The sequence below is a fragment of the Thalia democratica genome, chromosome 8 (genome assembly GCF_965202585.1).
Source record: "Thalia democratica chromosome 8, ktThaDemo2.hap1.1, whole genome shotgun sequence".
NCBI classification, from domain to species: Eukaryota; Metazoa; Chordata; class Thaliacea; order Salpida; family Salpidae; genus Thalia; species Thalia democratica.
The window spans coordinates 23,114,865-23,259,043 of NC_139172.1; the positions used below are offsets into that span (position 1 = coordinate 23,114,865).

Consider the following 144,179-nt stretch of genomic DNA (forward strand, 5'->3'; position numbering starts at 1 on the left):
AACTTTAAAAAATTTAGTACAAAAGTACTTGTTATAAATGGACAAGGCAAGCAACTAAAGAACATTAATAGTGATATCGATAAAAATGTTAATTGTTAATATTTCAAATGTCGTTTAGGGTCAATTTGAAAAAAAAAAGTATTAAATTTTTTAATTTCTAATAGCTTTGCTCAAAAACATTGTTACTAAAATTTTAATTGTCAAAAAATAAAGTTATTTAATTCTTTTTATTAGAACATAACACAGTTAACCTCTTAAAAATATTGCTTGAAACAAACGATTTTAATAATAACAAGATAATAGTAATATGAGAAAGCAATTAAATTCCTGTTGTGGCAAAGTTAATAACTTTAATCTCCATGCTTAATGCAAAATAAACAACATTATTTTTTAAATCGCATATGTTTTCATGCTTTTTGTAAAACTTTGCTACTAATTAAGTTTAATTACCCGAGTTTAAAGTACGTGGTTAGCCAACTGTAAAACTTTCAAGTCTTCCCAGTTCGCGAAGCAAAAAATATCAATAAGCTTTAAAAATTAATTTTTAAAGTAATACTTTACGAAACAATTTTGAGCAAGTTCTTTCTGAGCAAGTTCAATTTTGAGCAACCAAGTTTGAACTTGTTTTAAATTATTTTAAGTTTTATAGGTCAAAAAGATATTGGCTTAAGAAAGCAGATTAAATTAGTGTTTAAAATAATTTTACACATGTATTTAATTCAAAGTTGTAAAAATTGACCTAAAAAATTAAAAGGCTAAAGTTTAGTTAGGTAAAAGATGTATGTTTTTAAGAAAAAAACACTATTGAAGTTAATTTGGTTCTTAAAATAGCTTGAAAAAGTTTTTCATTTATGGTCGTAAAATTTGACCTATATTAAACTTAAAACACATTTTCACAAGCCGTTTTACTTTACAAACCGAGTTGCTATTTTTTTTTTTAATCTTAGTGGAAAATTTTTTGAAAACTTTTTATCAGCTGCATTGTTACTCGCACTTTAAGCGTTAATAAACTTTTTTGTTACAACAAAATTTAAAACCGACTTCATACATTGTTTTTTTAACGTTCTTTTCAAAAATAAACTTGCTCAAGTACATACAAAGTTCAAAACTAAAACTCTTTAAAACCTCTCACTACAAGAAGTTATAAAACTTATTGCCATAAAATCTTAAAATATTTATTAAAAGTTTTAAGGTTTACATAGATTCTTAAAAATACATTACATACATAAAATACATAAAAACCTTTTAAAAAACTTGATTTTAATTTAAAATGATAATGTTTTTCGTAGTATAGTTGTTTAAAAATATTTTAACTATTTAAAATTGATTTTTAATTTCGAAATTATTGTTTGAAAGCTATTTAAATTTAATAACATTGAACTTATGAAGATTAGGAAAATACTTTTTAAGTAACAGAAATTAAAGAAAAATTACATTTTACTTGAACTACGTCTAAAAACCTTAAAATTTTTAAATTCAACAAAATTTTAATACAAGTTTTTGTCACAACCAACAAATTTGCTGCTCTATCATTTGCTTTAATTTACATAGAATAATTTATAATTGATTCTAGAAATAACTTTAGTAAAACTTTCAAATGAGTTTAACTGAATTTATTATCCTATATTGCTAAAAGTTTTTCAAAAGAATTCAACAGGGTTTTTAAGGTGCTTGCCTGATAAAAAACTCTATTTACCATAATAAACCGCTAAAGATTAATATTTTTCAGAATAAATTTCTCAAATTTAAAGAGTTTAGTATTTCTACTTTAGTAGTATTATCAGAAGGTTGCAAACTCATATTAAACACAGGGTCACCATTTTTAGTCCTAGAGGGCCTATGGTAGGAACTACCTTTAATTGGGGGAAGTCCCCTTTTTTGTGCTAAACGCTTAGCGCGTTTAGCTTTTAAGGTTTTTACTAAATTTACCTTACTCATTAGGTTTAACTTAGTAACTAATAAGTATGTAATAAACTTAATATATATAATTTCTTTAATGAAGTGAGTTTATTGAAAACGTGATGCTAATGTGAAAATTAGGAAGTAGAAATAATAAAGCAGCCAATTTATCAGTAGAATAAAACTACGAATATAAACACAACAATTAAACACCAAATTCTACATACTAAAATGTCTTAATAATGTTCTTAAAGTGTCTTAATGACACAATCTTAAGCACAAAATAGGTCTTACTAAAAATACTACTAATAATACAGAGTCTTAATATATGTCGTGCTTCATGCACAACGATGGCTAAACTAAGCACAATATAGTACAATCATGCAAATAGACATCAAGATCTTATAAAATAATAAAACAGTTATTATAATCAGTTAATGTGCATCTCGCACGGTCTTATGGCCTAACTGAGCACATTACAATACAGTTATACAAATAAACATAAAGTTCTTATAAAATGACAATCATAACAAAGTTCTTAAATTCAATCAGTGCCTTAAGTTCTTATTATAATTAGTGTGCTTTTTGCACGATCTTATGGCTAACTGAGCCAAAAACAAAAATAAATAACAACATATTCGAGCTGCGCGTAGTGCGCAAGCTAGGGCTAATGAGCATTATAACAAACATTGTTATAGTTTTATAGTGTTATTTGATAAAAAATCGTCTAACGCCCCCTGGCGGTCATTTAAAATACAACAAAAATGCATATTTTGGTACAGTATATTCGCAATAAATATTTTTTTTATCTAAAAGCAAATTTTATTAAGTATATAAACGCAAAACTTGCTATACTGCAGAAGTCACAATGGCCGAGCGGTCTATTGCGTCAGTCATTGTAATTTTTATTCTATGGTTAATGGGTACAACACCGTGCAGAAGAACACTTATTACCATAGTTTTCTCAATAATGTTTAACTTTTTATTTTTAATTATGGCAACAAAATATTGTTGATTGTTTGTTTATAACTTTATGTCTGTTGTTATTTTTTGTTATTTAAAGTTTTGATATTTGGGAATAAGTAAATATCTCATAAGTTTAGCGGCATAAAATTAATTTCCAAACTATGAGGTAAACTAAAAATTTATTTCTTGTACATTACTTTGAAAGGGTAGCTTTCAAATTTGCACGAGTGTACACAATTGCACGAGGGCACAAAATTGCACGAAGATACTTTTGCACGAGGGGATAAACTCGCACAAAGACACTTTTGCACGAGCAGACAATTTTGCACGGGTTAATTTTATTTTGTTTTGTGTAACTTTGTTATTAAATTCAATTTTTTTTTTACTATCACTGTCACTCCTAACCCTCGATCTGAAACTTTTTTTTTTGATTTATCTTTTTCTTATGAAAATTATTTTACTTTTGTTATATATATTCTTTTTTTACTATCACTGTTTCCCTTACCCTCGGTCGATAGCTTTTTTTAATTTTTAGTTACTTTATTTTTACTTATTAGTTTTTTTTTTTTCACTTTATTTGTTATTTTTTATTTTTACTATCACTGTTACCCCTCCTAACCCTTACACTCGGTCAGTAACTTATTGTTTTTTTTTGTAGTTTATCTTTTAGCTTTTATTTATTTATTTTATTTTTTCTATATACATTTTTTTCTGTTTTTTATTTACTCTCTTGCAAAATTGACCCATGGTGCAAAATTGCCTTCGTGCAATTTTGTTCCCTCGTACAATTTTGCTCCTCGTGCAATTTTGTCTTCGTGCAATTTAGACCCATTCCTTTTTTTGAATAGTTACGAGCGTTAACTTAGCTCGATTAGTATTTTTTGCAATTTTTCAAAAGTGTTCAAAAATTATATCCAATTATTTTCCTTATCTTTAAAGCTAACTAAGATTTTTTTTAAATATAGAGAACGCTACTTTGCCTTTGATTAAAAAAATATCAATTGGATTGGGGTTTGATTTTTTTTAGTAGGACGCCTAAAAAAGAAAATGTTTTTTTTTTGGAATTTTTACTCTAACGGATGTTTTAGCCAATTTATATAATTTTTTTTCTTAGTTTGCTGTGTTCTTATATTTTTTATGGGGGATTTCATGTTCAAATAATGATAATTTTAGTAAAACGTACATGGGTCATGTCTTACATAAAAACAGTTTAGATAAAAAAAAGCTTTAACCATCTAAAATAGTCATAATTAAATAATTGAATTTTTTTTTGCTTCAGTGATCGTTAGAAAATTGAAGGTTTTTGAAATTTACAATCGGGAATATTTGTATATTTTACTAAAACATTAGAAAAAAAAAAGCAACAACCCTTGAAAATACAGCAAACTAAGAAATTAAAAAAAGTTATGTATTTTGGCTAAAACATCCTTTAAAGTAAAAATACAAAAACAAAATTTCTAACGGGCCCACTCAAAAATTCAAACCCCAACCCAATGGATTTTTATTCAAAATTAAAGGCAAAGGAGCATTCTCTAGAATTAAAAAAAAATATTTGTCGGCTTTAAAGACAAGCAAATAATTGGATCTAAAATATAGACGTTTTTTAAAAATTGCAAAAAGTGCTAATCGAGCTCGCTCGTTGAATAGTTTAGGATATTTTCAACTTCAAAGTTGTTTTTTTACTTTGTTTGCTTTGGTTGTTATTACTGTAATTCTAAGTGCTCAGTGAACCATTAAACCTGCAATAAAATTTGGTGCATATTTAAAGGTAAAAAGGTCATGTAAAAATAGGTGTATATATAAAGGAAAAAAGTTCAGTTTGGCAAGACACCCGTTTTGTTTAATGTCTTTTGCTAGTTAAAACATTTTTTCTTGGCAACCAAAATTTTTTTTTATACCCTCGGTCTTAGGAACAATTATTTGAACATTTTTTCTCTTAATAAACATTATTAAAATTACTTAATTTAAGACTAGTTTTATGACAATATATTTTTTAAAGATATTAAGGCCATTGGAGAGTCATTATTTTCTTATACTATGATTTACATAGATTAAAAAAATAACTTGAAAGTATGACTTGTTTCAGTCAGTTTTTAAAGAATCTTAAAAGCTCATTTATCTTTTGTAAATAAATTTTGTAAAAAGTTTCCAATACAAACATATGGTTTGCATTTTTTGATTGTCAATTTTTATCTAAAATTTTAAAGTTTACTAAAAATCTATATATGTACTTTTTTTAGCTAGAAATCTCAATTTTTTAGGAAGTTTTTTTTGCAACATTTAGAATACAACCTACTCTTAAATTATTTTTAATTTTTTTCAAAAGTTAAAAGGTTTAGTTCAAAAACTTAATATATTGTTCTAATATTTTTTTAGCCTTATAAAGATTAGACTGAAAATGTTAAAAATAATTACTCTAAATATTATTTCTATTGTGGAAGGAATTTTGTTGTATTTAAATACCACTTGCACCTCAACAAGAATATATATTTCATTTTATTAATTTGTAAAACTTAAAGCCTTTCAAATCTACTTGATTCTTTTTCAAAACTTACATGAACTGTAAAAACAGGTTTTAAGATTGATATAAATATTTAAATTAATTATGACGTAGTTATACAAAGTTATAAAAAATTCATAGCAAAACAAAGATTAATAACAATAATTTAGTTTAATAGGGCTATTTTTCCATTTCAACTTGTATAAGTGCTTCATAATAAGTTTAAATTTTTATGTCAATCTTAAAAACTGTTTTAAAATTCATTTAACTTTTGCAAAACAATCAAGTAGATTCAATAGGCTTTTAAGTTTAGAAAATGTTTGATTATTGAAATATGTTCTTGTTGTGTGGCAAGTGATATTTAATTACTCCTATATATTTTAGATATATTAGTCAGTTTTTGTCTTTATCCATATAAAACCTATGAAACCCTTAAACTGTGACTGCTAATATTTCCAAAGTAATTTTAACAAACAGTAAAAATAAACTCAGAGCTTAGTTGTTTATGAAAAAAATTTAACAATTTTTTTATTCACTTTTTAAACACTTTGTCTGATTTGTGCTTAGTAGTAAGTTTTCTTAACATCTAAAAGTTACTGAATTCAAACAAAAAACTTTGTTTTCAGCTATCTAAATTCATAAAACAATACCATTCAAATGTACAACAACTTCAAAAGAAACAAAAGGTACAAAGTTAATTTAAAGAACTAAGTTTAATTTCAATATATAATAAATTGTCTTGTCCTTGACAAGACATTAAAAGATCCTGGTGTGCGACTCAATAATAATAGGTTTTTTAGTACACCAGGGACCAAAAGTTTTGAGCGCTTTTTTTGTTGTTCAATAAACTATATATAACGTTTTTATAATAATTGAAAACAGCTTTTTTAGCATATAACTAAATAAGAAATTAAAGTTTTTTTTTTTACTTTTGAAATTTTGTATTTAGAACAATATTTTTATGGTCTTTCTTGTTATTAATTCTTATTATATTGCGGTTTAAAAAGTAAGCATGATATAGTTTAGTTAAGCATGTTTTTTTTTAATGACATTGACTTAAAGTTATTATTGACTTATAAAGTTATAATAAACGAAGTTGTTTATTACTTTCTCAATATTCACTATAATTAACCATTTACATTTATGCTAGATGTAAAACAAAATTTAGCAACAGTTTAGTTTCATAGTTTTTCTATACAGTTTAAGAAGTATTTAAAAAGTCTTGAGTTATAAAAGTTAGTTTAATAAACATAAATAAAAAATAAGTTTTCAATTGTTTGCTTATAAAAAAATTCTTTGATAGAATAATTTAATTATAAGTAATGGACTAAGTGTTAAAATTTTAAAAAGATGTAGTTCAAAATGAAGTAGGTTAGTGGTGAAATAGTCTTTCTTTAGTTCTTGAGGAACCTGTAATATTCATTGTCTTTGACCTCTTATACCTTGAGATTACTTAGAATTTTGTTAAGCAGTTAAAGGTTCTGATATCAAAGATAAAAGTCTTTAAAATAATATAAAATAGTAATTTTTTTTCTTTTTTCTACTTACTGCTTTTTTTCAACAGTTTCATAATTCATGCTGGAATTTATTTGCTAAATGTTCTAAAATCACAATAATTTTTCTAAAACATCTGCATATATATATGTCCATTACAGTGCTTTTAAATAAGGCTTTAAGTTTTCAGTTAGAAATTTTTTACACTTAGAAAATACCACAAAAGGACCTTGTGCAAAATTTTAGTTGATGAAAAAAGTTTCACATAAATGAAAAAAAAGATAACTAGAAAAAAATTAGCCGAATTTAATTTCTGAAAACCACCCCAATTTAAACTGTATGGAACCCAAAAAATTTACCTTTGAATTTTTAGCTGGACTTTTTTACATTTGATCAATTTTCATAAAAAAGAATTCACAATTTCAGATAATATAAAGAAAGTTTTATGGTAGCACTTCTTGATTTTCAGAAAAAAAGGAAATTCAAATAAACTTACAAAAAGTGATAAAAACTATATAAATTCAAGAGTAACAATATCTATTTTTTTATTATTTTTTGTAAATAAAAATTTTAACCAAAAATTTAATGATTTCTTACAAGATACTTTTCTTATTGAAAGGAGCGTTTGCTGAAAGTTTGAGGTGTTTATCTAAAAAAGCAGGTAATAGATTTTTAGTGAAATAGTCTTTTTTTTGTGTATTATAAAAAGAACTTATTGTATTCTACAATTTTAATTGGCTTAATCTCCAAAATAAGTTAAAACTAGAACCAATTTTTCGCTTAGTTAAAATTCTCCAAAATTAAATTGTAAAAAAAAAGTATTTACCCTCCCCCAACTTTAACAGTCTGTGTATATATGTAGTCATTTGATGAGGTATAATTTCATTACACTTGAAAATTATTTTAAAGACACGCAAAAGAATATGTTAGCAGAGTTGCCACTTTACCTGGAATTTGACAATTAAAGAAAATAAAAGTGGAAAACCCTGGAACAATTTTTACATGTTAAGTAGAAATATTTTGATTTGACTTAAATAATCTACCATAAAAATAAAAATAAAATTGTCGTCATCAAAATTTTTATATTAAAAGAAATATTTGAAACATCTCTACAGTATCTTTCGAATGTTTTTATACTATTTAACACAGTTTTTTACCTGAAACTTAGTTTAAACTAAAAATAGACCCAATAACAAGTAGTTTTAAAAACCTGGAAGAATTTTTGAAAACCTGGAGATTATTTTCCAAAATTCAGTGGCAACCATGTGTTAGGCATAAATCCCAACATTGTATTTTTAGAATAGTTTTAAAGAAAGATTAAATTTTTGACAATTTATTGCCTTGAAAAATGCTGAGTGGCAAGCTATAGGGGTGAGTCAATTCAGCCAACATTTTTGTGAGCATAGAACACATCTTAAAACTTTTTTAAGTGGTACTCAAAGAAATGTTTTATTAAACTATTTATAGCTTTATTAAATAGTTTATTATTTTAAAATATTTTTAACTAAAACTGTAAATAATCTTTTAACAATGTAAAGTAAATTTTTTGTTAAGTGTTTTACTCAATATGTCTAGTAGGGAAAATAGTTTCAAAGTTTTTGTTATCTTCCTACTGCATAGCGTATGTAAAAAAAAAACTTTTTTTTGTGTATTAAAACAACAGTAAGTGTAATTTGTGTTATAACTTGGTTATTCATTCTGGTTAATACTCAAAAAGTTAGACTAGACTTGAAAAATAGAAGTAATTAAAGACAGCTTTTATCTAGCTGTGTTTACATTTCAGAAATTTTTTCTACTGCTTAATTAAAGCTTAAACTATTGTTTTAATATACTTCATTATATAATTGATGAGTTTGATTCATTAAAGTAAAATAAAATTCAATAGAAAAACGTTTTAAAATATATAATTAGCTTTAATTTTAGTCATGGAGCCTGTGTAAGAATTCTTTATAACTTATTACTACAGCTTTTTTGATTAACTTGATGTTTGAGTATATAAATGCTTAATTTGCTTAATTAAAAAATCCTTTAATTTATTAAGTGATGGAAGGCATAGTTCTTACGGAAGAGAGAGGTACAGATCTCCTCTTACTCATAGTTATGAGAGACGAAACAGATTTGCTTCAGAAAAAAGTAAACATGATGCAAGAAGATTATTCAGCAAAGAGTTAGAATACACAACTTTGCTGATATCTAACATTAGCAGCAGGGTTCATCCTGAAGATGCCAGAGAAAGCTTAGAGCACGAGTTTAGCAGGTTTGGCAAATGCAGAGTAGATGTAAACAAAGACTGTTTGACTGGCGATCAAGTTGCTTATGCTGTCTTTAGTTCTCCAGATGATGCTCACAAAGCAAAGACAGCACGTGGCGTTTTGTTTATGAAAGAAAGAAAGTTAACTGTTGAAGCAGTTTATCATACTTATGAAAGTATTAGTTACTGCTCAGAAAAAGAAGCATCTAGGCGGTCAAGGTCGTCAAGTTATTCAAGTGAGAAAAACTGGAAAAGGAATGATAGTCCCAGTTGTGATAAATATGTAAGATGCAGAAGTAAATCAATAGATAGCTTTGATAAATTTTCTTCAAGGAAACGTTCACCAAAAAGTTATAAAAAAGACTCTGATTTTGATTTGGTAAGAAATAGATCAGGCAAGAATGACTTGTCTTTACCAAGCACACCAGAAAAAATACATTATGATTCAGACAGAGAACAGTGTTTTGAAAATGCTACTGTAGAGAAAAAGTTCAGCAACATAAATCTGAAACCATTGGAAGACGATCCTAGAGCAACTAGAGTTTTGTTTGTTGGTAATCTAGAACCAAATGTAACCAAAGAGCAAATAAACAAAGCTTTTAACAAATATGGTGTAATAGAACATGTTGATATAAAAGAAATAAAAGATGCAAACACAGCAAAAGGTAGTTTTTGTTTTATAAAGTTTGGAAACTTAGATATGGCCTTTACAGCCAAACAAGCCCTTGACAAAAAACCACTAATTAAGAATATTATGCATATTGGTTATGGTAAAATAATTCCTAGTATTCGTATTTGGGTTGGAGGGCTAGGTTCATGGACCAGGCTTTCTGACATTAAAACAGCTTTTAAAACATTTGGGAACATTCAAAAAATAGATTATAGAAAAGGAGATAGTTGTACAGCTATCACTTATGACACCCCTGATGCAGCCAGAGAAGCTGTTAGTAAAATGAGGGGGTTTTTGATGCCATGTGCTCAGACACGGTTAAAGATGGATTATCTAGACGTAAAGTCAAGAAATTTTTATGATTATAAGCCATTACACAGTGCAGAATGTTGGATGAAAAGCAGTAAAAATTTTAACAGTTATAGAAATAGTATTGCAGGCAAAACTTATGTTTTAGAGTCCCCCAAAAGCTTAACAAATAAATATAATAATTTTGTTGGCAAGAGTGAAAATATCAAAAATGATCTCAGTGCAGAAATGCAATTTAAGCATTTTAGAGCTCAAAGTTGTCGCAGTTTACAAGAGTTTTGTGTAACTTTTAACCCTCCTTGCTGGCAAGGAGGCTTTAAACTAAAAAATGTTCATTTTCCAGTAAGATTTTTCCTCCTAAAAGGTGACATGAGAAAGTTTAATGTTGCAACTGCAGATCCAACTAGTCCTACTGGTTTGTTTACTAAATAACTCTATTTTGTTTTTTCAAAGCTCTTGGTTTTTATTGTTTAGTTAAAACTGTTTTGTATTTTGATGAGACTAAGTGTAAAATACAAGTAAAAATTTTTAAATTCTTTCTAAATAAATACTATATTTTAAATAAATACTATGAAAAATATTTATAAAGTTTAAATAGCACATTGTGAAAACTGAAAGATAGAAGGTTTTTATTTATTAACTTTACTCTTTTTGCAATAATTTAATTATCGACTTCACTAACTCAATAGTCAGTTTAAAGTACATAAAGGAAGAGTAGTTTGATTAGCATATATTTTAAGTAAAATTTTTTTTTAATGTTTTTTATTGGTGTTTTGTCAAACAACAGGTCGTAGACTGCAATTCAATTTACATTATCGAGTTGAAATGACTGAAGCAAAAATGAAAACAATAAGTAGGCAAGTAAAAACTAAACAGCTACCTAATTTTAGATATTGACTGTAGATAGGAACCAAAAAAACTCAATGATAAATAATAAATACTTAACTAAGCTTAAGCTTGATAAGAAAAAACTATGTGGGAACTCACAACAAGTAATTAACTTTTTTTAAACTTTAGTTGTACATAAAATTTAAATGAGTTTAGAATAATTCTGTATGATTAATTTTACAGGTTTGTTTATTCTAAAAACTTGAACTTTTGAGTAATTAGGCCTTTACAGTTATTTATTTATAGGTATATATATATACATATGTTCAACAAAAGCCTTGTTCAAATAAAACTACAGCGTTTGGTAATTTATCTACAATGTCAATAGAATATTTTTTTGAAGATGATATTTATATAATAAAATACAAGTTTGAAATTTTTCACATCGATTGTAAATGGTTTACTTGAATTAAGAAAACTGACTCTAGCTATAAAGATGGAATAGTACTATATTAGGTGAATAATTTATTTTAGACTGTTTGAGAATTTAATTTTGTAACTTTGCTGTATCTATAAATACTGTTCTTTACATTGAGTTACAAAAAATAAATAAACGATGGTTTAAAAATCTACCAGTTTATTGCAACATTTTGTTCAAATTAATTTCGGACAACAGTCCTTCATCAGTGAACTTTAAAACTAGTAGAACTAAACACATTCATGCAACAAAATAAATAAAAGTTAAAAAATATATTATGACGTAGTAGTTCAAAACTGTGTATAAAACTAAATTTTTAAAAGCTAGACGATTTTTTACATTGTAATGATATTTTTGTATGTAAAAGTAAATTTAAATGAAATGCGTATAAAAAAAAAACAAACATTTTACCGATATAAATTTTAAATTAAAACCTATCTTAGTAAAGAAATGTTTGATGTAAGTTATTGTTAATAAATAATTACTGCTATCAGCGAAATATAAATAAAAATAAAAATTTTTCCCAAACAATACTTGAAGTAATTACAAAAACCTATATTATTAATACACATTAATAAAAACTTTTCCCAAGCAATACTTAAAGTAATTACAAAAACCTATATTATTAATATACATTAATAAAAACTTTTCCCAAGCAATACTTAAAGTAATTACAAAAACCTATATTATTAATATTATAAAATACTTACATACAAAAACATAATTACAATGTAAAAAATCGTCTAGCTTTTAAAATTTTAGTTTTATACACAGTTTTGAACTACTATGTCATAATATATTTTTTAACTTTTATTTATTTTGTTGCATGAATGTGTTTAGTTCTACTAGTTTTAAAGTTCACTGATGAAGGACTGTTGTCCGAAATTAATTTGAACAAAATGTTGCAATAAACTGGTAGATTTTTAAACCATCGTTTATTTATTTTTTGTAACTACTGATGCAGGTAAAAAAATAACCAGTAAAAACAATTGACTTGTTTCGTGGACCGATTTGCAAATTATTTATAAATCTTTACATTGAGAAAATTAATTTATGTATTACCTGTACTATAATATTTTTTCAAAAAAAAACTTAAATTTAATATTATACAAAGCAAATAATCTAACTCAGGGTTTGTGCGCGTCAGGCTAAGTCAGAAGTCAGGCTAAATCAGTTTTTTGAAAAAAGATGAAAAAGGTCAGGCTAAATCAGTTTTTTTATTTAAAAATTTGAGAATCTCAGTTTTTCTCAGTTCAAATGCTTAAAAAAATTTTATTAAAAGAAATTGAGAAATTCTTTTAAGACCAAATTGAGAAGTGAATTTATTTCCAAATAAAGATTTAGTTATCAGAGAAAAAATCAGTCAGTAATTATAAAAATAGCTGCTTTTGTTGGATCTCTAAAAAAATTTTAAGAATCTTCATTATTTTGTCTTGAGTAGATTATATATGTCATAATTATGAAAATGCATAAAAGAAATACAGTTTAAACATTACAGTTTAGTTCAACAACATAGCTGTTTGTTTGAATTTGTTTACATCAGCTATGTTTTTCAGAGCTTAGTTGGTTGAACTATTTTAATTTCTAATTTAAAGGCTTTATACCAAATACTTTTTAGATTAAAACTCATAGCAGTTTATTCATATGTTTTACTGTTTGCTTAAATTTATTAGAAATATTCACAACACTAAAATCTAGCTTTAAGATACAAGTACTATGTTTTATGGGTGTACAAATTTTAGGTACAATTCATTTTTCTTTACAAGAACAAAATGTTAAATATTTTTTATTTAAGTGTAAGCTTTGCAAATCTGATACGACATCAACAATCACTGTATTTATTTAGAGTTTAGGATTTATAATTATGTATCAATTTTAAGTATTAGTCAAAATACTATAATAAACTTTTTTACTTATTTTAATACTCGTGTAAGCGTTTCATTTTGAATTTTAATAAAACACGACAATGCACGTCGTTTTATCAGCGTTGCCACTTTACCTGGAATCTTGGAAAAACATAAAACTTTGGAAATTTCGAAAAAACCTGGAATTTTGAACAAAATCACTTGTTATCTAGTAAAATTTCGATTTGACACAAAAATTATATCATATAAATAAATAAAAATTGTCATCATCAACATTTTTTTTCATTAAAAAACATATTTAAAGAAGCTTACAGTATCTTCTCTATGTTTTTTTTTTAATTTAACACAGTTTCTTACCTTAAACTTAACGCTAAACTAAAACTAGACCCAAAACTGTTTACTTACAAATACCGAGAAGAAATTTGGAAAACCTTGAAAAATTTTGAGAAACCTGTTTTATTATAAATCTACTGTTTATAATGTTTTTACTTAGTGATTAATTAAATCGAACAATTACGTTTAGTAATATATATAAAATTTTTACAGAAGTAATAGATTACATATAACACTTAATTTATAACTTATCACTGAATTTGTTATGTTAAGGGCATAAGGGGAGGCAATCACCTTTTTCACAATTTAGTCTTATTTTATTGAGTTGTAACTAAGCTATGAGTTGCTTTTTGCAGACCTTTAAAGCTTAAAGTATTTTTTGAGATAAAGCTGGTTGAAATCGGAGACTAAAATAGTACTAATCAAGACCCCCCATCAATACCTAAAATTACTTCAAAAGAGGATTTTCCTTACTTTGAAAAAATGTAAGGCTAAATTGGTCTCAGTCAGGCTAAATGAAAAAAAAATCGCTCACGAACCCTGCTAACTGTTTTTAAAATGATCAAATAACCTTGAAGGTAACTCAAAAATAGCTGCTATTTTCATTGTAACGTAACTCAATACTAAACTCACAGGAGGTTGGAGCGACCTGCTTGTGTCAAGAAGTCCTGCCTGATCCTAGCCGTGCCAGGAATTCCATCAGATCTGCACCAAACAACCGACCGCCAAAACGTCCAGCACAAACCGCTGCGAGGTCTGGTCAAATATTTTAAAGTTAAAAAGTGCGGCGCCGTCGTCAAACTGCCAGTTGTTTTTGGCGGCAACGATGAACTCTCCGGTGTGCTGCACGCATTTCCTCCCAGCCCGTACGTCACGCAAAAGTTGCTGCAAATCGGCCCGTGTTTGCAGCCTGGCCTGTTTCGCGATGAGTACATGCTAGTGTACCTTGTGAAAGGGCCTTCATCCATTGTTGTTTGATTGAATATTTGAGTGGTATTTTGTAATTAGTATAAGTGTGGAGACATTTATATGCAGTGTTCAGATTTAAGATTTATTTTTGATCGAAAGAAATACTTTTGTTTTAAGCGAATCACTGTGTTTGTTTATTTGCATAGACATCTTATTTTGGTTTTATTGATACAAACATAATGATGTTTTTTGTCACTGTGATCGCTGGATTTTTCTTTAATGATCAAAATTAAACGAAAGTATTTTTAATTAAAGCTAAGTTTAGGGTTACATCGTTTGTTTAGCCATTTTTAGTTTTGTTGTAAATCGTTTATCAAATTAGCCTTGAAATTTCATAAAAAGCATTTCAGTTTTGTTTAGGTTTTGATTTAAGCTTACCCTACCAGTGTAGCTTTTTTATATGTTTTTGGTTTTTTATGTTACAAAAGTTTCAAGTTACTTAAGTTTGAGGTTTTTTTGTTTCTTATTTTTAAGTGTTATGGTTAAATTATTTATCTCTTAAAAAATATCACAAATAACTAATAATCTACTTAATTTCTTAATTAAACAAGTTCAAGCTTTTTTTTTAACACTTATAAATGTTAACTTAAATTTTAAGCTCTGGAAGCCAATCAGACGATTCTGTGAGCGTAAAATCTTAAACGTGTGTAAAATCAATGTTTGGTTTATACTAATTTTACTCAACTGCAATGTTACTATGTTTGAATTCGAATGAGCTCTTGCTTTCAAAGCAGAGTAAATAAAACTTCCTTATGTCTTGCATTTATAAATTCTATATTTTTGTACTTTAATCGTCCAGATTAAAATCTTCACATTCTAGATGTGAGACATCTGCAAATGCACATACTCTAGTTATACAACTGTGCAGCAGTATAGAATGGTGGTGTTAATTTTGTCTCCATGTGAGCAGTTCAAATGTAAAGACTAACTTGCGAAGATGATTAAAAAAATTAAATTATAATTATTTTATTGTAACTAAGTTGTTCTTAAAAAACCAAGAATTCTTACTTTTGATTATTATTATTAAAACATTAAACATAAGAGTATCTACTTATGACCGAAAAACAAAGTGATGACTATACAAAAGCTTAAAGTAAGTTTTGCTATTTAAAGTTTTTATTAAACTCAAGATGTTTTTTTTTCTTGAATCTCTACAGCAGGGTTACCAAAACTTCTTTTTAAAAGGCCCCCTTTTAAGAAATTAGAAAAGCTATGGCCTCCTCCAACAAGACTTCTCAAAAACTACCATTAAATACACTTAAGACCTTTTTTAGTCTTCATCATCAACTCCAGAACATCTAGTGTAAGTTTTAAATTATGGCCCCCCTGAGACCCCTTTACTGCTCATGGCCCACTTTGGGAAACTGCTCTACAGGAGTTATTAGTTCTGCTTTTCCCTAAATATATATATTTATCAACTTAAATTTAAGTTAAATATGTTTTTATACTTACATCTCTTAGTCTATGAGAAACCTAGCATAAATTACAAAGAAAAATATTCAATGTAGCACATACAGTATTTAACAAATAAATCTCAAGTATTGTGAAAATTACACTAAAATTACTGGTAGCGGATTAATATAAGAAAAATAACATTTTCCGCATTGTTATTTAACAAAGAGTTTATTTTGTTATATTAATAATAAATTGTATCATGCCTAGATTTATGAGCAATACTTTTTTAAAAATCAAAACATTTTTCTCAAAACTGCGCAGCTTAGTGATCTACCGGATTCACTCCCTAGGATTTGATTTTTTTTTTAATTTAAAATGCAGACATATCTTTTATATAAATAGGATCCGGCCGAACCAAAACATTTCAAGCTTAATGTTGAAAGAGAGCAAACTTTGAAATTTTAGTTTTTAAAAGATAAAAGATAAATATCGTAAAAAATGTTTAATCACATATTGTTAAAAAAATTATTATGTACTGTTGAACTATTTTATTTTAAACACTAACAAAAAAAATTAAACGTTGAACAAACAAGAAAAAAATCTATACGAAATCTCATTTTAAATATGATTTCCAGCGACTTAATCTTGTACCTTGTATGATGTTAAAAAATTAATTGTTAAAAAATAATATTTTTTTTTTATAAGCTTGAATCGAACTTTTATTTGCAAAAAATTTGAACTATAAGATAAAGATTAACTTCATTTTTACAATATTATATTAACTTATAAAAATCATTTTGGTTTTTAAGTTGTGATGTAAAAAATTTGCCACTCTTTTAAAGCAATCGATTTTGCTCGTACAAGTTACAGCTTCAAAAAAATAACCTTCCAGAATAAATAGAAGATGCAGGTGCCAAAAAACTTCTTCTTTGAAAACCAGGCGAGATGTAGATTTTTTTTTTGACTTCCATTAAGATAAAACTTCAGCTTCTTATATTTTTTCAAGTAAATTTTCTTCAGCAAAAAACAAATCTTTGTCTCAATCTCTAGCTGAACTTTGTTGCTCTCTTTCTTGAGTGGCTGTACTTGTTTCTGTTTCAAACGTGGAGTAGAACAGTAAAAATTATTTGTAGATAGTGGAGTTTTAGGATTATTAGGCGGTACTAGAGGAAATTTACTACTATGACCAATTTCACAACAACTGTAATTTTACATTTAATTTCGACAGCCTAAAAACGTTGTGTTTGAGATTAGGTGAAAAAAAAAAGTTGATACCGTAAATCAACAGTTATCGTGATTGACAACAAGCTGTTATCATGAAGGTTTAAGTGTGAGCTGTTATTTGTACTATACAACCTTCTTTCGAAAGCTTCTTCTATATTTTATGCTACTTTAACCTAGTACCACTTTGACCTGGTGGACTAATCGCTCTAAAAACAGTGATTTTTAATGAAGAAATACTGAAATCACTGCAATGCGTTGTTTGTACTACACTTCTGCTTTACTATATAAAAAGCTTCAAGCAGTTTAGAAGTTGTCGTTCCTCAGCAGTAAAAATATAATTAAAACCAAGTCTTTTGTAAACTAAGTAGTACTCAACACTTTCTTTTATTTTTTTCTAGTCTTTTTAAAGCCAAAAAGTTCAGGTCAAATTTAAAATGCTTAAATGTTAAAAATAATCATTTTGTTTTAATAAATAAGTAATTTAATAAGTTTCAAGGACAGGCTGTTACTATTTAGATCATGGTTACCCTCTGGGGGAAATTTTAGTAATTCGGGGGCAATAACTAGGGGGGGGGGGATTTTAAAAATTTGGGCAGTCATAAAATTTTTACTCTTTAGCTTGTTATTTTACTAATTGTAGCCTGCTGTTGAATATATTAAAAACTAAACATAAAGTCCATTTTGTTCACGTAAAATAATGAAAAAAAAGTGCTTAGGACTACTATTTTGAAGTAAATTACATATTTTTATTCATATCTCTTCTCATTTAACAACTACATAGGTCAAAGATAAATGGAATCCCTTTCACCATTTCATAACCATACATATATTTGGAATCGTAAATTGTTTATCTATGTTATCCATTATAAACTATGTTATCCATTATAAACTATCACCTCATGATATTTTTAATTGTTTTTTGAAAAGTCACTTAGTTAGACTAAAAAATCAAACTATATTAAAAGAAATTTTTTAAAAGTTGTTGTTATTCATTAAGATATATTTTGTAAGTTATTTTTTGAGCTAAATATTTCGTTTTTGAGCTTGGACTACTAAACAAAAAAAAGTAATTTTTGATTATCATTTACTCACATGGTAATAAAATATTTTAAGTATAGGTAGTGTGGGTAGCTGTCAAATTTCCACGAGCGTACAAAATTGCATGAGCGCACAAAATTGCACGAATACAATTTTGCACCAAGGGTCAATTTTTCATGAGTTACATTGTTGCACGAGAGTAAAAAAGAACAGCCCTGTAATTACTTTTAACACAGCCCAAAAGTGCGTGCCTAAGAAATACCAGTCTAAATTACATTTCAAGCACTTTCTTTTTGGCTCCAGAGGCAAACTACTGCATAAGATCATTGAGGGTGATTTTTTTTTTCTGAAAAGAGGGCGATTTAGTAAATGAGTTTGGGGGAACCCTGCGTTTAGATTGGTGTATAAACATACTAACAAAAAACTTTAATATTTTATATTCGGTTCGAGATTCTGCAGTTAATAAATACCAATTTGTGATTTTATCACTTTTAAGGAGTATCATACTTAACTTCCAGCATTATAAAAGTAGTCTGACTCAAAACCAATGGTATATAAGTTAAAAATTAGTTTTTCAGAGAGCTAACCCTGCACGTCAGTTTAACTAGATTTTTATTTACATTTAGAATATAAATTTTAGCAATTACATTGTCACAACATAAAATTATATTTTCTAATCAGATTAGCACTAATCGTCTCTATTTGCTCTTATTTTACTCAATTTAGTATTAACTAACCCTTGTTTATGAAAATGACACATTAAATATTAATTCATGGTCACCTCAAATTTAATGGTAAAATAAGTATATTAGGAAAAAATAATAATTACTCCACTGATAATAGAAGTTGGCAACGTAATATCCGCGTAGTAATTTTAACCTTAATGGCTGCCACAGATCAAGCTGAGAAAAATTTCCTGACTTTTCTATCTTAAACTATTAATTTGAACTTATTCTAAAGTTATTATCTAACACTTGAAACTATATAAAGCTTTCAATCTAATTTTTTTACAGGTTAAAACAACATTTTTTTTTGCTGAATTCATCAAACTTCCATTACATCACATGAACCATCTGTGTATGATTGATGGATTCGCAATAAACAGCTCTATCAGCAAAATACTTGTATTATTACCTCATAAACACAGCTTGACTGAAAAAAGACCCAATTTAATAGCATTTCCTAGCATAAATGTATCTAAATTAACGAAACGACATATAAGGAACTTTTATCATTTAAACCTAAATTAATAACGAAATATACACACCAGTTTGTTACATAAAATACTAAACTAAATGCTTAACTGTAAAGAACTCAACTATTTACTTAAACAAAAACACTTTGATTCTAAAACTATGCAAGATAAACTTTTGTGTATATATCAGTTTCACTATTTACTTGCTACAGATCATCAATACATAAAAGCTTACAAAATCTGCTTGTTCAAGTAGGGTACTTCGTCAATATATTAATAGAAAAAATTTGCAGTTTTATAAAGGATATTTTACTAATTTATACCAGATAAAGGCATTGGAAATTAAATAACTTTTTAAATTTCTAGAAAAATGTTGGAATATTTTTCCGACTTTGCAGGATTTTTAATTAGTTTTTACCATTTGAAGGCTTTGGAAAATAAGGAATTTTGTAAATTTAAACTGACAAAATCTGATTTTTTTTTAAATTTTATCAAGTTTCCAGACTTTTTTTCCAAAACCCCCCTTTTTTTCCTGACTTGAGTCATTTTTAAAAATTTTTCCCGACTTTTTCTGACCATGTAGCAACCCTGCTTGAGAATAAGAGCTTTTTTTCTCTTAGTCTGACAATTTTCGCTACAAAGAAGTTGATATCAAAATAATTTTTTGGTAATATTTTGCGGCCCGCCAAGATTCTTTTTTAAAATCTAACTTGACGACTAGAAAAATTCCCCTCAGTATTACATAATACTTAGTGATTTTTGATGTAATTATCAGTTATTTTAAGTACTTGAACTTCTTGAATAGTCTTAAAGAATACCTGATGAAATTTTTTTATTATATTATCTTTAGGTTGAATCTTTTATCAAAAGTTAATAAGAAAAATCATGTTCAAAATATAATTTCAACTTTTTTTACATTTGAATTTAGTAAGATTGACTTTGTCTAGCATATATGTTGGAGTAACTTGTAAAGCTCTGTAAACATCATCTACTAATCCAACTTATCAGTTATCAACTTATATCTATTATTTTTCTTACTATTATTTCTAAAAATCCTGTTACAGGCGAAAATTAGTTTTTTTTTAAGGTAAGCAAATCACATTTAATTAAATATAAAAGTTTTTTAAATATTAAGTTGAGTTGGGTTTCTTACTGCTCCCTTGGGGGTTGTTTCATAAATTTGGAGGGCCATAAGCCGTAAAGAGGGGACGTGACTAGTAATAAGATCACGAGACCAAACTTTGAAACTTAAATTAAATATTTTAGAGTTGATGATGAAGAGCAAAAAAATTCCTCAGGGTTGCCACTCGTTTTTTCAGGTTTTCCAATTTTCTTCCAGGTTTTTTAAAGTTTTTAAACAGATTTTGGGTCAATTTTTAGTTTAGAGTTAAGTTTAAGGTATGAAACTGTATTAGATAGTATAAAAACATTAAAAAGATACTGTTAAGCTACTTTAAATATGTTTTTTAATAAATAAAAATTTTGATGATGACAAAAGATTTTTATTTATATGATAGAATTTTGGAGTCAAATCAAAATTTTACTACGGAACATGTGAAAATTGATAAAATTCCAGGTTTTTTTTTGCCTAAATTTTGAAATTTCAGGTCTTCCAGGTAAAGTGGCAACCATGGTTTCTAGACATATTTAAAGGTAGTTTTGATACTAAAAACTCCAAACTTACACTAAATTTTACTAAAAAATTTAAAATTTTACACTAGATATTTTGGAGTACATGGTAAAGAGCAAAAAAGGTTATTGGGTAGTTTTTTGAGAAGTCTTATCGGAGGCTACTATTGCTTTTTTTCTTTTAAGGAGACCTAATAAAAAAAAGTTTAAAAAACCCTGCCCTAATGAATTTTGCCTTTTTTGTAGACAAACAAACTTATACACTAGGTTTATAAAAAAGTTACCTGAAAAATAAAAAATTTCAAGTCCAAGCAAACATTGAGCACAAAAAAAATCACAGTAATAAGTAATTTCTTAATTAATAACCAATGCTATTTAAAAAAAATTCTTGTTCCTATAGAATATGGATCGGAAAACTTCTGTGAGGATTGGGTAAAATTTACTAAAAAGTACATTTTGCGGGTCAATTAAATAAAAACTTCAACAGAATTAGTATCTTGAAAATGTTTACTTTAAAAAAGTATATACATCTAATAACAGTTCTGTAAAACAAAGAGGATTACTAAAAAGGTCATATTTGTTATGTTTTGAGCTTAACTTGTTTTTTATTCAAAAAGTACACGCGGTTCAAAAATTTTTGCCTGGCAATTCACATTTGCCCCATAGTTTGCCTACCCTGCTATAGAAGTTACAAAAATGCTTATATTAAATTTTCAACTTGTAGTTTATAAATATATTTTTCATTAATTCGATTAACAAAGGTATACTGATTGGTTCATAGTTATTCTGAATTCTTTTCACGACACTTATATTTTTCTTCGAATTTTGTACAATTTTTAGAAGTTTTTATAAATATTTTTTATTCATAAAGGCAGACTTTTGTGTATAATTCTTCAGAATAAGCTGATTTAAAACTAGCATAAGCTTCTTTTTTTTTAATTATCACGAACCCGCTTTTAAAAGAATAAGCAAGGATAAGAATTATCCCGTTTAGATATGGTAGGATTTTAATTTGTGGAATAGATCGCACCAGTACTGCACCTATAAGTTTCGGTTTCTTAAATAAATAGTATTCGAAGATATTAGTCAAAACATCTATGTTGAAAATTTATTTACATTAAAATTCATTTATGAGCCTAAACTAAGTTGAGAAAAGTATACTACACACATTCGTCTAATTTCACACAAAAAACTAAGCAGCAGCTTCTACAACAGCGGCGGGGGCGGCAGCCGCTGCTTTCTTCGCCTTCTTTTTGTTCTTTTTCTTTTGGTTCTTGTTTTTGTTCCTGATCGAAGTGGCGAGAAGTGCCTGTGCAATATTATTATAATTTTTACTACTTCTGTTTCGTTGAGTTTAAGTTTCAATAGGTTTTTTAAAGAAATTAAAACTACCTTTTTTTCATAATAGCGTACCAAGTTTGTATTTACAGAGGTATACAACTTCAATAACAATATTTGAATTTATTAATGAAAAATTTATACATAGAACACGTATAAAAGTATAAAAGGAATAGTAAATACTTACGTACTAACATGTAACATATTGTTAATTATTATCTTTTTCAGTATGTACGAACGTTATCTACAGAGGCGTTTATCAGTTCAATAATAATGAAACACAAGAAGCTGTTCGTTTTTAAAATACAGATAAACGCAGATAGTAAAATAAAGTTATCATTTACTGAAAAATTTGCCTTTAAATTCAAAAGGTTGAAATTTCAGAGCTTAGTAAATTGTTTTGATTACAATAATGTAATAGGACACTATTTATATATATATATATTAACTTTCGGCAAGTACATGAACGACTTATCGTTTAATACATTAACAATTAATTTATAAATTTTTAGAGTTATTATTGTCCTTAACTTTAACTTTTGAATTGATTCCTAATTAATCTTAAAACGATTTCAAATTAAAAAGTGTCAGTGGATTAATAGAGACAAAAATTTTGAAAAAAACTTTTTTAAACACCCTTTTATAAAATGAAGATCAGGTACAAAGCTTAAACTATTTCACAAATCTTTTTCATTTAATCTTAAAATTTAAGTTTTACTGTTTGTTTAAAAAAATTGTAAAAATATTTCTAAGACAAATTATTCAAATAATAAAACTCATTGAAATTGTATAGAATAATTTCAAATTGTATAAAATGGCAATTTTAAGATAAAACAATCAGGGGTTCATGCAAAGTTGTCACGATTTAGACTGTCGTTATACTTTTAGTTAAGTTATGCTACTTTAATGAAATCATATTTAAAAAATAAACCCACCCACTCTTTTGAAAATCTTTATTAAATATAAGCTTACTAAGAACGATATTACAAAACTATAAATACTACTAAAACCATTATAAAAACTAATAAAATATAGTTAAAGTATAAAATTAAAATTAATTAATTTTACAATAATTGAAAAAAAAAACATTAAACTAAGAATATTAACAAATAATGTTTTACATATTTTAAAACTATTACTAAATTATTCTAGAATATCTCATAACCAATTATTTACATTAGAATAATAATTACCTTGATATCTGGATTGGTAACTTCGGTTTCACTGCTAATGACTGAAGGATCGTAAAAACTTTGAGTAATTCTCAGAGGACCATTGGGCATCAGAAGTGTTGTGTACTTGAATTGAGCGACGAATTCACCTGGAGTTAATTAAGTTTATAGTAATTTGCAGTTTCTATTAACAAAATGACTCAGTACCTCAAAGTTTCAGCTACTGAATATGTGAGTTTAACAAGTATTTAAATAACTCGTAATCATCAAATAATTTGAAATATGTTTATCGTTCAGTTTTAAAAATTATCGGCAACAACTATAGTTTCATTACTTACCATCACTCAAAATAATACATCTACCACTAAAGCGGTGCTCACAAGACAACACAACTCAAAACACGGATGTTTAACCACCTTAATTTAGAAGCATAACTTTCGCTACAAACCTTCTTTTTCGAACATGACGGGGAACGGGGTGCAAACTTCGTGCTTGACGCACTCCACTATTCCCATCTTCGACCTCTTCTCGTCTTCCAACGTTCGCAGGTTGAAGCACATGCTGTTGTGCTTCTTCGTGATCTCGCTGTACGTTGCTGTGAGATATTGTTTTTATTATAACATGATTTGTTCTCTCACACACCTTTGCTTAAAACTGCTCAATCAACAGAAAGTTAATTAGTAAAAGTTAGGTCAAGTTACTTAAAATATTTGTCATCAATAGCTTTCTTTTTAATACTGCTAAAACAATACTTAAAACTATATACATTAAGATTATTTACAAAACTTGTATTAGTTAAAAAGAAAAAATTAATTCAGTTTTGAAAGCATTAAAAAAAAATATATACCATATAAAAAAACTCAAGTGTTGTTAGTAAACCTCTGGAAGCTTTCATCTTGAGCTGGTAGATGATTTCGGGGTTCCTCTTGAACACGGTGGTTCTGGCGTCCATTTCCCTGGCGCTTCCCTCACCGGTGCTGGCGAACGAGTCGAGCGCGTAGACCTCGTGCTCCTCGAACTTGCTCTCCTTGTGCTCGGCCCTGCATTCATGGTTCTTTACAGGGTACAAAAAACAAGAACAAAAGCGGTACAAAGTGAGTAGGTTGTAATCTTAAGGTAAAATTCAGCGGGGTAGTTTTACTCATGTCTTTTGCAGGATTGTAATTTAAAAGTATTTTACTTAAAAATTTCATTAAGATAATAACTGAATTTTAAAGTTTTAATTTTATTAACAATACAATGTTTCACTCGCTTGAAACTAGTCAAACGAGATCATCAATAGAATAGAATCTTATTCAAATAGAAATTAAAAATTTTGAATTGATCATTCTCCTTATATTTAAGTTAAAAACTTTGATTGTCATCTTTAAAGTAAAAAGTACACAAGATAATAACTGTTATAAAGTCATCATTAAATAAGCACTATCGTGTACTAGCCAGAAATACGTCTTTGTACGAAAACAAAAATTTTCATGCAGACTAACTTTTGCCTCTCGCTCGGGTTGGAGATGATGGACTTCTCGGCGCTGATGTCGTTCCGCTTCAGCTGGTGGGAGAGCATGCCGCTGACCGAGTTGCACTTGAAATCGTCGGCCACCTTGTTGCACACAGTGGTCACGTAGTCGCTCTGAAACAATTTGATGTTTGATTACTGGTGATAAACATTGTTTAAATGTCATAGATATTTTATTAAGTGTTATTTGAAAAAAAAGAATCAAACTATTTTGAAAAAAAAAGTTTTTAGATAATCCAACTTTGGAAAACAAATAAGAATTTAGTTTAATATATACTATTCAGTGTTCGTGCGCGAATTTTTTTTTTAATTTAGCCTGACTGAGACCAATTTAGCCTGACATTTTTTCAAAGTAGAGAAAATCCCCTTTAGAAGTCATTTATAGGTATTGGGGGTCTTGATTAGTACTATTGTAGTCTCTGACTTCAACTAGCTTTATCTCAAAGTTTTGTGAGTTTTAAAATCTGTAAAAGGCAACTCAGAGCTTAGTTACAACTCAATAAAATAAGAATAAATTGTGAAAAAAGTTATTGACCTCCCCCCTATGCCCTTAACATTACAAATTCAGTGATAAGTTTTAAAATAAATGTTATATCTAATCTATAACTAGTGTAAAAATTTAATATATATTACTAAACACAATTATTCAATTTAATTGAGTACTAAGTAAAAACATTATAACCAGAAGATTTATAATAAAACGACGTGCATTGTCGTGTTTTATTGAAATTTAAAAGGAAACGCTTACACGCGTATTAAGATTCAAACAAACAGCAAAGTTGTTGTATTTAACTGTAATGTTTAAATCGTATTTTTTTTATGAATTTTCAAAATTATGATGTATACAATCTAATCAAAACAAAATAATAAAAATTCTTAAAATTTGTTTTAGAGATTCAACAAAAGGTTTCAACTTTAAGCACTTATTTTTACAAATACTGACTGATTTTGTCTTTAATAACTAAATCTTTATTTAGAAATAAATTCACATCTCAATTTGATATTAGAATTATTTCTTTTTTTTTAATCAAAAATTTTCAAGCATTTGAACTGAGGAAAACTGAGATTCTCAAATTTTTAAATAAAAAACTGATATAGCCTGACGTTTTTCAACTTTTTTCATAAAAACTGACTTAGCCGGATTTAGCCTGACGCGCACGAACACTGCTATTACATACTTTTATCATATACTTAAAAACTACAACATATTTGTTAAAACTCTTAGAAACTTAAACTAATAAAAAAAAACACTAACTGAAAGATATTATAAAAAGTACATTATTTAAGCACATATCAATAAAAAGTTTTCACCACAGCTTTTTATTAACATAAAGATAAATCCAAACAAACCTGATTTAAAACCAAAATACTAAAAAATTCAAAAATTTATAATTAAAGCACAACACCAATAAAGAACGGTATCAAGTTATTTTGTACTAAATGTGTTTAACGTGTAAACTAATAATGACAAAATTTTAAATGCTACTTGACTACTTATGGTTTGAATATAATAATTTTCCAATAAATTCACGTGCGCACAGTCTAGAGGGAAAAATAGTTTTTTTTTTTAACTTTTTTCTGAGAATCGAATTCATGTAAAAAATAAAATTATATAATATATGTTAGCTTTTCATTAAAAAATAAATGTTATAAATTAAGTTTTTACTAAAAAGCATGTATACACACACTAAATAAATGTTTACAGAATTTTATCTCAGCAGTAAAATAAACGAGTACATTCGTTTAAGAACAAAATTTGTACTTTACTTTGACACTAAAAAAGAAAAAGTGTAAGCAATACTATTTAAAGTAAATATTTTGTTAGTAATAAAACTCAATTTCGTAGTATATACAGTCTGCACGATATTATCGATTTAAAGCAGTTTGTTTAGATAATATAGTGGTGCTTCAAAAATTACAAGCTCTGAGCTTTGTTTTGATAAAAATATATGAAAGCCTATTTGATTGTTGTACACAGTTTACAAATTCTCAGAAAAATACTTACTTATGTATAAGTTTAATTTTATTTAGTTTAAATGGAAATATATTTTGAGTCTAAAAAAGTATAATTATATAACTGGATTAATAATAATTTTCACAATTTTATCTTTTATTTAAAAACATTTTACTCTAAAAATAAAATAACTCATAGAATAAAATAATCAAGAGTAATCTATTTGAATAAGCCGTTTTTCATTAATAACGTCTTAATAACGAAACCTATGAATTGTTTGGTCTATTTCATTTAGACAGTTTGTTTTAAAGCTCTACAGCATTCGCTTAAAAACACCTATTAAGTATCAAGATTTTAATAAATATCAATAATAAATTCAGATTAGTTTTAAATTGATACTCATTAATATATGACTTTATAAACATTTTAATCTGTATATGAAACAACTAGTATTAATTGATATCCAACTTTAAGTAAACTAATATTTTTCTAGTATTTTACAAAAAAACACTTTTAAAAATTTTTTATTCACAAAATCATATAAAACCTTGTTATCCGGTTTCACCACTCTGATTTGTGCTTCGGACATGTAGTAGGCGGCCTTGATGACGTCAGCCTTCCTACCAGTCACCGGGTTTTCCTTGTTGGCGCCAACAACCAGCGTGTGAGCCGCGCAAGCGACGAATCCGTCGATGTGGGTTGCCAAGTCGCTGTGTGAAAATTTACTTGTAAAAATCAAAGAAGTATTTTATTTACATTGCATTGTTTTCATTTATTTTTATAATGTATATTTTTTATATATTTGAATTACAACAAGTAAAAAAGGGGAGTTGTGAAAAATTTTAAAGTTATGTATTATGTAGTACTTGTGTTTAAAATAAAAATATCATTCAACATTATAGAGAGGCCGCTAGAAACTATAAAAATATAAAAACTCTATATATTAATTAAATATACACAACACGTATAAAAATATATTCTGTTTAATGATCAATAATAACTTAGTAAAAGGGTTCTAATAATTTCAGTTGTTCACTTTTACACAAAACTTTATAAGATGCTAACATTTATAATGATCAATACAAAACTATTACATTAAAAACATTATCACAAACTAAATCCAATTTAAATCTAAACATACATTTTAACAACGTCTCCATCAACGAGTTCGACAACGTTGCTTTCACTTTCAAGGGGAGAATAGTGGCACACGCAGTTGTTCACCGATATGCATGTGGGAAAAGCGACACCTGAACGTTTTGTTTGTTAAGTTTTTGTGTTTGTTTAATTAACCAGCTTTTGAAATTGGTGCTGAATTTTATTAGATATTACTTTGCTTAGAACTTTTAACTAATTCTGTAATAAATTTTGACATTTTTAGTTACAAGCCAAATTTTTTTAAATATATTTAAAACTGCACAGTTATTACTTAAAAAAAAATTATAAAACATAATTTCAAACTTCAAAAATACTTTACTTTATAACTAGAACAATATAAAGCTATTTAAACTAGCTGTTAAAACTGAATCAAATATCATGATCTTACAGCCTGATAAAATATACAAATTTAGTTTAAGCTTTAAAATGTTCTGCTAATTTAAATGCAAATAAGCAACAAAACCTTTTTATTGTCTCTCCAAAACAACATAATTGTTATTTATTTTAATAAAATAAAACGACTGACAACAATATAATTTATGTACTTAATCTGCGTAGGAGTCAAATATGCACTAAGGAACACTTTTGCACGGTTTGATTTTTTGTTTTGTTTATTCATAATTTTTTAATTACTTTATTTTTACTATCACTGTTTCCCTTAACCCTTGGGCAGTAAATTTTTTCTTCTTTCTTCTTCTTTTTGTTTGATTTTTTCTAATAATATTTACTATTTATTTTATTTTTATTACTGTTACCCCTAACCCTAGGTCAGAATTTATTTTTCTTCTGTATTGTTTTTTTCTTAGTTTTATTTTCGATTCTTTTAATTTTTTTTGTTTTTTTTTTTTGTGCATATTTGACCATTCCCACTTAATCTGGCTTCTTACAAACTTTCAACCTTTGCATTACTATTTTAAAAAAGTTGATTTTTTTGTGACTTTTTATCATCAAAGTACATAAAATACACAAAGGAATCTAGGGTTTCAATACTACCAGGGTTGCCATTTGTTTTAAAAAATAATTTTCCAGGTCTTTTTAATATCTTCCAGATTTTTAAAAGTACACATTTTTGGGTATGTTTTTAGTTTAAAGTTTAGTTTTAGGAAAGAAGCTGTGTTTTCTAGTATAAGACATTGAAAACATACTGTATAGCTACTTTAAATGTGTTTTTTAATAAAAAAAATTTTGATGATGACAAAAAGATTTTACCTATATGGTAGATTTTTTATGTCAAATCAAACTTTTACAACTGAACATGTAAAAATTATTAAAAGTTCCAGGTTTTTCCAGGTATTTTCTACCTAAATTGTCAAATTCCAGGTATTTCCAGGTAAAGTGGCAACTTTGTACTACTTATTTATACAATATAACTTAATTTTGATAAATATTTTTAATCACAATATTTAAATAATGTTCAAGATAAACTTATATTAAAACATATATACTTTAACTAAATAAATTAATAAAATAACTAATAACCTTTAGTCATTTCCTTCTCTTTTTTGAAAACTGTACCGGCTTCTTTGACAATTTGTTCATCACCAAACTTGCAAAGATCAAGCACATTTGCTCCGGCACAACAAAGGTTAATAACAGCCCTCATAACCTCTGTTTAATTTTAGCTTAAATTAAATAAATACTTGTGTTAAATTATACATATATTATAAAATTTACATTTACTTAGTTTCATTGCTAAATGGAATCTCAAACTGATTCTTCAATAAAAAAATTAAAATTAAATGAATTATAAAAAAAGCTTTTTGTTTAGCTAATTATATGCATTTTATAGGTCATTTATTATCATTTTCCTATCATCAGCAATATTTACTAAGATACTATTTTAACTTATAGTTGTTATTCAACCAAGTTGTACTACACTATTGTTCAAAAATTTTCACTATTATAATATAAAGTACTATATTTATATTCAAGTTTAACATCAAAAGCAATTAAAAGAACTAACTATCATTCATGGCACCAGCCATTTTGTACTTGGTTACTACATTGGTATCAGCAATGGTCAGTTCTTTTTCATCGTCAGAACTGCTGACAGAGGAAGCAGAAGATGATCTTACTGAAGCTGGCATTTTGTTAATTAGATTTCCTAAATTATATCTATCTGTGCATATAAAAAATTGAAGGATATAATTCACAAAAACAATTAAACTCATATTTCAGTTGATCAAATCAGTAAATTGCAGCTTTTTTAATTTCTGACAACTGTTTTTGTACTTGCCAGATGACACAAAAAAAAACTGTTTTATACATAATTCAGAAACCACATGGCACCTTATTATGTAGTAAAAGTTAATTTTGTGTAAAATAAAGGCTAAACAGAAGATCAAACATTTGTTAACAAAAATTTACACTGGCTTTTTCTTGAGAGCTTACAGTAAATATATAATGAAAATACATAGTTTATTGGTTTCAAGCCTTAATTATTTTCTTAGATATAGTCAGTTCTCATATATGTCCAATACAATAAAATAAAGGAAAAGTTTTCATGGTCAATTCTCTTGAAATTTTTTAAGACTAAACAAAAAATTATTCTTTTACATTTTCAAAGCAATTTAACAACAATTTTTTTATAAAATATGCTTACAATATCAAGGATTTGGTGGGAGGGTAAGCCATGTTTTTTACAAGGTGATCTTATTTTATAGAGTTTTTCTAAGCTTCAAGATATTTTTTATTGTTTTAAAAAATTAGAACTATTTTTTGAGATATGACCAGTCAAAGTGGGCCGCATATTAGGTTCCCTATGGGAAGGGAAAACTAAAACAGCAAAAAACACCATTTTATTTAAAACCTATCTTCTACATTTTTTAAGCAGTCTTTAAACTTTTACAGTCTTATCTTTATACAATATCAAAAAAACATTACTTAGAACTTTAAAAATTTCAAGTAAATTTTTTTATTTATGTCATAAAATTTTTATTTTTTTAAATTATTAAAATTCATAAGTAACGTTTTTTTTTTTTTTTTTCTTTTAATATTAGAAACATTTCCTGAAAATTTGAAGAAGATTACTTAGAAATGAAGGAGGAGAAAGATTTTAGTGATTTTTAAAATTTCCAAGAAAATTGACCTAAAATAGTTTGCAGTCCATACGTTTGTATTAGAAACTTAAAAAAAAAATGTCTCATAAGTTAAATGATATTTTTGAATTCTATAAAAACTCGCTAGTGGTTTGTACTAAAAGCTTTTATATAAAAGCCAAAGTTAATTTTTGTAAAAAAAAGTGTTGGACCCCTTCATTCTCAGAATTTTGAAAAACTAGCAAAAATCTATCTTCTTTCATATTTTAAGCAATTTAAATCAAATTTGTAGGAAGCGGATTCTTTAAAAAATCTACAAAAAAAATTATGATCAAAATTATAAAAAAGACTTTTTAGTTAATTATTTGTTAATTATTTATAACTTTTTTTTAATTAATAAATCTGATTCCTACAAGTTGTTCAAACTTATCTGAGATTACTCTAAAAAGTTTTAAAACAATTGGTCAAAAACTTAAGGAGAATTTAAATTTACAAGCGTGAACTTAGCTTGAGAGTCTTTTTAGGAATTTTATAAAAATGACCAAACTTAAGACCCAATCATTTTCCTTATCTAATCTAATCTAAATCTTAATAGCTAATTTAAACTTTTTATTTTATTCTAGAGAACGGTCCTTTGTCTTTAGTTTAAAAAAAATCCATTGAAATGGGGTTTGAATTTGTGAATGGGGTATTTTAAAAATTTTTGAGTATTTTTCTTTTTTTTTTATTCATACAAGCTTTTCTGCAAAATTAATATTTTTATTCCAATTTTTTTTTTATACACATACTTATTAAAATGAGTTTAACAATGTTGTAAATTTTTTTTTAATACCATAAGCCTGAACAAATTTTTCAGAAAAATATCAATTTTGCACCATTTTTATTTTTCAGATATACAGTTTTTTATGCAAAAATAAAATATTTTTTTAAAATTTATCTATTTTTGCATAAAAAGCTGTATATCTGAAAAACAAAAATCATGCAAAATTGGCATTTTTCTGAAAAATTTATTCAGGCATATGTATAAAAAAAAAATTGAAAAAAATATTAAAACATCATTAAACTCATTTTAATAAGTATGTTTTTAAAAAAATTTTGAATTTTTTTTTAATTTTTGGGGAAAAGCTTGTATAAATTAAAAAATAGATAAAACTTTAAATTTTTAAATCAGCCCCACTCAAAAAGTCAAACCCCAATTCAATGATTTTTTTTAATGTAAGACAAAGGACTGTTCTCTAGAATAAAAAAAAAGTTTTCAATTAGCTAGAAAGATAAAGAAAATAATTTGAACTTTTTTTTAGACATTTTTATAAAATTCCTAAAAAACGCTGTCAAGCCAAGTTCATGCTTGTTTCAAGTTTTTAGTGAAATAGTCTATTTTAACCTTTTAAGTTAGCCATTAAGAACCTATTGAATGCTCTAACTTATCCAACTAAGTAAAAAATAAGAGTAAATTTGAAAAAAAAGTGTTTTACCCCTCCTCTCATATGCCCTTAAGCTACTTGTTATTTTATACTGCTTGTTAAAATTTTAAGTAACTTTTGAGATACAAACAATCAAAGTTAGAGCCTTCAATAGGTTCTTTATGAGAGGCACAATCAATAAAGAGAAAAAATAGACTATTTTACTAAAAATCCATCTCCTTCAGTTTTTGAACATTTATTTTTAAAACTTCTCAGAATAATCTTTAACAAATTTTGAATAACTTGTAGGAAACAGATTTAAACTTTTTCTTTTACAAAACTTTACAAAACTGAAATAAATCTCCGCAGATTTTTCTTTAAACCATTCATAATTTTAAACAACGTGTTTTTATAATATTTGCCACATGTAAAACAATTATAAGCTAAGAACTAAAAATAGCATTTTTATTTTTTTTTGATATCAAAAAAATATTTTACCATACCACCTATCCATAAATTTGTATTCAGAACTTGAAACTGTTTACAAAAATTCCTATACTTCAAAATTTAAACAGGTATTGTATGTAAACTTTATTTCATTCTATAAATACTAGCTTGTAACTTAATTATACATTTATCTTTCATGTAACATCTGTTTTTTACTTTTGAAATAAAAATATATTAAGCCCTTACTCTTAAAATGTTTATAAATAAAAAAACTGGTACCTGTTTTAATTAAATATTGGAATTGCCATTCTTTGAGTCAAAAATCCAGTCCGCCTAAAATTATTGAAATATAGAAAAATTTAGAAATTTGATTGATTGAGAAACTGAAAAACAATCTGTTAATCAAGCTTAAGGCCATAGGGAACTAAATAAATTTTGAAAGTTGTTTTTTTTATCTATAAAACCCAATCCATCACCATTTTTTACTATTTTTAGAAATTCATTTGAACTTTAAGCAATCAAATTTAGAGAGTCAATAGGTATTATTTGCAAGGCACAAACTAAAACAAATAAAATAGACAATTTTACTAAAAATCTAATATCTTTTTAGTTCAAAGTTGCTAAAAGTTTTTGTAAATTTTGTCCAGGTTTTTATAAAACAAACTTTTTGTATAAAATTATACTCAAATTAAAAAATTGTTTTAATAGCATTACAACATTGAAAAGATACCAAGAAGCTACTTAAATAGTATTTTAATATGTAGTTCTTAAAAATAAATTTAAAGGCATAGGGGGGTCCACCTTGATTTTTACAAGTTGATCTTATTTAATAGAGTTTTATCTGAGCTTTCAGACATTTTAATCGTTTCAAAAAAATTCAAAGTAATTTTTGAGATATGAGCAATCTAAGTCTGTGACCTCAATTGGTTCATAATGGAAGGCAGAAACTAAAAACGCATAAAAAGACAATTTCACTAAAAATCCATCTCCTCTTTCATTTTTTAAGCAATCTTTTTCAAATTTTTACAGAAAGTCTATAACTAATTTTTTGAAAAATTGAATGCAGGATTTTTTTTAAATTTTAAAAACAAAAATAAAAAAATACCTTATTTTTTTTGTTTTTTTTTTATCTAAACTTTCTATTTTTTAATATTTTCAAAATTCCAACATAATTCTTTTAAACTATATAAGGAATGGTTCCTGAAAGTTTGAGGTCTCTTGCTCATAAACTATAGAAGATAGATTTTTGGTGATTTTTAAAAATTCCAAAAAATTACTGCAAAAAATTTGCGGTCTATATGTAAAACTTTTATTAAAAACTACAATATCTCATAATTTAAATTTTTAACTCTATAAAAACTGGCTTGTAGTTTATACTTCAAGCTTTCAAATAAGATTTAATGTTATTTTTAGTTAAATAATGTTTGACCCCCCTTATGCCCTATTAAATTACTGAACACCTTTAAGACATTATCACATTGCTTTACACCACTATAGTTATAAAAGTTTTGAACTAGATATGTTATATGGGTGGTTCTGTGGTGTAATGACAGCATTAAAACAGGGTTGCCACTGAACTTTGGCAAGTTTTCTCCAGGTTTTCAAAATTTCTTCCAGATTTTTAAAAGATCGATTTTTTGGGTCTATTTTTAGTTCAAACTTAAATTTAAGGTAAAAAACTGTGTTTAAAAGTATAAAAACATTGAAAAATTACTGTAAGGCTACTTCAAATGTGTTCTTTAATAAAAATAATTTTTGAGGATCACAAATTTTTTTTATTCAACATGTAAAAATTGTTTAAAATTCCAGGTTTTATAGTGATTTATGTTCAAAATTACAGGTTTTATAGCCTAAATTGTCAAGATTCTGATTTCCAAGCTTTTTGGCAACCCTGATACTTAATAAATGGTTTTAAATAATAACAATATTATAATAATGAGTTTGTCAAATTGTTCTTTAGGTATGTCAATTATTCTTAGTGATTTTTTGTTTTTATCTTAATACTATATATGTTTATATACTTCAAAATAAAAACAAAGAAAGTTTTAATTTTACACTTATTGTATTGCTTGAAGTACTTCCAAATTCTTACTCAGCAAGCAATTTAAATATAAACTGAAGGAACACTACAAACTAAAGGAATTTAAAAGTAATACTTTTGTAGATTTTTAAGTATAATAGATGTTTTTCGGTGAGATGGTTAAGGGTAGAAGCATTGACAAACACTAGTAGTTTAAAATTTATTTTCAATGTTTAATAATAAGAGAAAAGGAAAGTTTGAAAAAATTACATAAGCATTAACTTATATAATATGTACCTCTCTTATGATAAAAAACTTTTTTTTTTTTATTGTGTGGACCACTGAATTTTGATCTTGCATAATTTAACTCAAGGAGTTTTCAAAGCACACCCCCAAGCTTTCAGACCACACAATTTAATTAGTATTTTTCAATTCAATGGTTTTTTTTTACCGATTTATGCAATAAAATGTTAAAATTTTACATTAAAATTTTTTTAATTAATTATTTATATTACCATATACACTTTGACAATCTAGATTCCAAGTTCTAGAACAATCTGTTATAAAAGTTAAATTAGCATACAAATTTGTTAACACCATCTTTATTAATTGTTCAAAGTTCACTTATTTCTACTGTACTAAACATTTTTAAGTTTTCAAGCGATTACTGTACTGTAAATGCAAAATGTATGGTAGTTTTCTTCAAATATAAGTAGTTTATTGAACAAACCAAAAAAACACAAAATTGCTCAAAAATGTTTGGTTTAAGGACCCGGGTACACAAAAAGACATCTCGGTCGTTAAGTACTGCAAATAAACTAATGTACAAAATCTTGTTTTAGTACGTAAAATTTCTGCTTTACTTACTGATTTTATTTCTTATATAAATTGCATTCTATTTTTGAAATTTTAAATGAGGAAGCTCTCTGGTAGATGACTAAGTTTAAAAAAATATTTAATTTATAACGTTTACTTTATACTTCACTAATAAAAATTTTTAAGTATCATTCACTACTTTTCAATTTTAATAATTACAATTGTTTTGTAACCTTGCAAAGTTCTAAAAGTTAAACAATTGTTATATTATATAGACAATTTAAAAAAAAATTCATACAATTTTCAAATCATCTGTAATTTAACTATATAAGTTTTGTGTTTTCTAGGAAAATAAACTGCTTAAAATATTTTAGCTATCGCTTTGTAATGCAAAAGTACTACTGCGATAATTAGTTTAGATATAAAGTTTTTTTTTTAGTGGTTAAAACTTTTAAAAAAAGTCTTGAAGATATAAAAAAACTTTTCAAAAACTAATTATTAAGAATTTTTTTTTATAAAAGCATAATTACAAATTCAGTTTTTGCGTTTGTTTTAACTACAACCAACATGTTTTATGTTTATATGCATTGTATTTTAGTATACAATAAAATCATGACGAAATTATGTGTAAATTTTATGGTGTTATAAAAAATAAATTCTTGACACAAAAATTTTTTTTGAATTATCAAATTTCCTGATTTTTTTAGTTTTTTCTATAGGATTAAGTTAATTAACATAAAGATTTACTAATTCTAGATATAATACTATTGTCTATTTTACATTTTTAAACGATTTTAGATGCTCATGGTAATTGTATGCTCTTCTAGTACTAATTAAAAGTATAAAATGAAATTTAAGCTTGACTATGACGTTATGCAACTCGATGACCGAGAGGTCTTTTTGCTATCCAGGTCATTGAACAAAAACATTTTTGAGCAAAAATTTTTGTTTTTTTTTTTCGCTTTTTGTTCAATAAACTATAATCTAAGATCAAATGGTTTGGAAAATGCATGATAATTTGTAAGAAGTTTTTCTGTGTGCAAGAATTTTATAAACATAAACTTTTTGTTACACTCATAAAATTTAATAAACTAACATTATAATATTATCATTATATTATATATATATATATATATATATACATAAGTTAATAATCAACCTAACTATTCTAATATACCTAAAGTAAGACTTATACTAATTTTAGTTTAGCATTAAGTATGCAGTTTTTCAATTTTCGTGAGCTGCTGACGTTTATATAAGTACAGTGCTTCCTCGCTAATCCGGCCAAGTTGGGCAAGATTTTTTTGAAAATACGGCCGGATTTGCCTTTGGCCGGATAAGAACAAAATATCGCTTTTTTATACAAATTATCTACCTTAGTTATATTATGAATTTATATAACGAAACGTACTATAAAATTTCTGTTAATTTAATTTATTTTACTTTATTCAAAGAAAAAAGAATTGAAACAGACAAAACTAAACAAAACAAAATTTTATAAGTTCAAAATTAATGGAAAAAAACTACACTGCATTAGGCACATTATTGTTTGCCATTTCGCAAACTTTTAACTTGTTTTCAATTGTTAGTTGAACGCGTTTTTGTTTCTTTGCTGTCTTATCCATTTTTTAACCAGATATGTTGATTGTAGTATATTAAAGTGTAACTTGCTTAGCAAAGACAGAGAAATTGCAAATAAATAATAAATAAGTTTGTAACAACTGAGCGAGAAAAGTATGAAAAAGACTTAAGATTATACAAATGATACTTTATTATGACGTAACAATATATTGCTTGCATACTTATAAAACGTAAATTGAATACTTTTTCAAGTAAAATCAAATTAAACGCTAAAAACGGTAAAGTAAATAAGTCGACTTCTCGACTAAAACCGGCCGGATTAGCGAGGAACCGGATTAGCGAGGACCGGATTAGCGAGGAAGCACTGTATCTCCTAAACTTAATGTCTTAACAATTTGCAATTTTTTTTAATTTGCTTATAGAAATCATTAACTACCTTTAAAAAATTTGTCAACTACAATAAAAAGGCTTATTATGATAGAGTGTATTTCTAACTGTGTTTATTTTTTTGTATATAAATTACTTCATTTTAAATACTAAATAAAATACCAAACCTTTGTAAATAGAACTACTTTACACTGTGACCTATTTACACTTATAAGAACCTGATACTGCAAAGCCAAACAGCTTTTCAAAAAATGAGTTAAATCCTGACTCCTGTCACTAGTTAAAACGTTGTTGACACTTTATAAGAGGGGCTTGACCAACGTTGTCCGCAACATTAAGGAGTCTACAACTATCACTTCAATGTTTACACAGCAGTCTATCACATCACAGTATACTACATCAATACAACTATCACATCAAGTTTACTGCAACAATACAACTATCACATCAAGTTTACTGCAACAATACAACTATCACATCACAGTTTACTGCAACAATACAATTATCACATCACAGTGTACTGCAAAATTACAACTATCACATCACAGTTTACTACAACAGTACAACTATCACATCACAGTTTATTGCAACATTACAACTATCACATCACAGTGTACTGCAAAATTACAACTATCACATCACAGTGTACTGCAACATTCCAACTGTCACATCACGGAAGACTGCAACATTCCAACTGTCACATCACAGTGTACTGCAATATTACAACTATCACATCACAGTGTACTGCAACATTCCAACTATCACATCACAGTGTACTGCAATATTACAACTATCACATCACAGTTTACTGCAACAGTACAACTATCACATCACAGTAGATTGCAAAGATACAACTATCACATCACAGCTTACTACAACATACAACTATCACATGACATAAGATTAAAACGATACAAGGTTGATTTAAATTGTAAAGCATTCGTGATGTGATAATTGTATCGTTGTATCTACTGTGATGTGATAGTTGCATTGTTGTATCTACTTTGATGTGATAGTTGTAGACTTTGTACTGTAGCGGAACACTATGATCAAACATATTTTTCAAAGCATTAACGTCCTTTTGGTTGGTGACAGGAGTGAGGGATTGATTTTTTTCTTAAATATTTTAGATTAATTAGAGGTATGTGATTCAAGCTTCACTAAGACGTTAATCTAAGATCAGATGGTTTGGTAAAACGCAAATAACTTGTAAGAAGTTTTTCTGGGAGACAAGAATTTTAGAAAAAAATTTTTTTTTTAATTTTAGTTTTGCACTGGGACACGTTCAAAATCCACCCGCGTTCAAAATCCCCCCGATCAAAATCCACCCAGTCAAATTCGAGAATCGCTTATCGAACGAGGGTAAAGGTTAGGGGTAACAGTGATAGTGAAAAATAAATAAAAAATAAATAAAAAAAGTTATAAAAATATATAAGACAAATTAGTAAATAAAAAAAATGAAAAAAAAAATCGGGTGGATTTTGAACGCGGTCGGATTTTGATAGTATACCTTTTGCACTATGTATGCAATTTTTCAATTTTAGTGAGCTGCTGACGTTTATATATGAATCTTCTAAACTTATTGTCTTTACAACTTGAACTGTTTTTTGATTTGCTTATAGAAATCAATAACTACCTTTAAAAAATTGTAAATTGAAATAACAAGGCTTATTATGTTAGAGTGTATTTCTAACTGTGTTTATTTTTCTGTATAAAAATGACTTCAGTTTCAACACAAACTAAAATATCAAACCATTGTAAGTAGAACTACTTTACACTGTGACCTACTTACACTAATAACAACCTGATACTGCAAAGCCAAACAGTTTTTCAAAAAATGAGTCAAATCCTGGGTCTTGTTATTTTGTTGACGCTTTAAAAGAGGGGCTTGATCAACGTTGTCCGCAACATTAAGGAGTCTACAACTATCGCATAAAAGTTCTCCGGAAAATTACGGTGTCAAAAACTATCACTTAAATGTTTTATTAAAATTTAAGAAATTAGCCTTTGACGCAACCTTATTAAAAACTCAACACTTTCCGGAGTTGTCTTACATTTTCATATGTCTTTAATGCGGTCTATCTTGGCCATTTTAAAGGTACCATCATAAAGCCAAGATTAAAAATTTTCAATAAATTTTATCATTCTGTGAAAAGAAAGAACGAACATATTTATTCTCAAAATTTTCAGCCTAAAATTTAACTTAAAAACTATACTAGACGTTTTTCTAATAATCTCCAATATAAAATTTTGCAAAACCTTTTAACATATTGAAAAAATTGATATCAAATAGTTTAATTACTATTGATCAGCCGTGATTTTTTTATTTAACTTAAGTAATCCAATTTTATCTAATTTTAACTAATTTTAATTTCATTTCAAAACAAAACATTTTTTCATGTAGTCTCGAACATACAACAATTTACTGTATGATCGAAACCTATAAATTTAAAAATTTTCACAGTTTTGCATAGGCCTAGTAAAAGGCCGACTATCTCAACTGATACATGGCCTATTTCTTGGAGTACTATCAGGCTCACTTGTGGTGGCTAATTCATAACATCACTAACACCATAATTAGCAAACCATAAGTAGCAAACTAACTAGTATTAATACATTGAGTAGTTAAATATAAAAAACAAAAAACTATAAGGAAAATATTCGTTTTGTAATATTTTGTTACTTATCACCAATTTCTGCATGTCGAATCATAGTAGACCGCGAAAATACAACTGTCACATCACAGTAGACACAACAATACAACTATCACATCACAGTAGAATGCAACAATAAAACTATCACATCAAAGTAGACCGCATCAATACAATTATCACATCACAGTAGAATGCAACAATAAAACTATCACATCACAGTAGACCGCAACAATATAACCATCACATCACAGCGTACTGCAACATTACAACTATCACATCAAAGTAGACCGCATCAATACAATTATCACATCACAGTAGACCGCAACAATATAACCATCACATCACAGTGTACTGCAACATTACAACTATCACATCACATTAGATTGAAACAATACAAGGTTGGTTTAAATTGTAAAACATTCGTGATGTGATAGTTATATCGTTGTATATACTGTGTTGTGATAGTTTTAGACTGTGTAGTGTAGCGGAATACTATGATCAAGCATATTTTTCAAAGCATCAACGTCCTTTTCGTTGGTGACAGGAGCGAGGATTTGATCTTTTTTTTTTTAATTTTAGCGTTACAGTTGGACATCAGGTGATTATAAGCAGAAATTGATGACTAGTCATAAAATTATAATAAATTATCTTAGTACTTTTTTTAACTTTTGTTTTTCTTAGAGAATGTTTTTTCAGCTAACAACTCTCAATTAATACTTGTTTGTTTTTTATGCTTAGTGACTTTATAAATTAGCCAACACTAGTGGGCCTAGTAGTCTTCTCAGTAGTAGGCCATGTATTAGGTGAGATAGTTGGCCTTTTATTAGGCGTATGCAAAATTTTAAAAACTTCTTAAGTTTTAGGTTTTGATCATACAGCAAATTCTTAAATGTTCGAAACTACATGAAGAAAACTTTTGTTTTGAAATTAAAGCTAGTTAAAATTAGAAAGAATTATATTTCTTATGATGTATTAAAAAGACACGAATTATCAGTAGTGATTAAACTGTTTGATCTTTCTTTCCGTAGTATAAAATTTATTTTTCTTAAATTTTATATTAGATGTTGTTAGAAAATTTTCTAGTGTTTAAACTAAATTTTAGCAAAAAAAAAACTACATGAGATTTTTATTTCTTTTCGCAGAAATATAAAATCAATGGGAACTTTTACTAACAAGCTGAGCTTTACGATGGTACTTTTAAATTGGCCAAGATCGACCGCACTTACGACATACATATGTAACGACAACAATAAAAAGGACTGAGTATGTTATAGAATTGCGTAAAAGGTTAATTTCTTAAATTTTGATACACTATTCTTGAATAGTTGTTGACACTTTAGTGTTACGGACAACTATGATGTGAAAGTTGTAGACTCCGTAATGTTGCGGAGAACTAACATGTGATAGTTGTAGACTCCGTAATGTTGCGGAGAACTGACATGTAATAGCTATAGACTCCGTAATGTTGCGGACAACTTTGGTCAAGCCCCGCTTTTAAAGCGTCAACGACATTTTTGTTAGTGACAGGAGCCAGGATTTGACCCATTTTTTAAAAAACTGTTTGGCTTTGCAGTATCAGGTTGTTATAAGTATAAGTAAGTCACAGTGTTAAGTAGTTCTATTTACAATGGGTTTATGTCTTATTTTGTGTTAAAACCGAAGTCATTTTTATACCGAAAAATATATACAGTTAGAAATACACTTTATCAAAATAGGCTTTTTTACTTATTTTGACAAATTTTACAAAGGTAGTTATTGGTTTCTATAAAAATTTACTAGGCAATTTTTTATTTTTTAAGTTGTAAAGACATTAAGTTTAGGAGATACATATGTAAATGTAAGCAGCTCACAAAAGGGCTTATTCTTTTATAAGGTTCTGTCAAAGTTAAAAATACTAAATTTCTAACTAATCAAATGCGAATGTACAGTTTTATTGTTTCATTTAAAGTTTTATGCTAATCGAAGTTAGTATCGTCAACGGCCTTTTGGTTGGTGACAGAAGCCTTAAAATTTATGTTATTTAAATTAATAAAACTTTTTATTTTAAAATTATAAATAGATTAATAAAATTACAAGTTTTATAAATTTAAATTAATAAAGATATTAAAAAAAAATTAAAAGACTTTAAATTTATGTTGTTTTAAATACTTAAAAAAAGAAATTGTTAATTTTTTTTCTAATTTATAAAACTTATTTATACTGTGTTTGATTAGTGTTAAAACTGTATTAATTGTTTTAAATGAAAATAAACACAGTTAGAAATACACTTTAATAATATAAACAGTTTTAATTCAGTCTACACAATGTTTATACGTAGTTATCAATTACTTTAAAAACATACTTAGTTATTTTGAAAAAAGTTTGAAAAAAGTTTGAAAAAAGTTTGAAAATTGTAAAGCTTTAAATTTGAAAAATATGTAAGTAAAAATAAGACAACTTAAAACAGTGATGAATTTTTATAGAGTTGAGTCAATGGTTGACTTTTTAAATTATAAAATTTGAAATATAAACATGTACAGTTAAATTGGTTTGTTTAAGGCTCCGTTTTAGTAAGTACTTCGATTATTTATGTTTATAAAACATTAGCAAAGAGTATGTTGAACTTGATGAAAAGTTATGAAATGATAATAAAGTAATTGTTTCGTTAAGGTTGATACATTCCTTTTTTTCTTATATAATGTTTGTTTAGCTAACTGCTGTCTTTATCAATGCTTGTTTGATTGCTACCGGTTATTTACTTGTATTAGTGATGTTATGGTTTAGCCGCCACTAACAGGCCATGTAGAAGCCTTTTAGTATGCTTAATTGTAGGCGTATTCATAATTTTGATAATTATTTAAGGTTTTTATCATGCAAAAAGTTTTAATATATTGCAGACTACATGAACAAAGTTTAAAATACATACTAGATTAGTTTTAAATTTAAAAATGAATAAAATTTTATCTAAAATAGAAATTTAGTTTTAAATAAAAGATCAAGAATTGTGAAACATTGTTTAAGCTGTTAGATTTTACTTTTTGCAGTATACTAATTCTTTTTTTTAAATTTTATATACATGCATATTTGTCAAAAAAATTGTCAAGCGTTAATTAAATCATTAACGAAAAAATATTCGAGAAAAAATAATTTTGTTATTTTTGTCGCAGTAGATAAAATTTATTGTAAGACAACTCTAAAAATTGCCTAATATTTTAAAAAGTTTCATCAAAGGTTGATTTCTTAAATAGTATTTTACAAAACTTAATCTTTAATTTATTTATTAAAAGAAAAAGAGATATGTAATATATATAGCTCAATAGTGTTGCGGACAACTGTTATATGATTGTTGTAGACACCGTAATGTTGCAGACAACAGTTACAAATATCTATAGACAAATAGTTGTTGCATGCGTAACTTGAATTTTTATTTCAAATTTTAGGTTATGATTATACCGATTGTTGTAATATGTTCAATACTACATGAAGAAAAATTCGATTTTTTTGATAAGCTTTGAAATAAAAATTAGTAAACGGTTTATTGAACAAAAACGAAAATTAACTCAAAAATGTTTTGGTTCAATGACCTGAATACGCAAAAAGACCTCTCGGTCATCGAGTTGCATACCCAACTTAATCAAAATTATAATGAGCTACAAATGAAAATGTAAAAATAAAAAAGCTTTACAGTCAAAGTTTAAACTCTAAAACGAAAAACTCTATGAAAAATGAAACTATTAAACTTCACAACATTTTATTAGTTAGTATCAATTTAAATTAAAGTTTTTATGTTATATTCATTAGCCATGATTCAGTACTAATTTAAATATTTGATTCTTATTTTTGCACTGAATTGAATTTACATTTCAATTATATTGGAGATTGTAAGAACATTTGTCAAGTTATAAATTAAGTTTTAAGAAGACAAAGTTCGAGATAACAATACTTTGTTATTTCTTGTCGCACTAATATAAACTTGTTTAAAAATGTACCTAGAATCTTGGCTTTTTGACAGTGCCTTCAAATTGGCCAAGATCGACTGCATTTAGCAAATACTTATGTAAACGTAAAACAACTAAAGAAAGTGCTTAGTCTTTTACAGAATTGCATCAAAAATTGATAAAAAAAAAAAACACCTGTGATGTGATAGTTGTATTGTTGTGGTCTACTGTGATGTGATAGTTGTATTGTTGCAATCTACTGTGATGTGATAGTTGTATTGTTACGATCTACTGTGATGTGATAGTTGTAATGTTGCAAATTACTGTGATGTGATAGTTGTATCGTTGTAGTCAACTGCAATTGAAAAAGCATAAAAAAAATAATTTTTAGCTATTTTTAGTTTTATTTTAAATTATTTCTTAAAACTCAAAAAATACGTGCCTTCGGCACAATGTGATATTTGTAGCGTTGCGGTATATTGTGATAGTTGTATCATTGAAACCTAATGTTATGAGATAGTTGTAATGTTGCAGTATACTATGATGTGATAGTTGTATTTTTTCGATCTACTGTAATGTGATAGTTGTAACATTGCAGTATACTGTGATGTGATTGTTGTAACATTGCGGTCTACTGTGATGTGATAGTTGTAACATTGCGGTCTACTGTGATGTGATAGTTGTAACATTGCGGCCTACTGTGATGTAATAGTTGTGTTGTTGCGATCTACTGTGATGTGGTAGTTGTATTGTTGCGATCTACTGTGATGTGATAGTTGTAACATTGCGGCCTACTGTGATGTGATAGTTGTGTTGTTGCGATCTACTGTGATGTGATAGTTGTATTGTTGCGATCTACTGTGAAATGATAGTTGTATCGTTGCTGTCTACTGTAATGATGTAACCATTTTTATTGAATAACTCAGTTTTTATTAGTTACTAAATAATAATAATATTTTGTTAAAGCTGTTTAAAGCTCATAATGGCTTAGGAAAATTTAAGGTCACTCAGGTAAGTTTTTAATAATTTAGCACGGCTCAATGAGTGGCAACCCTGATACCCTCAAATTTTTTTATAATGTTAAGATACATCAATCATGACAGAGTCGTTGAAAGGTTTTTTGTTTTTTCATTCAGAAAGAGTAAATGCTGAAGGTATTTCTGAAGTTTTTTTTTTGATAGCTGGATAAAATCTTACAAGGTGACAACAAAAAATTAGTTGCTCAGATTTGTGACGGTGGTTAGGTTTTGAGGGTAAGGACAAGAGGGGTTCGTGTGAAAGTAAAGGAAAGCTATGAAAAGGCATATTATGTACATTGTGCTGCTCATCAGCTTAATTTACTGCTTTCTGTGGCTATTTGCAACTAAGAAGCAAAACTCTTTCTAGGTCACCTGAAAGAAGACGTGCAGTCAAAGTAAATGTTCCTTCTGGAGGCAAAACTAGTTGAAACTACAACTCAAAAGCTGTTTTCAAAGTTTTAGAAAAAAAATGAGTTACTCACAGGATTTGCATTTATTTTTAATAAAACTGACCGATACGGGTTTCCCCCAATAGCTGCTGCAGAAAACTGCATAAAATTCTTATATAATGAAAAATTTATTTCTGGGTTGAAATATTTTTCTAAACTTATGCTGAAGAAGATGTTTTGTATAGTGTAATGAAAAGCACTAAATTAACTGTGCAAAAAGATGAAGAACATGTAAAAACTTTTGAAGTTGCTGTTGCAGAGTTCGTAATTCAAGTATTAAAAATCAAATAAAAGTATGCCTCTCTTCTTCCACAAAATAAGTTTGTGATAGTGTAAGAGTAAACGGTCCAGAAAGATTAAAGTTTTTAAACACTTTAAAATATTCCAGTTTTTTGTTAATTTGTTATGTTTTTATTGAAAACGTTTTCCTTGTGACCTTATCCAAGCAGTGAACAGTTGTAATCCTGTTGTAGATTGTAAAACCATTGTGATGTTTTTTTTTTTTACAATCGACTCTAAATGCACAAAGGAGAATTAGTAAAAACACTATTGTATCTAAAGAATAATAATCTATCTAAAAGTCTTCGTGAAACTGTAAAACTCTTGAAATTCTAATAACTGTACCTATGTGTTTAACTGAAGCTGAAAGGATATTATCATCCTTGAAGAGACTAAAAACGTATTTATGAAATACTATGGGTCAGACTCGATTAAAGGGGTTAAAATTTGGTCGAGACTTGATCAAAAACTGTAGTGATTTGATAAGAAAATTAAGATTTTTTTATAAGCAAAAAGGAGAGAAGGATGCATTTTCATTACAAAGGTTAAAAGTTAGCATTTTGGCTTTTGCGTAGGATGAACTTAAGTTTTTTATTTGTGACTACTTTAATTTTTGATGAACATTGCATGTTTTAGGTAAATACTTTTCGTTATTAGATATAACCAACTGTAGTTTTTAAAATTTTTGTGCTTTGTCTGACTAAACTTTAACTTTTTTTTATCTTCAAAAATACTTAGGAGATTTAAATAAAAAAATGTTTGCCATTATATATTAATATTATTTTGTATTTTTTTCTAGTTACTTGCAACAGAATGTGTTTTTTAATATAAAAGTTGTTTTTTTATACTAATTCGTTAAATATTGGTTAAGTTATTTACGATCATTCAAAAAACGCACAAAAATACTTAGAGTTTTCATGATCTTCTTCTAAAAAGTACAATTAGTTATGGAAGATGAAAAAAGAAATTTTAGTACCAAGCCTTTTTGTTCAAAGGAGTAAAACATTTATAAAGTTATAACCTCAAAAAAAAAGAAACATAACTGGAAAAAATGCATAACTTTTTTTCGTAAAAAAGTTTGTGCTAAAACACATTTTTCCAGTTTTTATCCCAAAAATTCGATTGAATTTCATGAAAGTTTCGACAAAAGAATTCGCCACACTAAATTTAAAAATCACTTGTGTTTAGAAGACATGACTATTGTTGACAAGTGCTGATAAAAGATAACAATTAGAAATTTATACGTCGGTGGTTTAAACAAAAATTTTTCAAGTTATGTTTAACTTCTTCTAACTCACATTATTTAAACCGTTTAAATAAGCTTCAAAACGAAAATAGCTTTTAAATTTAGTGTTGATACTAGTATAATATGCTCCCATGTACTTTTTTCGTGATTAGTCTTTTTCTATAACAACAAAGCCGCTAAAATTCCAACTCTATATGTTAGTACGTGTACTAACTTGTTCTAAACATCGTTAAATAAAATTTAGGTCAACCCATAACACGTGTGATAAGAAAAATTAGCAATTTTTTTTTCCATGATCAGATAAAACATAAAATTGAATTACATTCTAATCACTAAATATTTTTAAATTATTAAGTATGCTCAGAACATATTGATATAAAAATTTTTAAAAACTAAAACAATCAAGCTATGCTCAATATTAGAATTTTTATTTATTTTAACTACTTTAAGTCAATTTTTTTTAACTTGTTCCTGTATCTATTAGAAATAAAAAATTATGTATATCTGCTTTTTGACGTAAAACAAACGTATTGTTTAGTTTTTTCAATGGAATTTTTATTACTTTTAAATTATACTTGTTAATAAACTTTAATCATACTATAAAAATATTTTCTGTGTTGAAACAGTTTATTAAATTCGTTGTCGAAACTTTTTGTTGAAACTTAAAATTTACAAAACCATAACTTTTTATAATAATTTTTTTTTTTTAACTCAAAATAAATCAACTATTTTAAGTTTCAAAATTTTATCTGCTAAAGAAGTAAATGAAAAAAATTTCAAATTTAATATTAAAAATTATTTAGTTAATAATCTTGAATTTTCTAAAAAAGTAAACTTGAACTGTAAAACGTGTAGTTCTTTAAAACTATCAAATATTAAATTAAATAATTACATTATTACATTAGGTTTTAGTTTTGAATACTTTCAGCTTCATTACTTGCTTTATTGCTAGTTTTGGTCCTACGTACAAGCAAACTCCACATATAAATGCTATAACCTAAAAAATATTTTTTAATGCTTTAAATAGTATTAATCTTAAAATAAAAAAAACATAAACCATAGTTTATATCAATCACTAATACTAAAGTTAAACTACCTTACGATAAATTTACAGTTTACACAGTCTTATTGGATAGTTTTTGATCTTATTAAAACTAAGAAAACATGTAAAATCTAATTACATTATCAACATGCAGGTATCCAACTGTTTAAGTTGACCACTAACTTCATACAAAACAGCTGCCCATGCTATGTTTTTTAGATATATAAGCCATTCTATAAAATTATCTTGGCACAGCTTTTCTACTTTTTCTACTAATTCATCTAGTTCTCTTGTTACTTTATCGGTCGCAACAACCGCTTCTTTTGCACCTGTGTTGTTCAAACCATTAGTTTTGGAAGACAGTTTTTTGCCAAAACCTCCAAAGTATTTTTTGTCGATTTCGTCTATCTTTGTCTCTTCGAAATTTGGAATATCAATTTTTTCGACAAACTTTGTAATTTTGGATGAATCGATCCTTTGGTTTAACTTGACTTCATCGGAAAAATCGCACTCAATAGTGGTGATGAATTTTTGAAGTAAAACTGCTCCAGTAAATTGAGCAACAACAACTAGTAAGATTATAGAAGAAAACTGAAAAAAAAAATTAAATAATCATAAGTTTTATGTTTTAAGTCATTATAAGTATACTATAATAAAGGAGCCTTTAAGTAAAACTAGTAAAGTTTCGAGCTATTTTTTTCATCTTTTTTAATTTAGGTTAAACTAAAGTATTTAGAGTTATCAAACTATTCAATAAATTTCAATAGAAAAGAAAAATTTTTTTTTGTCTTTATGTGTAAATAATTGTTTTAAAGTTAGTTTTAAAGCTGTTTGAACTAATGGTAACGTTGTTTTTGATACTAAGCTTTCAAATTTACAAAAGAGTTAATTTATAATAAACAAAGAAAAATATTTAAATTACTGTGGTTTAATTCATACTAGTGTTTGATAATAAAATATCAAAAAGTAAACATTTTCTATGTTATCTATTTTAAACATTTATGTAGAGGGCTCACATAGACTTAAAGCAAAGTGTACATTATCTAATGAAAATTTAATTTAGTATAGTACATCCAAAAAATTAAAGCTCAATCGATTCAAACTTTAATTTTTATTAAATTTAGAATACTGTACCAGTATTATAAGACTTCAAAAAATAATACTGACGCGACTAACAATCGACAGAATGCACTTGTTGTTTTTGATCGCCCCAAAAGTCCCCAAAACCCCACTGGCCGCCAACACGAGCCCAACGCAAACCGTCACAATGACCACTTTGGCCAGAAACGCCACCACGTCCCTGATTATCTGGACCGCCTCGACGATTTCCTTCCGGGGAACGCCGGACCTGTCGAGCGGGATGTCCTCTCCCGTTGGCAGCTCGGCGCGAAACTTGTTGAAGCCTATGTTGACCCCGACCCCGAAAACCACAACGGTCAATCCGGCGGCTATTGTTGGAAGTCCCTGAAAATTTGTTTAAATTTTCCAAGATGTTTGAGGATGATCAGTTGGCGGTTAGTTTATTGTAAGTATTTTATCAATGTGAATTTTCAAGCAATCACAAACTATCTTTTCCAACGCATGCACTGTTTTTAAAGATAAAGAATTGTAACAACTTACGAATAAAACTATCTTGATGAGATAAGTAAGACAAGTAAAACATCTTGACAAGTTTTTGTTTTCTTTTTTTAAATCGTTTAAAGATTTTTTGTTTAGTTTCATTTCTGACAAACTTTAAATTTTAAACAATACGTAAATAGCTAAAAAAAGAATTACGTTTTAATAGACTAAGTTCTACAACAAATATTTTTGTATAGGAAAAAACACTTCTTTTAGAATTAATGAATTGAACTTGTTATACAAAAAGCTTTAAATAAACTGTAAAATTTAAAATAATCTTTTAAACTAGTAAAACACCTTTAAGGAAATTGTCGCAATTAAAGTACGCAATGCTATTGAAACATTTCCTATCAGTCATGAAATACAATCGATTGCATCTTTATCTCAAACATTAAATTCTGCTAATTACTAAAATATTTATTTTTAGCTTTGGTTTAATAGCTAAAAAAGTGTCATGGTGCGAAACATTTTACATACAGCGTTGTAAATTAAATAGAATAAGCACATTATTTTATCAAGCCGTGGTATTTTTATATAGTTTAGTAAATAAAAAAGTTCAACTACATAACGAAATTTCTATAAAAGCAGCAGTGAATCAGAATTATATTTAACACGAAAATATTTTTTGATAAGTAGAAATATTTTGGTTTGATACATACAAACTGTTTCTATTCAAAAAATACAGGCTTAACGGGTTGCAGTTTACCAACCCCTTTCTAAAATTTTCTTTCAGTTCTTGATTTTAATTTAATTTTTAATCTAAATTATATATACTTTTTTATTTTTTTCTTACCAGAGCAAATATACAATAATCGCTCTTAACACTTAATTAAGTATTAACTATCTAATCAAGTATTCCTTTTTTAGCTTTTATATTTTAAAAGATAGTAAAAAACTACATAAAATATAGTTTAGTAGGTGGTAGTGTTTATACATTTTAAAAGAAAAAAAAAGTTATTACGTGCCTATATAGACCATACACAAGACCAATTAAAATTAATCTAATTTATCTTTTTATAGTATTTACGATATTAGTTAGTTCAATACGATCAACAACTACAATAATAAAAGTTATGAATTTAAAAAATATATTCTCTCATTATTAATTATTTACCTTAGTTTATTTTTAAATTCATGTATTCTGTCTAAGTAAAGAGTTAGGAGGCATTCGTTGGTCACGGGCTAAATTAAAAAAAAAACATTTGAAGTTTTAGTTTGTACTTTTAGTTTGTATAACAAATCCAAAATACCTAGTTTAAGTTTCGAATTTCCCTTGAAATGTACCTGAGTCCATTTTTTATGCGCTTAATTTTGAAACAAAGAATATTTAAAGTAAGTTTCAATTACTCTTAAATTTGCAAGCTGCAGGTTTTTCCTTTCATAGGACGCATTCCATTTATATGAAAACATGCTCGCGGGCCTCAATTTGCTAACCCCTGGTTTAATAGTTAAAAAAATTGTTACAATTTTTTTGGAGAGTATACGTAATAAGTTTCACGATAACGGATATTATTTTGTAACAACCAACAAAATGAATAATATTTTTAGCATCATAATGACGATCAGCTTCATATTTCGAAAGCAGGTTTCAATTTATGAAGTCAACGATTGATAAAACGTGATTATAGTTTCATAAATAACTGATGAAAAGCAAAATTTTAATTTATTTAATTTTATAGAACTGTATACTCTAAATTAGTTTTAGTTTGTAATAACTTTAACTTGTTATGATTTAAAGTTTAAAAAAAATTAGATTTCTAGTTTTTATAATTACTTAGACTGAAATAATCTTATAAACATAAAAATTTCTTTCTAATCTGTTAATCGTTACGTACGTAATTTAAAACTTTAATTTCTAAATATTCAAAAAAAAGGTTTGACTACAGCTAAAATTTCTTTTTTAAATAAAAAAATAATAAAAAAACAACATTTATTGTTACAAAAGTAATCTCTAGACCTGTTGTTCCAAATTAACTTTAACCAAATTTAAAAAATTTGTACAATAGACCATAAACAAATGATGCATACAGGAATAAAACGGTAAATAAACAATATTCAAATTACTTTTTTTTTTTAAAGTACAGTTAAAACTAATACTTGACTTTATTTTATATATAGATTTTTTAAGTATGTTTTTACTCGTAATAGACTCGATAGTCGAAAGGTTTTATCGCACACCATGTCTTTTGACCAAACTTTTTGAGCGCTTTTTTATCGTTCAATAAACAATATAACAAAACTTTTTTAGTACTAAAGTAATACTCGAAACACTTCACTGTGATGCATATTGAGAAACACTGCTATAGAATACTGTAATCTTTTACATCCAGCAAAAACAAAAAATATTTTTACATGTACTTTTGTTTCGCTACTACAAGAATTTATATATCAGAGCAAAAATATAATCTTAAGCATAATGAATAATTAGTAATTAGCTTTTATTGTGTACTTATTTAGAAATTAATTTTCTTTAAATATGAAACTTGATGGGTGTTAAGCTAAATTATAAAAATTAAATTGCCTGAATAGTAAAAAATCTGAAAAATTAGTAAAACAAGATAATTAATATTAAATAAAAGTAAATTTTTATATAAACTTTGTTTGTAATTTTGTATACAATAACATAACATTAAGTATCTAAATTAAAATCAAGAATAAGCATTTTCAAAAACTAAGTACTTTCCAACAACAAATGCTTCAAGCTATTTGTTAGCTACAGAAAATATTTCTATATAAAATACGGTAAAGCCTACAGTGAAAATAGCAAGAAAATAACTTGCAATCAATAAAATAAAGTGATAACTTAAATAGATGGTTTTATCAAACTTACTTTGTATAGTCCTAACATAGTTGTTTTAAAAAATAGTTTGGGATGTTTTTCTTACCTTTAAAACTAAAGTTGTTCCATGAAATATAATTTAGGTTCTAACTTCTAAACCAAAGAGATTTAAAGAAAGGATGAGAATTAAGTTCATGAAAATTTTTTGATAAAGATAATTTAAAATAAAAAACAAATATAATAAAAAACAATATAACATTTTTATAAAAAAAACCTTAAATTAAGAAAAAAGGAAACCATTGGAGAGGAACTTTATTGCTGTTAAACATTTAATAGCGAACATGATCAGATGGAAATCGTCTTGGAAGAAAAGATCGAACGGGAACTGATTTAGCTTGATAATAAATAATTTGTATGGAAGTATATTTTACTGGATTAAAGAGACTACATTTAAATTTAATTACAACTGATCTGCTGCAAAATCATTCAAATAGGAAACAATTGGATGACAGTTATTTTATATGTAATCGATCAAAAATAATTTAACTTAAAATAAAAAAAAATAAAGTTGGTTTAGATAAGAACTGTTAAATAGTTCAATTAATAAGATATAAATCATAAAAAAATTAAAAGCTTGTGGCCGTATAAAAAAAGCTTTCTAAAGATAAAAGTAATGCAAATTACAATAAAAATGACAAATATTCTAAGGTTTTAGTGGTTTAGGTTTTTATGACAAAAAAGTGCTCAAAATAATTGGCCCGAGGACCTGGTGTACTGAAATCCCTTTCGGTTATGGAGTCGTACACCACTTAGATACAGTTTAACGTCTTGTTCAGAAGACAAGATATTTCTACTTTTATAGATTTGTAAGTGAAAATTATAAATAGCGAACAAAAATAACTTAATAGCTTTCAGAAATGAAACAAAAAATTCAACAGAAGGTGTAGCTATAAACTTTAATATATGAATAAATATTGAACTAAGGGTATAAAGATTAAATTTAAAAACTGAAGTAAGTGAGCTTTACGGAAGAACTACAAAAAAAAAACGATAACTTAAGACTTATAAAAAGAAGTATATACGAGATAAATTAAGATCAAAATGCGTTTTAAAGTTTGAAATTAGAGATAAAAAGCTTCGAATAAAACATTGTTCAGGTCTAAAGAAACTGACTATAAATTATTTTTTATTTAAAAAATATGTGTTTAAAAGAAGGCGTTTTAAACATAGTAAAGTAGGATGAAACAGTTTCTTTTCAAATTGTGCATAATTTAAGTAGTATGCATAGAAAACTTTATTTTGTAGAAAAAGTCTAAGAATTAAAATTTTATAACTTATATAGAAAAGTACTAAAAAAATATAAATCTTAGTTTAATTTGGTTAAAATATTTTTTCAAGATGTAAAAAGGGTTATATATATTTTTTAGAGAATTTAGTCTACTTGATATATTCTTTAATAAATTTTGTAAAAATATTGTATGGAAACGTGTCTTAGAAATTGATACAATAATTTCTAAAAAAATAATAATTGCTTATAGTACACTAGGAACGTGTAATTTCTATAACTTTTTTTTCTAAAAAGTAAGCTTGGTGGTTTCAGCAACAGTTTCAACAGTTATGCTACTTAATTTTTAACAAAACTAAGGTTTCTAAAACTAAAGGCTTGTAAAATCCCTTTTAAAGTACTTGTATTTTTAATTTTAAAAAGTTGTATTAAGTGTATTATTTTAACATACTCTTTTAAAGCAACCATTATAAAATTTAGCCTAACTATTCTAAACTTAATAAATAGTAAGCTTCATGAACAAAATTGAAAAACAAAGAAGATGAAAAAGTTTTAGTTTAAAGAACTGGGTGTACGAAAAAACCTCTTGGTCATCGAGATGTACACCAAACTTATATTCGCAAACTTAAATGAAAATAAGAATAAAACTGGTTGTTATATAAAAGCTATAATTTTTTATTCTGTAGCTCTAGTGTTATAGCAGCTGTCATTAGTTTGTCTCTTATTTAATAATTTTTTATCCATACTGTTCGTCAAGTGATAGTGTTAGGCACTGATATTATATATAATAATCAAACAAAACTCTACAGAAAAAAAAGTAAAAAAAGTAGATACAGCATAAAATATAGTATAATATTGCATATATTATATTGTCAATATTACAAATTGTGTAAATTAAAATCTAATCCACTTAAAATTAAGTTAAAGTTAAACCTAAGAAAAATTACTAACTAAAAAATAAAAGTCGTTTTTTTATATCTCAAAATCTGTGGTAGTATAATAAAAACTAAAAATAGTTTGTGTCATAGCTACTAAATTATTTATGATTCAAAATATTTCAGATAACTTTTATCAATTTTAACAGTTTAACGTCAAAAGTAAAACTTTTACTTAATACATAAATATTTACACCAGAACAATTAAATGTTATTGAATTAAATCGGTAATCAGCTACAGTCATATAGCTGAGTGAATTGGTATAGTAGTTCTGAAATAAAATAATTAACCCATTTTAGTAAAACAAAATTATTCATTTTTATGAAAGGAGAAATGTTTGAACCAAACATGTGATTCATAGATACAACTTAAACTAACTCACATTCACAACTCTGCATCTATTATATTTCCACTTAACATTTTATACTTAAATTTTATAATATTGAAAAGTGCAGTTATTTGAAATCAAATGAGATAACTTTACTTGGGTACGCCACTTAAAACCTATTTTGTTAATTGTGTACCTGTTAAAACCTGGTAATAACAAAATAAAAGAAACAGGGTCCAATGGTAAGCGAATAAGATTAAAAGCCAGTTTAAATATAAAGAACTTTACAAAATAGAAGTCTTAAGATTTTGGAAATCAAAGTTTAAAGTTTTGTTTGTAAACAATTTTTAATTTAAACAAAGTTACAAAGCTTTTCAAAGAAATGGTATAAAAGAAAATCATGTTTATAAAACTTTTTATTTCAAGTTGAATTTTTAAAATATATTAAAGTGTTTTAAGTAGTAAAAAAATACATTTGATAAATCATTACATAGATCATTCGGGTTTACTTAACAAGATTTCAAACATTCAAGTTAGTTTAGATTTTTTAGTTGAAAAATACAGCATTACTTACTCTTCCCTCTTCAACAATAAAAATTATGCAAAACAAGTTCATCATGTGTAAATTCACCTCCCCCTAAAGTTATTAACACTTTTATCCTAAAATAAGTAAAGAAAAAATTTATCTTAAAAAAAAAGGTGGCTTGTTGTTTGGCAAACACTCACAAGGTTTTACTTCACAAACTAAAACCACAATGCATAAGAAAATTCTGAAGTTTAAAGCAGAGGTTTACCAATGTTGCTAAAAACTAAAAAAAAAACAATAATTTAACTGTGGAATCGCTGCAACTTAAGTTGTTACAAGTTTAAATAAACTGATAAAATACTCAAACCATTATTTACAAAAAAAAAACAGACATAGTTTGAAACAGTGCTCAAAATCTTTGTTAGTATAAATATCAACTTAAGTTTTATTCAATGATGAAATCCTGTCTAATAAAAAAATAAAAAAATTAATTGCATAAATAAAATATAAATCTGTGGTAATTTATTTAATCAATTTCGATAAGTATAGGTTTTTAAAGATTGTGTTAATCTGTATATATATTTTAATTATATAGAAAATTACAAAAGAGTTGCTCTAAGTTTAAAGTTTTACTTAGTAGAACTCATTTTCTTATAGAAATACTCAATATACTTTTAAAAAATTTCTTGTGTCTGTTTATATTTTTTATTTTGTTATATAAAAGTTTTTTAGGTTATATAAATATTTTTTTTCAGTTGTAAAAGTTCATTGTTCATAAAAGATACAAAAATATTTATTTTCTGTAACTCAAGGTTTTAGCTAAAGTTTTATCTATTTTTTAGAAATTATAGCAAGTTTGTATGGTTAAGTTAGTATTTTTATCTTGATACTTAACCATTTAAATAAGTCTTTTATATGTTTAGTCATTACTTAACTAATTGTCATAATTTGTTTTGTTATTTCATCAGGATTACTTAGGACAGTTCAGGATAAGCCAGGTTATTTTGATTTCTTTTAAATTCAGGCTGACTCAGGATAGATTTGATTTTTTAAAAAGCTCAAAATAGTTTTAAGATCAAAAAAAATCTTAAGACAGTTTATTTTTTGACTCTGAATAAGATTTTTATGATTTAGTAGCAATATTAGTTATTTTTTAATCAAGTTTGTGGAAGAGCTTGATTTTTCTTAGTTTTTTAAAGTTCGAAAAAAATATTAAGGATAAAAAAAACTCAAGATGACTCATGGCAGTTTAAAGTGACTCAGGACAGCTTTTTTGATTCAAAGAAATGCAACCATAGTAATAAAATTCTAAAAAATTTTGAGAACATTTTCAAGAAAAAAAAAACTTTGTTTATATATTTATAAAAATAACTTTTTTTGGGGGGGGGGGTAGGGTAGGCCATGATTTTGAGATATGACCAGTCAAAGTCAGGCCGCATAATAGGTTCCCTATGGGAAGGGAAAACTAAAACAGCAAAAAAAGACTATTTCATTTAATATCCATGTCCTCCTACATTTTCAAGCAATCTTCATCAAACTTTCACACTCTAATTTTTATACAATAACAAAAAAAAACGTTACTTTGGAATTAATTTTTTTTTTTGTAAAAATACATTTTTTTTGTAAAAAAAAAAAACTTTTTTTTCAATTTTTGTGATAGCATTTTTATTTTTTTTAAATTACCAAAATTCCAAAGTAACGTTTTTTCCTTTTATTATAAGGAACGTTTTCTAAAAATTTGAAGAAGATTGCTTGAAAAATAAAGGAGGAGATAGATTTTTGCTGAATTTTAAAATTTCCGAGAAAATTGACCCCAAAAAATTTGCACTCCATACGTTTAGATTGAAAAACTTTTACAAAAAATTAAATATCTCAAAAGTTAAATGATATTTTTCAATTCTATAAAAACTGGCTTGTAGTTTGTACTTAAAGCTTTCATGTAAAAGCCAAAGTTAATTTTTGTAAAAAAAAATGTTGGACCCCCCCTAAGGCCTTAAAAAAAAACCTGACTAAGTTTTCTGTGCACAGTAAGTCAATTTCTTTGCTATTTACTTTGCACAGTGCTTTTTGTGAAGACCACTGGGTTATAAAATGTTAACAAAAAAGATAAACTTAAAAAAAATTTTCTACTAGCTAGAACACATAATAAAATATTTTAGACTGTAAATAACATAAGTTCAATTAAGATTTAATTTTTAATACTATAAGTAGTAGTTAGATCAGTCACTACTTTACACATGTTTCAAACTTGATGTTCAAGTTCTTCTCAGAGTAAAGTTTATTAGCCTGAAAACTAGTATTAATACAATAAAAAGTTTTAATAGTCTACTAGTTGATATAACTATTTACATAAATTTATTTAAACCAAAATTTTAGAAGTTAAAGTTATGCCCTTTTTTTCAAAAAGTAGTCAAAGTAAAGAAGCAAAGAAACGATACGAAAGGTTATTGGTAGTAGCCAAGGATAATCCAGATAGAATATTTGACTTTAATTCTTGTGAACTTGCAAATGTTCCTGAGTCACTGTTCTCCCAGTGTAAGGTATTTCTTACAGAAAGTTTAGTTTTGCACACTAATAACTTGAAGTCAATTGGAAGTGGAAGCTTAATCTTAAATTTAAGATCTTTAAAAGTGAGTTGAACCTTTTTAAATGTTAACTTGTTTCTTATTGATTTTTGTTTAGTAAAGGAGCGTTTTAAACATTAAAAAATATTTTTTTTAATTATAAAACGTCAAAGAGTTATATGGTTTACCTAATAAAGAGAAATTTAGTTAATGTTTTAGTTTATCTAGATACATATATGTGTTTTTTTTTAAATTTTGATTATAAAATTTTTATTAATTTGCTTAATTTGAAGTTTAACTGTTTATAAATATTTTTTATAGGATTTTATTTTTTGTTTTTCTATATAGTTTTTTGTTAATCAAATGAATAAGTTTTTTTATCAATTATATGATAAAGTGTAGGAGTAGTTAAATATTTCTATTTGGCAGACAAGATTCACCAAAATTAAATCTTTTGCCAGACTTGTTAAAAAAGTCTAAAAGGGCCACTTAATTGTGAATGATTGTAATATGTAAAATAAATAAACTTTTTTAAAGCGAGATTGTAATGAAATGATCATTTATAAAACAACTACTATGTACTTAAAACAAATTAAAAGCACTCTTCAAAATGCTAGTTATTGAAAAGTTTAGATATTTGTCATTTGAAAAAGTTGTTTTCAGGCTAAAATGTAAGTTACAGGCTGAGGTAATGTGTTGCTCAGTTGCTCACCAGTATTGAGGTGCACAATTTAGCTCCATTGTTTATTTGTTCATCAATGACAGTTTTACCAAAACTATTATTTTGTAGACCTGTATAAAGCAGTTCTTTCATTGTAATAAACATTATGTCAGAAAGCATTTATAGAAATTACATCTTGTAACTTATTTGGTACAACATATAAAATCAGTTGTAAACTAAAAAATAATAAAACTAAGTCTAATTGTAGTTTGTGTTTTCTTTAAAAAAATTAAACTGTAGGTTTTAGATGTTCACAACAACAAGTTGAAGAGTTTGCCTGCAGAAATTGGCGAGCTTCATGGCTTACAAGTTTGTTGTTCTCATGCTACATCTTTTTTTAAATAAACGAAAATTTTAAAGTTTTTTTTTCAGCTATACCAGAATTATTTTAGTAGTACAAAATCTAAATAAGTGTTTTTTAGGTTTGTTAAATAAACGTTTAATTCAATTAATGTTTTGTCTTCTTTTTTTTAAATTTCAGTAAAATAGCAAATTAATTTATTTATAGAAATTTATAAATATAGTTTACTGTATCTATTAATAATAAAAGAAAAAAAAATGGATACATGGTGTCTTTTTCATAATTTTTATATAAATTTCAGAATATATAAAGTTATATTTCAAAGTTTATTGAGCTTTAAGTGCTTTTGAACACCTAATAACTTTTTAGAATTTAAATGTCAGCAACAACCTATTGACGGAACTACCTCAAACAATTGGGAAGCTGGTGAATTTAAAAATTCTTTTAGCTAAAGGTAATAAATGTTTTAATTAACTTTGTTGAAAATATAGTAAAAAAGTGTAAACATGATAATTGAGTTATAATTATTAACTGTATTCTATTTTTATGAAATTATATGTTTTACTTATTATGAGAAAAACAAAACTTTTAATATAGTTGTCATCAGAATGAGAAAACTATTAAGTTAAAGTTTAAAACTTTAGTTTTTTAACTACTTTTGTTGACAAAAAAACAAAATCATTTAAAAGACTTATATAAAGATATATCAATGCAGACAACAAGATAAACAGTTTGCCACCCTCCATTAAGACCATGCAATCTCTTCAAACCTTAGATATAAGTGGAACTAATAGTGTTAAATACCTGAATAAAAATATTTGTTACGCAAGAAACTTACAAGTTCTTCTGTTACCTAACATAAGTCAAATGGAATACCCAGCAAGCTGTTAGTTTTGTTTATACTAATTTTTTGTATAGTCCATTGTTTCTCAAAATATTAATAATATATTTAATTTATGTTAACTTTTATTACTTCAAATATGAAATAATTACACTTTAGAATTTAAATTACTAAACTTATAGTTCAGATAAAAATGTCTTTATTAGCTAAAATATTAAAACAACAAGACCATATAGTTTTTTATCTATTTGAGGCTATGTCTGTACATCTAAGTAAAAACAAAAACTATGTATAGGGATCTGTGAAGAAGGACTAGAATCCATCCAAAAATTTATTTGTAGAGGTTAGTAGATTGAGGTGTAAAAGTGCAACATTTATTGAAAAAATTTAATGTTAAAACACTGTTGAATTTACTATTAGATTGTGGAGTGGAGTATATCCCTCCGTCTCATGCTGTTCTTAAAATACTCTCTCCAACTAACATACAACCAGATAACCTGGTCACAGAGTTAAACCAGGTAAGTGCAAAACCGTGTTTAAATTTGTTTTAGATGTTAGTTGTTTTTTTAGATTAACAAGCTTTTGGTTACTAAAATAAACTATTTTTTTTTAATATTGAATATTAAGATATCTCTTTGGTATTATAAAGTTAAATGAATTCAAAGCACTCGTTATTTTTTACAAAGTTAAAACTAATTTTTAAACATATAGTTCTCTTTATAAAGACTTGAATAAGTTTAAAGATCAAAGTAGGTCTTCAAAAAATTATCTATTATATTGTAGTTTCTTAGTATCTAGTTAGTAATTAAGAAATAAAAAACCATTTAGGCATTTGAAAAAAATAGTGTTATAATTTTTAAATGTTATTTTTTTACTCATTAGGTAGGGAAAAATTTTTCACTTGACAGCAATCTCTAATCTAAGTGCATTTTTATGATATTAAAAAACAATAATATTCTTGATGCACTATGAAATATTTAATGTGTTAAGCTAAAAAATAAAACTACTTATTGAAAATACAAACTAAGGTTTATTTTTTTAATTGATAGTTGAAATAACTTTTACATAAGTAGAATTTTTTTAACGAAACATAAGTGTTTCAAGACCCAATTCCAGTATTAAATATTTTTAAAATACTAGGAAGTCATCTTTAAACATGACTATAAACATATTAATATAATAATATATTAAAAAACATTAAACAACAGGATGAGAGTCTTAAAAATTCCAATGTAAGTATTAATTTTGTTTTCAAAAATTAGTTTAAATTTAACAATTTATTTATGTTTGTGATTTTATCACATTACAAAAAATAGTTTAACTGACGGCTTACTGAATTACGTATTTTATGTTTTAAGTTATTATGACTTTTTTCGTTTTCTAATATAGTTTTATTTAACAAATTTTATTGATTGAATTGTTTTATAATACTTAATTGTTTATAAAAATTAAAATAGTTTTTATTTACTTATTACTAACTTTGACTAACTATCACTTATTTTAAACCAATCAAGTGTTAAACTTGTATATTAGATTCACTTTGAAAATATTTACAATCTGTGTGTAAAAGACAAAGTAATGTTTGAAAAGCATTAAAATAAAAAAATATTGTATTAGCAAATGGTGTCTCTTTACTAAGCCTGTGTGCTTTAAGTCTCAAATATAGTATAAATTAAAACATAAATATTTTCTTACCTCATTTTCAAGTTATTAAAAATAATAATGATAAAAATTAAAAATACCAATCGTAAATGATTTGCCTTTTAGTTTATTCCAATAGTCAAGTATTTATACATTTATTTATCTTAAATTATAACTACAAATCCTGCCATGTTTCCAACATATGTTTTTTACACTGTTAGAATTGTGGATGCATATTTGTTTAAAGTGTTGATATAAGTAAAAAAAAGAATATTAAATCATAAACTTGAGCTTTTTTCAAGGACTCATCAATTATTGATAACGAAAACAGTTGTGAAATTAATGTAGAGAAGTTATTTACAGAAAGTAAACTAGGTGTTTGTCGTTTTTTAAAGACACACTTAAACTTCTATGTACACATATATATATATAAAATAAGGTTATTGTTCAAACTTAAACACCTTCTACTGAGCCCACTTAAAGGGCTTTTAAATAACTTGTTGTAAAAGTGCAATTTTAAAAGTACTGGTACATATGTTCATAAGACTATACGCCTTAATCATCAGCCAGTATATATACATATATGCATATGTTTTGCTTGTAAGTGTTTTTGTGTTTTTTTTTCGTAACCAGCATGTTTTGTTTCATGTTCGTCTCCAACCAATTTTGACACCAGACCAGTATCGATGCATACCGCAAAGTTCAGGTTTTTCCCTTTTTATGATTTCATTAAGTTAAATAATATTAACTTTTTCTGTAGTTTATAAATACGTTGGTTTTTAGATTAGACCTAACTTACTTTTTTTCAAGGTTTTAAAGGTTTTATGCATGTTCCAAACACATTTTTGTAACGTTTTTGTGTATGATTTGTGCTTTAATTAAGAAAAAAGGTTATGTTCTTAATTAAGCTTGTTATTTTTTAGGAAGAAAAGCGACTTCGACAAATCGAATTTGAAAAGCGTTTACAAGAAGAACAGCATTTACAAGCTAAAATTGCTGAAAAACAACTCTTTGACAAGGAAAAAAATGAAAAGCTTTTACAGCAAGTTTGTATTGTTTGATATTTTTGTAAATTCTCTTACCATACCTCACTACAAAATCAAAGATAACCAGTTTTAATTTCTACAAAAGTATTGCTATATTATTTCTATTAGTTTATTGTAGGTTTAATTGCATATTTTTAAGAGTTGCATGTTTTGAAAAAAAAGAAGCTTGTAAAAGATATTAATTAGTGTTTTGTCTAGATTTGTATAAAAGTAAAAATTGAAGTTCTAGACGTATATGTCTTTATATTAGTTAAAATTTGTAAAGTTATTTATCGATTTGGTTCAACAATACTGTATTAACACTTATAGACTGTTTTGAAATTATTTTTGTAAGTAATATACTTTTTGTATAAAAGTTGGCTGAATATGAGGTAAATAAAAGAACTTGTTAATAAGCTATTCTAGTTCACTTTTAATTTATTTTTTTTAGTCAAAATTAAAGTCTTAATTACTATGCTAAATTTGAGTGAAAGTGCTGTTAAAAAAAAATGTTTATATGTCAATTGTATAAGCTGATGTGCAATGTTGTTTGTAGGACATTAAACAGTTCGAAAAATCAATAGTATACCAGCATGAAAAAGGTGAAAAGGAAAGGAAAATGTTGTTAGAACAACTGAATAAAGGTTAGTTTTATTATCTGGTTGTTTTGTTGTACTAGGTTTCAATGATATTAACTGATATTTGGTTTAAAATATTTTATTTTGTATGTGCTTTTACTACTTTTAACTGCAAAAGTATAGTAAAATTAAGTTTAATTTAAATTTAAATAAAATATCATTTTTTTTCCAGAAATAACAATTGCTTTGCTTAAAAAGTTAAGAATTTACTTGAAAAAGTACTTAGAATTATTAATAATTATTTATAAGTTTTTTTTATTTTGGTGAATATTATAAAAAAGTTCGTGTGAAGTTGTAAAAAATAACTTCTATATTAATATTAATAATTTATCAAAAATTTTGAAAAAACTAATTGAAACTAAAACACAAAATCTCCAAGAACTTTTATATTCATAATTCGTTTTAAAATTTTATATTTAAAAGTTGAAGTTCTATTAAGAGTATTTAACACAACAGCTTAAATAACACTTGTCTATTTGATACAAAATAATTAATTTACAACCTTTTTACACTCGATTGATTAATTTTTTATTTACAGTTGAGAAAAATGCTTCATCTATTGTCCAAAAACTCCTTGACGAATCTAAAAGGTTTTTTTCTTTGAATTTAAAAAAATTAGGTCAATATGTGTTTTATATAGTTAGTAGTTAAAAGAAGTATATAAATTCAACAGAAACAAAAATATGTATCTTCTAAAAATAAATATAAAACAAGAAAGTTAGCCATTTTAAAAATTAACAGAGCGAAAAAACAAGAAGAGTTAATGGAAAAGTTGGAAAGAGATAAAATCGAACAGGAAAATTATTTTAAAGTAACACAAGAAGACATTGATGCTTTGCGCAAAAAAGAAACACTAGGCAAGTTATCTTATACATTTTCTACTGTTTTCACATATAAATAGTTTTTTTTTTATTTTCTTATTACAAATTGTTTAATTTTTCATTTCTTATTTATTTATTCATTCTACTATTATAAAAAAGAGTTAAGTCTGGTTTCAAAATTTATCATGTTTAAATAATACTGGTGTTTTGTAACTAATGTACTTTATCGTTTTTGACTTTAACTTCGGCTTTGTGCTAATAAGGTCGAGAAATCGCTTTTAAGAGCGGGAAAAAAAGCTGAAGTTTTCTACATTTGATTATAGTTTATTGTATTTTACTTTTTATAGTATTTAAATTAGCTACGATCTAATTTATTCGTTTTTAACGTACACACAGTAAAACTTTTTAAGACTAAATTAAAGCTCTTTAGTTTAAAAGCGAGCTGAAAGTCACTGGCCTATTTCAATTTAAAATGGTTAAATCTGTTTAACATTTTTATAGTAGAAAATAAATTTTCAACGTGTTATATTGTGGTCTTAAAACTACATTAAAGTAACTTAGTAAAAAAGTAATTAAAAAATGTCAATAAATTTTGGTCCATTTTAAAGTTATTCAAGGCTGTATTTCAAAAGTAAAGTTAAAAATATCATACAAATTAAAATGTAGTGAAATTTTTACGATTACATAACAGGAAATAAAATAAATGTATAAAAAAAAAAAAATAGAAACAAAAAAATGTCCTATAACTTATAACTTTTAAATTAAAACTTATTAAATGTTTACTTAACTTTACTTTCTGTTCTTTTAAACACTACTAGATAATTTTTTTTTAAAAACTTTAAGTTACCTATGTGCCAAGTACTTATTGTAAACTTAATTCGTATAGCCGCCATGAAAACGATGATGGCGGAGAACGAGCAGTACCAGCAGCTGGTTGAAAACTACCTGCAGCAGCAATCTGACAGCCAGAAGCGGGCAATCGGTTCCATGGCCAACGATGACGTCATAATCAGGCAGGAGATGAGCAGGAAGGAGGAGTTGCAGTCCGTTCTGGTCCAGCAAGTACTCACTGAGGTTTGTGCATAAATTATTTTAAACTCTTTTGTTAATTAAGGAATTAAAACTACTGTTTTGTCGAAATTAACAAAGTAGTTTGGTGTTGTAAAATGAAATGAGGCATTATGTTTGGTTATATCTGTATAAGGGTTTCTAACTATTTGATTTAAAATGATAGATATATGTAATGAAAAAGTGTTTTTGTTGTTGTAACTAAAGCAAAAAATAAGTTACTAGAGGTATGTTTTAGAAATAATCTGTCAACTAATCAGTTTTTAAAGTTTAAAGTTACTTAAGTATGAAAATTTAAAACAAAAAGGTCTTACTGAAAAATTTAGGTTTTGTAATTTAATTTATGACATGTTTAAAATATGTTTTTTTTTTGTATTAAAAATTAATACAAAAAAAAAACTAGTGTCAAGTTAATAATTTTATTATTCTTAACTAAATATTTTGAAATTAGTTGTACTAAACTATGTGTTCATTGTTTTTATTTAATTAGAAAAAAAAGATTATATATTATAAAAATTTATAGTAGATCACAAAATACGGCATTTATACTATTAACAGGAACGTTTAAGGAAAGAGAAAGTTTTTGTTATTTTTGTAGAATGTGTACAAACATTTCTCATTTCAAACCACAAAGAATAAAGAAATTTAATATTATCAGTTTAAGAATTTAAACTTTGACTGACATAATCTTTATGAGATAAGCGTGACAGAAATAAGTTGTGAAAGCTAAATCACTAAATCGTAGTTTTAGTTGCTAAAAAAGATAATTTAAAACAACTAAATAACTTAAGGAAAAGTTTCAAAGAGAAGCTTTTATACAATTGCAAATGGAACAAGACGTGGTTCAGATCAGAATAAACGAGCAGATAAGGCAGCTGCAAAGTGAACTGATCAAATTAACTCAAATCGAAACTGAAAGAAACAAGTACAAGTCAAACCAAAACCAGGTAAAAATAAATCTAATTGAATATTTTAATAAGTTGTTAGTCTGTTTATAGCTTTTAAACTAATTTTTGGCAAAGTTAAAAGTTTTTATTGTAGTAATAAAATTAGATAAAAAATAAAGCATTTTGGAATCTACTTAAAATATATTTTTTTCTTTTCAACTATATTTTTGTTAGAATTTTTTTTTGATTTTTTGAGCTATTTTACTGTGATAAAAAAATAAAATTATGAATTAAATGTTGAAATAAGGGGCGTAGTTTGTACGAAGCTGCAACTTTAATATTCTTCAAAAATAATTCCGATTTAGAACAGTTTAAATTAAAAAAAAAAAACTAAAAAAAGAACTTTTTGTATCAGAAGCGTAAATAAAGAGCTATTTTCAAAAAATATGTAACCTGCAGAATCGTTCAAGTTACTCCTCTGATTGGTAGTGAACTTGATATTAATTATACAAAGTTAATGTAAAGATTAAACTACATGTCTAATAAGTAATAATTACTTTAATAGTTGATTATCATGTAAAATAGAAGTAAATATAAACTACTGAGTAATACTAATGAATTAGTAAATTTAAAGATTAGAAAAAGACATTTTTGTTAAAACTTATCTGCATCTACTGTTTAAACTTTATTTGTATATTAAATACAATTTCTAGAGTATAATTTAAATAAAGATTTTCGATCAAACAATCATTTAAATTTTTTAAAAGTATGATGAAGTACTAAATTTTAAATTTTATTATACTCGTAACTAGTAACTAGTGTAATAACAAGAAAAAGTTACATAAATATCAATTTAAGTACATTGCTTAAGTTAATAAGAAAATGTTTGCTTGATATATTGTAAAATATATATTTTTTTATTAAAAAACATTTTTAGCATTTACGCTGCAATATATACATTTACTTAAATTTGCCTTCAAGAAAAAAACAGTTTTATTCATTGAGCGAATAATAATAAGAAAACTACTTAATTATTTTAACAACTTCTAAAATAGTTAACGTTACTAAATACTAATAAGTGTAATATTTTTTTTAATGTATGTTGTTTATTAATTTTGAAAAGTTAACTAAAAATTCTAATAGTAAATATTTTTAAAAATTTTTTCTACTACACTTATACTATTTAAGATTACATTTACAGTAAGAAATGTTTGACACTTCTTACAGCATAGTTTGATTAGAGGGTAGCAACTAATATGAACTTAATTTAACATAAAGTACTTTAACTGTTACTACAATTAAACATGAATGACTAATTTAGTACGTAATAATTACAGCAATCACTTACAAAAGTACGAAATGAATTGTCTGATTTACTTGTCGTGTTATTAAAAGAAAAAGACAATCGAGAAGAAGAATTAAGGGAAAGACTGGTAACTTATTTAGTTTAAATTTTTAATTTTGTTATATTAAATAATAATATATTTTAATTTCAATATATTGATTTTACTTCTGTAGCCAGACTGTTTTTTATTTTGTTGACGCTTTTTTACTTCGAAATTTAAATTAACAAAAGTATTACTTACCTTTAAAATAAATATAATTCTACTAAAAATGAAAAGAGTAAACTTTTTAAAATAAAAAATGTAGGAAATTTAGTAACAAAGTTTTATACTGATACAATAATACAATTGTACATTTATGAAATAAAGTGGAATTATGATTAATATTTTTTCAACAAAAATAGTTCAATAAATACAAAAGTATTTACTGATCGCAATTTATTTTATTTTTTTTATTTTTAGCTGTTTGTAACCTTATTTTAGCAAAATTATTGTTTTTTTTTGCACAAAAGTTATCATTTAAAGTTAAGTATTTAAAATAGTTATCTACGTAGGTTCTTTATTTGAAATTACATTATAATTTAGGTTCAAATTGAGGAGCAAAAGGACAATGACAATATTGATTTTTGGTTAATTCAATACCAAAAACTGTTGGACTCTAAGCCGGAAAAATTGATTGAAAGAGTAAGAAACATTTTGATACTGTAAAGCTTTCCTAATTAGTTTCTTTTTAACTATTTTAAAAACTTTTTAATTGTTTTTTAAACTTAATAAATATATTTTACTCCGAGAAACAGGCTACTAAAAAGTATATTTGTGGAAAATTATAAGCAATTCTGTATAATAATAATTTTTCTTTTTAAATCACTATTTATCCATAAGTTACTAAGAGTGTAAATTATTAAAATGTTTTACTTTTGCTTAACTTTTTTCATAAGAATTAGTGGGTTTAGTCATTAGTAGTTTTTTATTTGAGCCTTTTTGTTTATTATATGTTGCTTGGTTTTTATAAGTTGTACAAGTGATGGTTATGAATTTCAATTTTATTGTAGTTAAGCATAAAAAATTCAATGTTTGTTAACAACAGTAAATTTTGTAAACTGTGAATTAAAAAATCTATATGATGAAAAATAAATTGAAAAGTTTTGGAAAGTCTTAACAAGAAAAAAGCAAGTAGCATTTACTAATGCTAATTTGGGACATGTTTTGATTTAAATAATAGTTTCTATCATTTATATTAAGTTTTTTTTTAATACGACTCACCTATTTAAAGCAACTAGCTACGAGCTACTTAACAAAGTAAAAATGCTTCTCGTTACAGCCTGGCAAAATAATCACAAATACTCGCAGGAAGAATCGCTTGAAATGGAAATACTGAAGCTGCTGGCGAGAAGCGATGCCTCAAAGTACGCGTCGCAGTTCGCCAGGCACAAGATAAACACGTCGAACATCAAAACTCTGGACGAGAAGCAGCTGAGACAAATGGGCGTCCACGAAGCTGGAACGGTGCAGAACATTTTGAGGTTTTCGAACACGCTTTTAATATAGATATGATTTAGTTTTACTGAATAGTTATTTTTGGTATCGGGGAAGTATTGCTAAAATGTGTTTAGAAATTTGAAGTAAGTACGTTCTGCCTAAAGTTGAAAAATATTTTGAAATACGTCATAAAGTTTTTAGAATGAGTACATTTTATTTACATTACTTATTTTTTTCTGATTTACGACTAGTTAAGGTTTGGTTTACAATAATAAAACTTAATTAGGTCATTATTTAATAAAGAAAAGTGCTTTTACTTACAAAATGAAATCCTCAAGGATAATTAATTCTTAATTTTTTATCAAACTTCAAACAACAGAGAAATCGAGAACTTTGTTCCCCACGAGAAGAAGGTCGAATTGAAAACGACAGAGTTCAAAAAAGTCGACGAGCCGAAACCTGCACTGGTTCACGTTTCCACTCCTGAAAAACCTGGTACTTCTGAAAGGGTAATTCCCTCACTCGAAAGGGTAATCCCCTCACCGGAAGGAGAAATTCCGTCGGCGCCACCGGTCGAACTGACGGAGGACAACGAATGCACGATTTGCATGGACGCTGTGGTTGGTTTTGTTAAAAATTTTGAAAACATAAAACTTATATAGTGATAAATGGTGCTAATTAACAATTGAATACTTTGTTAATATATTATATATGTTTAAGTTGTGAGTTTAATAAAGTTTGTTGCAATACACTGTCAAGAAGTCTTATTGAGCTACAGTAAAGATTTTAATTGAAAGATATCTTTTGTAAAAAAAAGTAATGCAATAAATTTTTGCATAGCAAAAGTTGTCTTTGGTCTCTTTTGTGATATGTTGAGATCTTACCTTGTTTTACTTTAGTAACCAAATCACAATAGATTTTAAGAGTATAAATTTAATAGTTTAAGAACTTTATGGGTTATATATGATTAGCTCGTTAGGAAAAACTAACAGTTTTTTATTTGTATTTAAAAAATGTCTCTTAAGGATCTGTTTTATTTAAAAGTTTTAAGTTTCTTTTTGCACAGTAAACTTTAATTATTATTTCAAAAACAATTTACCAGCTCTTTAATTTTAGCATTATATTGCAAGAAGTTTCAAAAATTTAAACACAATTTATAACTATTACTTATTTTTGATTTATGACATCATACAAACAACAGAGAAACGTGGTGTTCCTGCCCTGTGGTCACGTCTGCTCGTGCTCCAAGTGCGCCGCCCAGCTCTCCCAGTGTCCGATTTGCAGGGCGCAAATCGACCAGAAAGTCCGAATATTCACCACGTGATCGATCACGTGACCAACATTTTGCATCGCATCAGTTTCATCTTTTGAGAGCTCAAGTTTTTTGATGTTGTTCAAATATTCCGCTGTTCATTTCATTTTCCGCATATCACAAGTACCTTTTTACTCGTAAATTTCCAAAAAAAAATGGTTTTCAGTATGACTAAATAACAAGCTAAAATTTTAGATGAGTTTTTGTGATGTTCATTGTTATTGTTCATCTTTTAATTTACAAATTGTTTTCATTAACATAAAACGAGCGTTTTGAATATTTTTCAAAAAATTTTGAAGTGAAACTAGATAATGTTGGGTTTGCTTAAAAACCAAACAATTATTTTTAATTGATTTCAAATGAAGGTATACAAACTTGTGTATATGTAAACTAAATAATTTTTCATTGAAGTTAAATTATTTTTATTGCAATACGGATTCTAATTTAATTTTCAAAAGCTTGGTGATCAACTTAAAAGATTATCTGATAACTTTCAACTTAATACATATTCTATTACTTTGATTATTCATATAATACAGAATACTTTTTTGTGATTTATTTAAGATTATTTTGAATTACTTGAAACTTTTTAGTTTTATGCCGACTGCAATTAAGTTTCGCTTAATCATTTTGTAATTTTACTCATATTTCGACTTTTTTTTTCTCAAGTTTAGTAATACTGGGTAATTTATGTTTCTTAAGATATTTCTAAGTTAATAATGTTTGTATTTTTTATTGTAAAAGTTGCACTCATACCTTACACATATTATTGTATATTTAGTATTATAAATTTAAACGAACTTTGCTGACACTAAACATAAAAAAAGTGAGAGTTATCTAGATATTTAAAAAGCTATTTATAAAAATTAAATTTAACTATTAAAAAAACTCAATGTCACACTTGTATAAAATAAACCTCAACGTTTACACTCGAATTTTTAATGGTAAATCTGAATTGAGATTTGAAGACTTCTATAGATAAAAGATGGTACAATAGTGTCTTTCTGTTTGTGTTTTGCTTGCCTGTGCGAATGAGCCTTTTGGACCAACTTTTTTTTTCAACCTCTTAAGCAACTGCTGTTTTGTGCAAGTTTTATATTGCATGGTTTTGTTTCAATAAAAACTCGTTATTTGCTACAAGGAAGTTTTTTTTTGAATTGTTTTGTCGTTTTAAAGGTCAGTAGTTTTCCAACTTTAAACAAAAACTTTTCAAAGTAGATTCATGAATTGTAACTATTTAAAAAAATAAAACTTAATATTGTATTAATATATTATAAACATTTTATTAAAATTATTGAAATACTATCTATACAACTTGATAAAAAATGTTACCTTATTTAAAACAACTTAAGTATTCAATAAATATTTTAAGTACACGTGAACCTTTAAAAAAAGTAATCTCGATACAAATGTTTAATTGTTAAAAATTAACTATTGTATAATATTGTCCAACTAAAATGTTTAAACAGATCTAAAAAAGCAAACATTTTTATAATAACTTAAAATTTTTATAGTATTTTATACGTCCTAGACAATTTAATTTTTCACAAACTGAAAAGACTATCTTAAGTTATTTATGAAACATTTATTCACTAATTTAAGCAAAACTCACAAGCATTCGTCGATTTAAGAATTTTAGCTACAAAGAAAAATATTAAAAACTGTAGTTTGACTACCAGTAATTAGTAATGTAGAATTTTGGAAAATTAAATTTATAATGTAAGTAAGTTTGTCAAGCTATTTATGATTGTTAAATAGTAAAATGTTAAAAGAACTTAGTTTTGTAAGACCAGGGCTTCCCAAAATGGGCTATTTGGCCCCTTTAGTGCCATTTCAGAAATTTAGGGGGTCATAAGCGGAAAGGGAGGAGGGGAGGGTCTGTGATTAGTAAAGGGGCCATAAGGCCATAGTTTGAGTTTTGTTATAGGTTTTCTGAAGTAAATAATGAAGATCAAGAAAAAGTTTTATGCGTATTTAAGGGTAATTTTTAAACTTACCATAGATATTACGGTAGAATTTAAAACTTAAACTAGACCAGGGCTTCACAAAGGGGGCTATTTTAGAATGTTAGGGGAGCCATAAGGTCATAACTTTAGACTTACTAACTTTCAAAGGGGGCGAAATCCTGATTTAGATAAAGTCCTATAAAATTTTAATAATTACAATAAGTGTAAAGTTAAAGAACGGTTTTTGAATAGAAGTAACGATGTTTAACTTAAAAAAAATATGTAGTACAATTTTTAATTTTTTAATGTTAAGTACAAAAGTAGATGCAATATATGTTAAATAATCAATTAAATGATAAGTATACAAAACTTCGTAGTGCCTAAATTTAACTTTATTAATTATTTCTAATAAATTTACCGCCTTTTCACACTTTATAACAGTTGGATTGTATAACAGTCGGATTTGTATCTAACATTAACTATTAATCTATAGTAGTTATTACTTATCCTTAGTAAATACACACATTCACCTACTTTATCTTCTATTCTTGACTTGCAATACTTATTATTTTTTACAGAACTCTGTCGAACTGTGTTAATTTGTTTAACTCAGAGAAACATATGTCAGTTAAATATAGAAAAATTACTATGAAAATCGTTTTCATTATTTTCCAAATTAATTATTTTATTAACACCGGTTTTATTTTATACATTGTAAAACAACTGGCTTTTTAACATTTATTTTTCACTGTTAATTTATAACTTAGAGGTTTTAAGGTGATTTTTGTAATTTTTGGTAATACAGAAGCTATTTTATTATTTTAGTATTTTTTTTTCATTTTCTAATAACTTCGTCTGATCAACAGTTATAACTAGTAGCAACATTTCGGCTACATTCATCACAAATTATTATCAAAAAAGATTGTAAATTATCTCGGAAGCTGTTGTTGGTGGTCGTCCGATGCAGAGGTTTTTTTGACTTATTTAAGCCTTAGTGTTTTTTGAATACAATTATATGATTAACAACACAATTAACATTCTTTTTTGCTCTGTTTTGTTGAAAATTTCAAGGAAAATGTAAAATTTTGTTAAGTATAATAATATTAGATTTATCTTCTTTTAGCTACATACTAAGTTTTTGCAGACGTAATGCATAAAATAAATCGGTTTCTTGTTGTGGTATTCTATTTTTAATTGGAAAAATAAGTGAGGAGCCGTAGTTTGACGACTATATAACAAAATAAATCTTTTACCAAAAATTTGCTATTTTAAATGAAAAAGTTTATCAGTGTTTTATTTAAATAATGAATGTAGTTAAGTAGCTTATAGTTTTAGTTTTACATTAAGTAGTGTACGGGATTTAATAAAATATTTCGTTTTCATTTCTATTAAAATTAATATTAAAATACTTAAAATATTTTTATCAGTAAATAAAAAAAAATCACAAAATGTTAGTTTTGTTTCGTTGGCAACAAGCCTAGTTTTAGTATAAATAATTTTTTATGACGTTTCTAATTTTGTTTACTCTAAACTTTTTATAATTTAATTTCACATAAAAATTTATCACTGCTTGCATCAGTAAATCATTTCGCACCAAAAATAAATTTGTAAGAAAGATGGATCCTAGTATCATCATTGTCATCGAATTGGAGAATAGAATTAAAGCTCTTGAGGTTTGTTATCTAATTTGTGAAACTTGAAAAAAGAGTATTACAGTTATGTTACGAATTTGTCTCTGAAATTACTCTAACTGTTTGTTAAAGTTTAATATTATAAATAAGATTTAAAACAAGACTAAAATGAACATAGATACTTGAAAGTTAGTTTCTGAAGTATTAGATAACATTTTATCTCATACAATGTTATATGTGAATCCTATCGAGCTATAATTATTATGATTTAATCTAAACCTTCTATAAACTTCTTGTTATTAAGAACTATTTATTTTATGATTTATTTGATATTATATTAAATAATTTTACTATAATTTTCAAAATAATATAAGTTCATTGCATGAAACACCAATACTCATTTATTTTAAACTGATCACGGTAGACAGCTAAAAGCTTTTGTGCACAATTTATTATTTAGATAATATCAAAATGAATTCATATATTACATCATTTTATAAAGTTATATATTAAAAAAAAATACCAGCTCAAAGCAATATAAAACCATTAGTTTCTATATATTTCAGTCTGAAAATTTTGTAATCAAATTTTTAACTTCATTTCTAGGCAAATGCTGTCAGAGCAGATCAAGAAAACAAAAGAAAAGAGAGCGTAATAAATAAGCTCCATCTAGAAAAGAAGGCATTGAAAAAAAAGCTAAGAAAGTATGGGGGTAGAAAGAAAAGTGAAGGAAACAAATGTAAAGAGCTGAAGATGGTAAACAAGAGGTTAACAATAAAAGTTAGAAAACTTGGAAAGAATGGAACGGAAAGGAAGATTACAAAATGTAAAGATACTGCTTCGAAAGGTAAGGAAGAAATGAATATGTCGGTGGAAAAAATTGAGGCAATGTTAAACGAGAAGGAAATGTTGATATCAAAGTTGTGTGAAAGCAAAAAGGTATTTGAGGTAAAGGAAGGAAGATTGAAAACAGAAATCATTCGCAAGGAAACAACTATAACCAAGCTACATGCAGAGAAGAACTTAGCACAAATAGAAGAAGAAAGAAAAGAGAAGGAAGCAAATGTTGTGGAAGGTTTAAAAAAAGAAAACTTTGTCTTAAAAAAAGAGACTGAAGACTTAATAAACGAAAAAACCAGGCTTAAAGAAGAGATGAAAGAGTTGGAGATCGAATGTAAAAGATTAGAGAGCGAAAGAAAAGAAGTGAACGAAATACTTCATAATAAAACGGCCGAGCTTGAAAAGCTTACTTTAAAAAGTAAAGGTGAACCCTTGAAGCAAAAGTTCGAGGCTTATAAGGAGGATGTGTTGAATGAAAACACTCATTCAAAAAATGAAAACGAGTTGTTAAACTCAAAAGTCGAAAATATGGAAGCCAGTTTCACCGGGCTGAACTTAACAGCTGAAATGCCCATGAAAAAACTTAAAAAGAAAAGAAAATTTAAGTTTTTTTGTTTTTAAACATTTTCAGTTTTCTAAGAGACACAGGACTTTAGTTACTTATGTCGCAAAGTTTAAAGAAAAAGTTGAAGTTTTTCTAGTTTCATAAACTAGTAGTTTCTTATCAAAACTTGTGCTTGATTTTGTACTACCTTTTATCTCTTATAGAACATAAAAATAGTTTTTTACTTTTTACCTTAAAGTAATATCTTATTTTAGGTGTAATAAGTTTTTGTCAATTTTAATTCAAAACATTTCAGTGGTAGAATTTAATCTTTATTTTGATCTTTTTAAGTCAGCGTTTTTTTATTTATGAGTTTCATGTGTAGAGCCTTTGAAGCTTTTGTTGCTTTAATTGTATTCTATTTTTATTGAAAATAACTCTCTGTTCATTATCCATTCAAATTTACGCACTTCTTTTTGCTTAACTTAACATTTCGTGTTGTTTTTAAAGTTAGTTTTTTGGAAAATTGTATTTAAACTTGAAGGATTGAGTTAGAATTTTGTTTAAAGCTGCCACACTCTAATAAATTTATGTACATTAAAACTGAATTAAGTTCTTGCTACTGATGTTTAGAAACTGAGATAAATTAAAAAGAACTGGAGACTAAACAAGAAAGAATACCAAAAAATTATTTTATAATAAAAAAATCAAAACTAATAAATTAAAACTGGTTATAAAAACGTTGTGTTGTTTTTGTTTACAAAATTACTTTGAGATATGATAAATGTATATTTATAATTTATTGTCGGTTTTATCAGTTTTGTTTAACAGAAACACAACATTATTTATATATTTTAATCAATGTTTCAAAACTCAAAATTATATAAATAGATAAAAACCTATTTAAGGAAATAATCTAAATTTAACTCTTTACTTGTGATTTACATATAAGTTACTAAAACCACCGAAGGCATTTGTTTCATTTAAGTCTATTTATTACGATTAAATTCAAATATTGAGGCTGAACTTATATTAACTGAATTTGTTTAATTTAAACTTTTAATAGTAGACTTAAACATTTGACTAGTGATAGGCAAAAAACGGCCTGCCAACAGAATTTTTTGCCCGCGAAGTCTTTTTTTTTTGATTACATACTGCAAGTCAAATAGATTGAGCTTTCAATATTAAAGACTTAAAAAATGCTCTTATTTTTACTTTTAGAATTATTTTTTTAAATGATTGTTTTATCAAAATCTAAATTAAAAGAGATTTATAGTCATTATACAATTTTTTTCAAAATTACTGCGACCGCTGACATTTTTTAACTATTCTGCCCTGCAACTTTTTTAAATAAATCTAGCCAGCAACTTAAAAAGTTTACAGTCATTATTCGTCCTTTACTAATCTTTGAAATAACTTTAACCCTAAAGAAATATATTAGCTTTTGCTGACTACACCAGGGGTCGGCAGGCAGATGGTGCCCGCGGGCCAAATTTCAAGTTTCTAATATCTAGCGGGCCACAGTTTTAGTTTTAGTAACATTTAAGTAATCTTTTGGTTTTAGTTTTAGTCACAATAGAGAAATTATACTTTTATTCTATTTATTGTTTTAAATGACTTTTAGATTCACATTGAATGCCTATTTAACCTATAAATATATATTGAAATAAAATTTACATTGACTAATATACTTTTATCTTAATAAACTATATACTTTTTTAAACACTAAATAAGTTGAACTTAATTTTTATTTATTATACTGAAAACCTAACTCTCTTTAAAAACCTAGCTTACAAAATATTTATGGGTCACCTTTATACATTTTTTATATTTTGAACCACTTATTCACGCTTTTAAAAACATTAATTTTTGATAATAATTTTTACGTTTTAATGGTTTGCACTCTTTAAAAAAATCAGTAGTTAGCTAACTAAATAAAATTAAAACCTGTTTGTATTGTAGAAAAGCTAAAACAAATTTTAACACAATAAATGCTTGAGTACTTAAATAAAACTCATTATTATTAATTAATTATTCTTTTACATGGTTGCCACTTTAAAAGCAAAAATGCCTGAGATATATCAAACCAGCCTAAATTTATTAAAAGTTAAAAAAGCTAAAAACTTGCTATTAATCAAGTTTAAATACCTAACTAAAACACTACCACTATAAAAACCACACAAAAATAGATTGAAAAAAAAATTACAATTAGTAAACCACACTACAGTCATAAAAACTATTTTAAAATTCGAAGATTTATTCTAAGTCGTTGAAATAAAGTTTCACACACACCTGAGTTTAAAAAATCTCTTAAACAGGTTTAACCTAGTCTGAGTTTTTAAAATTTTTAGACTAGTCTGTTTCTTTGGCAACTGTGTTTTATATAAAGTTCACAAAATAAAGGAAAAACGAAACAAAAAAAAAATTACAAGTCAGCTTGAATAGACAATTAATTTCTTAAATATTTTAAAAGTACCACATATGTTTTTGTGCTAAAACTTTATTTCAACTAACGGCGTTTCACTTAGAGCTTTTTGAGACTCCGTAGATCTGTTCTTAAATTTATTAGTATTCATTTATTGGTATATATTTCGATAAGCTTAGCTTATCAGGATCTCAAGGATTTAACGCCTTTTAACGTTACATCTTATTTTAAAAGCATAAAAATTTATAAAGCCGTTAATGAAGTATAAAAAACTATTTTTTATTGAGCATAAAAGCAGTTCTTTATCTGCAATAAAAATATTACATTTAAAATGAATATATGTAAAATATAAGAGTTATGAGAACAAAAACAAAAAAGTTAGCAGTTATTGCAATCATCAAAGCACATAGTTATCTTCAGTAAATACAAATGGATTAGAAAAAAATTGTTAAGGCAAGTTTTAAAGTAGCAAAAGTAATTACTAAAATGAATATCCCGTTTAAAATAAATTTTTATTTTTTTTATTTTGTGTTTGCAGTAATAAAATATTTTCGGTTTTTTCTTCAATGACAACAATAAGTCGTCTTTAGAAAATGTCTGTATATAATAAAGCCGCATAAACTAGATTAGGACATTAATCAATCTGTTAAAATGAGAGCATTGATAGAATAAACGTTGCTCATCTGAGAGTTTTTATTAGAGGTGTTTTTGCTAATTTTGATATTTTAGAAAAATTTCTAGATTTAGTTCCAATGCAAAGAACAACAATAAGTAAATACATGTTAAAAGCAAAGGTGCATTGCACCAATATAAAGTTTTTGAAAGTACAATATTTGATTCTATTTTAATATAAAATTAAGTTAACGGTAAAAAAAGTGTCTTAAATAATATAGCAACATTAAATGATACTCTTAAGCTACTTTATATTCGTTTTTTATTTTAATAAAGAAAAATTCATATGGTAGACTTTTGGTGTCAAATCGTAGTTTTATTAGTTTACATGTAAAAACTGTTTCAAGTTCAAGATTTTTTTACTAACTCTCAAAATCAAGAATTTTCCAGATTTTTTTAGCAAAAATTGTCAAACTCCAACCTTTTCCGGGATTCACGTTTTTTGGTAGCACTAAGTGTTCAAACTTGTATATGTACAGTTATTATAAATAGTATTTAGAACTGTATCAGCTGCAAGAATTAAAATTTAACGTATATTATAATTCAAATAAATACTGTTAATTTACCAAAACATACATTATAAGTTTAATTTGCCACTCTTTAAAGCAAAAAAGCCAGCCTAAGTAACCAAAAATACTAGCCTGATATTTTGGTATACCAAAAGCAATTCAAGTAATAAACTGAAAAAATACTAAATTGGCTTGATATTTGAAGTTTTCAAATATTCATAGTCTGAGTGCGTAAAAATGTTTAGTTGTTTATTTGCTTAAATTTGAAATATTTTGACTAACAATGTACGTACTTAATAAATTTACCATCCCTTAATCTAGCTTGTGTTAAATAAGTAGTTCCAAAAAACAGCAACTGTGTTTACCAGGCACGTAGCTTGGTACGTTTCTGCAAATCAACAGAAACGTAAATATTTGTGCGAAAAAACTCGCTTTTGTTTCAGACCTTGTTTCTTTAGCCTTCAGTATTTGTTTATACATAGTTTTGCACTCCTGAGAGAGAATTTTTACAATAACTGTACTCTCTAGCACTTTTAGTATCGTAAATATTGAACAAATTGAATACATCTAAATTGTATACAAATTGCCTGGTGTATCTTTCTGTTACCAAATAGCAAACTATTGTAAAAAAATCCATTTAAAAGCTGTAGATTTGGTTTAAATGATGTGAGAGAATAAAAAAGTATGTGTGAGAGAGGATCTTGTACTATTGAAATGTTTGTGGTAAGTCAAAAAGAACTTAACACTTTTTTGAAATTTACATTTTATTTGTGTAACAAAAGAGCAAATACAGATAGAAGATATATAACTAGATGAATTTTAAAGTAGATGAACTCCAAAGTAAACTAACATGAAGAATTAACTTTTGTTTTAAATCGTTGAATGTTTTAAGTTTAAATCCCTGTGGTTGACAAATATACAAAAATGAAAAACTTTTTAAACAGTGATGATGATATCATTTCCTGAAGTTTTATCAAGAAGATTAGAATCTATTAAATTAGAAAAAATAACACAATAAGACAAATAGCTGGCAACAAGAAGACAAACTGAAAAACTCAATATTATAAAAATTTTTTTAATAATAGTATAAACAAATTACAGTTTTTTTAATATATTTTAGAACTTTATTTTTTAATTAATTTTGTTTTGAAAATTTTATAAATACTTAAGTTAGTTAAAGTTTTTATTTTTTCAAGATTAATATAAACAAATTATAGTTTTTTTATTGTACTTTAGAACTGTTTTTTTAATTAAAACTTGTTTTAAACATTTTATAAATGCTCACCTTAGTTAAAGTTATTATAGCATTTTTTAGCAAAGTTAAAAGATTTAAATTTTGTTGCCACACACTCAAAGTATTCTGGATAACTCTAGGATAATTAAAATTTTATTGAAGTCAGGCTGACTCAAATAGTTTTTTAGTTTTTCAAATAAGTTTTATATAACTTTTTCAATCTAAGAATAAAAAGAATAAGTTAATACTATGTGTTTTAACAAGTGTATATTTGTATTAGTAATTCATAACAAGTTTTAAAAAAAAAGTATTTTAGGTTTTAAAATCTTTATGTTTGAATTTATTTATATGTTTTACATTGTATCTGAAAAATATTGATGTTTAATATTCAAAGTTAGTGGCTATTTAACTAAGTTGTTTTATTTAACAAGTTTGTTTCGTAAAAAAAAAGTTTGATTCTTTTTTACAGCTTTTATTAACAAGTTTGTTTTAGTAAAAAAATGTTTCATTCTTTTTTACAGCTTAAATCTTTATGCTACCAAAGCCAGAAATAACATTTACAAAGACGTGTACTCTTCATTTCTTTATGAACTGTTGTTGACAATAATAAAGTAATTGTACATCTGAATAATATCTAATGTTGTGAACTTTTTTATTTTATATCTCTTTTGTTATTTATTCAAATCCTAAAGTTTATGACTTTTATCTAATAAAATCAATAACTTTTGCAAATATTTTCTGAATTGGGAAACTGTTGTCAAAGGTATACATTTTAGGTCTATCAGTAATACTATTAATATTAAATTCTTAATTAATATTTTTATTTTAAATGAAAGTTTTTATAGGTTCATAAAAGTTGCAACACATAAAATATTATAGGGGGTCAAGAGCAGTACAAATTGCCTTGTATTCAGTTATTCATTTTACTTCAATATTCAATTTGTTTTAAAATTTTTAACAAAACTGCACACTTTCATATAAAATTAAAAATAGTTAAAACTACTCTATTCCTGCTATGACGTCATCAGACGCTATTCTAATTTTTTTTTGCAGATTTGTAACTTTTTTGAGCTAGCTACGTTCCTGGTCTGCACAAAATACAAATTAATATTATGTCTATTATAATGGTAGAAAAATATTGAAGTTAGTAATTGTTTTCAGCAGCAACTAAAAAAAAAAATTCTGAGCATTACATGTTTTTACTCTCGTGTAGTGATCTACCGATTCCAAGATTCGGACTCGGATTCGACCGGACCCTAGTTTCAAAATGAGATTCGTATCCGGCCGAGTCCGAAATTTTGGATCCCGTAGACCACTTTATAAATTTTTAGTTTTACTCAATTGCTTGTTAAAAGTTAAATGAAATGTAAAACTAATTAATGATTTCACGCTTTAGTAGATAAAACAGTGCTTTTTCACACTTTTAAAAGCCTTCTCAACTTTGATTTAGAGTTTTGCACACAGTATAAAAACTATGACAAATTATTTATGTTAGACTCTCAAACAAAATTAAGGCGTTTAATCTCAGTTTTGTAGATATTTGCTTTTACTTATTAATCATATGTTTAGTTTTATATGTTTGCTGGTTAATATTATTTAGGTTGAAATAACATTTTGGCTTTTCTCTTACGAGAATATAATAAATAAATAAATATACTTGGAGGCAGGGGCGTAGCGTGGGGAGGGACACTGGCGCATGCGTGCCACCCAAAAAAAGAAAAGAAGTAAAAAAAAAAGAATGTAATATCTTTATCCTTTATTGCTTATTTTTTTTCTGCTTAATTTGCCTTTTTTCAACTATGTTTATCTAGTATTCGAAACCTAAACAAAATTTTTATACCAATTAGTGACAAGTTAGGGAAGTTACCCAATATACTGATTCGGTACGCAAGCGAAAGTTCGCACCGATGTTAATGAAAAACTCCATAAGGAAAAATTTTATAATTTCATTAACTTCATAAGAATTTAGACTCAAAAAGAACGCAACTAATTAGTGCACTGCAGTAGTATAACCTTATCACAAATTTTTCTACAAAAAGTTTACAAAAATACGTCACGCTTAAAGGAAAATTAAACAATTTTACAAGTTTCTTTTATGCTACAATAAATGTTAAGACTACTGCTAGTTTTCTGATCTTTATTTTTGTAAACATACAAGAAAAAACGTGTCGGTCTATAAGAAATAACTTAGTTTGTGATTTTTATTTTAAACAAATACAATCAGTAGATTAAATTTGAAAAGTATACTTTTAACTATTTTACTAAGTTATAATAAATTGTAATAACAGTTATAAAGTTGGTCTATATTAACTTCTGTGAAACTTTATTTAAGTTATGTGCAATGAGGTGTTGTTATCACTGTTGTATTGTATATTAAGGAGAAAATTAATTTTTTTTATAAATAAAACAGATACTTTCGTTTTATTGAATATAATTATTTTTAAAGATATAAAGTTTACTCTAAGTAGTAAAAACAATTTATATTTAGTAAGTTTACATTTGTGCAAGTATAAGTAATTCTAATGAAATTTATACTTTTTTTAAAATGTTTAATTTTGTAATATATAAGTATTTTTTAAAACAGTAACCTCGAACTTGTTTTACTTAATGAATTTATTTCAATTATAACAATTATAAAAAGATCTTTTTATAGCTTATTACAAAAGTTTTAATTTAAGGGATTTTTTGAGAAAAAAATTGCGCACCCCCTGACTGAAATACCACCCTACGCCACTGCTTGGAGGTAATTAAATTTATTTCATTTTAGTTAGGTTTTCCTCAGATCACCTCAGTTCAGTGAAATCTTATATCTTATAAAACTGATCACACGATAATGTTACTTAGATGTATACGCGGGCCTGGAGATTACTGAAAATAACGCGCTATTATAACAATATCCTTAATAGTTGCTTAAGCTAATGTTTAAAATGACTTGCTAATTAATAAAATCGATTTATCAAATGTATATTAAACTTATGCTATTATTCTAACAGATTATAAGTGGTGATTGAATCTAAGCTGCCATTTCTTTAATTAGGTTTACAAGCAGTTAGATACTTAAACTTAGACTATTTGTGTGATAAAATCGAGTCTAAAGTATGAAAATGTACTTACAATGAACTAAAGTATGAAAAATACAAAAAACTGTTAAAAAATAACAAAAAATCAACTACTTTAATTTAAAAGTCAAATGAAAAACAGTCGCCAATGGGGAACAAGTCACTTTTTATAAAAAAATATCAATACTAAAATAATGGCTTATAGTTCTCTCACGCTTCAAAACTTCTTTCAAGGGTAGCTTAAGTTTATATACAACATATCTCTCTTAAAAAGGAGTAAATGCAAATATTACATTATGATTGCTTAACAAAATCAAATTTTTATTGGCAATCAAATTGAGATTATAACTAAAATTAGTATTTACTCATCGTTATTAAAAAGTTCCTCCACTTCATATATTTCCTATATTTCCATAACTTCGCCAGCATATAAGTTGGCATTTTACAAAATTAATCTAGAATAGTTTTAATCACTTATTTTTTTAAATGGTTGATAAGCATGTTTAGTTTACTTAAAAAAATTGAAGTAAATATGATCCTTAATATAACTATTCAAAATATAAATTTAATCCTTTGTTAACAAAGGATCATAGCGAAACAAGTTCACTGGAATATATAATAATAACAAATTATAGAGTATCCTTCTTCATATTACAATAACACATGTTTCTGTGTGTTAATAGATTAACACACTTTAACGGAACTCTGTAAAAAAATGCAGTATTTATTTTTTACAGAGGTCCGTTGAAGTGTGTTAATCCGTTAACACACAGAAACATGTGTTAGATCCTTAATATATCAAATTTGTTAGAAAATTATTTAATTTTGAACTAATTAAACTTGTGCTGTCTATTTTTTAAAACCTTAATTTAAAAGATATTTAAAGTTTAAATTCTATAAAATTCATAAACTTCATTAAAAAGTATGATCTTATTTTTAAAATTTGACTTCTTTAATAACTTTACTAAATAAAACTTACCAACTTTTTACTTTTAAAACGTTATTTTTGTAAAAAGTTTTGCAACAAAAACTAATACGAGCATTTACAATTAATAACATAGCAAATGATTTGTGTTTTAAATTAATCAATTTTAATTTATTGTGAATAATTTTTATAATTTCCGTTGATATTATTGACAAAAAAATTTACAAAGAAAAGAATAAAATTTTGCCTCTGTGTTTTGTTATAAAAAATGACCGTTTCTTACTAAACGAGTTTTGCTCACAACGTGTTTCTTTATTTTGAAGTGCTTTACTTTTTCTTAATATCGTAATGTAACTGTTTTAAACTTAATTGACTAGAATGACAACACAGATAGCTTCCAAATTAGTTGTATAACTTTGATTGATTTTAACATTTAAATGATATTATCAGTAACAAAGTTTAGTAAAGTGATCACTAGATCAATAAATATTGCTGTATATAGTTGCAGTCTTGATTGTAATATAATGCCATTCATTTAATAAAATTTATATTAAGCTTTATTTTGGGAACTTGTTTGTATGATATGTTACCTTTCATGTGTTTAATTCATTTTGACAATTTTTTTTCTTTTCTACTTGATTTTGTTAAACATAGGTTATGCTAAGTTTTAAGTTACAATGTTACATTAAAGTTACTAGGCAATACTACTGTAGTTTGATAGTATTTGTCTTATATATATTGGGTAAAAAATAACAGACTAATTAGTTATTAGTTGTTTATAAGTTGCATTCAGTTAATACTTACTAATTTGATAAACTATACAGTTTCAATATAAAAATGTGAATATACTACAACTTAAGACTAATCATAAACCACAGGTTTAAAAGTTTAAAATGTTTGTGGACAAACTTATTGAAGTAAACCATTTCAAGCCTTGTAAAAAAGTTATTCAAAAGGTAGCTCTGAAGGTTCAAGATGCAATGGGCAACAAGTGCAAGTTTCAGTTGCATCCCAACCAACTGATGTTGAAGTTAATTTTTTTAGTTTATTTTATAGGCAACAATATTTGATAAAGAATAGTTAAACTTGAATATCATTTAGCTGTCCAACTGAATTAAGTTTATAGGTAATTTTTTATTGAGTTTAACATTAACTCTATTTTTTAGAATTAAGGCCAAGTACTCTGAGAAATTTAATGCTGGAAAAAGTAATGTTGGATTAACTTACAAAGGAAAAGCTGTTAATGACACTGACACACCAATTTCAATTGGCTTTAAGGATGGAGATATAGTTTATGTCTACAAAAAGTAAAAACAGTTTATAAGTGTATTTAGATAATTTAAAGTACTAAGGTCATTTAAAGAAACAAATATTGTCAGAGATATTGTTTGCAACTGTTCAACTACTATTAATTACTGTTAAAATATTGTATATTCACAGGGCTTTTAAAAATATTGAAAGTAGAGAAAAAACTTCAAATTTGGATGAAAGCAGCTTGCAATCTACTTTGTGTAATAAAGCTGTAGCTTATGTAGCAGAATATACAGGCATTTCTGGTAAAAAAAGTGAATCAAAATCTGAGGTTTTTGACTTTAGGCTAAAATCAAAATCAGAAACCAGTTTAAATGAACATGATTCAGCTAATGATAGTTGTGTCGACCCTTCAACAAGTTGTAGTACAGATGCATCAATTGAAGATGATTCTAATATTGTAAATGAAAGCAACACTTTGAAAAACAGTAAAACACTGTATTACAAAATTAATAAGAACAATGATTTTAAAAGGTAATACTTAAAATGATCAAGTAAAATTGTAAAATGTTATTAACCCTAGAGCTTAAAAAATATTTTAGATTATTATTTTAGTTTGATTACAGTACTATGTTTTTGAATAGGATAAGTAGCAGTTAGTTCATATTAAAGCTTATCAACTGTTTAATAATTGAAGTCCAAATCTAAGTTCATTTGACTATTTTTTTTTAATTTTCAGAATTATGACTGAGTTTTGTAATGCTCGAGGACTTGAAAGAGATTTTGTATGTTTTATGTATAATGGTCGAGAGGTGCTCGAAACAGACACAGCTAAGTCTATTGGATTAAAAGAAGGAGACAATATTGATTGTTTTGACAGGTAATATAGTTATAATATGATGTACTTCGTTAGCAGTACTTAATTTGTACAGTTAAGTTATAATAGAAATCAGGTTCAACACTGCTTTATTTATTATTTCTTATGGTAATGTTCTGGGCATGTCGTTAAACTTTTCTGGTGTACGACTCTATCATCGAAAGGTTTTTGGTACACCAGGTCCTAGGATCAAACATTTTGAGCGTAATTTTTATCTTTCTATAAACAATATAAAATCTAGTAAAAGTAACATAACGCTTTAGGAATTTTGTTGAGAGCCAAAATATTGAACAACACTCTAATCAAGCTTTCGGCCAAGTTGAACAGAGTGATAAAATTATAGAAGATCAAACCACTTCACAGCAAGAAATGAATGTAACTGATAAAGAGAATATTTCAGTTGAAAACACTATGTCTACTTCGAAACATGAAGTTTGTTCAAATAACGACAGTTCAAAAAAACCTGAAAGTGCTGAAGTAACAACTTACAACGAGAGTGAAAACTCTGGCAATTTGAAAAACATTGAATCTGTTAAAGTAAATGATCAAGAATCTACCACTACTTCAAGAGAACTGGCAGAAAAAAAGACTGTTGGAACTCGAATGACTACAAACATAAACAATAGTATGGAAAGGTTTGTTTAAATTTATAAGAAAGGTGTAAAACGATATTCTTAAAAACAAAATAATTATTTCATTTGATTCTGATAAGTTAACAAAGTTAGTACTTACCTTGCAATACGTAGTAATCACAGTTATAAATACATTAAATTCTTCAGTTTGTTGATTCAATACTGCCGAGAAAAAAATCTCAAAAAAGATCAAGTCTGTTTTAGGTACGGCGGTCGTTACATTAAAGACACTGATACACCTAAATCTTTAGGATTAAAAAATGGAGATGTAATTGATCTTAAATACAGGTTAACTACAAGAATTAATTCAATATTAAACCTTAAAATTTTTATAAGATCGATATAAGTTGTGTAAAAACGTTTATTTTACCAAAAATAACTCCCAGTTGTTAATACACTTGTAAATCCATTGATTAGCACATATTAACTTTTTATACTGAAGTAAACAATATTGAATAATAACAGAGATACTTTCACTGATCAAAAACGCCTCAAGAGTTCAGATGTGAAAGATGAGTCTCTTTGCTTTGACCATCAAGTTGAAGAAAATAAAACATCGGGAGCTGTTGGTGAAGATAAAAACTTAAGCTTTGTAAACAGTTTGAATGAATCTGTTATAGTGGATGAAAGCTCTGAAGATTGTTCAACAGGTTGTAGTGAAAATAAAACTTCTGTAGATGATGCTGATAATACCAACAGTAGCAACACTTTGACAAGTAGTAGAACACTCCACTTCAGTATTAATAAAAACGACAAATTACAAAAGTTAGTACTACATAACATGTTCAAAAAAAATATTGTAAATTAAATTGGATAATTAACTAAAACTTACTTACTAAAATTTAATTTAAATTATGGCTATTGTAAATATACAAAGATTCTGTTATAGATTGATGGCTGATTTTTGCAAAACTAGAGGTCTTCAAAAAGAAATGGTTTGTTTCATGTATAATGGTCTGGAAGTATTTGAAACAGACACACCTGAGTCTATTGATCTCAAAGAAGGAGACAATATTGATTGTTTTGACAGGTATTTAGGTCTTTTTTTTATAAAAAATTTGTAATTAAAATTAATCTCAAAACTCTTAAAATGAAAATTTTTAAATTAAAATATTTAAAGCACAATTTAGTTATTTTATCAAAGGTTTAAACTTACTAAGTTAATTTTTAATTTAAAAATAAGTATTTATTTTTTGTTATTGTAACTACTTAACTTCACATGTCACAATTTGTAGGGTCTTCACGGACAAATTGAGCAACCAACTTGTTGCTGACAAAAGTTACCAAACCAAGCAAAGTATTGACAATAACTCAAATCAAACAAGTCAAGAGCAATTAAGCAGTCAGGTCGCTAATTTAAAAAATAAAAAAGCCGATGATTGCAGCAAGGAAAATCTATTAAATAATTCCTCTAAAAACCATGGCTTTGAAAAAGCCGATGTTGCAAGTGTCAGTTTAGATGAATTTAATTCAAATGAAGAATATGTTGATAACTGTTACCTTAATACTTCCAATTTAGTGAACAAAACACAGTCAGATGTAAATTCTTCAGAACCAAAACTATTGAACAAATTTGCTAATGAAAATGAAAACCTGAAGTATAAAATAAACACCAACAACACTCTGGAAAGGTTATTTACAGAAATTTACGATAAATTTTCAAAAATTTATTATTTGGAAATCAAACGCAAGAAAGATTTACAATTTAAGCCTTTATTTTACTTTGCAGGTTGTTTACGAATTACTGCACAACTAAAAATCTGAAAAGAGATTGTGTTAGTTTTAAATTTCATGGTCATGAAATTTTAGATACAGACACGCCAAAGTCAATTGGATTGAAGGAAGGCGATAAAATTGATGTATTAGACAAGTAAATAAATATTTTATTATTTTTTTTTTCTAATTTTAGCAACCTTATGTAGCAATATCTGCATTTTTTGTGTAAAAATTTTTTATTAGTCAATGTTATTCTGAATATGTGTTGTTAAATTATTTAAGCAAATTAAAATCAATTGTTTTCTGGTTGTAATTTATGAAGTAAATAAGTACTGTAGATATTTGAACTTAATATGGTTAACACTAGGTTTATTTTTAGGCAAATGAAGCAGCTAACCGCGAAAGAAAACTATTCGAAATCAAAAATTAACTCTGTCGAATCGTTATCTCCAAAAGGTTTAAAATGTTCAGATCAGAAAAGTCTTCTAAAACGTTCAAAGTCTAGTGACAAAGAAAATTTTCATGATGTTTATTGGGCTTCTAACCTTGAAATCATCCCTTCAGAGGTTTCTTTGAAAATCATTAACCAGGAAGGAATAAAAAGAAAGTTCCGAGTCCATGTGAGACAGAAAATGGAAAAGTCAGTTTGTTGAACTAATATTAATCTATACTATAATATTAATGCTCTACTCTCAGAAAGTTTAACTTAAATTTTAGCCCACTGCCTTAAATTCCTAGCATAAACTGTAGGCACATATCTTATAGTAAAAGTGTTTATGTGTCCTGTACAAATCTTAGTAAAATTCGATTTTTTGAACCAAATTATATGTAGGTTGATATCCAAATACTGCAAGAAAGAAAATATTGGAAAGAAATGCTTGTGTCTCCGCTTCGGCTCCGATTTCGTTCAGCCCGCGGATAGTCCAATGTCACTTGGAATTCAGGATGGGGATGTAATCTTTGCTCAAACTTTTTAGTTCTTCTACTTTTTTTGTTAAATTTCTTTTTTTTAGTATTTTTGTGAAATCTTCGTTTGTAACAGTAATACCTCTTTTTAGTACTTTAGTTTTTTTTCTTGTGGCTTTTAGTTTTATTCAGATGAAAAGTTTTGTTCCAAAAATAAAATAAACTAAAAAGTATTGCATTTGTTTATGTAGATGTTACTAATTAGTCCTAATTAGGTCAATTACGTAACCATGAAATATTTAACAAACTTACATTTTTAGATTTAAACAACTCAACAACAAAAAAATATGTATACTAATATGCAACGAATGAAAATAACTAAATTAGCCAAAAAACATTGTTTGAAAAATTAAATTGTATACCTAAAAACAAATTATTTCATTTAACTAAGTAACATATACTGTTTTAAATGTGTCTGTACACTTTTAGATAATACATGTAAAAACAATTTTAATTATCAAATAAAACTTCGGACAAAATATAAGAATCTTTGTACATTAGTTTGCATATAAATTAATTTAAAACACAAAGAAAACTAAAAAATAAAAATGTTTCAATACAAAAGTAAACCTTATTTATTATTATTATGTTATTTCAAATGTTTTTCTGCACATTAAAATATAACACTAAGTAGTAAAACATGTATAAAGACACTTAAGTATAAAAACCTACAACAAAAAAGTCCAAACTTCATTTAGTTTATTTATTAATAGGTATTATATAAGTAACTTACCAAATCCAAAAAATAATAACTTACTGTTGTAAAAAGAAAGTTAGTATGAAACTGAGATAAAAACCCTGGTGGAGTTAGCTTGATAACGTTTTTCAAGAATTTTTAAAAAATGTTCAAACTTAAGATCTAATTATTTTTCTTATCTTAATAGCTAAATAACTTTTTTTTTTAATTTTAGAGAACAGTCCTTTGTCTTAAATTGAAAAAAAAATCCTTTGGATTGGGGCTTGACTTTTAGTGTGGGGCCCCTTAGCTTTCTTCAGTTTTTTCATCAATTTTTACTTAGCTCAAATTGAAAAAAAACAAAATTTATCGTTTTTTTTAATATTCATATTTATTAGTAAAAATATTATAGTTTTAAGTATCTCAAATCTTCCCTTTGGTTGTGTGTTGTTCTAGATTTTTTTGTCATTATCAAAATCGTTTTAAATAAAAAGTTTCTTTATTTGACAAAAAATAATATCAGTAAACCCGAAGCAACAATGAATATAAACAAAACTATATTAACACTATACAGATAACTGACTAGAAAACTATTATTTAATCTGTTTTAATGTTTATAAAGTTTTAGATTATACATTTCTAAATATCCTAACAAGTTAAGGTAATACGCAATACTACTTTTATCGACTTATTTATTATGATTATTTACTCTATTTGTTTTTGATTTGTTAACTTTAACCAACAATAAGCTCGATTACTATTTTTATTAGTATTTTTATTTTCTTTTTACATTTTAAAGTATTATAACACAGTAAATCAAACACATCAAAGTTTAACAATTTAATTTCATTTAGTCCTTTGTCTTTGATTTTATTTCATATTTTTTAAAAATTTTTATTTCATTTAGTCTTTGCGAGTTTAAACTAGAGATACTAATAAGATTTACTATTTTAAAAGCTTTTCAAATTTTCAAAGCCAGGCATTTTAAAACAAAGTTTACTTTAAAACTTGGTTTATAGTACGTCATCATATACTTTTTTAAAACTTTTTATATGCAAGAAAATTTTGAATTAATTCAGTTCTAATATAATTGCCTACGAATTTTTTTCAAAGTATAGACAATGTAACGAGTACTTATAACTTTGTAGAGTCATATTTATTAGTAAATAAGTTCTGAACAACAGTTTTTTTTTCCAACTGGTAATATTTTGTACTATTTAGCCTTATTTTAAAATTCTTAAACCGGAATAAGGCCAAATAGTACGAAATATGAGTTTTGTTATCGATTTTTTACTCAGCTCGAATTAAAAAAAAAAATTAAATCTTATTTTTTTTTAATATTTATAATGTGAATAATGTTATACAATTATTTTTTTTTCAACTGTTAATATTTTGTTTTATTTGGCCTTACTTCGGAAGTAGGAAATCTAGAACAAGGCTAAACAGTTCAAAACATTAACAGTTGGAAAAAAAAAACTGCTGTACAGAATTTGTATACTAATAGATATTAATATTAAAGAAAAAAAAAACATAAATTTTAGTTTTTTTTTTCTAAATTTGAGCTTAGTAAAAGTTGATAAAAAAAATCATTTTTTTCTAATCGGCCCCACACTAAAAGTCAAGCCCCAATCCAATGGATTTAAAAAAAAAATTAAAGACAAAGGACTGTTCTCTAGTATAAAATAAAAACTTTTTATTTAGCTATTAAGATAAAGAAAATAATTGGATCTAAAGTTTGGACATTTTTTAAAAATTCTTGAAAAACGTTACCAACCTAACTTCACACTCGTGGTGGAATGCTCATCTGTATTTATAAGATTTAAAGTTAAAGCAGTAAAGTAGTTTTACTTTTTTAAAATATCATACAGGGATTTAAAACAAAAATAATCAAATTAAAACAAATTACTAAAAAAAAAACATAAAATATGCTGTTGCTCTGCGGGCCACATTTACATGCTCGCGGGCCGCAAAATTTTACTTTGCAGGCCGCATTCCATTCATAAAGTAAACGTGCTCACGGGCTGAAGATTCACCCTTTAAGGGCCACAGTTTTCCGACCCCTGGTCTACACCTTTACTAGTATTTAAAAATACTTTAACATAAAAGTAAACATAATAGCTTGCCGAAAATTATTTTATTTTCAAATTTAATTAATTATAGAACATTGGTATTGTTCTAACGCATCTAGTACAAAAAACAAAAAAAAAATGTAATAATTTTTAAAATTTGATAGTTATGGAATCATCATATCTTATATATCAATAGCTTCCATGCGTGATAAAAACTTAGCATTTTCGATAGAAACTTTGCACAAAAATGTACTGTTATGATTTGGAACCCAAGTGATTTTTATCCAAAAGTAAACATTTATATTTAAATAAATGCGTTATTTAAAGCCACAAGTCTAAAACAGAGAAACATATGTCAGTTCAGTACAGAAAAAGTACTGTGCAAATAGTTTTCATTTTTTCCAAATTATTGATTTTATTAACACCGGTTTTAAATTGTATTAATTAAACGTTAAAGCTACTTTTGAAATGTTTATTATATTAGTAAACATTTTATACATTGGAAACAACTGTTTATTTTTTAACAAATTTTGTTTTGTTCACCATTAATTTATAACTTAGAAGTTTTACGATAATTTTTAGTAATACAAAAGCTATTTTATTATTTTAGTCTTTTTTTTTTTTTCATTTTTCAAATATTTCGTCTGAACAACAGCTATAACTAGTAGCAATATTTCGGTTACAGTCATCAAAAATGAGATTGTAGATTATATCGGAAGCTGTTGTAGGTGGTCGTCCGATGCAGAGGTTGTTTTCACTTATTTAAGCCTTAATGTTTTTTGAATACAGTTATATGATTAACAACACAATTAACAACCTTTTTTGCTCTGTTTTGTTGAAAATTTCAAGTAAAATGTAAAATTTTGTTAAGTATAATAATATTTGATTTATCTTCTTTTAGCTACATACTAAGTTTTTCAGACGTAATGCATAAAATAAAACGGTTTCTTGTTGTGGTATTCAATTTTTAATTGGAAAAATAAGAAAGGAGCCGTAGTTTGCCGACTATAAAACTAAAAAATTTCTTACCAAAAGTTTGCTGTTCTAAATTAAAAAAATTATCAGTGTTTTTTTTAAATAATAAATATGGTTTAAGTAGCTTATAATTTTAGTTTTACATTAAGTAGAGTACAGAATTTAATAAAGTATTTCGTTTTCATATCTATTAAAATTAATATTAAAATGCTTAAAATATTTTTTTCAGTATATAAATAAAAAAAATCACAAAATATTAGTTTTGTTTCGTTGGCAACAAGCCTAGTTTTAGTATAAATAATTTTTTTATGACGTTTCTAATTTTATTTACTCTTAACTTCTAATAATTCAATTTCACATAAAAATTTATTTTACTGCTTGCATCAGTAAATCATTTCGCACCAAAAAGAAATTTGTAAGAAAGATGGATCCTAGTATCATCATTGTCATCGAATTGGAGAAAAGAATTAAAGCTCTTGAGGTTTGTTTTCTAATTTGTGAAACTTGAAAAAAGAGTATTACAGTTATGTTACGAATTTGTCTCTGAAATTACTCTAACTGTTTGTTAAAGTTTAATATTATATATAACATTTTAAAACAAGACTAAAATGAACATAGGTAGTTGAAAGTTAGTTTCTGAAGTATAAGATAAAATTTTATCTCATACAATGTTATATGTGAATCCTATCGAGCTATAATTATTATGATTTAATCTAAACCTTCTAAAAACTTCTTGTTATTATAACTTTTTATTTTATGATTTATTTGATATTATTTAAACAATTTTTCTACAATTTTTAAAATAAAAGAGGTTCATTGCATGAAACACCAATACTCATTTATTTTAAACTGATCACGGTAGACAGCTAAAAGTTTTAGTGCAAAATTGATTATTCAGATAATATCAAAATAAATACTTATATTACATCATTTTATAAAGTTATATATTTTAAAAAATACCAGCTCAAAGCAATATAAAACCATTAGTTTCTATATATTTCAGTTTTAAAATTTTGCAATCAAACTTTTAACTTCATTTCTAGGCAAATGCTGTCAGAGCAGATCAAGAAAACAAAAGAAAAGAGAGCGTAATAAATAAGCTCCATCTAGAAAAGAACGCATTGAAAAAAAAGTTAAGAAAGTATGGGGGTAGAAAGAAAAGGGAAGGAAACAAGTATAAAGAGCTGAAGATGGTAAACAAGAGGTTAACAATAAAAGTTAGAAAGCTTGGAAAGAATGGAACGGAAAGGAAGATTACAAAATGTAAAGATACTGCTTCGAAAGGTAAGGAAGAAATGAATATGTCGATGGAAAAAATTGAGGCAATGTTAAACGAGAAGGAAATGTTGATATCAAAATTGTGTGAAAGCAAAAAGGCATTTGAGGTAAGGGAAGGGAGATTGAAAACAGAAATCGTTCGCAAGGAAACAATTATAACCAAGCTACATGCAGAAAAGAACTTAGCTAGAAAAGAGGCACAAATAGATGAAGAAAGAAAAGAGAAGGAAGAAAATGTTGTAGAAGGTTTGAAAAAAGAAAACTTTGTCTTAAAAAAAGAGACTGAAGACTTAATAAACGAAAAAACCAGGCTTAAAGAAGGGATGAAAGGGCTGGAGATCGAATGTAAAAGATTAGAGAAAGAAAGAAAAGAAGTGAACGAAAGACTTCATAACAAAACGGCCGAGCTTGAAAAGCTTACTTTAAAAAGTAAAGATGAAGCTGAAAATTTGAAGCAAAAGTTCGAGGCTTATAAGGAGGATGTGTTGAATGAAAACACTCATTCAAAAAATGAAAACGAGTTGTTAAACACAAAAGTCGAAAATATGGAAGCCAGTTGCACCGAGCTGAACTTAACAGCTGAAATGCCCATGAAAAAACTTAAAAATAAAAGAAAATTTAAGTTTTTTTGTTTTTAAACATTTTCAGTTTTCTAAGAGACACAGGACTTTAGTTACTTATGTCGCAAAGTTGAAAGAAAAAGTTGAAGTTTTTCTAGTTTCATAAACTAGTAGTTTCTTATCAAAACTTGTGCTTGATTTTGTACTACCTGTTATCTCTTATAGAACATAAAAATAGTTTTTTACTTTTTTACCTTATTATTAAAGTAATATCTTATTTTAGGTGTTATAAGTTTTTGTCAATTTTAATTCAAAATATTTAAGTAATAGAATTTAATCTTTATTTTGATCTTTTTAAGTCAGCGTTTTTTTATTTATGAGTGTCATGTGTAGAGCCTTTGAAGCTTTTGTTGCTTTAATTGTATTTTATTTTTATTGAAAATAACTCTCTGTTCATTATCCATTCAAATTTACGCACTTCTTTTTGCTTAACTTAACATTTCGTGTTGTTTTTAAAGTTAGTTTTTTGAAAAATGATATTTAAACTTGAAGGATTGAGTTAGAATTTTGTTTAAAGCTGCCATACTCTAATAATTTATATACATTAAAACTGAATTAAGTTTTTGCTACTGATGTTTAAAAATTGCCTATAAATGAAAAAGAACTGGAGACTAAACAGGAAAGAACATCAAAAAAGTTATTTTACAATAAAAAAAACTAATAAATTTAAACTGGATATAAAAACGTTGTGTTGTTTTTGTTTACAAAATTACTTTGAGATATGATAAATGTATATTTATACTTAGTTGTCGCTTTTATCAGTTTTGTTGATAGAAACACAACGTTATTAATACATTTTAATCAATGTTTTAAAACTCAAAATTATATAAATTGATAAAAACTTATTTAAGAAAATAATCTAAATTTAACTCTTTACTTGTAATTTACATATAAGTTACTAAAACCACCGAAGGCATTTGTTTCATTTAAATCTATTTATTTTGATTAAATTCAAATATTGAGGCTGAACTTATATTAACTGAATTTGTTTAATTTAAACTTTTAATAGTAGACTTAAACATTATACTAGTGATAGGCAAAAAACGGCCTGCCAACAGAATTTTTTGCCCGCGAAGTTTTTTTTTGAACACATACTGTGCAAGTCAAATAGATTGAGCTTTTTAATATTAAAAACTTAAAAAAATGCTCTAGTTTTTACTTTTAGAAGTACATTTTTAAAATGATTGTTTTATTGTATCTAAATTAAAAGAGGTTTTTAGTCATTATACTTTTTTTTTTCAAAATTACTGCGACCGCTAACATTTTTTAACTATTTTGCCCTGCAATTTTTTTTATAAATCTAGCCAGCAACTTGAGCACTTTACTGTCATTATTCGTCCTTTACTAGTCTTTGAAATTACTTTAATCCTAAAGTAACATAATAGCTTGCTGACTATTGTTAGATTAAAAATTCTTTCTAAAACCTTTAATAATAGCTAGATTCTAGAACATTGGTGTTGTTCTAACGCACTGTCTACACCAGGGGTCGGCAGGCAGTTGGTGCTCGCGGGCCAAATTTCAAGTTTCTAATATCTTCGCAGGCCACAGTTTTAGTTTTAGTGACATTTAAGTAATCTTTTGGTTTTATTATTAGTCACAATAGAGAATTTATACTTTTATTTTTTTTATTGTTTTAAATGATATTTAGATACACATAGAATGCCTATTTAAATTATAAATATACATTGAAATAACATTTACATTGACTAATATATTTTAATCTTAATAAACTATATACTTTTTTAAACACTTAATAAGTTGAACTTAATATTTATATTATTATACTGAAAACCTAACTCTCTATAAAAACCTATCTTTAAAAATATTTATGGGTCACCTATACACACTTTTTATATTTTGAATCACTTATTCACACTTTTAAAAACATTAATTTTTGAAAGTAATTTTTACGTTTTAAATAGTTTGCACTCTTTAAAAAATCAGTAATTAGCTAACTAAATAAAATTAAAACCTGTTTGTGTTGTAGAAAAGCTAAAACAAATTTTAACATAATAAATGCTTGAGTACTTAAATAAAACTAATTATTACTAATTATTTATTCTTTTACATGGTTGCCACTTTAAAAGCGAAAATGCCTGAGATATATCAAACCAGTCTAAATTTATTAAAAGTTGAAAAAGCTAAAAACTTGCTATCAATCAAGTTTAAATACCTAACTGAAACACTATCATTATAAAAATCACACAAAAATAGATAGAAAAGAAAAAAAATTACAACTAGTAAACCACACTACAGTCATAAAAACTATTCTAAAATTCGAAGATTTATTCTAAGTGTTTGAAATAAAGTTTCACACACACCTGAATGTAAAAAATCTTATAAACAGGTTTAACCTAGTCTGAGTTTTTAAAATTTTAGACTAGCCTGTTTCTTTGGCAACTGTGTTTTATATAAAGTTCACAAAATAAAGGAAAAACGAAGTTTATTAACAATAAATTAGATATAAAACAAAATAATATTACAAGTCAGCTTGAATAGACAATTAATTTCTTAAATATTTTAAAAGTATAAACATTTATAAAGCCGTTTATGAAGTATAAAAAACTATTTTTTATTGAGCTTTAAAGCAGTTCTTTATTTGCAATAAAAATATTACATTTAAAATGAGTATATGTAAAATATAAGAGCTATAAGAATAAAAAAAATATGTTAGCAGTTGTTGCAATCAACAAAACACATAGTTATCTTCAGTAACTACAAATGGATCAGAAAAAAAAATTGTTAAGGCAAGTTATAAAGTAGGAAAAGTAGTTACTAAAATGAAGATACCGTTTAGAATAAAATCTTTTTATTTGAAAAATTGTGTTTACGGTAGTAAAATATTTTCGTTTATTTCTTCAATGACAACAAGAAGTCGTCTTTAGGAAATGTCTGTATATAATAAAGCCGCATAAACTAGATTAGAAAATAAATCAACCTGTTAAAATGAGAGCACTGATAAAATAAACGTTGTTCACCTGAGAGTTTTTATTATAGGTGTTTTTGCTAATTTTGACATTTTAGAAAAATTTATAGATTTAATTCCAATGCAAAGAACTACAATAAGTAAAGACATGTTAAAAGCAAATGTGCATTGCACCAACATAAAATTTTTTAAAGTACAATATTTGCTTCTAATATAATATAAAATTTTGTTAAAGGTAAAAAAAGTGTCTTAAATAATATAGCAACATTAAATGATACTCTTAAGCTACTTTATATCTGTTTTTTATTTTAGTAAAGAAATATTCATATTGTAGATTTTTGGTTTAAAAACGTAGTTTTATTAGTTTACATGTAAAAACTGTTTAAAGTTTCAGAATTTTAAAAAACTCTCAAGATCAAGAATTTTCCAGATTTTTTAAGCAAAAGTTGTCAAATTCCAACCTTTTCCGGGATTCACGTTTTTTGGTAACACTAACTGTTCACAATTATATATGTACAGTTATAATAAATAGTATTTAAAACTGTATCAGCTGCAAGACTTGAAATTTAACGTTTATTATAATTCAAATAAATACTATGAATTTACCAAAACATACATTCTAAGTTTTATTCGCCACTCTTTAAAGCAAAAAAGCCAGCCTAAGTAACCAAAAATACTAGCCTGATATTTTGGTATACAAAAAGCAGTTCAAGTAAAAAACTGAAAAATACTAAATTGGCTTGATATTTGAAGTTTTCAAATATTCATAGTCTGAGTGTGTAAAAATGTTTAGTTGTTTATTTGCTTGAATTTAAACTAATTGACTAACAATGTACAAACTTAATAAATTTACCATCTCTTAGTCTAGTTTGTGTTAAATAGGTAGTTCAAAAAAACAACAACTGTGTATACTCTACAAAAAATACAAATTAATATTATGTCTATTATAATGGTAGAAAAATATTAAGTTAGTAATTGTTTTCAGCAGCGAACTAAAAAAATTCTAGATCATTACATGTTTTTACTCTCGTGTAGTGATGTACCGATTCCAAGATTTGAACTCGGATTCGGCCGAACCCTAGTTTCAAAATGAGATTCGGATCCGGCCGAGTCCGAAATTTTGGATCCGGTAGACCACTTTATACTTTTTTAATTTTACTCAATTGCTTGTTAAAACTTAAATGAAATGTAAAACTAATTAATGATTTCACGCTTTAGTAGATAAAACAGTGCTTTTTCACACTTTTAAAAGCCTTTTCAACTTTGATTTAGAGTTTTGCACACAGTATAAAAACTATGACAAATTATTTATGTTAGACTCTCAAATAAAATTAAGGCGTTTAATCTCAGTTTTGTAGAAAACTGCTCTTACTTATTCATCATATATTTAGTTTTATATGTTTGCTGGTTAATATTATTTCGGTTCAAATAACATTTTGGCTTTTCAATTACGAGAATATAATAAATAAACATAGTTGGAGGTAGGGGTGTAGCGTGGGGAGGGACACTGGCGCATGCGTGCCACCCAAAAAGAAAAGAAGTAAAAAAAAAGAACGTAACATTTTTATCCTTTACTGTTGATTTTTTCTGCTTAATTTGCCTTTTTTCAACCATGTTTATCTAGTATTCGAAAAGTTAAACGAAATTTTGTATACCAATTAGTGACAAGTTAGGGAAATTACCCAATATACCGATGTTAATGAAAAACTCCATAAGGAAATATTTTATAACTTCATTATCTTCATAAGAATTTAAACTCAAAAAGAACGCAACTAATTAGTGCACCGCAGTAATATAACTTTATGGAAAATTTTTCTACAAAAAGTTTACAAAAATACGTCACGATTAAAGGAAAATTAAACTATTTTACAAGTTTTTTTTTATGTTACAATAAATGTTAAGACTACTGCTAGTTTTATGATCTTTATTTTTGTAAACTTACAAGAAAAAGCGTGTCAGTTTATGAGAAATAACTTAGTTTGTGATTTTTAATTTAAACAAGTACAATCAGTAAACTTAATTTGAAATGTATACTTTTAACTATTTTACAAATTTGTAATAAATTGTAATAACAGTTATAAAGTTGATCTATTTTAACTTATGTGAATCTTTATTTAAATCATCTGCAATGAGGTGTTGTTATCACTGTTGTATTGTATATTAAAGAGAAAATTGATTTTTTTTCGTAAATAAAACAGATACTTTCGTTTTATTAAATGTTTATTTTTAAGGTATAAAGTTTACTGTAAGTAGTAAAAACTATTTATATTTTGTAAGTTTACATTTGTGCAAGTATAAGTAATTCTAATGAAATTAAAACTTTTTTTTAATTGTTTAATTTTGTGATATATAAGTATTTTTTTAAACAGTAACTTTGAACTTATTTTAATTAATGAATTTATTTCAATCATATCAATCATAAAAAGATGTTTTTATAGCTAATTACAAAAGTTTTAATTTAGGGGATTTTTTGAAAAAAAATTTGCGCACCCCCTGACCGAAATACCACGCTACGCCACTGCTTGGAGGTAATTAAATTTATTTCATTTTAGTAAGGTTTTCCTCAGATCACCTCAGTTCAATGAAATCTTATATCTTATGAAACTGATCACACGATAATGTTACTTAGATGTATACGCGGGCCTGTAGATTACTGAAAATAACGCGCTATCATAACAATATCCTTAATAGTTGCTTAAGCTAATGTTTAAAATGATTTGCTAATTAATAAAATCGATTTATCAAATGTATATTAAACTTATACTATTATTCTAACAGATTATAAGTGGTGATTGAATCTAAGCTGCCATTTCTTTAATTAGGTTTACAAGCAGTTAGACACTTAAACTTAGACTATTTGTGTGACAAAATCGAGTCTAAAGTATGAAAATGTACTTAAAATGAACTAAAGTATGAAAAATACAAAAAACTGTTAAAAAATAACACAAAATCAACTACTTTAATTTAAAAGTCAAAATGAAAAACAGTCGCCACTGGGGAACAAATCACTTTTTATAAAAAAATATCAATACTAAAATAATGGTTTATAGTTCTCTCACGCATCAAAACTTCTTTCAAGCGTAGCTTAAGTTTATATACAACATATCTCTCTTGAAAAGAAGAAAATGCAAACATTACACTATGATTGCTTAACAAACTCAAATTGTTATTGGCAATCAAATTGAGATTATAACAATAATTTAGTATTTACTCGTCGTTATAAAGAACTTCCTCCACTTCATATATTTCCTATATTTCCATAGCTTCGCCAGCATATAAGTTGGTATTTTACAAAATTAATCTAGAAAGTTTTAATCACTTATTCTTTTAGATGGTTGATAAGCATGTTTAGTTTACTTAAAAAAATTGAAGTAAATATGATCCTTTATATAACTATTCAAAATATAAATTTAATCCTTTGTTAACAAAAGATCCTAGCGAAACAAGTTCACTGGAATATATAATAATAACAAATTATAGAGTATCCTTCTTCATATTACAATAACACATGTTTCTGTGTGTTAATAGATTAATACACTTCAACGGAACTCTGTAAAAAAATGCAGTATTTATTTTTTTACAGAGGTCCGTTGAAGTGTGTTAATCCGTTAACACACAGAAACATGTGTTAGATCCTTAATATATCAAATTTGTTAGAAAATTATTTAACTTTGAACTAATTGAACTTGTGCTGCCTATTTTTCTAAAACCTTAATTTAAAAGATATTTAACGTTTAAATTCTAGAAAATTCATAAGCTTGATTAAAAAGTATGATATTATTTTTATAATTTGACTTTTTTAATAACTTTACTAAATAAAACTTACCAATTTTTTACTTTTAAAACTTTATTTTTGTAAAAGTTTTGTAACAAAAACTAAGACGAGAATTTATAATTAATAACATAGCAAAGGATTTGTGTTTTAAATTAATGAATTTTTATTTATTGTGAATAATTTTTCTAATTTTCGTTGATATTGTTGACAAAACAATTTACAATGAAAAGAATAAAATTTTGCCTCTGTGTTTTGTTATAAAAAATTATCGTTTATTACTAAACGAGTTTTGCTCAAAACGTGTTTCTTTAATTTGAAATTCTTTACTTTTTCTAAATATTGTAATGTAACTGTTTTAAACTTAATTGACTAGAATGACAACACAGATAGCATCCAAATTAGTTATATAACTTTGATTGATTTTAACATTTAAATGATATTATCAGTAACAAAGTTTAGTAAAGTGATCACTAGTTCAATGAATATTGCTGTATATAGTTGCAGTCTTGATTGTGATTTAATGCCATTCATTTAATAAAATTTATATTAAGCTTTATTTTGTAGACTTGTTTGTATGATATGTTACCTTACATGTGTTTAATTCATTTTGACAATTTTTTTCTTTTCTACTTGATTTTCTTAAACATAGGTTATGCTTAGTTTTAAGTCACTATGTTACATTAAAGTTACTAAGCAATACTACTGTAGTTTGATAGTATTTGTCTTATATATATTGGGTAAAAAATAACAGACTAATTAGTTATTAGTTGTATATAAGTTGTATTCAGTTAATACTTACTAATTTTATAAACTATACAGTTTCAATATAAAAATGTGAATATACTACAACTTAAGACTAATCATAAACCACAGGTTTAAAAGTTTAAAATGTTTGTGGACAAACTTATTGAAGTAAACCATTTCAAGCCTTGTAAAAAAGTTATTCAAAAGGTAGCTCTGAAGGTTCAAGATGTAATGGCAACAAGTGCAAGTTTCAGTTGCATCCCAACCAACTGATGTTGAAGTTAATTTTTTTAGTTTATTTTATAGGCAACAATATTTGATTAAGAATAGTTAATCTTAAATATCATTAAGCTAACCAACAGAATTAAGTTTATAGGTAATTTTTTACAGAGTTTAACATTAACTCTATTTTTTAGAATTAAGGCCAAGTACTCTGAGAAATTTAATGCTGGAAAAAGTAATGTTGGATTAATTTACAAAGGAAAAGCTGTTAATGACACTGACACACCAATTTCAATTGGCTTTAAGGATGGAGATATAGTTTATGTCTACAAAAAGTAAAAACAGTTTAAAAGTGTTTGATTTAAATAATTTTAAGTACTAAGGTCATTTAAAGAAACGAATGTTGTTAGAGATATTGTTTGCAACTGTTCAATGACTATTTATTATTGAAAAATATTGTATATTCACAGGTCTTCTAACATTATTGAAAGTAGAGAAAAAACTTCAAATTTGGATGAAAGCAGCTTGCAATCTACTTTGTGTAAAAAAGCTGTAGCTTATGTAGCAGAACATACAGGCACTTCTGGTAAAAAAAGTGAATCAAAATCTGAGGTTTTTGACTTAAGGCTAAAATCAAAATCAGAAACCAGTTTAAATGAACATGATTCAGCTAATGATAGTTGTGTCGACCCTTCATCAAGTTGTAGTACAGATGCATCAATTGAAGATGATTCCAATAGTCTAAATGAAAGCAATACTTTGAAAAACAGTAAAACGCTGTACTACAAAATTAATCAAAACAATGATTTAAAAAGGTAATACTTAAAATAATCAAGGAAAATTGTAAAATGTTATTAACCATAGAGCTTAAAAATATTTTAAAATATTATTTTAGTTTGATTACAGTACTATGTTTTTGAATAGAATAAGTAGCAATAAACTCATATTAAAGCTTATCAACTGTTTAATAATTGGAGTCCAAATGTAAGTTCATTTGATTAATTATTTTTTTATTTTCAGAATTATGACTGAATTTTGTAATGCTCGAGGACTTGAAAGAGATCTTGTATGTTTTATGTATAATGGTCGAGAGGTGCTCGAAACAGACACAGCTAAGTCTATTGGATTAAAAGAAGGAGATAATATTAATTGTTTTGACAGGTAATGCAGTTATAACAAAATGTATTTCGTTAGCAGTAGTTAATTTGTACAGTTAAATTATAATAGAAATCAGGTTCAACACTGCTTTATTTATCACTTCTTATGGTAATGTCCTGGGCATGTCTTTTAACTGTTCTGGTGTACGACTCGATGACCGAAAAGTTTTTTGTACACCAGGTCCTAAGATCAAACATGTTGAGCGTAATTTTTATCTTTCTATAAACAATATAAAATCTAGTAAAAGTAACATAACGCTTTAGGAATGTTGTTGAGAGCCAAAATATTGAACAACACTCTAATCAAGCTTTCGGCCAAGTTGAACAGAGTGATAAAATGATAGAAGATCAAACCACTTCACAGCAAGAAATGAATGTAACTGATAAAGAGAATATTTCAGTTGAAAACACTATGTCTACTTCGAAACATGAAGTTTGTTCAAATAACGACAGTTCAAAAAAAACTGAAAGTGCTGAGGTAACAACTTACAACGAGAGTGAAAACTCTGGCAATTTGAAGAACATTGAATCTGTTAAAGTAAATGATCAAGAATCTACTACTACTTCAAGAGAACTGGCAGAAAAAAAGACTGTTAGAACTCGAATGACTACAAACGTAAACAATAGTATGGAAAGGTTTGTTTAAATTTATAAGAAAGGTGTAAAACGATATTCTTAAAAACAAAATAATTATTTCATTTGATTCTGATAAGTTAACAAAGTTAGTACTTACCTTGCAATAAGTAGTAACCACAGTTATAAATACATTAAATTCTTCAGTTTGTTGATTCAATACTGCCGAGAAAAAAATCTAAAAAAAGATCAAGTCTGTTTTAGGTACGGCGGTCGTTACATTAAAGACACTGATACACCTAAATCTTTAGGATTAAAAAATGGAGATGTAATTGATCTTAAATACAGGTTAACTACAAGAATTAATTCAATATTAAACCTTAACATTTTTATAAGATCAATATAAGTTGTGTAAAAACGTTTATTTTACCAAAAATAACTCCCAGTTGTTAATACATTTGTAAATCCATTGATTAGCACATATTAACTTTTTATACTGAAGTAAACAATATTGAATAATAACAGAGATACTTTCACTGATCAAAAACGCCTCAAGAGTTCAGATGTGAAAGATGAGTCTCTTTGCTTTGACCATCAAGTTGAAGAAAATAAAACGTCGGGAGCTGTTGGTGAAGATAAAAACTTAAGCTTTGTAAACAGTTTGAATGAATCTGTTATAGTGGATGAAAGCTCTGAAGATTGTTCAACAGGTTGTAGTGAAAATAAAACTTCTGTAGATGATGCTGATAATACCAACAGTAGCAACACTTCGACAAATAGTAGAACACTCCACTTCAGTATTAATAAAAACGACAAATTACAAAAGTTAGTACTACATAACATGTTCAAAAAAAATATTGTAAATTTAATTGGAAATTGGATAACTAACAAAAACTTACTTACTAAAATTTAATTTAAATTATGGCTATTGCAATTATACAAAGATTCTGTTATAGATTGATGGCTGATTTTTGCAAAACTAGAGGTCTTCAAAAAGAAATGGTTTGTTTCATGTATAATGGTCTGGAAGTATTTGAAACAGACACACCAGAGTCTATTGATCTCAAAGAAGGAGACAATATTGATTGTTTTGACAGGTTTTTAGGTCTTTTTTTAATTGAAAATTTGTAATTAGAATTAATCTCAAAACTCTTTTAATGAAAATTTTTAACTTAAAATATTTAAAGCACAATTTAGTTATTATATCAAAGGTTTAAACTTACTAAGTTAATTTAAAAATTAAACAAAAGTATTGTTAACCATTTTGTTACCTACTGAGTTATTATTTTTTGTTATGGTAACTACTTAACTTCACATGTCACAATTTGTAGGGTCTTCACGGACAAATTGAGCAACCAACTTGTTGCTGACAAAAGTGACCAAACCAAGCAAAGTATTGACAATAACTTAGCTCAAACAAGCCAAGAGCAATTAAGCAGTCAGGTCGCTAATTTGAAAAATAAAAAAGCAGGTGATTGTAGCAAGGAAAATCTATTAAATAATTCTTCTAAAAACCATGGCTTTGAAAAAGCCGATGTTGCAAGTGTCAGTTTAGATGAATTTAATTCAAATGAAGATCATGTTGATAACTGCTATCTTAATACTTCCAATTTAGTGAACAAAACACAGTCAGATGTAAATTCTTCAGAACCAAAATTATTGAACAAATTTGCTAATGAAAATGAAAACCTGAAGTATAAAATAAACACCAACAACACTCTGGAAAGGTTATTTACAAAAATTTACGATAAATTTTCAAAAATTTATTATTCGGAAATCAAACACAACAAAGATTTACAGTTTAAGTCTTTATTTTACTTTGCAGGTTGTTTACGAATTACTGCACAACTAAAAATCTGAAAAGAGATTGTGTTAGTTTTAAATTTCAAGGTCGTGAAATTTTAGATACAGACACGCCAAAGTCAATTGGATTGAAGGAAGGCGATAAAATTGATGTATTGGACAAGTAAATAAATGTTTTATTTAATTTTTTTTTAAATTTTAGCAACCTTATGTAGCAATATCTGCATTTTTTGTGTAAAATTTTTTTATTAGTTAATGTTATTCTGAATATGTGTTGTTAAATTATTTAAACAAATTAAAATTAATTGTTTTATTGTTGTAATTTATGAAGTAAATAAGTACTGTAGATATTTGAACTTAATATGGTTAACACTAGGTTTTATTTTTAGGCAAATGAAGCAGCTAACCGCGAAAGAAAACCATTCGAAATCAAAAATTAACTCTGTTGAATCGTTATCTCCAAAAGGTTTAAAATGTTCAGATCAGAAAAGTCTTCTAAAACGTTCAAAGTCTAGTGACAAAGAAAATTTTCAGGATGTTTATTGGGCTTCTAACCCTGAAATCATACTTTCAGAGGTTTCTTTGAAAATCATGAACCAGGAAGGAAGAAAAAGAAAGTTCAGAGTCAATGTGAGACAGAAAATGGAAAAGTCAGTTTGTTTAACTAATATTAATCTATACTATAATATTAATGCTCTACTCTCAGAAAGTTTAACTTAAATTTTAGCCCACTGCCTTAATTTCCTAGCATAAACTGTAGGCACATATCTTATAGTAAAAGTGTTTATATGTCCTGTACAAATCTTAGTAAAATTCGATTTTTTGAACCAAATTATATGTAGGTTGATATCCAAATACTGCAAGAAAGAAAATATTGGAAAGAATTGCTTGTGCCTCCGCTTCGGCTCCGATTTCGTTCAGCCCGCGGATAGTCCAATGTCACTTGGAATTCAGGATGGGGATGTAATCTTTGCTCAAACTTTTTAGTTCTTCTACTTTTTTTGTTAAATTTCTTTTTTTAGTATTTTTGTGAAATCTTTGTTTGTAACAGTAATACCTCTTATTAGTACTTTGGTTTTTTTTCTCTTGTGGCTTTAAGTTTTATTCAGATGAAAAGTTTTGTTCCAAAAATAAAATAAACTAAAAAATATTGTATTTGTTTATGTAGATATTAATTAATCCTAATTAAGTCAGTTACGTATCCAAGAATATCTTAACAAATTATATTTTTAGATTTAAACAACTCAACAAAAAAAATATGTATACTAATATACAATGAATGAAAATCAACTAAATTGGCCGAAAAACAGTGTTTAGAAATTTAAATTGTATACCTAAAAACAAATTATTTCATTTTACTATGTAATATAAACTGTTTTAAATGTGTCTGTACACTTTTAGATATTACATGTAAAAGCAATAATGTTAGAAAATTAAGCATAAACTTAATTTAATTATCAAATAAAATTTGGGACAAAATATAAGAATCTTTGTACATTAGTGTGCATATAAATTAATTTAAAGTGCAAAGAAAACTCCTAAAAATCAAAATGTATCAAAACAAAAGTAAACCTTATTTCTTATTATGTTATTTTTTATGGTTTTCTGCACATTAAAATATAACATTAAGTAATAAAACCTGTATAAAGACACTTAAATATAAAAAACCTACAAAACAAAATCCAAAATTCATTTAGTTTATTTATAATTGGGTATTATATAAGTAACTTAACAAATCCAAGCACTCTTTTTAAAGATAATAACTTGCTGTTGTAAAAAGAAAGTTATTATGAAACTGAGATAAAAACCCTGGTGGAGTTAGCTTGATAACGTTTTTCAAGAATTAAAAAAAATGTTCTAACTTAAGATCTAATTATTTTCCTTATCTTAATAGCTAAATAACTTTTTTTTAATTTTAGAGAACAGTGCTTTGTCTCAAATTAAAAAAAAATCTATTGGATTGGGGCTTGACTTTTAGTGTTGGGCCCCTTAGAAAAAAATAAGTTTTTATATCAATTTTTACTTTGCTCGAATTAAAAAAAAAATAAAACAACTTTTTTGTTTTTTTAGATATTCATTTTTATTAGTAAGAATATTATAATTTTAATTATCTCAAATCTTCCCTTTGGTTGTGTGTTGTTCTTCGTGATTTTTTTGTCTTTATCAAAATCGTTTTAAATGAAAAGTTTCTTTATTTTACAAAAAATAATATCAATAAACCCGAAGCAACAATAAATATAAACAAAACTATATTACCACTTTTCAGATAATTGACTAGAATACTATTATTTAACCAGTTTTAATGTTTATAAAGTTTTAGATTATACATTTCTAAATATCTTAACAAGTTAAGGTAGTACGCACTACTACTTTTATCGACTTATTTATTATGATTATTTACTCTATTTATTTTTGATTTGTTAACTTTAACCAACAATAAGCTCGATTACTATTTTTATTAATATTTTTATTTTCTTTTTACATTTTAAAGTATTATAACACATTAAATCAAACACATAAAAGTTAAACAATTTAATTTCATTTAGTCCTTTGTCTTTGATTTGATTTTATTTCATATTTTTTTAATTTTATTTCATTTAGTTTTTGCGAGTTTAAACTAGAAATACTAACAAGATTTACTATTTAAAAAGCTTTTCAAGTTTTCAAAGCCAGGCATTTTAAAACAAAGTTTACTTTAAAACTTGATATATAGTTACGTCATAATATACTTTTTTAAAACTTTTTTATATGCAAGAAAATTTTGAATTAATTCAGTTCTAATATAATTGCCTACTGAAGACGAAAGTACTTTATGCAATTTAACGAGTACTTATAACTTTGTAGAGTCATATTTATTAGTAAATAAATTCTGAACAACAGTTTTTTTTTTCCAACTGGTAATGTTTTGTACTATTTAGCCTTATTCTAAAATTTTTAATCCGGAACAAGGCCAAATAGTACGAAGTATGAGTTTTGTTATCGATTTTTACTCAGCTCGAATTAAAAAAAAAAAAAAAATAATTTTTTTTTTTTTTTTAATATTTATAATGTGAATAATGTTATACAATTTTTTTTTTCAACTGTTAATATTTTGTTTTATTTGGCCTTACTTCGGAAGTAGGAAATCTAGAATAAGGCTAAACAGTACAAAACATTAACAAATGGAAAAAAAAAACTGTTGTACAGAATTTATATACTAATAGATATTAATATTAAAGAAAAAAAAACATAAATTTTTGTTTATTTTTTTTTTAATTTGAGCTTATTAAAAATTGATAAAATAAATCATTTTTTTCTAAGCGGCCCCACACTAAAAGTAAAGCCCCAATCCAATGGATTTTTTTTAAAATTAAAGACAAAGGACTGTTCTCTAGTATAAAATAAAAACTTTTTATTTAGCTATTAAGATAAAGAAAATAATTGGGTCTAAAGTTTGGACATTTTTTTTTAATTCTTGAAAAACGTTACCAAGCTAACTTCACACTCGTGGTGGAATGCTCATCTGTATTTTTAAGATTTAAAGTTAAAGCAGTAAATTATTTTTACTGTTTTAAAATATCAATGAGGGACTTAAAACAAAAATAATCAAATTAAAACAAATAACTATAAAAATAGCATAAAATATACTGTTACTCAGCGGGCCACATTTACATGCTCGCGGGCCGCAAAATTTTATTTCGCGGGCCGCATTCCATTCATAAAATAAAAGTGCTCGCGGGCCGCAGTTTGCCGACCCCTGGTCTACATCTTTACTAGTGTTTTTAAATACTTTAACCAAAAAGTAAACATAATAGCTTGCCGAAAATTATTTTACTCTGAATTTTTTTCTAAAAGATCTAATAAAAAATAGAACATTGGTATTGTTCTAACGCATCTAGTACACAAAACGAAAAAAAAGTAATATTTTTAAATTTAATAGTTATGGAATCATCATATCTTATATATCAATAGTTTCCATACGTAAAAAAAACTTAACATTTTTGATAGAAAATTTGCACTAAAAGTACTGTTATGATTTGGAATTCAAGTGATTTTTATCCAAAAGTAAACATTTATATTTAAACAAATCCGTTATTTAAAGCCACAAGTTTAAAACAGAGAAACATATGTCAGTTCAATAAAGAAAAAGTACTGTGCAAATTGTTTTCGTTATTTTCCAAATTATTGATTTAATTAACACCGGTTTGAAATTGTATTAATTAAACGTTAAAGCTTCTTTTGAAATGTTTATTATATTAGTAAACATTTTATACATTGGAAAACAACTGTTTATTTTCTAACAAATTTTGTTTTTTCACTATTAATTTATAACTTAGAAGTTTTACGATAATTTTTGGTAACACAAAAGCAATTTTATTATTTTAGTCTTTTTTTTTTTTGTAATTGTTTCGTCTAACAACAGCTATAACTAGTAGCAATATTTCGGCTACATTCATCAAAAATGAGATAGTAGATTATCTCGGAAGCTGTTGTTGGTGGTTGTCCGATGCAAAGGTAGTTTTCACATATTTTAGCCTTAATGTTTTTTGAATACAATTATATGATTAAGAACACACTTAACATTCTTTTTTGCTCTGTTTAGTTGAAAACTTCAAGGAAAATGTATAATTTTGTGAAGCAGAGCAATATTTAATTTATCTTCTTGTAGCTACATACTAAGTTTTTGCAGATGTTATGCATAAAACAAATATGTTTCTTGTTGTGGTATTATATTTCTAATTGGAAAATTAAGTAAGGAGTTGTAGTTTGCCGACTATAGAGAAAAAAAAAAGATATTAACAAAAATTTGCTGTTCTACATTGAAAAAAATTATTAGTGTTTTAATTAGATATTGAATATGATTTAGGTAGTTTATAATTTTAGTTTTACATTGAGTAGAGTACGGGGTTTAATAAAGTATTTCGTTTTCATTTCTATTAAACTTAATACTAAAATGCTTAAAATATTTTTTTTGGTAAATTATTTAAAAAAAATTCACAAAATATTAGTTTTGTTTCGTTGGCAACAAGCCTAGTTTTAGTATAAATAATTATTTATGACGTTTCTAATTTTATTTACTATTAATAATTTAATTTCACATAAAAATTTATTTTACTGCTTGCATCAGTAAATCATTTCGCACCAAAAATAAATTTGTAAGAAAGATGGATCCTAGTATCATCATTGTCATCGAATTGGAGAATAGAATTAAAGCTCTTGAGGTTTGTTATCTAATTTGTGAAACTTGAAAAAAGAGTATTACAGTTATGTTACGAATTTGTCTCTGAAATTACTTTAACTGTTTGTTAAAGTTTAATAATATAAATAAGATTTATAACAAGACTAAAATGAAAATATATACTTATATGTATGTTTCTGAAATATTAGTTGAAGTTTTATCTCATAAAAATGCTACTTGTGAGTTGAGACTTATAAGTGAATACTATCTAGCTATAATTATTATGATTGAATCTAAACCTTTTATAAACTTCTTGTTACTTAGAAACATCTGTAAAGCTAAACTGTATTAGTACTAAATACAAAAATTTTAAATAAAAAAATGGTTGTTTAAAAGTATGAACTTTATGTGTACCTATTTAGTAAATTACTTTGATACTAAAAAATCTTTGCGGTATAAGTTCACAGTGACAAACACTTTAACTTAAAAAGGGTTCTTTTTATTCAACGTAATCAAAAGCTTTTTATTTTATAACTTATTAGATATTATATTAAATTATTTTATCATAATTTTAAAAATGATAGGAGTTCATTGCATAAAACACCAATTCTCATTTACATTAAACTGAGCACGGAAGAAAGCTAAACGTTTTTGTGCACAATTGATTATCAACTTAATATTAAAATAAGTTTTTATATTACATTAATTTGAAAACTTGCATATTTTGAAAAAATACTGGCTCAAAGCAATATAAAGCCATTAGTTACTATATATTTCAGTTTAACGATTTTTGTAATCAAGTTTTTAACTTCATTTCTAGGCAAATGCTGTCAGAGCAGATCAAGAAAACAAAAGAAAAGAGAGCGTAATAAATAAGCTCCATCTAGAAAAGAACGCATTGAAAAAAAAGCTAAGAAAGTATGGGGGTAGAAAGAAAAGGGAAGGAAACAAATATAAAGAGCTGAAGATGGTAAACAAGAGATTGGCAATAAAAGTTAGAAAGCTTGGAAAGAATGGAACGGAAAGGAAGATTACAAAATGTAAAGATACTGCTTTGAAAGGTAAGGAAGAAATGTTTATGTCGATGAAAAAAGTTGAGGCAATATTAAATGAGAAGGAAATGTTAATGAAAACATTAAGTGAAAACAAAAAGGCATTTGAGGTAAAGGAAGGAAGAATGAAAACAGAAATCATTCGCAAGGAAACAATTATAACCAAGCTTCATGCAGAAAAGAACTTAGCTAGAAAAGAGGCACAAATAGAAGAAGACAGAAAAGAGGAGGAAGCAAATATTGTGGAACGTTTAAAAAATGAAAACTTTGTCTTAAAAAAAGAGAATAAAGACTTACTAAACGAAAACACCGAGCTTAAAGAGGAAATGGAAGAGTTGGAGATCGAATGTAAAAGATCAGAGATTGAAATAAAAGAAGTGAACGAAGAGAACAAAAAACTTCATAACAAAACGGCCGAGCTTGAAAAGCTTACTTTAAAAAGTAAATATGAAGCTGAAAATTTGAAGCAAAACTTTGAGGCTTATAAGGAGGATGTGTTGAATGAAAATACTCATTCAAAAAATGAAAATGAGTTGTTAAACTCAAAAGTTGAAAATATGAAAGTTAGTCGCACCGAGCTCAACTTAACAGCTGAATTGCCTGTGAAAAAACTTAAAAAGAAAAGAAAATTTAAGTTTTTCTGTTTTTAAACATTTCCAGTTTTCTAAGAGAGACAGGTCTTTAGTTATTTATGTCGAACAGTTTAAAGAAAAAGTTGAAGTTTTTCTTATTTTATAAACTATTAGTTTTTTATCAAAACTTGTGCTTGTTTTTGTACTACCTGTTAACTCTTATAGAACATAAAAATAATTTTGTCCTTTTTACCTTAGAATAATACATTATTTTAAATGTAATAAGTTTTTGTCAAGTTTAACGCAAAATATTTCAGTGGTAGAATTTGAGCTTTATATTGATTTTTTAAGTAAGCATTTTCTATTTATGAGCTTGATGTATAAAACCTTTTGAAGCTTTTATTACTTTTATTGTGTTCTGTTTTTATTGAAAATAACTCTGTCCATTATTCATTTAAATTTACGCACTTCTTTTTGCTTAACTTAACATTTCGTGTTGTTTTTAAAGTTAGTTTTTTGGAAAATGATATTTAAACTTGAAGGATTGAGTTAGAATTTTGTTTAAAGCTGCCACACTCTAATAAATTTATGTACATTAAAACTGTTTTAAGTTATTGCTACTGATGTTTAGAAATTGCAGATAAATGAAAAACAACTGGAGACTAAACAAGAAATAATACCAAAAATTTATTTTACAATAAAAAATTAAAACTAATAAATTAAAACTAGTTATAAATTTTTTTTTTTTTTTTACAAAATTTCTTTGAGATATGATAAATGTATATTTATATTTAATTGTCGGTTTTATCAGTTTTGTTTAATAGAAACACCACATTATTTTTATATTTTAATCAATGTTTTAAAACTCAAAATTATATAAACTGATATAAACTTATTTAACGAACTAATCTAAACTCATCTCTTTACTTGTAATTTACACTTAACTTACTAAAACCACCAAAAGCATTTGTTTCCATCTAAATTTATTTATTCCGATCACAAAGTAAGGTGAAAAAAAAATTTATAAAAAAAATCATATATTCTTCTTTCTTAAAAAGTTGATATTAAATGTTTATAAACAGAACTACTTTAGTTAATTAAGTATTCACAAGAACTATTTACCATTAGGTGGTGCTCGAAACTGGTTGTAATATTTATGCTTAAGCGTGTACTTTTTCTCAAAATGTTTATTTAACTCACCGGTAATCGTTTTCATTTAAATAAAAATTATAAAAAAAATTGTTTTATAATTTTACTATCCTTTAAAGTTTTTCTTTATTAAAAACTTAAAAAAGTAGAAATAATTTTTAGTTTTTAAATTCTAATAACTTCAGTATTCATTCCTTACCTTTTTTAAATTATCTAACCACTTAAGCAAGTTACGAAAATCCTTATCTAGTTAATTCTTACAATTAAAGTTTAGAACGTTTGGAAATTCTAATCTTTTTCTAAATCATAAAATATACTTTTTTAAAAGATAATTAAGACTGAAGGCATACTTATAATTTTATTATAATAGCTTTTTTCATTTTTATTGTACTAACCACTAACTTAAAAAAGAAAAATCACTATAAAAAGTACTATAGTCACTTTTAACATAGCCACTTGTACATTTTAAAAGTTAGTAGTACTGTATATTATAAAATAAGAAAAAAAAAGTTTGCTGCAATCAAAAATAATACTGTTTATTTTAAAAAACTTAAAAAGATTACCAAATGACTTAAGTGTAAATCTTTTAATAAAGCAAACACCCAATAAACTCCCTTTTTCAAACTAAACCTATCAAAAAATCATATTTACGATAGCATATAAGTTTGTTAAAATAAGATTATGATAGTAATTTATTAAATATATATAAAACGATATAAAAGTAACTAATTTAAAAAAGCATTAAAGTTTTTTTTAATACAATTTTGTTGTTAATCTTTAAAGTGTCTATTATTGATGACGAAAAACCAATAACTCTTATTTAAAGTTTAAAGATATACTTTAATCAAAATGAGTACAGAATTAATATTAAAACCAAAAGTGTAGACTTTATTAAGTTGTATAAATTGTTTAAAGAGTAGGATAAATGCATTTATAAGTGATTTAGAAACAAAAACTTTAGTGAGGTTATATTTTTACACATTTTATAAAGTATTTTTTAAAACAATGTGCTTAAACTAAAAGTTAAACAAAGAAATTCAATTGAGCGAATAATGTTGCTTGATTTTAATGTGTAAAAAAATACTACATAAAAAGATTTATCGAGGTATAAGTCATGAGATATATCTTTTCAAAACATATATAAATTTTGTATGAATTTTAGTATTTCATGGTATTAACAATTTTAAGTAAACATTTTTGTTTAGGAAAGGTTGTTGATTAAAACCTATAACTTTTATCAAACTAAAAGTGAAGTATTCAACATCACCTCACTATCTCGTTAACTTTAAGCCAGTTTTAACTTAAAAAATTATGTCACTACAACTTACGTTAAAACTGTTTATCCAAAAATTTCTAGATTAACTTTTACCTATAAAAACTTATTGAAAAAGTTAAAATGTCTTTAAAAACAACCAAGCTTTTCTGAACTAGTTGTTAATTGTTCATTCTTCTGAAACCTCGGTGATTGGCGCTAGCGTGGGACGAAATTTCACTAACTTCCCTTTTCGTCTAGAACCCAAGAGGAGGCAACTGTAAATTTTCGCCTGGGCAATGCTGCGGGTGTTCGGAGCTGGTTCTTCAGCCAGACTACACTTCTTCCACGTGATCTGGTGGGATGCAACTTTTTCACGAAAGAGTTCCATCTCGGACAAAGTTTGTTGTTGGTTTGCAGAAATTCTTATATAAAAAAATTTTTTTGAAGGTTATGCAGCTAAAAAAAAGTTATAATGTTTATTTAAAGGTTAAAAACTTTTGATTTATTTATTAATTGTACACAAATATGTTTTTTTAAATAACAATGAAGCTCACTTTTATAGGCTTTTGCTTTGTTACAAATATTATGTTTTGTAAAAACATAGAAAATCAAAAGTTAAAAAACAAATGTTGTCATTTCGACTACGTTTATTACTATTAATCAGATACTTTTAAATTGTTTTATTACTTTTATAATAATGAATTATAACGATATTACGTTTTTATTAGTTTAATAATTTCAACATCTGTTTTTATTTAGATATTTTTATTAAAAATTACAAGCTTTTATTATTTAATAAATACAGTACGTGTTAAAATATTTTCTAACACAGTAACCTACCGTTTTGCAACGCACTTTAAAGTAAAAAGCGTACTCATGAAATATTTTTTTGTCTTTATTAAACCGAATACAAACAAATTAAGTTTATAGATGATAGTCGCACAAAAGCTTCTGAAAACACTTGCTTTGAAAGCAAAGCATTTTAATTTTAAACAATAGTAATGCTGTCACAGAGACCTTTGATAGCGATCAATTTTAAGACTTTTTTAAGATTTTCAACATTTATATCACACACAACTGATGAACTTGTAGGAAATGTTGTGAAAAGCAGTTTGACGTTAAAAAAAAATTTATTAAAATAAGCAAACCTTTTTTTTTTAAAGAACGGTTACCAGTAAATGTAGAAGAGATTATAACATCAGATGAGAACGAGTCAATATATTTTTGAAGCAATAGTCAAAGTTTGCAAGCTGCAAATATTCTTAATAATGTTTACACAAAGTTAACTACTCTAAAAGGGAGCTGTCTTTAGTAGAATTACAAGTAGCTGCTTATATAAAAAAGTAAGCTTTTAAAAACTTTCAAAATACTTTGAAAAGAACTTGCGAAAAACAAAAAGTGTCTGCTAGACCCAAACGACATGCTACAATAACAGATATGTTTTCAAAAGCATCTAATTCTAAATAACTTTCGATTGGATTGTTTATTATCTTTGTTAAGCATTAAAACTTTAGTACAGCTTTTAATGCGCTCATTACAGTTATGCTTTAATCATTTGGTGTGTAAACGTAAATCACACTTTTCATTACTTTCATTTGTCTATTTCTTTATGGCTATTTTATATTTTTTAAGTTTTTATGTTTTATGGGGTATGTGAATGTCAATTGCACTGTTCATTTTTACCTTAAATACACAAGTTTTAATATGATTGTTTCAATTATAAAGGTTATTTTATAATTTTAGAGTTCATAACCTTTTTTCTAATTCTTATAATTTCAGTTTTGTTTAGTTATAACTAAAAATGTTATTTTTTAAATTATCATTTTTGAATGTTACTTTTTTTAAGTATTTGTTTTTTAATTTTTAAATAAAAAGTTGCATTTTGAACACAGTGTTTTTGCAATGCGTGTCCGATAGCTTACTGTATGCAACCACTAAAGTACAAAAAACGTTTTTGGTTGTTCTTAACCATAAGACTTTATTATGTTTGAAAACTGTTTTCAAATAGTTTTTTAACCTTTTTGTAAAAGTTTCGAAAAACATCTTAGTTTTTTAAATGATTTCAAAAACTAATACTAAACTTATTTATAAGTTTATATCAACCGTGTTTTTTATTTACTTTTTGTTGTCCTAAACACTAACTTTAAAACAAAAAGCACTATAAAAAGTAAAAAAGCTGCGTTTAACCTAGGCACTTCTTTATTTGAAAAGTTAGTGTTGTATATTAAAAAAACATTTACTACAAACATAAAACTTATCATGACAGAAATAAAGGTAAGGTGTAAAAACGACCAATGAGTATAAAGACATTAATTTAAGCTTGTTGTTAAAGTAAACGCATATTTAACTCCCTTTTTAATGTGTACAATTATCAAAAAACGTAATGAAGATAACATTTAAGTTTGTCACACCAAGAGCACAATCTTTATATAGAAGATAAATAGAAAGATAAATGAAAACTGATTATATTTATAAGATATACTTTGCATTTTAGATCAAATTATAATACAACGTTTTTGTTAACTTTAAAATATTTGTTATCGATAAGCATAAACTTTTAAATTTGGATTACAAACAAAGTCCAAAAAACACCTTATTATTATTCTTTAAGATACGTTATTTTATTGCTACTTGTGTGCATTTTAACTATTATTTTTATTAATTAATTAAATTTTAGCATGTAAGTTTAGTTTAACATTAAATCTTCTTATAGTAACTTATGAAAAACATTTACGTGTCAATATACTAAAATCTACAAATTTCAAATTACCTTAGATAATTTTTGAGCCCGTAGTATAGAACTATCATTAATATAACTATTACCAAGACGATATGTAGTGTGCTAGTGTATTGGTAACTTTTGTGCCTAATTTTCATAGTAGCTGTTGTTAATAATTTAGTAAACTTCAAGAAAAACAAAATAATTTACAAAATATTTATACAGATATAAAATAAATTAACAGAGTTAAAACAAATACAAAGGTTATATAAAACAGGCAAAATAAGCTACTATTAATTTCAAACTCTTTTATTTAGTTTATAAAACATATATATTTAGGGTAGGCAAATTCCTTCCGCGATCTACTTTTTAGCTAAAAATAAAATACGTAGTTTTTACTTAAATTTTAAACTTAGAAAACTCACATAATATGTAACATGTATTTTACTTTTACAACTTGAGCAGTTTTACAGCTTTACAAAAACTTTTCATGGATTTATTTACAGAATAAATATCGGAAAGCATACTTGTTTGTATATTCCTCTGTCTACACTCGTATATTAGTTGGTCTTTTTTGTTGAAGGATTGAACACAATGTTCGTCCTCTGAACACTTAAGTTGGACACACGATAGATCATGACTTGAAGACACTGTAAAGTTGCTTCAACTTACTTACTTTGCGCTTAAAACTTATTATTAAAGAGTAACTACATACTTGTAAAATATAAGAACAGGACGAAGAAAAGAAATTTTTTTTGCATTTTACTAGTTTATTTTCTGAAAAGTAGGTTAGGGTTTCAATAAAGTACATTTAAAAATTTTGAAAAAACTAGTAAAATTCTGTAATAAAGTTTGTAAGCTTAATATATTTTAACAAGTAAAAGACTTAAGAATTAAACATTAAAAATTTTTAAGCATGACATAAATCATTGACGTACTTGACGAGTGTTAAACCTATAAAAACAAAAAAAAAACATTACATTAAAAGTAAACTACACGTACTTTTACACCTTAATAAAAGACAAAAATATTTTTCTTTTACTTAAACTAAATGATAAAGTTCGATTTTGATTTAAAATTAACAAAGTTATTATTGATATCTCTACAAATTTATAAAACTTTAAAATGACAAAGTGCTGGAAAACGAATTGATAAAATCTAAACACAACATCGATATTAAGATAATAAGTTTTGGTCTACAAGAGTAATACTTAATTTTTAAAATTAAAAAAAAAGTAAAATGAAATATTGCCTTGTTAACTTTAATTTTTATCTTGTATCTTCAAACTTTTTTTAGATTTTTGAATTTTTATCATTTTAAGAGATAAAGACTTTTTTTACGTATTTTTAAGTAACACACGTAAATATTGTGTAAACGCTTTTGTTGCATAACTATACTCAAAGTGTTCTAATTTCAAAAAGAAAAATCTAACAAACAATATATAATTTTTCTTCAATAAAATTATTAAAAATTCTCAACAAATTTTTGACGTTTCTAATAAAAGTAGTTTTGAGATACTTATGCAAACTCCTAAAGTTTATAAATACAAAACATTTTAATAGTAACTAATCAACCAAGCCATTTTAAATTAACTCACTAAAGCTTAACTTTTTTTTTTCAATGTTATTCATAATTAGTTCAAAGTTAAATTTTACTTGTTGACATTGGATATTTGTGTTTGATAAATGTTAAGAGTTTATGTTTGAGTCTTGTTCTTTCGAACTTTAAGTTGATCGTCATATAGAATATCATTTAAGACTATTTGGTTCTGTATGCTTACTTAACAAAAATAAAAATATAAAAGTCAATATTTAAAAGATTTGACATTAAAACTGTAGTCTTATGTATTTTTTATTGTACATCAAGTTAAAACAAAATAACTAATTATATAAACTTTAAATATATTAACGACTTTTGATCGTTGTTTTGAAAAGTCATCGACAATATTTTACCAATATTAATAAAAGTTTGAACTAGGCTTGTTAAAATTTAAATATATATGTTTATGTTTTTACTGATATTAAGACTGTTAGAGACAGTAACAAAAATTATTATTACCAAAAATATATATTGAAATTTTTGTTCGTTAATATTGCATCTTATTCTGTATTTAACTTAAGTTTTTCTGATTTCTATGTTTGTCAATTCTTATATAAAACGTTATTTATAAAAACTATAGGTGAACTGTTATACCATTTAATACCTTAATTAATTATTTTTTTTTAATTGTTGATTTTGGTTAGAACTTACGTTAATTAAATCAGTGCATATAATAATTGACGCATAAGTCTATTGCACACTAGTTCAAAAATCAAAATTCTTACCAGCTGTATAACTTTAAAATTTTTAACCTTGGTTTATATGAAAGTACGCAGCAGGTTAAAGGAGTTTTAGTTTGTTTTAAAAATAAAACTAACATAGGTTTTATTGCATCTTTACATACTGTTTTTCAAAGATTGATAGTTTTAAATTGAAAAGATAAAGAACGAATTTTAAATAGAAAGTTCACTAATGTTTATTATATGTTTCAAAAGTTGGTCCATCATTTTTTTTACCTTTAAAACCAAACTTTTCTTCAATTTAAAATCTACTATAGTAGCCGGAATATAAAAAAGTTTTTATACTAGTTGAGTTTAAGTAACAATTTACAAGTTTAAAACTTAAAGTTCTATTCAAAATATTGCAAGTATTTATTTTTTTGATTATATATAATTTTATAATTTTTCTTTTTGACAGTAGACAACTTTATCGAGTAAATTTTCAGAATACTTAATACCAACAGGAAATGAAACATTTTACGATTGTAGTCATTTGATAAACTCGTACACACCTCTTTTACCGAACATTGAAGGTATCTACACAATAAAAGACTCTAAAGATCAGTTAGTTGAAGTTAATTGCATCAAAAATTATGGTATTTTTAGGGAACCAGAGCAAAAAATTGCATTTAATTTAGTAAGTTCTTTTATGCCTGTGTACAAAAGCTATCAGGTACATTTTAAATTTATTAATAGTAAATATGTTAAACATAAACTATTTTTTCTAGTTAAAAATTATAACAAAAAAAATCAAGAGCTTTTTTTAATAACTTTTAGACTATATAATATCAAGTAATAATAATAGTAGATAAAACTTGAAAAATTAGATTAAAACAATTATCAAACTAACAATAACTAATCGTTTTTTAAAAGGCAGTTCAAAAACGGGTTAACAGTGATATTTCTTTTAATCGAACCTACTAAGAATATGTTAAATGTTTTGGAGATATCCGTGGCAATCATTGGATTGGTTTGTAACCGTTGATATAAAAACTATTACTTTTAAATCAAAAAGTTACTGTAATCATTAAAAAAATATTTTAGGGTAACAAAAATACAAAATATTAGTTATCTGATGTTTTTAGAAACTTTTCTCATAATTGTGAGCTTTATCTTGTAGTCATACTTAATATAAAAACAAAACAGTTTAGAAAATAAATTAAACAAGTGTAAGTTACTTTTTAATAGAAAAATAAAGAATTGAGTATATTAAGTTTTATAAAAGTTTTAACACTTTTTATTTTTTATTTTTATAGTTTCAAAAATTTAGTTAATACTTTATTTAATTTATTTTTGCTTTAATTACGAAATCGCAAAGTAATAGAATTTTTAAACACAAAGTAATATAAACTAACTGCTACTTTTTATAACAAATAAATTATGTCATATCTAATTTTGTTGTCTTATTTAAGATTTAGAAACACTACATAGGCTTACAGCTACTACTGATAAACACAACTGGGCTATTTGGTTTGAACTTTGGTCTAACTAGGATATTGTCGAATCATACCAGTTTGTTATTTTCCTTGTAATCTTTATGTTGTTAGTTTATTGACCGCAAAAAAAAAAACTCAAAATATCTGGTCTTAGGACCTGGTGTACGAAGAACCTTAAAGTTATCGGTTTTAATCGAACCTTTAACAAGTTTTACTAAAGTTTAGCTGAATAACGACTTTCCTTAAACAAACTTTAATTCAAAATTAGTGAACCAAAATAAAAAAGGACTGTTTTATAACAGTTTGACAACTGTTTTAATTATAGTGATAGTTTTAAAAACTAACTAAATGTTTACTGATATGAAACTTATTTTTTAGACCATTTAGAATAGGACCAGAGTATAAGTTTCATATTGATTATGGATACTTTGCTGTCTGGGATATAAGTAAGAACATTAAAAAATTTTTCTTCTCTTTTGAGTCTTTAGCTATTATCTTAAGCTTAAGTAACACTTTTGAAATTAAGCAAAAGTTAACTTTTAATTGTACTTTTTATGTGTACTATATTGTGCACTTCAATAATTTAAAAAAATATAAGAAGTATTAGAATCATGTTAAAAGTCTTAATCTTCTTAAAAATGTAGTGCGCATTATATACTACATTGACTGTTTATATATTATCTTAAGTTGCTATTTTTAAGTTTAAAATGCAGCTTTTACTGACTTATAACTTAATAAATTGTTATTTTTTTTTAGATTATGTATATCTCCTTTTTAATAAAATTCAAAAGTATTATAAAAGTTTCTGGCTTAAAACGTGTACTACTATTTTTCTTTAGTATGTTTTAGCTTTAAAGAGCTTATCGAAGTTTCCTTCATTAAACTTAAATAAAACAAAAGTTCAGGATACACTATATTTGATTACAAAGGAGCAAGTTTCAGTACATACGACGTCGATCAATCAAACGTAGTAGTTGGAAATAAATAAAAAGATTGATTGCTCACAGCAGAACAGAGGAGCTTGGTGGTTCGAAATAAACCTTACAAGTTGCCGATCTAACACTAATTTGAACGCTTTCAACTACGACAATATGATGTACTCAACAAACATGCTAACGTCTCACAAATAGTTATACACGGGATTATGAGAAACATCATACACACTGCATGCTTATTAAGTCTCTTAAATATAAATGTTTTACAATTTTTGAAGAAATTCTTTTGTGTGCTTTAGTTTACTTAAAGTAAAAAATAAATAGTCTTTGCCCTTTTCTCGTGTTCAGTATGTAAAAATGCGACATTTAATCATTTTAATTATGAATAAGTTGTTAAAAAAATTATTTGTTGATATATTTTTTTACAGTAAGTTACAATTAAACAGCAACCATGTATTGGGAAATAATTAAAGCATACAAGCCTGACTCGTGTATAAATGGTGAATGCGTTTCAACATCAGGAAATAAAACTTTGCAAAAGAAATTTCCATCTGGAACTTATTGTAAATGTAAAGACGGGTATTGGGGTGAAAACCACTGCAGATAAAGTAAAAAGTTTTACTTTTATTGATCATTTCACCTGGCTTATCTAATAATAAAGTAACATATTTCTGCCTTAAATACGACTCTCCTGTTTGTAAAAATTATGCCGTATGTGATTATAGAAATGAGCCTCTGTTTTATTCTTGTCTTTGCTTATCCGGTTCTACAGGAACTTATTGTGAAATTAAAGGTTTCGTTAGTTTTTTGTTGATTAAAAACTGAACGGTTGTTTTTTTGTATCTATATTTTGTATTTATAATCTAAGATTAAAAAAATTTTTTTTAGATATAACAACTATAATGACAAGGAAAAAAAGAGAGCTACATGTTTCGCTTTTTTATTGAATAAAATCTCGAACTATTTCTTAAAGAGTTTATCAATTCTAACTTTGCTACACTACATGTTTAAGTAATGATAATACTTATTTTTATCGTTATTAAATTTACATTTTTTCTATAAAATCTTAACTAAAACATGGAGTTCATAAATAATTATAACTTTTGTTAGTCCAACCTGGTCAGCCTAAAGTTGCACGATCAAAACCGTATAATTCAAATCGTTGGATGCATTCCCTACAGTAGTACAAGGAAATACTTGCATTGAAAACTGCGATCCTGACTATATTATAAACGGAATTTGCACTGTGACTAAGCACCCGCTTTGGGATAAACAGTTTAAACAATATTACGAAACAAACAACACTTATTGTCGCTGTAAAGATGGGTAAAACAATTTGAATCATTGCACATGGAGTAAGATACAGATTTGTGTTTTAAGTATACTCTGTTTTTTAAATTATTCGATATATTAAAAGTTTATTTTTAACTATTTAAATAACTTTTTTATTTATTATTTAGATACAGTAAAAAAAATATTCAAGTTTGTATAAAGTAATACAGATAAGAAAACAACTTGTGAGTATTATAGGCTGGTTTACTAAATTAAGTACTTATTAAAATAGCTAGCTTTGTTTAGTTACTTAGTTTAAGTAAATTTCATCAACTTCAATCGTAAATATGCATGCTTATTCCATGTTAAAAACTTAATGTTATTTATTTCTCATATGGTTTACAAAAATATATTGTTTAAAGAATAGATTAATTGATCCAATGTTTAGTAATAAAAATTTGTAAACTCGATAGAAATTGTTTGGGTTCTACTAACTTTACAATGAAGAAAAAAGAACAACTTAAAGAAACAAATAATTTAATATTTTTCATAGAAAATATAATTTAAACGAAAACAAAAGTCTTCCAAAGTATTTATTGTGAATATGCTACTATTGATATACATTATAGGGAATATTTTTTTCCAGATCCTTGTAATGACCACACTGGTGCGTGGTACGGCACTGATTTAGTTCGAACGGACAAGTCAACAGTTTGTAAGAACGGCGGAGGCTGCGTCTTTCAAAACTGGTATCCTTTTTACTCGTGCAGATGCCATTCTGGCTACAACTGTGAAAAGAAGATTAGTTCTATGAAAACTTAGTGAGAAGTTTATTGAGTATTGAGATTTTAATTATTAGTCAAACTTCAAATAACTACCAATATAGTTCATAATAAAAAATCATGAAAATAACGTATTTTATATAGACTATAGAGTAATTAAACTTTAGTTGTAAGTTTAACACTAAGTTGTTATTTCACCTTAGTTTAATTTTAAAACAGCTTAAATTAAAGCCTTTTAAACTTTTAGTTAATTGTATTTACTAAATTTAGCAATAATAATCTTTTTTTTATGTTTTTTAAAACGTTTTGGTATAAGACAAAATTTGATGTAAATGTTTTAATACATAATTTTATTTTTTACTTATTCGTTATATGTGTGTTTTGATTTTTGCTAAACTCCCTATTTAAATGCTTGGAAAAACAATACTAATACATTTTTTACAACTTCAATAACTACTCGTTTAAAAGCATTATAAATAAGTGCACAATTTTGTTAATTTTTATCAAAATTCAAGTTAAATTATTAAACTATTGAACAACAGGTGGAATGAAAGAACGAAGCAAAACTCAACTTTATATAAAAATTTTATTTCTTCAAATTCATTTTTTTCTTTTTTCAATCTTTGTTATTAAAAAAGTGTACAATATTTACTTTCAAAACTCATTGATTTTGGTTGAAAATATCAATCTTTATGTTAAATACTTTTTTTTGAAATTAAATCATTAAGATATTTCTTTTTACAAGTTTTTTTTTGTTCTTATTAGAAAACAACTTAAGAATAAACAAAAATTTAAACATGACTTATCAAAAATTAATAAATCAAGTAAAAAAAAAGTATATTTTATTACTTTATTTTAGTGAATTAAATCCTTAGTTATATCATAAGAAAATTTATGATACGTTTAACTGTACAGTAGATTTAATATGAGAAAAAAACTAAGGTAAAAATAAACATACTGCCAATTTAATAGACTTCTATTAAGGAATTAAATAGAAACTAAACAATAAATCTTTCTACAAGCCTGGATAATTTTCGAAACTTTATAAAAGTTATTTTAATTTTCATAATTATACTAAATATTTAATTTTCTTGCAATATGAAAATATTTATATTTGAATAAACTAGTACCCTTAATTTGGTATAAAAATATATTATAGTAGTAAATAGTGGCGTCGCGTAGAGCATCTGCTTTGTTAAAAAAATTATATAATACTGTTAAAAGTATTTTTTCTGACTGAAATAGTTAAAAAAAATTAAATTAAGATGTTTTTCCAATACAGTCACCTCTCTCGAATATACGCACATTGTGCCCACTGCTGGAAAATGCGTAACTAAAGAAGAGGCAGTAGATGTACGCGCTATAGTGGCTTTCTACTTATAATGAATTTGATTGTATACAGTTTGAGAACATCTATTTTTTTAAATACAGTTTTCATTCAAGTTGTACATATATGTGTATACATTTTTTCGATTTAATTCCTTGCAAACCTAAGATTAAAGTTGTCTTGCTCTTTCTCTAATACCATGCAAGTCAAGTTTAAACAAGATGGGCAAGGAACAAATTAGCTAAAAATAAGAGATCTATTGAGTTGAAACGAAAATTTATGTCATAAGTGACAAATTGGATACTGTACCTTGTTTGATTTAAAGGAGGGCTAAGAAACCTAAAATATAGAGCAAAGCTATGGAGTTCAAAAGGTACCATAAAAATTCTCAATTTTATTAAAAAAAAATTTTACGTTTAATTTTGTAGAAAAGTTCCTTTCATTTTTGTTGCAAAAAAAACCTGGAATCCTGTAAAAACAATAAATTTACAAAAAAAACAAATATCTTATGAGAATTCTAAAAATGCGGAGATTCGCGAGGAATGACTGCACTTATAAATTTTCTGCACTACTCATAAAAATACCACGCGTCGCCACTGGTATTTACTACTTGATTTAAACAAGCGTATAGTATAAGCAAAACTAACAGTCATAAGTAACCCTGGCAAACTTATTTATAAGATAAAGCTATGACTTTGTTTATTAAATATCTACTATACTAACTTCTGGCTTTAAATTTGTGTTTTGCATCGACGCATGGTTTTAATTTTATTTTTTTTGAACTTTTTTTTCACTTTAACTAATATTTTAATTATCCTTTAATAAATGTTTCAACTGTATTGCGTATTGTGAATTTCAATATTTTCTTATTTTTTACAATCTCTAAACTAAAGAGCATAAATTTTAATATCAATAAATCCAAAATAATGAATAGTTTTTAACTAAAATTTGTAGGCATTACTTAAAGTTTGAAACCATACTGTATAACTAAAAGTTGCTATACGGATGTCTATCTTAATCTTCCTACAATCTATAAAAAGCTTATTTAACTTATTTATATTTTTAATTCGGAAACGGTTAAAGAAAGTTGAATTATTAGGAAAATACACACTCTAATTACAAAAAAAAAACCTTTTAAGTTAAGTTTTATTTAAACAAACATAAAAACTTTAAAGAACTTATAGTACAAAAAGATCTTTTTTAAGCAAAACAAATAAGAATTTTTTTTAAGGAATGTTTTAAAAACTTGATAAAAATATAAAAGTCCCATTGTCGACTTTATCATTTTGAAGTCTTAAGCAGCTGACTTTAAAATTGTCATATTAAATTAAAACAGTTCTTTAAAAAATTGAAGAATCAAATTACAGAATCATGATTACCAAAACAATTGCAATTACAACAGTGATAAACGTCACGGCTTTAAATGGATATGTATAAAGCAAACAGTACGTAAAACAAAAACAAACACTGAGACTCGACACTAACAGAAAAATAACAAAAAATATTTTGTTCATACAGATAAAAAAAGTACTGAAGAAAACCAAAATGTATTTAAGAGGCATTTTTAAGTAAAACATTAACAAACTTCAAAACGTAACAGTTGTATTGTGTAAGCACAAGTTTTAAACAAGATTTTCATGTTAGACCAGCACCGGATACTGCAATGATTGAGTCCACGTTAAACTGCAAAAATTTCCTGAAGCTCGGAACTAAACGTCATTTTCTCATGCGCCCCACACTTCGACCATTTTGTGAAAAATCTACACAGAACTTTCGATCGAGTCGATGATTTCGTCGTTTCTCACAGTGAAGCTCATCGTCCTCGACATGAGCACTAGCGGCGTCGGAGGGCGCACGGACGCCGGCGAACTGTTGCGCGCGGCGATGTCGTTCAGCGACATGGTAGTCTGCGCGAAGCTCTTCTGTGACGTCACATTCGACGCGTTGACGCGCTGCCGCATCATTTCCTTGAGCAGCGGCGAGTTGTGGCCGCCGGAGAGCTCAGATCTTTTGCGCGGGTAGGTCTTGCACCGCGGGTTAAACACGCGCTCGACGGGCGGCGGGAAAACGTCCAAATTTTCCAGGTAGTCGATGCTCGACGAAAAGTCCGACTCCTTCGGCGGAGCTTGCTCGTTTATGACGCAGCTGTTGCGTATCGTCGCGCCTGAGCAGTGGCGGCCGAGGCGGGAAGTTATGCCGCGAGATGCCGCCGGGCTACTGCGCTGCCGCGGCAAGGTCCGGTTGCCGCCGTCGAAAGCGGGAAATCCCGACGAGCGGAACTCGGGGCCGATGCGGGACAGCCGCTTCTGCATGTCGATGCGGCATTGCAGCCACGCCTTCTCCTGAATTTTCTCCTCCAGCAGCCGATCGATTTTCTCGCTTTCGCTCGCTGCCACTTTGCGCTGCATTTTGTCGTGCAAACAGGACGACTGCGCGCGAGCCGGCAGCGTGCGATATCGGCTTTTCGACAAATCGACCTCCTTGACTTTTTTCTCTTCGCGCGCCAACAGCAGCGAGAGGTTCGAAGACTGGCTCTGGTGGCCCAAACTTTTTCCCGCCTCGCGCAGATCGGACGACGAGCTGGCAAGCTTCTTGCGCGAGTCCCGCATCAGCTCCTCCATGGAGCACGTGCGGGAAGAGCAGGAAGAATTTGAACTGCGCGGCCACGTCCGGCAGTTGGCGCTCTTCCTCGCCTCCTCCACCCGCTTCTCCTGGAAATTCCGCATCGGGCTCATTTCCACCTGCTCCACCTGGTGGTGACTCGAGCGGTGGTTGCAGCAGCCGATGCGCGGGTGGAAGCACATGTAGTAGACGATCATGACCAGGATGCCCAGTATGTTGACCGCCGGGACGAGGCAGACCAGCTGCAGGGCCGTCATCTGCGGCATCTCGGCCATCTCCGCCACGTTGTCGTCCAGTGACAGGCCCGAGGGCAGCATCTCGTTGAGGCCGGCGCGGCTGTCGCGGCGGAAGAACCAGAGGACGGCGAAGGCGACGTTCTCGATGAGCGTCCAGAAGTAGTAGACGGTCATCTTGTACTTGTTGATGGAGTCCTTTTTCACGTTCACGTAAGTGAAGTGGTACCCGAACCTGCGTAAGAATAAAAGGTTGGATGAAAACGCGAGCTGTGTTTAAAACTAACTTTGATTTTTTTTTGAAACAAAATTTTTATAACATATTTAGTTGGTGACAATAGTATATATATTATTAACCAGTGAAAATAATGATTAGAAACGTTTAACTTTGTTGGAAGCAAAATAATTGTAATCATACTGCTTTTAAAATTGAAGTTTTTTTTTTGTTAGATAAATTTTATAATGCGTAGATATTTACTACATTTAATTTATTTTGCAACTAGATTGTTGTTATTAGCTAACATGAAAACTGTTTATTAATAGAACTTATTATTGTGCTTATCATATTTAAGTATATAACTTGAAATGTTAGTAAACAATGAATTTTTTTTTTCTAATACATTAATTAATTGTTTTTATGTGTAAACTTTTGACTATTGAACTTAGAATAAATATTCAGATAACAAACCAAAATGACTTTATAAACTAAGTGGAAGAAAAAAAAATCTAGTTTCCACATAATTTATATATAATGTTAACAAGACAACATTTTCAATTAAAATAATAATTTTTTAAATATTTTGGAATTAGTTTTAGCTAAATTTATAAGTACTCTATACTGTAAACATTTTCTAATTAAGCTCAACATATTTTATATGTAGTTTTCTATTTTGAAAAAAGACAAGTTTATGAAAATGACACTAAATAAAGAACATACTGAGAAACATATAAAAGAGTCAACAAAACAAAATCATCATAAGTTTGTTCATGCTTTAAAACAAAACTTTAGCAGTAACCAACCCGAACACCAAAGCGTCGAAAGCCCTGGTGAGGCAGCCGGCTTTCTTGCAGGCGTTCGACTTGTAGTTGCCCAGTGCCACCCACGACACGACCAGCCTGACGCCGAAGCAAACCGCAAATATGATGGCGTCCGCGTCGAGCAGCAACGCGAGCGCGCACACCTGTGTGTTGCGAGAAGGTGTTAGTGATGAATGGAAAATGTGGAGAAAAATTGTTTGAAATTTGGTATCGCAAAATACTACGTCGTGAAGCTATACAAAAATTTAAGCAAATTTATCACTGATATATATGGTATATAAAGGTTAAAATGGTATAAGCTGTATAAAAAAGGGTAATTTAATACACAAGTAATGCATAAGTTAAGTTTATCAAAAATAAATTAAGTGTAGAAATAGAATAATAAAGATTATATTTTATCTGGATGATCGAAAATACAACCTTAAAAAAACTAAGCCACACTTAAAAAAAAACGTTACTTATTACATGCTGGTAAATTCAGCTTGAAAAAAAGTCGACAACAAACCGACTTACCCTGGCAAGCAAGGTGAGCGCCTGATAAACTGCAATGAGGAGGCAGCCGACGAATGTGAGCTGGTGCTTCGGTTCGGGACGAACTTCCCGGATGGACTTCTGGTAAAAAACGTAACCGACAGCGAACCCGAGCAGCGACGCGCCGCAAGACACAACTGGAGATTATAAATTTATTATAAACAAAAAACAATAACAAATATACCTTACTCAATGATGTAGGAGAATTAACAAGTTCGATGATAAATATATTATTCTATAACTTTTGTTGAGTTTTTTGATTAAAACCATTGACTATTTCAATTTCAACATGAACATAATATTATTTTCAAACTAGTATTTATAAGCATACATATTAATACAGAAGTGATATGATCAGATAGCGTTCTGTCATAAGTATAAAAGAAATTGAACTATGCTAAACATTTAAAAGTGTTTTTTTAAATTTTTAAACTCATATATATATAAAGCTTGAATGTATAATCAAGTTTCAAAACAAGTCAAGATAAGCATATAAAACGGACACAGAGGAATACTTTCAATATCGCACGACAAAACTATCTTATTATTTATTCATGACGCAACTCAAAAAATCTGACATCGTGACAGGCTTGTGCACGATAAGGCTTGAATTCTTTTCGCAAAATAAATCTTATAATTTTCTCAGCATCCGGCTCGAAGTTAATTCCTCAAACAGAATGAAGCCGCTTCGGTGAAACAGTTTTCTTGTGAATTTGAAACTAGCACAGAATAAAGGGTGGATAGTTAAATTAATTAGTTTCAATACTAATTAATTTGCTTCATTAGTTCTAGCATTATTAAAACCAAACTAATAAAAAAATTACTTTATTGTGCAATTCTATGCTATGAAATTTAAGTTTCTAAAATAATATAAAAATAGTTACTAATTTGTTTATACTTTGAAGCTTTTCATTAAATGCTAGAATATTTTATGTTCTATAAACTACTTTTAGCTGATAAAAATGAATTTACAACTAAAATTTTAAACCAAAAAAGTGTTTATTATAGATACTCATACACCAATTCAAATTTGTTTTAGAAACAAACATTACAACAAGATGAATCTCACGTGTTATGAATGCGATTTGTCGTGAATCGATAATAATGTAGGCTTGCAACACCAGCTGCGGTGCAGACTCCATGAACGACTCGACTAATCGAATGTGGTTGACTATTTCCGATGACTTGCGCCACTTGAATAATTATAAAATTGAAAATTTCTGAATAAACAAAAATATAGCTTAGGAGTTAATCGTTGAAAGATATTAGTAAGTTTGATCTACATAGTATATACACTTTGCTAGCACGTTATGTTAGAGAGAACTTTAAAAAAGCTTTCATAAAAGCATTTTGTAAATTAGTTGAGTTTATATGTGTTTTTTTAATCCTTGGTTATTTTGAAAATGAATTAATATTTTACTTAAAGTATTTTGAGCTTTTAATTAAAATTCCTTCTAATTTTATAGTTTAAAATAAAACAAAACAAATTGAGTGTTATTAAAGATAACTTTATATCGCACGCACAACAGAATTGTTTACTCAAGTCATAAAAACTCAATATTAAAATTGAAAGTGGTGAAAACACTAATTTCTTTAAAGTTTCCAACTATTTCTAAAAGCTTTTAGACAACTAAATTGGCTCGCTTTTTGCATAGTTGCACTTTTTCCAGATTATGGAAAGAGTTGTGCGACGTTTAATTATTCATAGCGGCATTTACTACTCGTGTATGATGAATAGTGTTAAATAAGTTTCTAGAAAAATTTACTTGAGAGTTTTTCAGTTCAACGCTAATAACAGATGATTTATTGCATAAAATTGCTGAGAACATCTAGTTCTAATTTATAAAAAAAAAAAAAAAATTATCTAGAACTTGAATTCTGCTTTTTAAAATTGCAACTTAATCATTTACACCGTTGCAGTTAAAGCTGTAAAAATGTACTGTCATATTTAAACTACTATTTATTTGTGCGACTAGTTGTTTCTGACATCACAGTTTATAGTAATACGCAGGAGAAACTCACTTGATCATTGAACAGCTTGAATCGATTTTCGCTGTTCCTGCTTCCGACCAGCAGCTTCTGCTCGAGCGATTTGAATCCCGCCTTCATTATGCGCAGGTACCTTGCAAAATCGATAGCAGCAGTTTAATCAAGCGGCACGAAAACAATTTATTTACTTACGCATAAGAATTTACAGTGTTCCTAGGGTTAAACGGTTCATGTAGATTTATAAGAACTTTATTAAATGGAAGAAAACGTTTGTAGGGTGTGACATTATAAAAATTTGTTTATCAACAAGCTAACCTGAGCACCGGGCCAAGTTGAAGTATGTGGAGCAAATAAACAAAGGCGGCCGAAAGCGTGCACTTTCTGCGCCTCTTTTTATCGATTGCACGATCCGGATAGTTGTGTTCGAAAACAGCCGAATAAATCTGTAGAGATATTTTTTCAACTACTCTACACTAGTCTTTTAATTTGTTTTAAGTCAAGTATGTTTGAATATTAAGAAAAAAGTATTACTACTTATAAAACAGTATTTTTATGTATTTCATTATAGCTGTATGAAATTAAGCTTTTGAAATGTAAATTTGAAAATATAACAATTAAGCTAGGAACTTTTATGTCTGTGTAAGGTCAGTATTTATAATGCGTACTTACAAGAAGCTTGTATGCCTTCTACAAACAAAAGATCAGCAGATGTTTCTAAAAATGTATCTTGTAAATAAAACTTAATTACTTCTTTCTCTTAAATTTTCATCACAAACTTTTTATTGAGAACAAACTTGCAGCACGACGGAGGAGAGGGCGGTAATCGATATGGTGAGCACGAAGTAGCTGAAGAAGGCTTCTCTCTCGCGCATCTTGTAGTAGTGCATGCTGTTCAGCACATCCGTCACCACGTCAAGCACGTACAGGCACATTGACACTGTGAACAAGTTATTTGAATATCTCATGTATAAATTAATGTGTTTTTGACTTGTTGTTAGTGAAATTACATACTAAAATGGTTAGTTGGTTTGTAAGGAACATGAAAACTATGAATACCTTTGGCACAAATATCACAAAGTTTTTTAAGAGGTAATAAAATAAATACGAATGCCTATTAATTTGAAATTTTTGTATATAAAAAATTGTAGTTCTACTGATGAAATTTTAGAACACTCACACTTTTTTATAAACTTAAATTTCAAAATTTGTATCTGAAACTGTTAAGGTTGTTATGTAGATAATAAATAGTTTCATAAAGATTCTAAATTAAAACTATGATATTAATCAAGTTAAAGTTTTAAACAGAATTATATATCTTTTAAATACGGATATAAGGAATTATTTTGAATAAAAGGTATGTTTGTTAAGGAAAATAATAATAATAAGAGTGAAAATAATTTAATAAAGAAGTTTTCAATCTACAATGTATTAAGAAAATATTAAGTAGTACTAAAAAAATATACAAATTAAAAGCATAATTACAATGAAAATGTAACAAAAAAAAAATAGTGAGGATAGATATTATTTACAAGTAGTTGAAATCTAAAAGCTTAAAAACGAATTACTGTAGAGTTGTTTTAGTAAATTGACAGGAATATTATTTCAAAGTTTTAATTTATTTAAACTAAACTTATACCTAATTAATTCGAATGAAGTTATTACATAAAATAAAAATTAATTGTTGTTATTTAAATAGTAAAACTAATATTTAGCTATTAATAAAACAATAAACAATCAGTTACCTAAATGTCCACAAAAGTCCAAAATATTATAGCGCATCTTAGCATTTTTCCAAATAAACTTGCCATTTCCGTGGGCTTCAAACCCGAACAAGAGACGCAGCAGGTTCAGCTTTGTCACCTAAAAACAAAATATAACAACAATTTATTATCTGTTTTCTTTACTTTATTATCTTTAGATCAGTTTTAGTTTAATACCGATAATTAATACAATCATTAAGTATATATGAAAACTTACTTTTTAAACAAATAATGTAATTAAAAAACTTATTAGAATATATAGTACTTAAAGACATAATACATGAAAAACTTAAACTCTGTTAAAGTAGAAAAAAAAAATTAAAAAGACTATTGATCTTAAAGAAAGTAATCTTATGCACAAAAAAACCTTAGTTCAAGTTGTAAGTATCTTTAAGTAGTTTTATTACAAAAATTTCAATCTCACTAAACAACATAATATAAACTTATCTAAAACTATATCTATCATAAAACTACTCACTTTTCTTTTTTGTTGCGGAGTAAGTTTTTCATCACTATGCAAGAGTGATTCTTCGTCTATGATAATGTGTAAAATAGATAAATTAAGATATTAAATAGTTTTTTGTCGTATAAACAAACGGCTGTGTTTCGATAACTAGCTAAATCAAAAGCTCTATTTTTGTTTAAATTCTTAATATACTTTAAGCTATATTTTATTACAACTTTTTGAAAACAGCAATTTGTGCTATTAAAATTTGAATATGTACTTACTTAGTTAATAATACATTATAAGGACTTATAAATACCTCTAATCGTAACATTAGTTTAAAAAAATTCAAAACAATAAAATAATGAAAAAATTTGCAGTTAAAAGTACACAAAAATATACAAAATATCTAAATTGTGCATTTAAGATTGTATAAGTATATAAAATACAGTTTGCAAAACTACAAACTTTTTGGTATAGATCATAAGTTCTCAACAAACTTATATTTAAAATACTTAATAATTATCTAGATCTATAACAATGTAAGATCTAAACTTAGAAAAAAATAAAAACTCTGATTTTAATAGCTTATATTAAAAAACTTTGAAGCTAATGCTGTATTTTAATTTAGAGGGAGTTTGAACATTTTATTACAAAATTTATAAATTGTTTACATACAAAAGGTTGATTGTGAATTGAAACTAAATATCATAAAATAAAATCTATCAAAAATTTTTGTACAAATATATAGCAGATAGATTTTTTTTCAACTTAAAATAAAAACTTATTAAAATTTTTATTATTAGTAATTAAAAAAACATGACTAGAATAAAAAAAAAAAGATTTCTTCTAATTGTTGTTTTTATAAATTCAATCTGTAATGTTATTTTGTTTTACAAATGTGTTGTAAAACTTGAATAAAATTTCAAATTACTTATAGTTTGCTCGTTTCAAAAGCAACACATTGAACTCATTAATTATGATGTACATTTTATTGTACAATTATGAACAAGCTTTCTTAAACTCGTTTAAAAAGCATAAAATAAGACCAAAGACCAAATTAAAACGCCTTCAACGAATATTGAATATTTTGCCAATAATTAAAATATAAATTAAAAATCTACAAACTTTTTGTTGAATCATAGTGTAAGTTGTTTCCAGGGTCAAAAACAGCATCAGTTTCAGCAATGTTCCTTTGTTGTTGAATATCACTGCAATTTTTTTTTTATTCAAAATTATGTTTTTAAACATTTCATCAAGAAAAACAATAACATATTATAGAACATGATACTAAAAATGAATTAATTATTTTTTAGTCATATGGTCAAAAAGTAATTGTATTTTTTTTTATTTTTCAATGGTATTACTTCAAGTTTTTTTAACTTTTACAATAAAAATCTAACACGCTTACAAACATTTCAAATGGAAATATAAAGTTTATGAGAAAAATACTTACAACATAATTTTTATTTAATATCTAAATTATTACTTTTAGATTTATTTATAACAATTTATCTTTAAAGTATACATTTTAAGTTTATTTATTATATTTACTTTTAATTTAAATTAGTTCGTTTCAGTTACTTTTTTAACGAAAAAAACAGGTTAGATTTAGAATTAAAAATTTATATTTCCCCATATATTTTTTTTGACTTAATATCTAAATAACTGTTTATAAAACTTAGCGCAAATTGTGCTATCAAAAATTTACTTTATTAGCTATTTAGTTGGTAAAAAATAAAAACGAACTAAGTATTTGTTTAGTTTTTTTTTTAAACAATAAACCTGAATTAGTGCTATTATCGAATTAAGCAAGCGTATATATTATTAACGAAAATAACTTTTAATGTTTTAGTTATTCTTGTCTCTAACCTTACTCACTCCAAATTTAACACCTAAGGTTAGAGTATGAACTTAATACTTAAGATAAGCGGAGTATTTATTGATGAAAATAACAAAAGTGTAACAATACGTTTTTTAGCTAAGGTAGGTTAGGGACAAAAGTATAAAGCTTAAAATAGGCATTAAAAATAAAGGTATACAAATTCAGTGTATATAAAAATAACATATTAATTTTTAATTTTTGTAGAAGTTAAATAATGAATTTCTTATTAAATTTAAAAACTTTAATTTCAAATCATAAAAATTTTATTACCTATAGAAAAATTTAATACAAATTTTTTCATAAAAAAAAAAATAATGTAAAATTTCTTTATAAAGATTTTAAAGCAACTTAAACAACACCTGCGCTAACTGCGTAACAACTAACATACACAAAGTAAAAATAATTAGCAGTTCCATTTTAAGTTTTCATAACTTTTAAACCACACCTAATACAACTAATAAACATCTATTGTATCAGCCAAAGCTTCTTAGTTGTGCTTGGCAATAGAAAAACCAACGATGTATACTTTTTTCCCAATAAGTACAACATTTATTTTCGTATATCTATTATTCAAAAGTAGTATATGCATAATAAACTATTTCAATAATAAAAATAATGCATCAGTTTTCTGAATATAATAGTATGAATAATTATTACTAGACTTTTTTAACAAACACTTGATTTTTTATTATTTATCTAAGCTATTAAAAAATAAAGTGACAAAATACTATAAAAAATTAGGTTTAGATAAAAAACAAGTAGTAATCAAATTTTTGGGAAAAACCATTACAGTTGCATCTTGATCTACTTTACTTCAAATACTAAGTCAACTAAATACTGCTTTTACCTGCTTAAGTTAAATTTTCATAAAAAAAATAAAACTTTTATTTCATAAAAGATTGCCTAACTAAAAATTTTCATTTTTTATTAAAAACTATTGACATATATATTTTTTTTACTGAAAAATTAACTTAAATAAAAAGTACATGTAATCCTTAAATTTACAAAAACTATTTCTGTTTAGAAACACTCAAGTATAAAATAGGGAGTATAAAAACACACATAGGCGTTATAGATAATATAATAAGGATCTTTAGCAAATTTTATAACGTTAAAAATAAACGGATACTGTGTATTTCGAATTCCAGTTATAAATTACCTTTTATTTTGTGGTCTATCTGAAAAATTGTAGCTGGTGTTGTTTACAATTACAAGAGCATTACTCATTTGTGTTTAGTTTTCTTTTACATTAAGAACAATTAATTTTGTATGTTCCGATAGAGGTAATTTAGTTTTTGTTCACATTGACTTAAAACTAAAACGTAAAAAAAATAATTTAAAACAAATCTATAAGAATTATTACAAATCACAAAATTGTAATATATTTAGTTATAAACAAAAATCAAAATTTTATAAAATTAAATTATTAATTTTACTATTTTAATAACTTTTATAATTATTGCTTATTTGAATAGTAAAAAAAATATTTGAACCAAATTAAAATACATACTCATTGCCAATACAGCAACTTCATTCAACTTTTTTTAATGGCAAATTAAAAACTAGCTCAACTGAAAAAATATTACAGACATAAATGAAACTTATGAAGGAAAAAATTTACTTAAGTCTATGAAAATATGTCTAAACGTAGTACAACCTAAAGTCAAAACACAATTAGCTCATACTAAAAAGTTTCTGTTTGGTGATTTGGGAAATTAAGCCCTTTGAAGCTTCATTCGCCAGTTTTTGACAGTCTTGAAATGCTTTTCCTAATTTATCATCACTATTTTGCTTTTCAATAATCATCACAGACTGGTGACTTTTAAAAAGAGAGGTTTTAGCAGATTCCAACTTTTTGGCCAAATCAGAGATTTGGCCTGTCATGTAGTCTTGATTTGTTAACAAAGTTGAAGTGCTCAAAGTTGATACCCAATACTTGTTCCACAAGTTTTCTAAAATACGCTTGTCCAATGCAGACTTGAAGTATGAAATCTCTAAAGAATAGTATGATTTACAGTGAACACCAAAATCTTCAATTTTCTCCATTGGAACTGATTGATACTCACTCTGAGATTCATCCTCTGGCTTGTAGCCTTTGGGGTAAGTTCTAAACGCACCAATTTCAACTTTACCAGCGCTGATGGTTCTTGTCGGGTCCACTACAACAGCAAGGAAGGGATCTTGCCAGGTCTGCTGCAGCAACTGGGTCGAAACGTCAATGCCCGAAAGCCAGCAGCCGTAGCCAGGATGACTGTGGTACCAGCCGATGAGGTTTTCCTGCTTGCCCACTTTTTTCAGCGTTTCCAAATACTGGATCATGTACTCGTTGGCTTCATCACCCGCGTTCACTCTTGTCTCTGTGCCTTCAACGGGCAGGGCGTACGAGTCCATGACAATCATGGTGTCACCGTCGATCTTTCCCGTCATCACTCCCATCACTTCGATGGTCCCGCCAGATCTTGCGTGCATGGTCATCTTCAGCAGTGCCAATGCGGATATCTTGCACTTTTTGAAGTAGTGCGGGTTGTTTTTCCACGGCTTGCCAGACAGCATTTCCTTCTGAGACTCGCTGTCGTACTTGTAGATTGCATCAACGCTTTCAACCGGCTCTATGTCGTTGCTGGCCTCCCAGGTCTGCATTGCTGTGGAAGAGCTGCCAGATAACAAGCTTCCGTTGTCTGTCATTTTGTACAAAAGTTATCTGAAAAAAGTAGCATGTTGAACTGTTGTATTTTTTTATAAAGAAATTAAATTGTTTCGTTTTCGTATTTAGTAGTTAAGTATTTAACTGCTATGTCTAAGTAGTATTTTACTCCAAGCTTACATTATTTTATTCAAAGTAAACAAAAGAATACAACAGTATATAGTTTGTACAAAAATAATAAGTTGTATGCATTACTGCTTAAAAGACTAAGAGTATTAAATAAATCAAAACTTTATATACTCGTTTCATTTGCACAAACTACTCAAATTTTAATAATACTTCATGCAGTATTTAAGGATTTATAAATAATGTTTAAATGTGGGTATTGAAAATTTTTTTTTATGTTAAACTAATAAAAATTCTATAAATACGAACAAAGCAATAAATTTGAACAATAAGAGCAAAAATAAGTGTTAACAACTTTAAGTTAAGCAATATAAAAGCAATTTTTAAGAAATTATTTTTTACTTACGAAAAACAAAAGTTTCAGTTAGATTTTAAGTTTTCAGGATTGCCTCTTTGGGAAGAAACTATTTTTTTCTGATTACCAAAAACTAGCCTAGAAACTTATTACTTAGCTTTTCAGAATTTTAAGTTAAAACTTAGTAAACAATCTACTTCTTTTTTAATATTAAACTGTACTACATTTTTAAAATTTTTACGTGGATCACCATCGAAATTTTTTTGCTTGTATACTGAACTTTTGCATAGAAGCTTAACACACTAAAAGTTTAAATAAATAAGTTGACAACCTAAAAAAATTCAAGGCACCTTAATACACGTGCAAAGTGAATATGGTGTTTTACTTACAACTTACTTTGGTTTTATACTTTAACAAATATTACCTAAATTTAGAATTTTTAACAGAATTTAGCTTATCATAGAACTTACTTTTACCATATTCAAAAGTACTAACAATTTAAGAATTTTAGTAGTGCTAGTGGCAAAAAAAGTTAAGTTTAACTATGTAATTAAAAGACAACTTAATTTTTAAACATGATTTACTTCTTATTGTATTTTATTTCTGATAAGTCTAAGCTTTTGAAAATAAAATTAAACAAGTCTGATCAGCATGCTTCAAGTTTATAAAATAAATATAATTATTATAAATATAAATACTATAAATAACTCAGATAATTAAATGAAACACTAAGCATAGCTAAACTTTTATTAAAAAAGAAAGAAAGTTTATTATTAAAGTGTTTTAAAGCTCTAATATAAATAACTATTTTAAAAAAGTTTAAAAATTATTGTATCGCGTATTAACTCTAACAATCCTCTGAAAACTTGTCTTCAGAAGCACACTACACTTCGAAAGTGTTTAACAACTATAAAAGTTTGTATAAAAAAAATAAAATATATTTGAGAACTTTTTTCAACAGACCTTACTATTTTTAATGTTAGATTCTAAAAACACGATTATTGGTAAAAAAAAAAGAAGTGTATATCTAAAAAACAAAAAATCTCTTAAGGAATCTGTAAACTTATTTGAATTATTTTTTTAGTCACAGTTTAACTATTACCATTTCCAGCTATTTAAGTTACAAAACTTTGGTTAATATAAGTAGTACTTTTTAAATTAAAGTTTTAAAAATCAATTTTCTTTTAGTGAGCAGAAGTTTTCTTATATATAGTATGCTTATTTTTAAAACAACAATTTCTTAAAACATGCAGATCTATTGTTTTAACTAACAAAAACTAAACATGCACAAACAAAGTTAAAAAGTGAAGTGCAGAGTTATACATTTAGTTTGTGTTTTTCCAATAACATAGCTTTGATATCTTCATTAAATTTATTGTTTTCCAAGTTTACATCTCCTTTACAATTTTTAATGCTTTGTATTTCAGCATCAGTAAGATAAAAAATGTTGTTGTTTGAAAAGTTAATGTATTCAACTGAACTTGGCAAGCCAACAGGAAATTTAGTTATTTTGTTGTTTGAAAAATCAACTCTTTTAAGATGTGAAAGATTGTACAAACTGAAATCTGGTAAATCTTCCAAACAATTGTTTGCAATGCTTAGTTTTATCATTTTAGGGAAGGCTTTAATCAATTTCAAAGGCACACGTTTAAGTTGATTATCAGAAATGTCTATTTCAGTGACTTCAACTTCTTTCACAAAAAAGAAAAGAGCTTGAGGTATTTCCATTAAACCACATCCTTTAAGATCAATGATACCAGTTTCTCTAGCCTTATTAAACTGTAAAGCAACATTAGCAGCTTCTTTTACCATTTTAACTCTGAAAAATTATCATTTAATTAAAACATTTTTAAGTTTGAAAATGTTTGAGAGTATTAGGAGTAAAGTACAGTTATATTTCTATTCATGAAGAAAAAAAATAATAATTTACAGTTTTATATAAATTTCATATAAAAAATATATTTTTTAAAGGTTAACTTTGTTATTAACAAAACAATAAGCAAGGTATAAGTATATTTTATCACACATTCTATATTTTTAAATTAATAAATTGTACCCTTCACAGAAAATTTGTTCGCAAATAAGCAAAATATTTATATTCTGTGTTTTATTCATTTAAACTTAACTTTCCAGAGTTTCCCAATATAGTGGAAACAAACTTGTTAACAAAAACAGTTCTGAATTATACACTGAAACATTGATTTTAAAAAAAGTTGAAATCATGGGCAGTGCACAGGCAAGCGGACATTGACTATTTTAGTGTCTAAAAGGTTAAACCATGAGTTTTATTTAACTGTGTAGAGCAAGGTTTTTTCTTTTAAAAACTGGGTTTAGTTCTACTCTGCTTTGAGTGTATTAAAAGTTATGTCAGGTTAAAAGCAAAATTTTGCTTTTACAAAGTTTAAAAATAACTTGAACAATCATAAAATTTATGTCAAAATTAAGCCTAACAGTAACTGCAAAAAAACACCTGAAACTTTTATATGTATACTTTTTCTTAGGTTTTTTTTTTTGGTTTAGTTTAAAATCAAAAATTCAAAATTATTAAAACACGTAAAAAAATAAGTATATTATTTCTTATTTAAAAAACTGCTATTCTTTCTGAAAACTAATTGGTGTTTTTAAGAAAAATATAGGATATTTTAAAAAGTTAAAAATATATCAATGACATTTTTATTTCTTTTTATTATCATTCTAAATCATTCTAATTGTTGTTCAGATAAACGCAGTTCTAGTTATACGAATAAAAGTGAAACAAGTTGTATGGATAAAAGTTAAACCAGTTACTCAAATGAAGGCTGAACCAGTTGTTCAAATAATGTGAAGCCAGTTGTTCGAATGAAAGTGAAACCAGTTTTGGAGTGAAACCATTTGTTCGGGTGAAGTTGGAGTAGGATATTGTTGTCCTCTTTTCGGAAGCACCAGAATTATAAATTTTGTGTTTTTACGTTAATTTTAAACTTTAATTAGTTTAAATCATTTTTTTTTTTTATTTTTAATGTACAATTTTGGTTTATTTTTGTCTTTTTGTTGTATGTCTTTCTGTATAAGTGGCCTAGGTTTTGATGCCTGGGTCCTTCGTATGACAATACACTTACAATAATAATATATTTAATAATATTAAAAATTATAAATAATATTGACTGTTAATAGACAAAATAATCTTTATTTCCAGTTAAACAAGATTTGGGTCTACTGTGTTTTTGTAAATTTTAACAGAATATATCAAGAAAACATAATTAAGTTATTATAGTTATAGACAGATTTGTTTCAAGGCATTTTAGAACACCTAAAAGTTATTTTTTTTTTAACTTCCTTATCTTATACCTTAACCATTTTTTGATGTAATTATGATTTTATAAAAGCAGTTAAAATAAAAATAAAATAATTAAGTTTAAGCTCTTAACATTAAGTTCATTTGAAAGGCAATAAAATTTTTAATGTTGAAATAAATTTAAAACACTTATTTTACCTAGCTAACACATAACTATATCTATCTGACAAGAAAGGGCCATAGAAAAACTCCAGGTCTTCTTTATTAATATAAGTATTGTTAAAACTCTCTTAAATAGTATGAAAATATTTAAAAGATGCTGCTTTCAATGTGTTTTATATTAAGAGCATAGGGGGAGGGAGAGTAAAACACTTTTTTTTTGAAATTTTATCTTAATTTATATAGTTTTTATTAAGCTACAAAATGCACTTAGAGATTTTAAAAATTCAAATATTTTTTAAGATATAGCCGGTCAAAGTCGGAGGCAACAATAGGATCCTTATGGGAGGCACAAACTAAAACGGCAAGTAACTAAAAATCACAAAAAATCTACTCCCCCTACGTTTTTTGTGATAACAACCTCAAATTTCAGGAAATGTTTCTTGCAATATTTAGAAAATTTTGTTTGAAAGAATTAAAAAAAAAAAAAAAAAATAAAATAAAAA

At 26.3% G+C, this 144,179-nt stretch overlaps 6 protein-coding genes across 7 annotated transcripts; 2 read left to right on the forward strand and 4 right to left on the reverse strand.

Annotated features, from left to right (window-relative positions):
* Positions 1-2,767: 2,767 nt before the first annotated feature.
* Positions 2,768-14,571, forward strand: LOC145843031 (RNA-binding protein 15-like). Its single transcript, XM_082950500.1, has 4 exons — positions 2,768-2,787; positions 8,901-10,504; positions 10,708-10,714; positions 14,229-14,571. Exons 1-4 carry the CDS (start codon positions 2,768-2,770, stop codon positions 14,569-14,571), a joined length of 1,974 nt encoding a protein of 657 aa, XP_082806626.1.
* A 7,566-nt stretch (positions 14,572-22,137) lies between these two features.
* Positions 22,138-30,293, reverse strand: LOC145842096 (proliferation-associated protein 2G4-like). Its single transcript, XM_082949477.1, has 9 exons — positions 30,142-30,293; positions 29,658-29,786; positions 28,162-28,270; positions 27,568-27,730; positions 25,038-25,180; positions 24,433-24,593; positions 24,002-24,148; positions 23,575-23,702; positions 22,138-22,352 (listed from the first exon to the last, which is right to left on the reverse strand). The coding sequence occupies exons 1-9, from the start codon at positions 30,263-30,265 to the stop codon at positions 22,236-22,238; spliced, it is 1,221 nt and encodes a 406-aa protein (XP_082805603.1). The 5' UTR covers positions 30,266-30,293; the 3' UTR covers positions 22,138-22,235.
* A 17,895-nt stretch (positions 30,294-48,188) lies between these two features.
* Positions 48,189-50,232, reverse strand: LOC145842668 (uncharacterized). Of its 2 annotated transcripts, none has more exons than XM_082950141.1 (4): positions 50,097-50,232; positions 49,653-49,940; positions 48,660-49,067; positions 48,189-48,431 (listed from the first exon to the last, which is right to left on the reverse strand). In XM_082950141.1, the coding sequence occupies exons 1-4, from the start codon at positions 50,196-50,198 to the stop codon at positions 48,336-48,338; spliced, it is 894 nt and encodes a 297-aa protein (XP_082806267.1). In that variant the 5' UTR covers positions 50,199-50,232; the 3' UTR covers positions 48,189-48,335. The 2 variants fall into 2 exon arrangements, with proteins under 2 accessions (XP_082806267.1, XP_082806268.1); XM_082950142.1 differs by having other exon boundaries at positions 48,341-48,431; positions 48,616-49,067.
* An 8,098-nt stretch (positions 50,233-58,330) lies between these two features.
* Positions 58,331-71,725, forward strand: LOC145843432 (E3 ubiquitin-protein ligase LRSAM1-like). Its single transcript, XM_082950911.1, has 18 exons — positions 58,331-58,580; positions 59,476-59,544; positions 59,906-59,990; positions 60,252-60,422; positions 60,673-60,720; positions 60,798-60,895; positions 62,695-62,724; positions 62,942-63,064; positions 63,600-63,687; positions 64,220-64,271; positions 64,423-64,538; positions 65,389-65,576; positions 66,362-66,517; positions 67,795-67,890; positions 68,386-68,484; positions 69,151-69,323; positions 69,659-69,899; positions 70,481-71,725. Exons 1-18 carry the CDS (start codon positions 58,338-58,340, stop codon positions 70,601-70,603), a joined length of 2,199 nt encoding a protein of 732 aa, XP_082807037.1. The 5' UTR covers positions 58,331-58,337; the 3' UTR covers positions 70,604-71,725.
* A 56,171-nt stretch (positions 71,726-127,896) lies between these two features.
* On the reverse strand, positions 127,897-138,413 carry LOC145842402 (uncharacterized). Its single transcript, XM_082949833.1, has 11 exons — positions 138,275-138,413; positions 136,359-136,441; positions 135,264-135,319; positions 134,768-134,885; positions 133,820-133,962; positions 133,341-133,468; positions 133,059-133,158; positions 132,106-132,229; positions 131,019-131,173; positions 130,488-130,648; positions 127,897-129,702 (listed from the first exon to the last, which is right to left on the reverse strand). The coding sequence occupies exons 1-11, from the start codon at positions 138,340-138,342 to the stop codon at positions 128,373-128,375; spliced, it is 2,466 nt and encodes an 821-aa protein (XP_082805959.1). The 5' UTR covers positions 138,343-138,413; the 3' UTR covers positions 127,897-128,372.
* Positions 138,414-138,581: 168 nt separating this feature from the next.
* Positions 138,582-139,811, reverse strand: LOC145841913 (COP9 signalosome complex subunit 5-like). The gene has a single exon (XM_082949213.1). It carries the CDS (start codon positions 139,798-139,800, stop codon positions 138,790-138,792), a length of 1,011 nt encoding a protein of 336 aa, XP_082805339.1. The 5' UTR covers positions 139,801-139,811; the 3' UTR covers positions 138,582-138,789.
* Between the last annotated feature and the right edge of the window lie 4,368 nt (positions 139,812-144,179).

Coding starts and splice junctions, on each gene's coding strand:
- LOC145843031 (XM_082950500.1), top strand. CDS start 2,768: ATGGCCGAGCGGTCTATTGC. Junction 2,788..8,900: donor ATGGCCGAGCGGTCTATTGC/GTCAGTCATTGT, acceptor TAATTTATTAAG/TGATGGAAGGCATAGTTCTT.
- LOC145842096 (XM_082949477.1), bottom strand. CDS start 30,265: ATGCCAGCTTCAGTAAGATCATCTTCTGCTTCCTCTGTCAGCAGTTCT. Junction 27,731..28,161: donor GATGGAGACGTTGTTAAAAT/GTATGTTTAGAT, acceptor ATTTTCACACAG/CGACTTGGCAACCCACATCG. Junction 24,149..24,432: donor CAAGATGAAAGCTTCCAGAG/GTTTACTAACAA, acceptor AATATCTCACAG/CAACGTACAGCGAGATCACG.
- LOC145842668 (XM_082950141.1), bottom strand. CDS start 50,198: ATGAAACTAAACAAAAAATCTTTAAACGATTTAAAAAAAGAAAACAAA. Junction 49,941..50,096: donor TCATCAAGATAGTTTTATTC/GTAAGTTGTTAC, acceptor ACAAATTTTCAG/GGACTTCCAACAATAGCCGC. Junction 48,432..48,659: donor GGGCAGCTGTTTTGTATGAA/GTTAGTGGTCAA, acceptor AATATTTTTTAG/GTTATAGCATTTATATGTGG.
- LOC145843432 (XM_082950911.1), top strand. CDS start 58,338: ATGCCCTTTTTTTCAAAAAGTAGTCAAAGTAAAGAAGCAAAGAAACGA. Junction 60,896..62,694: donor TGGTCACAGAGTTAAACCAG/GTAAGTGCAAAA, acceptor TTTTGACACCAG/ACCAGTATCGATGCATACCG. Junction 69,324..69,658: donor ACGGTGCAGAACATTTTGAG/GTTTTCGAACAC, acceptor TTCAAACAACAG/AGAAATCGAGAACTTTGTTC.
- LOC145842402 (XM_082949833.1), bottom strand. CDS start 138,342: ATGAGTAATGCTCTTGTAATTGTAAACAACACCAGCTACAATTTTTCA. Junction 133,469..133,819: donor TCTCCTCCGTCGTGCTGCAA/GTTTGTTCTCAA, acceptor ATATCTCTACAG/ATTTATTCGGCTGTTTTCGA. Junction 132,230..133,058: donor TCAAGCTGTTCAATGATCAA/GTGAGTTTCTCC, acceptor TAATTATTCAAG/TGGCGCAAGTCATCGGAAAT.
- LOC145841913 (XM_082949213.1), bottom strand. CDS start 139,800: ATGACAGACAACGGAAGCTTGTTATCTGGCAGCTCTTCCACAGCAATG.